General features: G+C 38.0%; 9 protein-coding genes and 1 pseudogene across 10 annotated transcripts; all 10 read left to right on the top strand.

Moving 5' to 3' along the window:
* The first annotated feature begins 3,654 nt into the window (after positions 1-3,654).
* Positions 3,655-9,350, top strand: LOC149004431 (receptor-like serine/threonine-protein kinase SD1-8). The gene is given in 8 exon segments (XM_089169580.1): positions 3,655-5,257; positions 6,970-7,134; positions 7,236-7,426; positions 7,515-7,725; positions 7,812-8,049; positions 8,146-8,296; positions 8,396-8,419; positions 8,421-9,350. Coding segments are annotated over 8 exon segments (2,688 nt in total). The 5' UTR covers positions 3,655-3,828; the 3' UTR covers positions 8,700-9,350.
* Positions 9,351-9,547: 197 nt separating this feature from the next.
* On the top strand, positions 9,548-16,123 carry LOC149004430 (G-type lectin S-receptor-like serine/threonine-protein kinase At4g27290). 2 transcript variants are annotated; one of them, XM_089169582.1, is made up of 7 exons: positions 9,548-11,656; positions 12,588-12,758; positions 14,329-14,486; positions 14,616-14,826; positions 14,927-15,164; positions 15,265-15,415; positions 15,567-16,123. In XM_089169582.1, exons 1-7 carry the CDS (start codon positions 10,351-10,353, stop codon positions 15,876-15,878), a joined length of 2,547 nt encoding a protein of 848 aa, XP_089025708.1. In that variant the 5' UTR covers positions 9,548-10,350; the 3' UTR covers positions 15,879-16,123. The 2 variants fall into 2 exon arrangements, with proteins under 2 accessions (XP_089025708.1, XP_089025709.1); XM_089169583.1 differs by having other exon boundaries at positions 9,550-11,656; positions 12,588-12,722; positions 15,567-16,122.
* A 3,308-nt stretch (positions 16,124-19,431) lies between these two features.
* LOC149004429 (G-type lectin S-receptor-like serine/threonine-protein kinase RKS1) lies at positions 19,432-22,780 on the top strand. Its single transcript, XM_089167698.1, has 7 exons — positions 19,432-20,692; positions 20,769-20,897; positions 21,000-21,211; positions 21,299-21,509; positions 21,613-21,850; positions 22,230-22,380; positions 22,475-22,780. Exons 1-7 carry the CDS (start codon positions 19,432-19,434, stop codon positions 22,778-22,780), a joined length of 2,508 nt encoding a protein of 835 aa, XP_089023824.1.
* Positions 22,781-38,390: 15,610 nt separating this feature from the next.
* Positions 38,391-42,050, top strand: LOC149004428 (G-type lectin S-receptor-like serine/threonine-protein kinase At4g27290). Its single transcript, XM_089167697.1, has 7 exons — positions 38,391-39,694; positions 40,015-40,143; positions 40,306-40,520; positions 40,671-40,881; positions 40,970-41,207; positions 41,486-41,636; positions 41,745-42,050. Exons 1-7 carry the CDS (start codon positions 38,413-38,415, stop codon positions 42,048-42,050), a joined length of 2,532 nt encoding a protein of 843 aa, XP_089023823.1. The 5' UTR covers positions 38,391-38,412.
* A 10,101-nt stretch (positions 42,051-52,151) lies between these two features.
* LOC149004427 (G-type lectin S-receptor-like serine/threonine-protein kinase At1g11410) lies at positions 52,152-56,194 on the top strand. Its single transcript, XM_089168158.1, has 7 exons — positions 52,152-53,475; positions 53,565-53,693; positions 53,777-53,994; positions 54,102-54,312; positions 54,971-55,208; positions 55,645-55,795; positions 55,883-56,194. The coding sequence occupies exons 1-7, from the start codon at positions 52,194-52,196 to the stop codon at positions 56,192-56,194; spliced, it is 2,541 nt and encodes an 846-aa protein (XP_089024284.1). The 5' UTR covers positions 52,152-52,193.
* Positions 56,195-64,077: 7,883 nt separating this feature from the next.
* Positions 64,078-68,793, top strand: LOC149004426 (G-type lectin S-receptor-like serine/threonine-protein kinase RKS1). Its single transcript, XM_089168157.1, has 8 exons — positions 64,078-64,889; positions 65,519-66,099; positions 66,693-66,821; positions 66,900-67,102; positions 67,225-67,435; positions 67,533-67,770; positions 68,130-68,280; positions 68,393-68,793. The coding sequence occupies exons 1-8, from the start codon at positions 64,087-64,089 to the stop codon at positions 68,702-68,704; spliced, it is 2,628 nt and encodes an 875-aa protein (XP_089024283.1). The 5' UTR covers positions 64,078-64,086; the 3' UTR covers positions 68,705-68,793.
* A 4,459-nt stretch (positions 68,794-73,252) lies between these two features.
* Positions 73,253-77,209, top strand: LOC149004425 (G-type lectin S-receptor-like serine/threonine-protein kinase RKS1). Its single transcript, XM_089168458.1, has 7 exons — positions 73,253-74,561; positions 74,680-74,847; positions 74,905-75,107; positions 75,234-75,444; positions 75,557-75,794; positions 76,568-76,718; positions 76,816-77,209. Exons 1-7 carry the CDS (start codon positions 73,253-73,255, stop codon positions 77,104-77,106), a joined length of 2,571 nt encoding a protein of 856 aa, XP_089024584.1. The 3' UTR covers positions 77,107-77,209.
* A 2,302-nt stretch (positions 77,210-79,511) lies between these two features.
* Positions 79,512-83,602, top strand: LOC149004424 (G-type lectin S-receptor-like serine/threonine-protein kinase RKS1). Its single transcript, XM_089169444.1, has 7 exons — positions 79,512-80,875; positions 80,986-81,114; positions 81,206-81,408; positions 81,535-81,745; positions 81,858-82,095; positions 82,877-83,027; positions 83,125-83,602. Exons 1-7 carry the CDS (start codon positions 80,401-80,403, stop codon positions 83,410-83,412), a joined length of 1,695 nt encoding a protein of 564 aa, XP_089025570.1. The 5' UTR covers positions 79,512-80,400; the 3' UTR covers positions 83,413-83,602.
* A 1,698-nt stretch (positions 83,603-85,300) lies between these two features.
* Positions 85,301-88,105, top strand: LOC149004423 (G-type lectin S-receptor-like serine/threonine-protein kinase RKS1; annotated as a pseudogene).
* Positions 88,106-105,500: 17,395 nt separating this feature from the next.
* Positions 105,501-110,194, top strand: PUB8 (plant U-box 8). The gene has a single exon (XM_089169394.1). The coding sequence runs from the start codon at positions 105,874-105,876 to the stop codon at positions 106,960-106,962; it is 1,089 nt and encodes a 362-aa protein (XP_089025520.1). The 5' UTR covers positions 105,501-105,873; the 3' UTR covers positions 106,963-110,194.
* The last annotated feature ends 9,270 nt before the right edge of the window (positions 110,195-119,464 follow it).

Genomic DNA, 119,464 nt, shown 5'->3' with positions numbered 1-119,464 from the left:
TTGTTGTAATTTTAGTTTGAATTTTGTTGTGTAGTCTAATTTGAGACCAATAAATACATTGAAAAGCGTTATTTTGACCTAAAGATCATCTATACTAATGTTCATAATCAAAACATGCCTTGCATGCGGGTGAAACTAAAAGTTTGGAAAACTCGTGAAATGTATGAAATTCCACTTAATCTTCAGTTGACAAACAATGTAATAGTTGGCAATAATGAAGGAAGATGTACTCGTAAATGTAAAAGATTGGAGCAATACATGGTTAAATTGCAAGAAACAAGAGAGAGAAACGACATTGATAACATTTGTTGACAATATCGTTGACTTATTGTCAACCTCGTGTAGGAGGGGGTGTTGTGTGGCCCCACTCCTACATAAAGATTTATTGCCTACACTTTGAACCATGGTTGGGATGGATATGTAAGCTTTTACCATTTTATTGTGAGAAGGCAAAAATTAAGAGGAATTTTTTTTGAGTGCGTCGGGTGAGAATGTGAGATGGTAGGGTTCCGGGTATATTGAGATGGACTGGGCCCAACTGCATATGATGCGTGGGTGTGGGCTTCTTTTACCTCCGAAAGACTTGGGCTTCAAGTAACGCTCTTATTAGGTGGTAGCTATTATATACTAAATTTGATTTCAGGATTGAAGTAGTTCGGCTCAGCGATTTAGGTCCAACCAAGGCCTAGCTGTACCCTACAGAATGGGCTAAAGAAAATCAATCTATCCATCGCCAATCCTCTTTTGTGTTTTCTCAAACCCTTCACCATTCACTGCCAACAAGAAACGGTTTCTTCCAACAGGAACCCACAAGCAAGAATGTAAAGATTTCGGATACGGTTGGATGTTGACACTTGATATATATTGGCACAACCAACATTGCACCAATGCTTCATAACTATAAGTTCAAGGGTTTGAAGCTCTTCGGGGCTAGGGGCGAAGCCTCACATTATATTTAAGTTATATGTAAAATCGTTACTCCCTGAAGATGTATTCAAGGTGTGCATGAGTTGGTCCAGACAAACCTCAATTCCCTCCCCCCAAAACAAAAGAAAAAAAAGAAAGAGAAATGAAAGAAAAACATTGGATTAGATAATATTCTTTATCCCATGTGCTGCCGAGTCCGGATCCTCACTCCGTCGGGGGAGCACAGACTGCTCCCCGATGGCTTCCCAACCACACAAACATGTGGGGTCCACAAGTGGAAAACACTTTTTGAAAAAAAAAAAAAAAATTTCAAATTTTCACCTGTGGGCCCCACATGTTTGTGTGGTTGGGAAGCCGTCGGGGAGCAGTCTGTGCTCCCCCGACGGGATGAGGATCCGGACTCTGTGCCGCCTTGGTACCATCTACTCATATATCGGCCTTTGAAGAACCTTCAAGCTTGTATAAGACTGTATAGTGAGTGTTCTTCAGTGTCTCAGTCGCAAGATCCAGTGTACTTTTTTAGTCAACTAGGTTTTTTAGTTTATGCATTCTCTGACCAATGACTATTGAGCAGCAACGAAATGATTCTTCAGTTGAGGGTGTAAATGGATAACCAAAATCCGCTTCCGAATTTGCATCCACACCCGTTTAGGAGTATCCGAATTCGTCCGATTATTAATAGGATGCAAATATGGTATACCCCTTTCTTACCGATTATTATCCGTCCGATAAAATTATCCAATTAAGTTACTTATTTTTATAAATTTTACGTATGACATGTGACTATTTTTCTAGATTTTCTACTAAAATAGCTACCAAAGTTGCTAAACTCTTAAATTTCAAACCTAACCCTCACAAATAAAAAAGTAATGATGTAATCAGATAGTCAAAAACTTATATTCAATCTATATTCGTATCCATTTAGAAGAATCTACTTAAAAAAATAATTATCCGATTATCATCCGAATCTGACAGAATCCGTCCAAGAACCGATAGAATATTATCCGAATCTAGTCTGTTTACACCCCTGATCCTCAGTTATCACAAACCCATGTGGAACTAGGGCCCCACATTAGATGGTCTAAATCCACCTGAGTCAATGCCTATACCAATGTTGATTGTGCTCCATGGATTGGTGGTCCACTAGTGAGTTCTGTGTCTATCTAGATAAGAATCTCATCTCATGAAGTCCCAAAGAAGTAACATACTATACACGCTCATCCACTAATTAAGAATACAAATGAGTGGCCAGTGTCGTAGCAGAATTACCTTGGATACACCAACAACCAAATTGATTTAGGGATTGAGTCAACACCACCAGTGTTATATTCTAACATCATAGGAATATTCCAATGTCTGCTGGGTACTCTAATATTTTGTGAGACGTGTGAGAAAGAGAAAAAAAAAAAAAAAAAGAAAAGTAAAAAAAAAAAAGAGAAAAAAAAGGAAAAAAAGAAGAAGAAAAGATTCACTAGAGAATAAATAAAAATGAAAATAGGAGAGAATATACATAGGGAGAAATTCATGGATTGTGAGTTAGTTTTTAATTAGAATTAACCTTTTATTCCTTAAAACTAGGGGTTTAATGATAACCATTAGATAATTATTAAAAATGACATTTGCACCCATTATCTTTATCTTAAATTTTTATTTTTAATTTCAGGAGGGTACCAAACAATGATATTTCACATGTAAAGTGAGAAAAAAAAAAAAGAAAAAAAAAAGAATGTTTAAAATTTCAAAAAATCTAGGGTCCATGTCTTGGCTCAGCTTGGCTTGGCTCCACCACTAGAGGTTGACTACTGCTTTGTTGACGACCAACCATCGACTGTGGAAGGTTTCTTCAGGTATTTATTCGACAACATACATTTTCAGCAAAGACTTATCTAGTATTCAAATTAAGGCCTTACATGACAAGCTCAACATCACTCAACGGGAATTTAGTTAGAAGAGTGTAAACAGAATCCAAAATTCGAAATTCAGATCTCCAATAAACTTCATTTTCGAATACTCAACAACCCTAATCTAATCCAGTTAATTAAATAAAAAATTCAAATCTCCAACAACGTTGATCCTATTTAAGAGTTCATTTGAAGATGAAAACCAGTTGTAGCTGACAAGAGTTTTGGTTGTACACAAATAGAACTCGTAAATTTAAATTTTCAAAATTGTACGTTCAAATTCTTTAAATACTGTGCTTCCTTATTGCAGTTCTAGTCTACTATGGTGGAAAGTTTCTAACTTAATGAATTCGAATTTAAATACTCTCAACACATATGAATGTGATTGGTCATGGAGGATCGACACGTTAACAATGTGAGAATACAAGAAAAGATGCTTGAACCCCAAGACAAGTAAAACGGGATTCAATCCAATGAGAACTACTAATTTTCCAAGGATCAACCTTCGAACACCAGAATTATGTTATATAACTTGTAACATAGTTGAGCATTTGACTACGTTTCATTTGAAATCAAACGCCTTTAAAAGAAATTATACTGAAAGTGTCTAGCGTTGCACCATTGACTTGAGAGTCTTACGTTTACCTGACTTACAAGCAGGTCAGAGGAGGAAGTTTCGACCATTAACAATTCTCTGGGTGGAAAATTTGTTTGTTTTGGATTGCTGAGCCATGGAAGCAAAATCATCTTTGAATTGTAACATATGCAAAAGCATCTTTGAATTGTAACATATGCGAAATCCATTGTGCTCTGAAGTCTGAACCCAAGTGCGATGGCCCATGCCATGTAGAAGACAAAAAATAAAGCCATCTATAGACTTCTGTCAACGATCTGTCCCTTTCCTTCAACCTAATATTGTGTTCAGATTGCCTTGCTATTGTCTTTCCCTTCTTAGAATTATTAATAGAAATTTCTACCAAAAAAGAAGCGAACAAAAATTATGAGTAGAAAAGTTAGGAATTTTGAAAGGGAAGAAGATTACGGTATTGTTCGTTGCCCAACCCATCTTCTTAAGAGGAAAAGCAGGTGGAATCCAGACAGGGCAACGGACGGAAAAAAACAGGAGGAAGAAAATAAAATTATGAGGATTAATGTCTGTTGCTTGCGTCTTTGGCTTGTCTCCTGCTTTGCCATACTGGGTTGTTGTTCTTCTCAAAGTCCTATTGCAGGTAACAGCATAACTCTGAATCAATCAGTCAGAGATGGGCAAAGCCTCCTTTCTCCCGGTGGAAATTTTGAATTGGGTTTCTTCAGTCCCACAAATTCTGATGACAGATACGTGGGGATTTGGTACAAGAAGATCTCCGTTCAAACCTTTGTCTGGGTTGCAAACAGAGACGTTCCGCTTACGGATGCTGCTGGTGTTCTGAAGATCGCTGAAGATGGGAATCTTGTTCTTCTAAATCGATCGGAAAGTGTGATATGGTCTACGAATGCTTCAAAGGTAGAGAACCCAGTTGCCCAGTTGTTAGACTCTGGAAATCTCGTTATCAGGGATGAACACTCGGAGAACTTTCTGTGGCAGAGCTTCGATTATCCGACCGATACGTTATTGCCGGGTATGAAACTAGGTTGGAATTTGAAAACTGGGTTAAATCGGTTTCTCAATTCGTGGAAAAGCAAAATTGATCCTTCTGCAGGTCAGACTTCGTTCAAGATAGATCGTAATGGATACCCACAGGCGTTTTTGTGGAATGGAGGTTCAATAGAGTATCGAAGCGGACCTTGGAATGGGTTACAGTTCAGTGCCGTCCCTGAAATGATGCCCAATAACATCTTTGATTTCAACTTCACTTCGACTCCAGATGAATTGTATTATTCTTTTACCCTGAAGAACGATACCGTTCTGTCGAGGTTGATTGTGGATCCATCAGGTTTGCTGCAGCGATGGACATGGTTGTCCGACGGAGACTCGCAAAGCTGGAGTCTTTACTGGTACGCACCAAAGGATCAATGCGATGATTACAAAACATGTGGTGCTTACGGTTATTGCGACGCTAATGCATCGCCGATCTGTCAGTGCCCAACAGGTTTTGAGCCAAAAGACCCTCAGAGCTGGAATTTGAGAGATGGGTCAGGTGGGTGTGTTCGACAAACAAAGTTCAATTGCCTTAAGGGAGACTATGGGTTCTTGAAATTGCAGAACATGAAGATTCCTGATACCTCAAAGGTGTTCGTGAACGAAAGCATGAGTCTTGCAGAATGTGAAATCGCTTGCAGGAGTAACTGCTCCTGTACAGCTTATGCGAACTCGAAAGTGACTCAGGGAGGGACTGGTTGTTTATATTGGACAGGTGAACTCATCGATCTCCGGAAGTACCCCGACGGCGGCCAAGATCTTTACTTGCGCGTTGCGGCTTCTGATATAGGTACGCTTAATTGATAATAATTCATAGCTTCATACCATTAATTACATAATTTTATTCTTTTGCTAAGAGATAGAATTTAGCAGTTCTTGAATCTTCTTTGATCACGGTTTGGGTTTTGGAGCTGAGTTTGACTCGGTTGGTTGAGTTAATCAACTGTCTTTGTTCATCATCGATGCATCAAAAGATTCCAAAATACAGTTGACGAATGTGGCGGTCATTATTTGAGTGGGAGAGGCCTCCAGAAATAGAAGCGTTTAAGCAGGCAGGCAGATTGAAAAGTTTTCTCTTTCGTCAATCAAGCATATACTGACCACTTTCCACCGTTTCTCAATTTATTTCCTTGGTGGGTCCAGAGAAAAATCAGTTTTTTAGATCGTTTAGTGGGCCCAAACTATCATGGCTGGGCTGAGCTTGCCATTGTGGGCCAGTGGCCTCAGCGAGTTTCATGTGTGAACAGGGGCTTGAAGATGTTTTCACTGGCCTGGACGGTTTCATTAATCCCAAGTCCAAAAGTATCCAGCCGACGAATCTGACTCTCGTGCGAGAGACATTTTTGATTTTTCATCGTTTTGCCGCTTTCTGCTTTTCAAGTTGTTTGGTTTCTACGTTTTATGAACGGAGCAGGTTTTGTTTTGGACGGGCCCACCTTTAAATGCTTAATTTTTTTTTTTTTGAGGGTTTACCGTTGAAGGAGACAAAAGTGGAGGGAGAAAGGTACGCGAAAACAGATCTGAGTAGTTGGGAATGGTGACGTGGGTGGGTCCCATAGCCTTACCTGAGCGTCTAGAAAAGTTTTGTTGGCCCACCTGTAATCTTCAGGGAGCATTCATGGATCTCACCTTGTAATGTCGGTGGCTACGGTCCACGTGGAACAAACATGCTGTTGTAGTGCCGTTTTCATCAGTAATCCAGCTGGCTACCAAGTACCAACCCACCCTTATGGCTTCCCGACATGAAACGGACAAGGGTGGTGGATGGCCAAACACCATATCGAAACCCACCCACATGAGATTATTTGATCTGTCTATTCAGGAATGTGCCCTAATACAATTGGACCACGACTGAACGTGGATTGTAAATTCATTCTGTGCCACAATTCTCTATTGCTGGAAGTGGTGTGATTCCACTTATATGGTAGCTGTGCGTTTTGGGTTCTAGGGGGGCACTAGTGGCCCACATTGTTGGACTTTGGTTGAGTCATGAGCATTTAATGCGCAGGACGGCCAAATCAAACAATTCAGTCCATTGGATCGAAATTTTGGCTCGACCTTGACTATTGAAATTTAACGGTGGAGATTTCAATCTTGACCGAGATTTCGGATCTGATGGACCAAAATCTCGCTTGACCGTCATGTGCATGAGTGAAGCAATTTCACACATTATTGTATGGTTTCATGGGTTTTACTTGGTTGTTGACGTAGTTACAATTTCATCATAAACTCTTTTGTGTCTTTAGCAATAATGACATTAGGACTTCCCCCACCCCAAGGATTTGGGTTCAACTTTAGTGCTGCCAATGGTCGAGATAGAAATTTCGACATTTCGTCTTTGAGGAACGAGAGGTGCGATTGAGATTTTGAGCTCAATTGAGATTTCAATCTTGACCGCTGGCAGCAAGTGCTGCGCATTCAAGTCTCCCCCAAACAATTTACCTCATCTTTGCACTTATTAAACTAATCTCTCTCTCACTGTTTTTCCTAAATCATCCGCAGCAAAGAGCCAAGACTCCGATGCTGAGTCTAGCAGAAGAAAAAAACTGACAATTGCAGTCAGTGTCGCACTTCTTGTGGGTGCTCTTTTATTGGCATTCATTGGCTGTTTCATATGGAAGAGAAGGACTAATAGAGGTGTGCTGAGTAGGAGAACAGAGGAAAGAGGTACAACATATATGATTCCTTTAATGTGTAAATTTAGTTTGGAAAGTTAAATCTTCAAAGAGAACATTATTATGATGACAATCCTATTCTTTCTCTTCCAGTTAGCAGAGAAAAAAGCCAAGAGATGCAGTCTGTTGACTTGGTTGTGTCGAGCGGGAGAGACTACTCAGCTGAATATAACAAAGATGATCTAGAGCTGCCTGTGTTTGATTTTGCTACTATTGCAATCGCCACAAGTAATTTTGACGAAGCAAACAAGCTAGGAAAAGGTGGTTTTGGTACTGTTTATAAGGTGAATCTTCATGCTCGAGTTAAACATAATTTATGCTACTAAAATGAATTTAGCCACAGATTTAATAGCCATGGTTGATAATCAATAGGGTCACTTGAAGGAGGGAGAGGACATAGCTGTCAAGAGGCTCTCAAAAACTTCAGGGCAAGGAATACAAGAATTCAAAAATGAGGTAATGCTAATTGCAAAACTTCAACACAGGAATCTTGTTCGGCTTTTGGGTTGCTGTATTGAAGGCGAAGAGAAGATGTTGATCTATGAATACATGAGAAACAGAAGCTTGGACTCTATACTTTTTGGTCAGGCCCCCTCAAGCTTGGATTCTATACTTTTTGATCAGTATGATTTTGTATTTTGCTAAAGAAAATTTTTCACTTCTATCCAGATAAGGAGAAATGCTTGTCCTTGGATTGGTCAAAACGCTTCCAAATTATTGGGGGAATTTCCAGAGGGCTTCTCTACCTTCACCAAGATTCCAGGTTTAGAATTATACATAGGGATCTCAAAGCTAGTAACATTCTACTTGATGCTGATATGAACCCCAAAATTTCAGACTTCGGAATGGCAAGAATTTTTGGAGGTGATGAAACTGAAGCAAATACTAGGAGAGTTGTAGGGACATAGTAAGTACTCTGAAGCATTCAAAAACAAATTCATGTTACGCTTGGTAGGATCTAATGTCATCACATTAAATGGTTTTCTTCATTCATGCCTTACAGTGGTTATATGTCGCCTGAATATGCAATGGATGGGATCTTCTCGGTGAAATCTGATGTTTTCAGCTTCGGTGTTCTGGTATTGGAGATTGTGAGTGGCAAGAAGAACAGGGGATTTTATTATGTTAATAACCAGCTAAATCTTCTTGCACATGTAAGTCTTTCTCTTTGTTTACATTGAATCTTAACCTGCAATTCCATGTCTTTTTGTTAATCTTTACGACTACAATGTAATGTGATGGAGTTGTTTTAGGCATGGAAGCTATGGAGAGAGGGAAAAGGACTTAGAACTGATGGATGAGTCCTTGAAGGAATCATGTTCAGTAAATGAAGTATTGAGATCCATACAAGTTGGGCTATTGTGTGTACAAGAACGCCCAGAAGAAAGGCCAACTATGTCATCTGTGCTTTTGATGTTGAATAGTGAAACAGCAACAATGCCTCAACCAAAACAGCCTGGTTTTGGAAGGACTCCCTTTGAGACTGATGAATCATCTTCCAAACCAGAGTCAAGTACCATAAACCAGATGACAGTTACAATCATAGAAGGCCGATGATGAGTCTCGTAAGGCCTATGAGTTGAGATCCCATTTTCCTCAAAAGACTTGTGACTTGTGCCCAAGCCAAGGGATTCAAAGGCCTAGGCTGTACATATATGAGACAAGTTACATCAATTCACAGTTCAGCAAAGCTGCTGCTGCTGTCACTTTAGAAAGAGAGTAGATGATATACAATTCGGGTTTGTTTTGGTATTATATATGTATTCAAACTTCTCACATGCTCATAGTTTTGATGAGAAGCAAAGATTACTAACTAGCAGTAGACAGAATGAGGTACAAGTATTGTGAACAGTTTGAGGTTCTTGTTCTTCTTTGGTAAGACATCTGAGATTGCGAGTGGGGATGATCTGTGAATAAATTTTGTTCTTACACAACGAAGATCATTTTGTAAATAGTTTTGCTCAGGGGATTTTCCCCACTAGTGATCACAACCCCTCTCCAAGTATCCAACAGTTACATATTAGTGGATATTATCACAAATGTAACCTCTAAGGGTAGCTCAACTCTAATGGTGAAGTCTTAGCCGATCATGCGGCTACTTATCCTACTTCCTGTTTATTCTAATGTCTAATTTGGTGTTGCAAAAATTAAGGTTTAAAGGGTTGTCTGGTGATTTTAAGAAATGTATCGTCTCATATTACTATTGCATCGTATTAGTTATTGCAATTTCTTTTCTGTACCAAGCAACCAGTAGATCACGGGCATTAATTTATTAAAACAAGTGGAGGCATTGATCACGGCTTGGATCACCCTTGTTAAATGCACCGGATGCCATTGGCGATTTAATAGTGTATATCCTGAATCGCTTTTGGGTTTCAACTTTCAAATCCACTAGAGAGAAGCAATTTCCTCCATTTTATAGAAGAAAAAAGTGAAAGCTACTGCTTGAGTGTATGCCTTACCAAGGTAGGAATGTTTGGTGCTAGTTGAGACTTCAGGTTTAATTGTTGGGTAGGAAACCTTCAGCTTGAGCCACTTGGGAGTTGTGGATGGTGTGTGGCTTTCATCTTCCATGAGAATTGAGACGAGGGTTCGAAGACGACGGGTGGCATTTAGTACAAAACCACAAGGGACCTACATCTTCTGGATTTGATGTTGAGAAGTCATTTGATCTATTGACGAGAAGATGGAACTCTCTGGTGGCGCAATGGTGGTTGGTTGCAGGGCATGGACGAATCTATTGTGACCGTTTCCTGTTTGTCGAAATGCTAAACTCAACTTCCGAATTTAAGAGAAACCAAGAACATGGACGTGGTTAACAAAGTGTGATCTGCTGTTGCTGGATGATCATGGTCCTCATGGACAGTTCGTGGGTTAGGTGGCTGAAGGACCCACCATTTGGTATTTGATGATTAATAACCATCATCAATCAATCAGTCAATGGCAAGCTGCTGCTTTTTATTTTTTTTAAAATTTTTTTAACATCTTGTGATGATTTGACTTCAGCAGCGTTCGGGAGACTCTTGGTCCTCTTGGAGGCCAAAGTCATTGGGTCTGCAACAATTCTCTTATCTTTAGCTTGTAATTGGTCATTATGGGTCAACAGTCATGCGATTCTCAAGATCTTCTAGATGAATACTCCCTGGAATCCATAAGTTAGCCTTTGCTTCTGAGGTTGGATCTGAGGGAGAGGATAGCCACACAATCAATGGCCAGCTTCTTCTATCTTGTTTTCTGTTCTGTTTTCCTCTGTTTTTACTCTAGGTGTACGGTGTCCACTGCAGCCAACAACATCACTCGATCTCAGCCCCTGAAAGATGGACAAACAATGGTTTCCGAACTTGGAAGGTTTGTACTGGGGTTCTTCAGTGCCGGGGAATCTAAGAACCGTTACGTTGGGATCTGGTACATGAACGTCCCTGTTCAAACCGTCGTCTGGGTTGCAAACAGAGATAACCCACTTAAAGACCCCTCTGGTGTACTCAGGATTGATATTACAGGCAATCTCGTCCTTGTCAATCAAACAAATTACACATTTTGGTCTTCGAATTCGTCCAGAACAGCTGAGAATCCAGTAGTAGAGCTCCTGGAATCGGGAAATCTTGTTTTGCAAGACAAAGGAGATGGTATGGAAGAGGAATTCCTCTGGCAGAGCTTCGATTATCCATCGGATACGTTGCTCCCGGGGATGAAACTGGGTTGGAACTTAAAGAACGGACTGAATCGTCGCTTAAAATCTTGGAAAAGCACCGATGACCCTTCTTCTGGAGTGCTTAGTTATGGAATTGAGCTCCATGGATACCCAGAAGGAGTGATGTGGAAGGGAAACATTGAGTGGTATCGAAGCGGACCTTGGAACGGGATTCGGTATTCTGGGGCACCTGAATTGGCACCCAACACGGTGTTTAACTTCAGCTTCACGGCCAACGCAGACGAAGTTTACTACATGTACCAACTCAAGCAGGAAGGATCAATTCTGTCAAGGCTGGTGTTGAACCAGAGCAGCGACAACGGCGGTGAGCTTCAACGTTTTACATGGAGTGATAAGACCAAAACTTGGCAGCTGTTCTTATCAGTGCCAAGAGACCATTGCGATACTTACGGTCTATGTGGGGCGTACAGTTACTGTGACACGAATCAGTCTCCATTTTGCCGGTGTTTGGAAGGATTCACGCCGCAGTCGCCGGAAAACTGGAACTCCTTGGATTGGTCAGGCGGATGTGTGCGAAAGATACGGTTGGGTAGCAGTAAGAATGAAGGGTTCCTAAAGTTTAGTGGGTTGAAGCTGCCGGATACGAAGCATACATGGGTGAACAGAAGCATGAATTTGCAGGATTGCAGGAACGAGTGCTTAAAGAACAGGTCCTGTACCGCTTATGCCATTGCAGATGTTAGAGGGGGTGGGAGTGGATGTGCTCTCTGGTTCGGTGATCTGATCGACATTAGACAGTTTCCTATTAGCAGTTCAAATAGCGGGCAAGATTTTTACATCCGAGTGGACGCTTCTGAGTTAGGTAACATCGATTTCTTTATCTTACAATTACTTAGCCCTTCTGCAAGTATTCTGCAAATCACTTCTAGAGAGAGAAAGAGAGACAGATAAAAAAGACTGATTACTAACTAGTAGATAATGGAGGTGTTGATGTTATGCATGTTGTCCTTCTCAGAGGCTTCAAGCTTCTAGGTGAAACACTAGCAGACACTGACATCTCAACTGTAGTCTTTTGGGTTATTAGATTTCTCCTGTCCATTTTTGCTGTTTTTGCTTCGGTTTCACATTAAAGCTCAAAACAACATCATATCTACAAGATCAACAACTGGGTTTCAGTGTCTCAAAGTTTTCTTGAGTTCCAAAATTTCTTTTTGACAAAGATGACCTGATGGCTATTCCTCCATTATTAGAAACCCGTGCCTGTATTACAGGTTCCAGTGTATCAGGACAGTGGATGCACATGAAACTCTTATCAGGGTCATGTTACATATTGACCTCATTTAATTCAGAATAGTTCAAAGCAATCCTTCACCATTAAACCTTGGCCAGCTCTTGCATGGCATCGCCATTGGAAGAGTTACAAGTACAGTACTAAAGACCTAACCTAACCTAACTAGCCAGGAAACTCAAAACATAAGCTTCTGATGCAATTATTTGAATGATTCATTTAGTAATTAAAAGCAAACCAAACAAGCCTACCTTAATAATGATAGGAATGGGCCCGACCATGGAGAATTGAAATAATGGATGCTTTTAGTTCTTACACGGTGGGCTCTACTCTTCCTGCTTTAAATCTTGAAAACCTTCACCAAGATCTTAGAAAAATCTTCTCTATGTTCACATGGCCAGACTAGAAAAAACTGTAGAAGACAGAAACCACTACTTTTTGCTTCCAAGATTAGTCTCTAACATGTGTGTCATGTTGCTTTGGTGAATACAATGTGGCTGTAAAGCCGTGGAACATAATGATTCGAAGAAGAAGGTCAGGGCAGCAGTTGCAGTGGCTATTGTTGTTTCGGGAATAGTTCTCCTGGGTGGCGCTGGTTTTCTCCTTTGGAATCGGAAGAAGAAGAAGACAAGGCTTGAAGGTAGTTCATCTCATCTTCTTGTCTTTTCAGTGAAAGGTAGTTAATCTCATCACATCGTATACCTTACTGTTCACAATTTTTTTTTTAATTACTATTATTAAACAAAGTATTAAGCCTTGAGCCAGAATCAGAAAGTGGCCACTCTGTCACACTCGGAAGTGCCAGTGCCTTAGCTAACAAGGCAATGACCCAACCTCTTGTAGTATTGATGGGTCCTTTGAGCCATGATAATCATGGATATTTTCCTTTATTAATATTAGTAAAAATGGAACACGGTGATGGTAGCATAGCACGCTAGCAGGGTTAGGATATGATAAAAATTTATATTTAGGCCAAAGGTGGTATGTTAAAGACTCAACTTCCCTAGGGGAGGTCTTGGATTCGCACCCACTCGGCGGCATTAATATAAAAGCTCCGGCCTGGATGAACCTCAGTTCAAAAAAAAAAAAAAAAAAAAAAATTTATCAACAAAAATGTTAATTTTTAGGAAAAATTACATTTAGACCTCCTAGAATTTGAATCAATGACATCTATTACTTTTGGAAAAAAAAAATTCAATTATAAATACCTCCCTGCTATTAAGTATTGGAGTTAAATGATGATGTCATCGGTTAATAAATATATTAAATATCTATTTTACCTTTATTTCTTTTTAAAATTGAAAGAATTCATAAATAACAAATAAGAACAAGTTTTTATTTTATTTTTATGGAGAAGTATTTGGTTATCTATTGTAAGTTAAATTATAGGGATAGTAGATGTAATTGATTCAAAATTTAGGGAGTTTATATGTAATTTTCCTTTTAAAGAGCACTAGAAGAAAGAAGGGTAAAATGGATGTTTAATATATTTGTTAACCGATAACATCATCATTTAACCCCATTACTTAACAGCAAGGGCATTTGTAATTGATTTTTTAGGGGTAGTAAATGTAATTGATTGAAATCCAATGGTCCTAATGTCTATGGCACTTGTGTCATCATGAAGGCCAGTAAGGACCTTTCATTTTGTAATGGGGGTGCTCATTTTATGGTTGGATTTGTATGGGCTTAGGGGTCACCCTACCAGATTTTCTGGCAGTCTCAGGCTTCAAACCCAGGGACGAAATTTGAGTGTTGGGCTTGGGCCAGGCTGGGGTACTCTATGATATAATTCACAGGCCCAGCCTCGGACCCGCTTTAATATATATTCTTGGGCCTTGATGTTTTGGCAGTCCATGAAATATTTCAAGCCATCTCTTTAGGAAGACATGGATCTAATCGTTAACAGATTTCAGGGTATTTAGACTGTTAAGTACGTGAGGACATACATCTTTAATTGACGTGGGATAAGGGTGTCAAGAAGTGGGACCCACATACGTCCCACCTAAATTTGTGGCAAATAAGTGCATATTTAGGAGGGATGCTTATCTCTGGTATGCCTTATCAGAGGTGAGCTCGATTCTGAATATGTGATGAAAAGATGTAAAAGGAGCACAGTGGATAGAGTATTTGGGTTCAAAGTAATTAATCCTATTCTTGTTCCTGTTGGTCTGCTTCGGACCTTCTCGATCGGTCCTTCAATATGTAGTGGACTGCATGTGTACTTAATTTGTGTTCTATGGTAGGGAAGGGAGTGGATACTGAAGAGCAGCAGATTGTAGATAAGAGCCAGATGGATGACCTTGAGCTAACTTCCTTTGATTTGGCCACCATTGTTAAGGCCACGAATAATTTCTCAGACTCAAATAAGCTCGGTGCCGGTGGCTTTGGCCCTGTTTACAAGGTATTTTTACAACATATGCTGTTTGTTTGTTTGTTGTCATTTCTGTTTCTGTTTTTACCTCTTTTCCTTATTTAATAATTCTTCAGGTTTCAGATTTTAATGCTATTTTGAGTGTTGGGTTATCTGTAGGGTGAACTACTTGGGGGACAGTACATAGCTGTTAAGAGACTCTCCAAGAACTCAGTACAAGGGCTTGAGGAATTCAAGAATGAAGTCATACTAATTTCTAAACTTCAACACAGAAATCTAGTTAGGATTCTTGGTTGTTGTATTGAAGGTGCAGAAACCATGTTGATCTATGAGTATATGGTGAACAAAAGCTTGGACCATTATATTTTTGGTTTGTATTTTCCCTGGAGATTCACTTATTAGTTGAGATTATTTGTGATTAGCCTTCTTCAATAAAAGATGGAGTTAGCTTGGTTTGTAAATTGTTGCAGATGAGAAAAGAAGCGACTTATTAGATTGGGGAAAGCGATTCAACATTGTTCTTGGGATTGCTCGTGGACTTCTTTATCTACACCAGGACTCTAGGCTAAGAATTATTCACAGGGATCTCAAAGCAAGCAATATTCTATTAGATTGGAATATGGAACCAAAAATTTCAGACTTTGGAATGGCAAGAATTTTTGGAGGAGATCAAATAGAAGCAGAAACAAACAAAGTGGTTGGAACCTAGTAAGTTTTAACTCCAACCACACCCTTATCAAAATCAGCCATTTTTGGACAATTTAGGTTAAAATGAACATCTCTTTTGTCTCTCTGTGATGGCAACCAGTGGTTATATGTCTCCTGAGTATGCAATAGAGGGGCTCTTTTCTGTGAAATCAGATGTTTTCAGCTTTGGAGTTCTGGTGTTAGAGGTGGTAAGTGGGAAGAAGAACAGGGGTTCTTATAGTCCAGAACATCGACTCAACCTTCTTGGACATGTAAGTGAAACCCACTAACCAGTTGGCATTCTTCCCCCATTTGTTTTCTGTTATGTTATGTGAAACTGTTTGCTCTATGTCAGTCTTAATTGTTTATTTCGAGCCTGGGAATGATAAAGAAAACTCAATGAGTTAACTACAATTATACCAGGCATGGAACCTTTGGCATGAAGAGAAGGCCTTGGAACTGATACATCCATCATTGAGAGATTCGTGTATTGAAACTGAAGTGTTACGATGTATTCATGTGGGTCTCTTGTGTGTTCAACAACAAATGGAGAACAGGCCAACCATGTCTGCAGTTGTGTTCATGTTGGGTAATGAAAGTGCATTGCTACCCCAACCTCACCAACCGGGCTTCTTTGCAGAGAAGTATTCCACCAAGGCAAGTTCAACTTCAAGTATGCAATATTCCTCTTCTTCCTCAAATCATGTAAGTGTTACAATGCTATCAGGTCGATAGAGCAGAATGTAAAAGCCTTCATACTTCAATGGGTCTTCCATTGACTTTCCAAAACTGTTATCTTCTCGCTACCAAGCATGAATAAAGTGGAAAAGTATTACTGAGTAGACCGTAAGCCTGTTTTTACTTAAAAGTAGCATAGTTTTGACTGTTTTTTGTGATTATAAAGATAGAAGTATATAGATATCAAAGTTGGTGACTTCATCTGGAATGAGACATGGTCTCATTGCAAAATAGTCCTATATGTTCATTTGACAAACTAAGTAGCTAGTTTTTTTTTGTTGGTTGCCAATTGGGCGGTCTCCCGGGGTTTGCATCCCGGTTCGCCGCCTTGCGCGGCCGGCCCCTGGCCCCGTGGGGCTAGTTTTTAGCTGCATCCTGTTTTAAGTTACAGACTTCTAATTTGGATATGATTGGTATCAACATCGCCAAAATAAGAAAAATAGTAGGAGATAAATGAATGGTTTGTTTGCTTGTGGTGAGTTTTTCTCCTAGTAAGTAATCAACACCAAATATACTTTAGCTGGACATCCTTTTTTTTTTTTTGTGCTTTTTGTATCACTACCCAAGTGGCTTCTAGTAGATTCTTCAGTAGTTGTCCTGATGTGGCATACCTTTTTTGTACATCTTTGATTTTTCCATCCCTTGTCAATCCTACACTCCATCTATCTCCATTCAATTCATCAGGTATACCTACACACATTAACATTGGTGAGTTCCCAAAGTTATTGTTTGAGTGAGAACATTTAAGACAAGTATCTTGGGATGTTATTTCATTATTTCTTCTATTAGTATTTTTGGTAACAACTTTTAGATCCCTAATCCATCTATTTACATTATCTATTATGTGAGAAGGATTTGGATTTCTTTGCTAGCCAAATAAAATAATAGGTAATTATGAAATTAGAGAAGAACCAGATTTTGGTATGATTTTCAAAATGGTATTCAACTAGAAAAGAAATGCATAAGTTTAGAAGAGAGGTGCTTCTAATGAATTCCAATCTTAGTCCCAAGGCTCAAGCTGCCCAAATTCTTTTTATCCAGTCGTAAGAGATGAATACATGCCAAGTTTATTTTTCTTTATTGTTGCATATTCCACATGTTGGACAGAGTCATCTTTGTTGGTAATCCTGCATTTAAGAGACATCAGAAGAATATTTTAAACTTTGGGTGTATTAGTAGTTTCCAATGAAACTTCCACCAAAGGGAAGATGTTGACAGAGAATCATGGTTATTAATATTTGACAACGCTGTTCCTGCTAGTTTTGTAGTGAATTCCCCTGTTGTAGATAATAAGGATAACCATGAGTCTTGTGTTGGGGATGGGTTAAATGAATGAGTTAGCTAAGAAAGAGAGGAAGTTAGTAGATTTGTGATGTTATGATTATTCAAATCCCGTATTCTTTGCTGGTAGTTGTTGTGTACTTCTAGCAACGTACGGGTGTCAATTGTGTACCGAAACTGTTTAACCGTATCGAACCGCGCCGTCTAAAACCGCACAAACCGAATTTCTTCAATACGGTTCTGATTTTTGGTACTCATACCGTTGGTATATATCGAAACCTTACCGAATTGGTACCATACCAAATTAAAGAATATAAATGTAATTTTACAATTAAAACACTTTACCTTTACCCTATCCCTAATTCCTTGTTTTAGTTTTTTGTTTCGTCCTTCACTCATATTCTTAGATTTACTTGTTTTGTCTCTTATCAATATCATATTCTATCGATTGTTTGATCGCAATTTCATTAGGATCTTAATGAACTAATAACAAAAGTGGCATGAATTCGTTGGTACTAAAATTGTACCGCACTAGATACCGTGTTTAAACCGTTTTCCTGCATCAATTTAATACTGAAATCGTACCGAACCTTTTTTGAAAAGACCGAAACGTACTGTACCATGTAAATTCGATACGGTACGGTTTTGGTTTTCGGTATTCAAAGTTGGTATAGTACCGAAACCATACCAAATTACTGGAACCGTACCAATTGACACCCTTATCGCAACGTAGCATTCCTTTGCCAAAATAGGAAATTTTGTTCACGTACCATATGATCTTTGTTGCCGAAGTAGGAAAGTTGTAGTTTTGATTCTTTATAAAGCTTTTTGTCAACAAGAATAAAACAATATAAATCTGAGACCATATCGAACAAAACTTGGTTCCTACTTAGGTAGTAGTATTAGGGAGGGATTCTTACTATGATTAATCAATAAAATGGAATCTAGAAAAGGTATTCTTGAAAATACGTGGATGTAGTGAATTATTTCATTTCCTACTTTCTCTCGTGTGAAACTCTACCTCACTTGGAGCACACTCTCTTCGTTCAACCAAACTCATTGGATATACTCATTGGATATACTGGTGTCCAAACTCTCACTAACATACTATATTCATAATCGTGAATTTTGGATTTTCATATTTTAATTAAAATGTGTATCAAAGTGGAACCACAACGTTTAACTAATACCACATGTTTGACACCCTTAATAATATCTTATGCCTTGGTGACCAAACTCGAATTTAAACTACTTTTCCCAAGTCAAGAGTGGTCTCCGGTCCCCAACAGTCACAATGTTATCAACTAGGTAATCACTTTTTCTTTTTTAATTTTTTCCTAATTCCTCTTTTCACTGGTGGTCTCTACTTTATTCTTTTGATGAGACTATACATGGTATGATCTTGCTTCAGTCTTGTGCATTGTCCTGCTGCTGTTACTTTAAACCACTTTAGTTCAGAAGAGATGCAATGAGTAATCAGGATTTAAATACAACTGCATGACAACCATCCAACGGCTCCAGGACCTTCAGGACTCCTAAGACCTTCAATTCATTTTCTTTTTCTTCTTCTTCAGTTCAATTGGAACTATGATATGTAGTGCAATCTTGAGCCCTGGACCGTGACCCTGGTTTTGGGGGGTTGATTTCATTAGATTTCTGTAAAAATTGGAGACAGACCAAAGTAGACTCCCTTTTGTCTTCCTTCAGGCGCACTTCAGAGAAGATTTTTTTCCCCCAGAAAACATGTTTTCTGGGAACTTGAAGCACTTTTTATTTATAACCCTGATGAAGACTAGAAATTGTGGTCAGCACGTACTCTAATTGGGGAATTTTCTTGGAGAAAACATTCCCAACCACATTTTGTCTTTGTAAGTAACTCCGTTTGTACAAATATCCTCGTTTAACTAAGCTTTTTCATATTATTGAACGTTTCCCAAGATCATTCTGGGAGTGAACAAGGGAACCTCCTAGAGTTTGCTCTGAAATCTGAACTGAATTTACCCGAGATTAGAGCCCTTTAGAGCATCGACCAATAAAATCATTTGATGATGAGCTGTTTTGGAACTAAGAGTTTGGTTAGAAGTTTGGATTCGTGGAGACAAAAAAAATGGAATAACCCAGAAAGTGGGGTTATTGATCCGAGGTAAACTTGTCGGCCCTTTCTGGGGCAGCTAGTCAGATTATCATTTCCTATCTCAAAGCTTTCTCCGATAGAAAAAGTGGTTGTTTACTCTTGTTGCAACTACATTCAGATCAGACTTCAGACCTCATGTTCAATCCCATTGGTTTATGCTTTCTTTTACTCCAGTTCTACAGTACAAGCTCTTCTGTAACCGACACCATAAACCCAACTGAATCTATCACCGACGGGGAAATCATTGTCTCCGCTGGAAGCCATTACGCTCTGGGCTTCTTCAGCCCTGGAAATTCTAGTTTCAGGTACGTCGGAATATGGTACTACAAAATTCCTGAAAGAACCGTGGTTTGGGTCGCCAACCGAGACAACCCTATCAACGATTCCTCTGGAGTCCTCTCGTTAGCTTCGGATGGGAATCTAGTCGTCTCCTCCGGTAGCCATCAAGGCCGTCAATTCTGGTCCACCAATGTCTCCACAACCTCCAATACCACCGTTCTAAAGCTCCTTAACTCCGGAAACCTAGTTCTGTACGGCGATCTTAATAGAATAGTCTGGCAAAGCTTTGACTATCCAACACAAGCCTGGCTTCCCGGTATGAAACTAGGGTTGGACCGGAGAATGGGTCTGAACCAGTTTTTGACATCCTGGAAATCCAAAGACGACCCGGGCCACGGGATTTACACGTACGGGTTCGACCCACGAGGATCACCTCAAGCTTTCCTTAGGAAGCGGTCTAAACCGCTATGGCGAACCGGTTTATGGAATGGTCAAGCCTGGGGCGGAATCCCTGAGATGACTAAAAGCTATGTTGTGTCGTACGATTTCGTCAACAACACCGACGAGGTATACCTCGTACACCATCTCTATAACAACTCAATCTTCTCCTTATTCTTATTAGATGAATCCGGTGACTTCCAAGGGAAAACCTGGGTGGAGAGGAGCCGTCAATGGAACACATTCTATTCGGCACCCACGGATTGGTGCGATAACTATGGACATTGTGGGCCCTATGGGTTCTGTAACATGGACAATCAGGTGGAATGCTCATGTCTGCCGGGTTTCCAACCCAAGTCACCCAGAGATTGGTACTTGAGGGAATGGTCCGGTGGGTGTGTAAGGAAGAGAAACCTTGGGTGCGGCAAAGGAGATGGGTTCATGAAGCTAGTAGGGTTGAAGCTTCCTGATACGGCAATGTTCCTTGTCAACATGAATCTTAGTCTTGAGGGTTGTAAGCAAGAATGCTTGAGCAACTGTTCTTGCACCGCTTATGCTCCTGCATACGTTACCGGCGGAGGCAGTGGTTGTATTGTTTGGTTTGATGACTTGATGGACATTCGGTCACTCAGAAAGGGTAGCCAGGATTTCTACCTACGTATCGATGCAGTAGAGCTAGGTTTGTATATATCGATTCTATTTGTTCAAACTAAAAGCATTGAGCCTAAGTTCATCAACAAGGTTTTTGTGTGTAGCTGCACAGAAGAGACCAGAGAAAGGATTTCTTGAAGACAAGAGGAGAGTGGAGATTCTTATGGTTTCTCTAGTTGTGGGTGTGCTTCTCTTTGCTGCATGTCTATGCGTTTTGATAAAGAATAGAAAAGGTAAAGAAATAGATTGTCTTTTCTTGTTGAATTAAGCAAGTTTCCTAGGGTTTATGAAGTTATCAATCAAGACCAAGTTAATTAACTTTTAATATCAACCAGGGGCAACTGAGAGGCGGCAGCAGAGTCGGCCACGTAGGAGTCTCTTACTTGAATTTCCAGCTAGCTCAAACCCACCTAGAAAGAATGAACTTGAAGACACTGGCACTAATCCAGAACTACCGTTCATTGAACTAGATGTTGTTGTAGCTGCCACAGACAACTTCTCTCCCAGTAATATGCTTGGACAAGGTGGTTTTGGAGCTGTTTATAAGGTGGCTAGCTTCTTTTCTCATGCACCATCAATTAACGTTTTCGTTTATTACTGATTGAGTCAGTGTTTGGTCGAGTATCATTTCCAGGGTCGACTGTTAAACGGGAAGGAGATAGCTGTTAAAAGATTATCCAAGAAATCTGACCAAGGAATGGAAGAGTTTAAAAATGAAGTTCAACTAATAGCCAAACTTCAGCATAGAAATTTAGTTGGACTTCTAGCGTGTTGTGTCCATGAAGAAGAAAAGATATTAATCTATGAATACATGCCCAACAAGAGCTTGGACTTCTTCATTTTTGGTATGTTAACCCAATGCCACCTGAGAATTGTCTTTTCTTTCTTTCTTTAAATGGTTAATTAAGTTCAATTTATGTATAATTATTTCATGCAAAATTTTGATAGATGAAGGTAAGAGGAGATTGCTTGATTGGAGAACAAGATACGAAATCATAGTTGGAATTGCAAGAGGCGTTCTATATCTTCACCAAGACTCCAGGTTGAGAATTATACATAGAGACTTGAAAGCCAGCAATGTGCTGTTAGATGAACAGATGAACCCCAAAATTTCAGATTTTGGCATGGCAAGAATCTTTGGAGGAGACCAAATTCAAGCAAATACAACCAAAGTAGTTGGAACATAGTAAGATTTTCTTTACTTCTTTCATTCATAAGTAAAAAAAGCTGAAGTCCCAAACAGGGGCACTCTAAGCATTTTAGTTTTCTCCAGTTTATGTCCATTACATTTGGATTAACTTAAACAAGATTTGCATCTTATTCTTTTCACGAAACCCGCTTTAGAGTGTTCACATTAAAATGTGAGGACTCTGTCGCGTTAATTTATTTGGATACCAGGTACGTTTTATTTCCGTGTATCAAATATCAATTATAATTTATATAGAATTGGATCATATTTAATTCATAGCTTAGGTCATTCAAACACAAGGTAAGAGCCGCTCACTAACAATATTTTATCTTATTTCGGCGTTCTATTTTTTCTTAAAGTGTTTTATGGCTTGTAGTGGATATATGTCACCGGAGTATGCAATGCAAGGCCTTTTCTCAATAAAGTCAGATGTGTTCAGCTTTGGAATATTATTGTTAGAGATTATTAGTGGCAAAAAGAATAGTGTACATTTTCAAGGGGATCCTTCTACGAATTTGATAGAACACGTAAGTATGTAAATTTGTTTATTTATGTCTTTTTTAGAAAAATTACTTTCAACTTCACTTCTTAATGTTCAGATAATTGTAATAACAATTTCAGATATGGGATCTGTGGAAAGAAGACCGAGCGTTGGAGATAGTTGACTTGTTAATGGGTGATTCATCCTCTCCTCAGGAAGTCTTAAGGTGTATTCAAGTTGGACTATTGTGTGTGCAAGGAAGTCCATCAGATAGGCCAACCATGTCAAATGTTATCTTCATGCTAGGGAGTGAAACACAAATACCCACGCCTAACCAACCCGCTCTTATTATGAAGAGAACTTTCAATGCCCTAGATTCATCTACCACAGACCACGAGTCTTGTTCTATAAATGGAGTGACGATCACTATGATAGAACCTCGATAACAGATGCATGTTTTTTGTTTTTTATCTTGGTGATGTGTACAATTTTTTTGGTGGTGAAAGCGATGTGTACAAATTACTAATCGTTGTCTTGTAACATGCATTTATTGAGTTCTAGTTCAAAGTAGTTTGTATCAACTTACCTGCCTTGAATTTCAAGTAGGCATTGCCTAGGGGTGTCAATGGTGCGGTTTTGGGCTGGGCCTAACGGTTTCAAGATAAAAAACACCTAACCCAAACACGGCCCATTAGCAAAATAACGGTTTCAGGCCGGTTTCGGTTTGGTGCGGTTCGGATTCGGGCTAACTAACGGTTTTGGCTAACAGTTTAGACTCGGGTTGACTAATGCTTTATGGTGTGCAAGAAAAAGAACAAGAATAAATAATTGAGCATCCTACAACAAAAGCCAAAATTATATAAAAAGCAAAGTTGTTATTGGTCAATTTCCATTAAAAAAATCCACCCATCCTATAGAAATCAAGAACCTAGATATTAAGTAGTAGAATGACTATTTGATCTTTGAATTCATGCTTAATTTTTTTAGTTGTCTATACCAACTACCTAGTGGTAATATGATGAATCAAATACTATTTAGTGAAAAGTTACAAAGCAGGTTGTAAAATGGGCTATAACGGGTTGCGGTTCGGTTTCGGGTTGGTGCGGGCACTGCCACCCTCGGCCCAAACACAACCCATTAATGTTCGGTTCGGGCCACTTCGGGCTATAACGGGCTGGTGCGGTTCAGTTTTAACGGTTCAGACTACAAATTGACACCCCTAGCATTGCCTAAAGATAATGGTCCTTCCTTCACTCGAATCGCCCTAATTCTCCTTGAGTTCACAAGTGTGCAATCAAACTTCTATAACCACAACACCTTGAGCTGGATAGGAACATGCTTCCCGAATGCAGCCAATTGATTACTGGTGGTCTTAAACCAAATAAAAAAAATCATTCAAATATGTTCCATCTATTTTTTTCAAGAAATTGAGATGGGAGAACAATTCATCAGTGTTCTAGGACTCGGTGTTTGGATTTACATGAAGATAGGTGTTTTAGATTACATAAAATATTGACTAGGGTTTTGTGGCAATTATAATCTATATCAAACTCTTCTTTGGGTTGGCTAGAGTCTTTATGAGTACCAATTGTAGAGTCCTTCTTGGATGTAGTAGCTAGTGTTTGATAAGTTGTGGAGCTTTTGGAAGAGTCTTTGTGAGTACCAATTGTAGAGTCCTTCTTTGATGTAATAGCTAGTGTTTGATCAGCTGTGGGACTCCTAACAACTGTGGAACTCTTGGAAGCAACCCTAGCTGCATAAGCTTGAGATGAAGTGGCAGCTAGGGTTTTGGTTAATATTTCAGGAATATCCCTAATACGCCCCTGCAAATTCAAGGGAGGTGAAGTGACCTTGAGGTTGGCTAGTAAGGTGCTGAAACGTGGAGTAGATAACAGCTTGGTGAAGATGTCAGCCAGTTGATCCTTAGTAGATAAGAAACAAACATGAAGATCTCCTTTGGCAACTTTATCACGAATAAAGTGGAAGTCAATCTCCACATGTTTGGTCCGAGCATGAAAGACAGGATTTGTAGTGAGATAGGTTGCACCAATATTATCACACCAAAGTACAGTAGCAACACTTAGGAATATATGAAGCTCGTGAAGGATTGTATCCAAGTGAGCTCGGTAGTGGCATTAGCAAGAGCTCGATATTCAGACTCTGTAATGGAGCGAGCAACAGTGAATTGTTTTCGAGAACTCCAAGATACAATGTTGGGCCCCAGGAAAACAACATAACCACTAGTAGACTTATGATCATTAGGGCATCCAACCCAATTAGCATCAGAAAAGGCTGTTAATGTCATATTATATGATTTGTTGATGACTATTCCATGAGATATTGTACCCTTTAAGTACCGCATAATCCTTTTGACAGTAGACCAATGATCAAGAGTTGGACTTCGTATAAAATGACAGACCTTATTGACTGCAAACTATATGTCAAGACGAGTCATAGTAGCATAATGTAGAGCCCACAATACTTTTGTACAAGGTATGATCAACCATTAGCTCTCCCGAAAATGTGCTCAACTGGGTAGAAGGAGAAAGAGGATTGGTAATAGGCTTGCAATCACTCATGTTGTTGTGAAGAAGGTCAGTAATATATTACTATTGACGAAGGCGAAGACCATTAGAGAATGAAGATACAGACATTCCAAGAAAATGATGTAAGGGACCAAGATCTTTGAAAGTAAAGACAAAGGCAATAGCAGTCATGAATTTTGAAAGTAACAACTCAGAACTTCCAGTAACAATGATGTCATCCACATAAAATAAGATAAAGAGTGTACTAGAAATACCATGACAAATGAAAAGAGAAGTGTTAGTTTTAGATCCAACAAAACCAAAGTCCAATAAGAAGGAACTAAGATGATCAAATCAAGCACAATGGGCCTGTTTGAGACCATAAAGAGATCTGTGAAGGCGACATACATAATCAGGATGAAGAGAATCAACAAACCCTGGTGGTGGTTTCATGTAAACTATTTCATTTAGAAAGCAATGGAGAAGGCATTTTGGATATCTTGTTGGCGAATAGGCCAAGAGTAGGAGACAACAAGAGATAGAACCAGGCGAATAGTAGTGGGTTTGACAACAGGGCTAAAAGTTTCATTGTAGTCAAGGCCCTCTTGTTGATTGAACCCCTTAGCTACCAAAGTGGCTTTGTATCTTTCAATAGAACCATCAGCCTTCCTTTTAATTCAAAACACCACTTGTAACCAACAACATTGTCTGAGGAGGAGGAGGGACAAGAGACCAAGTGCCATTCTTTAGTAGGGCATTAAATTCATCATCCATAGCCGTTCGCCAGTGAGGGTATTTGTTGGTAGTAGTGAAAGATAGGCTCAATTTGGGAATCATCAAAGATGGATGTAAGTAGGGATCTAGGTAGATGGTGGGTTTTGGAGCGAGTTACCATGGGATGAGTGTTAAGAGAAGAGTTTGGATGAGGTGGGGAAGGAGAAAGAGGTTGAGAGTCAATAGGAAGATCAATGATGATATCCAAAGGGGAGAAGAGGACAAGGAAGAGGTGGAGGTGAGGGGCCCAAGGGAAGAAACATGGGTTAGTTGGGGAGGGGAGTCGTGGTCCTTAAGGGGAGGGGATTCGGCCAAGGGTGGGGGTGGGGGTGGTGGGACCCAAGGTGGAGAAGATGGAGTAGGGGAAGGAAACATAGGAAGAGGGCCAAGAAAAGAAGGTAAAGGTGGTTGAGATTGATGGGTAACCTCAATGGGTGATGGATGGTGAAAGGGAAACTCTTTTTCATCGAAAACAAGATGGTGGGAAATTAAAAGTTTACTTGTTTGAGGATTGAAGCAATGATAGCCATGGTGATGAGGATTGTGCCCAAAAAGGACATGCATGCTAGAGCGAAACTCTAGCTTGTGTTTGTTGTAAGGGCGAAGGTAAGGGTAGCATACACAACCAAAGACTCTTAAGGAGGTATAATCCGGATGGACTCTGAAGAGTTTGTTGTAGCGTGAAACATTGCCCAAAACAGGGGTAGGAGTCTTATTGATAAGAAATACTGCAGTTTCAAAAACATAGTTCCAAATTTTTTTAGGGCAAGAAGAATAGGCTAACAAGGTAAGGCCAGTTTCAGCAATATGGTGATGACGGCGCTCAACAGCCCCATTTTGCTCATGGGTGTGAGGAAAAGGAAGGCGATGATCAATCCCACAAGAAGTGAGAAAAGTAGACACAGTGCGATATTCGCCACCCCAATCACTTTGAAATCTTTTAATCGATCTTGAAAATAAATTTTTAACAAGTAATTTAAACCTCTGAAGAATCCCAACAACCTTAGACTTCAAATGCATTGGATACAACCAAGTGTAATAACTAAAGTCATCCACAAAAATAACATAATACCGAAAACCATCAATAGAAACAATAGGATTGGGTCCCCACACATCCAAATAAATCAAATCCAAACGGGCTTTAAAAACTGAAGTAGAAGAGGAGAAGGGGAGTTTATGACTCTTTCCCTTTTGACAAGCATCATACAAAAATTGAATTTTCTTAGAAGTAATAGGTAATTTAAATTGAGAAACAAGACCGATTGACTAATTTGAAAGTAGGATGGCCAAGTCTGTAGTGCCACTGGGAGATAGAAGCTCGTTAATCAATGAAAGCTTGTGGAGAAAAGTCACCCAAGTGCATCTGGTAAAAGCCAATAACAGTTCCCTAGAGAAGACAAGTCCTTGTTGCTCGGTCCTTCACATAAAACATGTCATGATGATACTCAAAGATAGCATTGTTGTCACAAGCAAATTGGAAACAGATAAGAGATTCTTTTGAATGGAGGGGACATGAAGAACTTTATTGAGAAAAACAGGAAAATGCTGTGTAGGGATAGGAAAATTACTAGTGTGAGTGATTGGCAAGCCTGAACCGTTACCTACGAAAACCTTATCTGAACCAGTGTAAGGTTCACCAAGTTGAAGATTGTCCGTTTTTCTCTTTTCTGAGTCAAATCTTATTATAAAAAGACGTTGATCCACTCAATCCATTTAGTAGTTGTAGGCTTTGTTTTCATGGCATAACTCTTTTGTTGTTTTGTGTTAATGGTTGAAAAAGTAATGTCCTTTATTTAATTTCTACCTACACTGTCTTTTTGTGCTTTTTGGTATTTTATTGATGCAGCACAATGAACATTTCAGATGGAAGATTCATCAATCCAAGCTGCTGATGACCTCTATATGCCAGTTTACCCGGCGTCTTAAAAACAACCACTCGGTCCCTCCTCCCGCATTTCTTTTTTTGGCTGGACCACCCTAGTGTTTGTTGGGGGTTTTTTTTTTTTTTGGGGTGGGTGGCTTGTGGGTGCCCGCGCTGGCGCGCCCCCCGCTCTTTCCCTGGACCGTGCCTCCCTCTTTCTGGATTCGTTGTCTGTGTATAAATTTTTTTTTTTTTTTTTCTTATTTGGGGGAGAGGTTTTTTTTTTTTATTAGGGGGGGGGGCTTGGTGGAATTTTTTCTTTCTCGGCGGGGGCCTTTTGGGTTATGAAAAACCCACCGAATAGAACAATCGGCAAATAAGAAAAAGAAGAACACAATAATAACAACTAAGAGAAAAGAAAGACACAATAATATATGGGCAAGAGAGAAAACTCCACTATAAATAAAGGAATATCCAAGAGAGAAGATATTTGGGATGATTAAAGAAGAAGGAAGAGGCATTCTTTTATAGCCTCTTCCTCTCCACATATTCCCACATCGGTCGATGTGGGACTAATATTACAACAATCTCCCACTTGGAGATTAGATTGAGAACCAATCAATCTCCACACCAGTCTCTATCTTGCCACTACCATGCTTTGTCTATGTCTCTATCAAGCCATACAAGGATCTGCACCAAATGAACTTGTCGGTATTGATTGCTTTTGTCAATGCATCTCGCTAGGTTCTCTTTCGTGTGGATTTTCTGCATATCCACCCTTCCGTCTTCCACCACTTCACGAACAAAATGATATTGTACTTCTATGTGTTTTGTCCTGGAATGAAAAGCTGGATTCCTTGCAATGTGCAAGGCACTCATTTGTCACAATACAAGAGAATCTTCTCGTGTTTGTGCCCAAGTTCTTCCATGAATCTTCTTATCCAGATTGCTTCTTTACAAGCTTGTGTAGCTGCCATATACTCCTTACTGTTGTAGAGCAGTGCTACAACCTGTCTGTAGTTTAGATACCCGACTCACGGCTCCTTCTGCAATTGTAAACACATAGCCGTAGTGGATTTCCTTTTATCAAGATCCCCCAAAAATCGAATCAACATATCCTCTGACAGTAAATTCAGATCCTCCATAACATAGAGCAGCATCCAAGGTTCCTTTAATGTATCTTAGGATCCTTTTCACTATAATCCAATGCTCTTGTCCTGGATTCGCCATATGCCGACTAATCGCTCCCCACTTGCATGTGCAATGTCCGGTCTTGTACATATCATGCGAACATCGGCCTTCCCACTGCTGATGCATACGGTACTCGAGACATCTCCATCCTCTCTGCTTCATTGCTAGGACACATACTTGAGGATAACTTGAAATTAACAGGAAGAGGAGTAGAAATTGGCTTACAGTCTTGCATATTGAAGCGGCGCAAGACTTTCCTTAAATAACTCTTCGAGATAGCCAAATCTTCCTGTTATTTCTGTCTCGGTGAATTTGCATCCCTAGAATCTTGTTTGCGGGTCCCGGATCCTTCATTTCAAATTCCCTAGCCAAGCGAGCCTTTAATTCTACGATCCGATCTTTGTTGGGGCCGACACCAACATATCATCGACATACAACGATAAAATGATGAAATCATCATTACCAAACCTCTTGTAATACGCACAAGGGTCTGAAGCAAGTCTGTTGTATCCAAGGCTCAATATGAAGGAATCAAATCTCTTATACCAACATCTTGGCGCTGTTTTAAGCCGTATAGAGATTTGTTCAACCTTAAACCAAGTTCCCCTTTTCGGTTCTTCAAAACCTTCTGGTTGGAGCATATAGATTTCTTCTTCAAGATCTCCATGAAGAAATGCGGTTTTACATCTAACTGCTCAAGATGTAGATCAAACGTAGCACAAAGTGCCGAAACTATCCGGACAGTAGTAAGTCGAACCATTGGGAAAAGATTTCGTGAAATCAACACCTTCTTCTCGAGCATATCCTTTGATCACCATTCTTGCACGATACCGCTCTACTTGATCATCACTTTTCGTTTGATCTTGTAAACCCATTTGTTACCAATGGGCTTCCTTCCATGCGGTAAAGGTACAAGCTCCCACGTCTTATTCTTATGAAGAGCTTCTAGTTCTTCTGCCATAGCTGCCATCCAAAGTGACGCTTCGAGCTATCAATCGCTTCTCTCGAATGTTGATGGCTCACCATCTTCTGTTAGAAGGCGGTATGCAATGTTGCTCTCCATAATATAATCAGCTGCCGGTTGGTGTATGTCTTTCACGAGGTGACCATCGAACTTCTACGGTTGTAGACTCAAGCGGGTACTTGTTCCTCACTTTCGATTCTGCTCTAGAAGAATTTTCTGCTCCAGAGAATTTTCTGGATTGGACTTCTCTTCCTCCTGAGCTGTTGTACTCTCCGAATTTCTATTGAAATGCTACTCACATCTTCCTTTTGCAGCTTATCTTCCGCAAAAATGACATCTCTGCTGATGACGACTTTGTGGGCGTGGGATCCCACTCGATACCCCTTGACTCCATCGGCATTTCCCAAGAATCGCATTTTCGGATTTTGGATCCAACCTGAAATTTCTTGGGGATGATACATCACGTACACGGACTCCCAAATGTGTGCGGGCGTGAATAATCAAGCGGCTTGCCGGTCCACATCTCCATCGGTGTCTTCAAATCAATCGATCTTGTTGGTGATCGATTAATCACATAGCATGCAGTGTTTCGGCTCGCCCAAAGGACTTAGCCATACTTGCGGTTCTCAACATGGCTCTCGTTCTTTCGGTGAGTTCTATTCAACCGCTCTGCTACTCCATTCTGTTGAGGAGTGTAGCCACCGTGAGTTGTCTCTTGATGCCTTCTTGATTACAAAACTCAAAGAAGTCATCCCCTATATTCACCGCCATTGTCCGTCTGAGGCACTTGATTTTCTTCTCAGTTTCTCGTTCAACTTGCGCTTTGAATGTTTTGAAAATTGAAAACACATCTGACTTCTTCTTGATAGGAAACACCCAACATCTTCTGGAATAATCATCAATGAAAGATACATAGTACCTTGCTCCTCCCGGAGATGTAACCGGTGCTTGCCATACATCGAGTGAACTAATTCGAAATACTTTTACTCCTGGAATCGGATGCATTGAACTTCAATCTATGCTTGCTTGCTTGTAACACGGTGCTCACAAAAGGATAATGAAACCTTTGTGAGACACGAGAGTAATTTACGTTCTCGAGAACCTTCAACCCTTGCTCGACATGTGGGCCAATTTTCGATGCCACACTTTTGTCATCTCTTTTGCGATACCGGTTGATGCAACTGATGCTTCGCCTCCAGACATGTTTCTCCCATTACTTCGTACAAATTTGCGGCGCCCCTTTCAGCTTTCATTACAACTAGCGCTCCTTTGACAATCCTCATCATTCCATTTTGGATGCGTGTCTTGCACCCAATTTCATCTAATTGTCCCAAAGACAATAGATTCTTCTTTAAGCCCTTCACATGCCGCACATTTTGAATAGTGCGTACCATACCATCGTACATCTTCAACTTGATGGTGCCAACTCCAACAATCTCCAAGGCATGATCATTTCCCATGTACACAGACCCTGTAGAGATAGGTTCATAAGTTTGAAACCAATCTCTGCGAGAGGTCATGTGCCATGTTGCTCCGAATCCAAGATCCAAGCATCACTATGTTCCAATCTATCCTTGGCTGCCATTGCTTGATTCGCTTGTAAAGAATATCTCCTTCAGCAATGCACCCTTGAGATGTCTCTGCCTTATCTACACCCTTTTTGAATCGACACTCTTTTTTGAAGTGTCCCCTTTTGCCACAATTGTAGCACTTGAAATTCTTCTTACCCCTGGATTTTGACCTCCCTTGATTGTGACTCCCACTGGAATCACGTTCCGTTGACCTTCCTCGAGTCATAGACAAAGCTTCGCTTGTTGTGAGCTTGCTGTCTATCTTCCCCTTTTTTCGTCTACTTTCTTCTTCAAGAATTGTAGCGACATCATCAAATACCAAATAATCGAGAGGATATTCTGGTTAAATTGATAATGATTGGGTCATATGAATCGGAAGACTTTGGGTAGAATTTCACACGTTCTGTGGTGAAACATTATGTCCCAACGTTGAAAGTTGAGAACATAACGAAATCGAGTATGTAAGTGCTCTGTATTGATGTAGATTCGACATCCGTAAGGTATACAACTTTCTCTTCAAAGATTTTGTTGTGAGTGATTTGGCTTCATACAATTTGATGAGATGATCCCAAACCTCCTTAGCGTTTTTCTTCTCTTCTCGCCCGCTAAAATATCATCCGATAATGCTAGATGCAAATCGAGAGCGTTGCATCTATTCTTTCCACTTTTCTTTCCGTGAACTCCGCCCCCACGTGGCTTCCAGTGTTATCTTTTATCAATAATGCCTTCATCTTCAATTTCCATAATGAGAATTTCGTGCCTCAAACTTGCCGATATCAATTTTTGCTGCCATTGCTTCTATCACGGTGTTGTTGCTGCGAATAACTCCCACTATTTCATGTGAAACTTGTCTTCTCGGGTTATCTCCACGGTATATGGTTGAACCAAAATGCACCGAAAATTTCCGGGAAAGGCTAGGGCACGCGGTCCGCTTAAAAACCAGACTCCTTAGACAAAATTTTCCTAGACATGCACTTAATCACCCAATACACCTTTCTAGGATACCCGAACCCGTGATTCCTTCCCCTCCGTGGATAAAAACAATATCTTACTTATTTTTCTGATGTGAGGATCCACCTAGTGGCAATCACGAGCATACTATAGTAGATACTCACACCTAAACCAAACAAACAAACCCCCAAGGAATTTTCCTTTTCGATGTGGAGCTCGACTATCTTCACCCGAGCATACTTGACCTCCTCTACCCTTCGGTTATCCCACCGTGAACAATCGCATAGAGAGACACAATATACAACTAAGAAAAAGACACATAATATATGGGCGAGAAGCTCCACTATAAATAAGAAATATCCAGAGAGAGTTTTGGGATGATTAAGAAGAGAGGCATTCTTTTATGCCTCTTCCTCTCCACTATTCCCACATCTCTGTGGACTAATATTGGATTATTGGACGCAGCTCATTATGCTTAGTGAGACTTTATCGCGAGGGTTTCCAATCTTTTCCAATTTTCAAGAGCTATATTCATATGCATCGTTTCGTGATTGGATGAGGTATGAAAGTAATTCAAGCAGGCTTCCAAGAGAGCAATTGCAAAAACTTCTTGCACCGCTGGAGAATATCGGTGGAGATTTGGGTTCGTGAGCTTTTCCCCCCCTGTTGATGAAGCCCTAACTTTGCACACATCCTTTTCACGTCAACTTTAGGCAACAATGCCAATTCATCCCTGCTCATCCAGTCATGCACAAATCGGAATCTAGGTATGTTAAGGTCCACCTGGGAATGGGGTAATAGGCAAGACCAAGAAGGCCCATTAAGCCCAGCCCATTCTGCTAGTGGGCCAGTAAAATTAACTGAGGAGATGGATAACTCTATTAAAAACAATGATCTTATAATGGATGTTAAAAAAAGCCAAATCTCTAACTCATTAAGAAAAATAAAAGGAAGGGACAAAATGGGCTATGAAGCCCATGGTCTTGAAACAGAAATAGGCCCATCTGCAACACTTGAAGCATAAATCCCAATTAAAAGCCCTACTCAACTGAATGAGGTAAGTCCTTTTTTTGCCTCATGTTCCTTGATTCCACGGAGTTAAGCCCAGTGTGTTGTTCCCGTCTTTCTCAATAGAAGTTTAATTACCAAAAAAACTTCTAAAAAGGAAGTTTTGGAAAGTGCAACGGATAGTGATCTAAGAAACCTTGATACTACATAAGCAAATCCTCTACCAGTGGTTAACCTTAGTGAATTAGGCCAAGGAAATATGATTGAAGAATAAAACACGGCTATTGCAGTTGCACAAAAGATAATATTTTGGCTCCGGAACAACAGAATCCTTTCATACCTTTTTCTTCTGTCACCATTGAAGAGTTATTTGCATCGGATGATTTTACAATAAATGGAAATCATATATGCAAGAGAAAAATGGAAGAGGATCTGCAAATAGCAAATCAATTTAAGAGACCTATGATTTCGTGCGTCTGTGTTTTAATTCGAGCGTCAAGGGTCTCTTATTCGCCGTTGAGCCGCTAGAGAGTGCTGAAAATCAAAAGGGATACAACACTTCGCAATAATTTCCCTTCATCCTATGCATCTCGCACGTCTGCCCTAAATCAGCCACTAGGTGAAAAATGAAGCTTCTTCAAGCCATAAAGGCCTTAATGGCCAAACTCAGTCTTTGGACTGGATTAGCTTTGGTCTGCTATTAATAGGCTGTTTTAATTTTGTTCATTTTGTTTTTGTGAATAGATCTAGCAATCATCAAGCTGATTTCCTTGTCAAATGTGCTAGGATTTTTCAGTTTAGTCGAGTCTTGGGTCTCCTCCTTTGTGTATTGTAAACTCTTATGTTATTTCCTCTAGATTTAGTCTAGAGCTATTTCAATGAATCTTTGTTTGACAAAAAAAAAAAAAAAAACACTAAGATTAGTTTATCCTAATGATCATTTTTATATTAAATCAAGATTCCATTATATGTTTGGATTGCCTATTTTCCATTGATAGTAAGTATTAAACAAGTGCAACTTGAAGGCTTCACTGATGTGACTAGACGAGCTCCATAGTGCAACCTAATGACAATCTTTTTTGGTCCAATAAACAAGAATATTTTTTGAGTGTTCTACACTTCATCGGTCATGGTAAATCTTTTGTAATTTCAAAAGAATAGGATGTAGTTTTGTTGATGCTTCATCTAAGATCTAATTTTTTGGATCTGCCCTTCTCATACTGGAATGCATTTGAGCTTCATTCATGTTTTTATATTTCTAATTTTAGTACTGACAACTTGTATGTGTCATAGTTACTTGACATGACAACTCTATTTCATGGATCTTTAGTTCAATTGGATTTCATGGATCTTTAGCTCAATTGGTACAACTCTTGGTACATGAGCATATTCTAAGAGATGGTGATTCAAATCCACCAAGATTCTTTTGATTCGATGATGAATTTCGATTATACATGACAAAGATTAAATCTTAGTGTATAATGATATTATTTTGTTAATTTGAACATGTATAAAGTTCCATGTCGGTAGACAGTCATATTCTAACTCAAATATTCATATTTAAACTTATATTTAAATAATTAGAGTTTAACCACATTATATGTAATTTGTTTAAGTTTAAATAAATAATTTTAAACTAGGTTGTATGTTATTTGTTCAAGTTTAAATGCGTCTTATTTTGACAAAAAAAAAAAGTGTCTAATTTTTTTTATTTGGTTTTATAAAAAAAAAAAAGAGAAATGAAAAATGGGCACAAAGACGTTTTATGCTTATGAAACAAGATTTTGTACTCATTTCACCACTGACGCATGCCCATTCTATTTTTACCAAACAAGATTTCAATAACGTTTTTTGCTCAAATGGGTATTAAACATAGTAGAAATTGATTTTCGTCCATTTGGGCAAGAAATATTGCAAAAAAATCATTGCCAAACAATCCCTAATTAATCACCTCACTATGGAACTACCTTTCGTCGAATTTTGACCGAAATTCGCCAAATTTCTGCCAGTTCTCCAAACAATGAACTTTTTTCGGCATTGAAACCATGTATAATCAATATCACTAGGGAATCGGCGATTTTCCGACAAATGACGAAATATAATCGAAATTTCGCCAAAAGTAACATCCATTCGCCGAAATCTTCCCTGCTACTCCTTCCTTTCTCTCTCCATGCGAAGGACATGGCATATATTTAATGGAATTTTTGCGATAGGGTGAAAGAGGTTAGGGTTTTTCTCACTAATAGGCACTCTGCTTCTGAAAGGAACCAACTACTAGAGGAAAAAATAAAATTAAAAAAAAAAGACGATTCTTAGCACTCTGTCGTCATCTCTGCTTTTCTTTGCCGGAACCACCATTGGAAATAACCACCCATGAGCTTCATCTCTACTTAGCTGAAACCACTGTTGCAAATACGTGAGCTTCATCTCTACAACCACCGTGAAGAAAAGATAAAAAAAATCTCAAATCTCCATGCTTTTTTTGATCCACTTGTTCACACTTCACACAAAACGGCAAAAGTGAGTTTTCATTCTTCCACATATTTACTCCAACCTGATCCATTTGTTTGTTGTGTCACTGTAACCTTTCAATTTTCAAATATTTAATGGGTAGGGGGAACCTTGGGAGCCGAGCAATCTAATCCACATTATGTTATTATTTAATGAATAATGAGCGAGGACTTTTGACTTTTGCTACACATGTTGGTGAAATGAATTTTTTTTTTATTGGCGAAATGGTGGAGAATTTCGCAGGATTCACCTAGGTGCTAACAGGACAAAATTTGCCGAAACTTCGCACCTTGCACCTCACCCACTTTTGTAAAGAAATGGTACAGAAATGGGTGATGCCCCATAAAATCATGAGATTACTTCTAAAACGGAAAATCACTACATGATTCAATTCTACGAGGTCTTCCACTGTAACCAATCAAGGTCCTAGACATTTTCTTTCAAAGAACAAAGGAGCACTTTTGAATCAACTGGGAACCTTCGTAGAATTGAAGCATTCAGTCAAGAACCACACATGGAAATCTGGAGGCATTATCAATGAAAAGTGAAAATGCTATTACAGAGCTTGAGAGTGAGGATGAATTGCAGGAACGACTTATCTGTTCCCAACCATGAGATGGAAGTGTAAGTTTGTTTATTTGTGAGAAGATGGAAGAAGGGTAAGATAACTACAGTGCTTATACGAGCAGCTGACCGTCAATTATCATGATCTTTCACTCCATGCTGAGATTTTAATCGGTCCAGTCAGTCGGGTTGACCGACGTGCTAAGTTGTGAAACGATTAGAATATTCTAATTCCATCGGTTTCTAAATCAGACGCTTATTAACCAGCCCGGTTCGAAACAGTTTTTAATGAGTCGACCCGACTCGGTCCTAGTGGGCTGGACCTAACATTGACATCCCTAGATTTAAATAACTAAGCCAGACCTAAAACGGGTTCACATCCTCTACAATTTCTTGTAATTCCTATTTAAGATTGTGACATGTGGCAGTTAATTATCCAAAAGTTACAATTAGAATCCAACTAAGAATTGAATCTAATAAATCCTCAAATTTTCTCCTAATTTTGTCTCTTCTCTTTTCTTGAAACTTAATTTAAGGGATTTATTAGGTTTAGTTCATAATTGGGTTATAATCATGACCCTTGGATAATTAAGTGTCATGTGTCATAGTCTTAGTTAAGAATTATAGGGAATTGTAGATAATGTAAACTCGACCTAAAAGCACGTAAATAAAAATATTATATTCTTGAAGGGAACAACTAGGGGTGTAAATGGATAACCGAAATCTGCTTTCGAATTCGCATATGCATCCGTTTAGGGGTATCCAAATCCGTCCGATTATTAATAGGATGCGGATATGGTATACTCATTTCTTATCGATTATTATCCGTCCGATAAAATTATCCGATTAAGTTACTTATTTAGATTTATTATTCTTCTTTTTATAAATTTTACCTATGATATGTGACTATTTTTTTAGATTTTCTACTAAAATAGCTACCAAAGTTGTTAAATTCTTAAATTTCAAACCTAGCCCTTACAAATAAAAAGGTAAATGTGTAAATAGGTAGTTGAAAACTTGTATTCAATCTATATTCATGTCCATTTAGAATAATTTACTTAAGAAAATAACTATCCGATTATCATCCAAATCGGACAGAATCCGTCCGAAAACCAATAGAATATTATCCGAATCCGTCCCAATATAATAGGATGCGGATATGGATATGCCACTATCCGATCCGAATCCGGTCCATTTACACCCTTAGAAACAACCTCGTTTTAGTACCAAATAAAATAGAAGGAAACAAAGTTGTTGAAATCCCAACCACATTTTGTCTTCGAGTCCTCAGACCCCAAAATCCTGTTCTTCCTAGTACATTTTCAAAGAAAAACTATGAAGTTCTTGGGAGCAGTGCTGCTCCAGTAGCGCAAATCTAGACTGATTTTCGTTGAGATTCAATTTAGGTCCTGGAACCCAAGAAGAAGGTAATACTTTTTTTAAGAAAATCCATTCACTAAAAAGAAGGTAATAATAAGTATTAAGTTCTTGCCGTTCAAAAAAGTTAAGCTTTTCATGTTTTCCTAGATCATTAAAGTAGGGAACCTCCAGATTTTACAAGCTCGGATTGAACACTGCCTTAGTTTTACTTACCACCGAAATATTTCAAAAGGAACGCTACCCAGAGAGTAGAGACAAAGGCATGGTTTCTCTCAAATGTTTCGACTGTGAGTCGATTGATGAACTGATAAGGAACCATTTCTACTCACTGTTACCGAGTTTTCTTTCAAAGAAGTGAATTTACTCGTGATTTGAGCCTGTAAGGTTTTAGATCAATAAAATCATTCAATGAGCTACTTTGGTAGGTGGGAAGAGTTGCAGTGGCGTTATTGGGTGCTGAAAATGAGAAAAATGAAAGACGAGTGGAGCAATGCTTATGGATCCGAGGTGTAGTTGTCGCTCGTTATTGGGGCCATCAATTTCTTTCCTATTCCAAAGCTACTCTAGTGGCTGATTCTGTTATATCCAAGAAAAAAGAAAGAAAATAAAAGCGGCTGATTCTCTCACCTCATTATGAACTTCAAAGTCCAGCTTTCAAGCAAACTACAGGAATGAATGAAGATCACTTGGTCGGTATATATATATACGTGGTGATCAGTGGTCCATAACGGTGTTTTTTTCTTTTGATCATAAAACATCGGTCATCAAGTCAGTTCTCATGTTCTTCCTTGCAGGGTTTCGCTTCCTCCTCTTCCACTTCTATGCAACCGCTGTCGCCCTAACCTCCTCTGCTACCGATACCCTAAATCCAACTGAATCAATCACCGACGGCCAAATCATTGTCTCTACTGGAAGTGATTTCGCATTGGGCTTCTTCAGTCCTGGAACTTCTAGTTCCAGGTACGTTGGAATTTGGTACAACAAAATTCCTGAAACCACTGTGGTTTGGGTTGCAAACAGAGACGACCCCATTAACGATTCATCCGGAGTTCTCTCCCTCGCTTTGGATGGGAATCTTGTTATATCCTCCGGTGGACATCAGAGACAACCGTTCTGGTCCACCAATGTCTCCATGAGATCCAACACTACCAGACTGAAGCTCCTTAACTCTGGAAACCTACTTCTTTATGAAGTCAACGGTAACAGAAACAATGTCCTGTGGCAAAGCTTCGACCATCCATCAAACGTATGGCTTCCTGGCATAAAACTGGGTTTAGACCGGAGAACCGGTTTGAACCGGGTTCTGACTTCCTGGAGGTCTACAAACGACCCCGGCCGAGGAAACTCCTCGTTCGGAGTGGACCCACGAGGGTCACCTCAATTCTTCCTGAACAAGGCGTCAGCCCCGTTCTGGCGAGTCGGTTCCTGGAACGGTCGCACATTAAATGGGGTCCCGGAGATGACTCCGAACTACGTCTTCAGTTATGACTTCGTTAACACCGCTGATGAGCTCTACTTCATTTTACACCTCTACAACTCTTCAATCTTCTCTATGTTCTTGCTGGATGTCTCAGGCCAATTTCAAGGGAGAACGTGGCTCGGAATAACTCGTCAATGGAACACATTTTTCTCGGGGCCGAAAGATTGGTGCGATAGCTACGAGCACTGTGGGGGCTATGGAAGCTGTGATATGGACAACCCGGTGGAGTGTTCATGTCTGCCGGGTTTCCAACCCAAGTCAACAAGTGACTGGTTCTTGAGGGATTGGTCAGGTGGGTGTATTAGACAAAGAGACCTTGGGTGCGGCAAGGGTGATGGGTTCTTGAAGTTGGCAGACGTGAAGATTCCTGATACGTCCATGTCCCTTGTTGACATGAATCTGAATCTCGAGGAATGCAAGCAAGAATGCTTGAAGAACTGCTCTTGCACTGGCTATGCCCCTGCTCTTATTACCGGTGGAGGTGGTGGGTGTATTATTTGGTTTGACAATTTGATGGACATTCGCTATTTCAACAGGGGCGGCCAGGATTTCTATCTGCGCGTGGATGCAGTGGAGCTAGGTCTGTATATTTCTTCCAATGTTGCCTTCATTTTCTACTTCTATGCTATGGTTTGTTTAGTTCATTTGGGTGGGAAAAAGAGCACACAGCTTTCTTAATTTAAAGAACTCTCTATCTTTTTTGAAAGTGCTACACTGGGTGGATTTACCATGAGACCCACATTTTCTATTTTCCATAATACTCTTTCTTTCCTGTCTCTCCACCTACTACCAATAAGTCACCTGTTTATTTTTCTTCTTCTTCTAGTCACCTGCTTTTTTCTTTCTTTTTTATTTTTTATCTAAATAAGATAAAGAGTATAATGTTGGTTTTATGATTAGCTGCACAGAAGAAAGCAGAGAAAAGACTTCTTGACAACAAAAGGAGAGTGGTGATTCTGACAACATCTCTTGTTCTGGTTCTGCTTCTCTTCTCTGCATGTGTATATTGTTTGCAGAAGAAAAAGAAAGGTAAAGAAAAAGGGAGCTTTCTTGATGTTTTTAGCGGTTTCAGCAGTGGTTGGCTACTGAATTTACAAGTTTCCCAATGTTGAGTATGGAATCTGAATTGATTTATATACTGTGACCCACAATTTCATTTTATGCTAATTATGCTCCCTGTGAGGCAATTAGAGAGGTGGCGCCAGAACCGGCCCCACAACAATTCCTTGATCGATTTCACAACCAGTTCAAGTTGTCGAAGAAACTCTCCTGGAAAGAATGAGTTCGAAGACAATGGGACAAACCCAGATTTACCATTCATTGAATTCGACGTTGTAGCAGCTGCCACGGACAACTTCTCTCCCAATAACAAGCTTGGACAAGGTGGTTTTGGTGCTGTCTACAAGGTAGCTGCAGGCTTTTCTTCCCGTGCATTATCAATTAACATCCACTTTTACCAAGAAAAAAAATTAACATTTACTTTACCTGATGCTCAAGCACAATTTTTAACAATAGAATTGGTTGGTTACAAATTGAACGGGTGATTTGACTTTTAGGGTCGACTGTTAAATGGGAAGGTGATAGCTGTTAAGAGACTATCCAAGAATTCTGGGCAAGGAATGGAGGAGTTTAAAAATGAAATTAAATTGATAGCCAAACTTCAGCATAGAAATTTGGTTAGGCTTCTAGCTTGTTGTGTCAAGGAAGAAGAAAAGATATTAATATATGAATACATGCCCAACAAAAGCTTGGATTCTTTCATTTTCGGTATGTTAACCACTTGAAAGTTGTCTTTTCTTTCTTCTTTTAATATGATTTAATTACTTTGTGATTATTTCATGCAAGATGTTGACAGATGAAAGTAAGAAAGGATTGCTTCACTGGAAAAGAAGATTTGAAATCATAATTGGAATTGCAAGAGGTATTCTATATCTTCACCAAGACTCCAGGTTGAGAATCATCCATAGAGATTTGAAAGCCAGCAATGTGCTGTTGGATGAAGAGATGAACCCAAAGATTTCAGATTTCGGTATGGCGAGAATCTTTGGAGGAGATCAAATTCAAGCAAATACAACCAAAGTGGTTGGGACATAGTAAGCTTTCATTTCCTTCTTTTCAATAAGAGAAAGATAGTCTTGGACAAGCTAGAGCTTAGGTGTTTTAGCTGCCAAAAGTCCTGTATCTAGAGCTTAGGTGTTTTAACTGCCAAAAGTCCTGTATCTAGATCCTTAGTGCTGTTAGAGAATATCTAATCCATTGGATAGTCCATTATTACATTTCAAGTGTGACATCTACATGTTAACAAAATATTACCATGTAACTTCTATATGTCTTAACTTTTTCTCTTTTGTTGTTGGTTTATGAGTTGTAGTGGTTATATGTCACCAGAGTATGCAATGCAAGGTCTTTTCTCAATAAAGTCAGACATATTTAGCTTTGGAGTATTATTGTTAGAGATCATTAGTGGCAAAAAGAATAGTGTATGTTTTCAAGATGATCCATCGATGAATCTAATTGAACATGTAAGTAAATTTGTTTGTTTTCTTGCTATCTATGAAAATATTCTCCAAAAAATACATTTTCAACTGCAATTCATTATGTTCAAATGATTATATATGCACAAATTTCAGATATGGGACTTGTGGAAAGAAGATCGAGCTTTGGAGATAGTTGACTCTTCAATGGGTGATTTGTATCCTGCTCAGGAAGTTTTGAGGAGCATCCAAGTTGGGTTGCTATGTGTGCAAGGAAGTGCATCAGATAGGCCAACCATATCAAATGTTATTTTCATGTTGGGAAGTGAAACACAGATGCCTACGCCTAACCAACCTGCTCTTATCTTAAAGAAAACTCTCAAAGGTCTGGATTCATCTATCATGGAGGTAGGATCATGCTCTATAAATGAAGTCACGAACACTATGATAGAACCTCGATGAAGGTGCAAGTTTTTGTATAGTGCAATTTTAGAGTTTATGTTTTGAATTCGACCCATAAAAAGGAAGGCACTATCTTCGTAGAGTTTAAATTAATTTAACACCCTCTGAATTTGTTGACATTACTTGTTGTTGTTGAGAATGGGGCCGACCTTGGGTGGTTAGGAAGATGCCTCCAACGATCAAGCCAGTAATACTTACCATTGGGGGTCTCTATAAACTAGCAGAGCCTCTAGAACAAATTTAATGACAATTCGATTACCTTTGGCCTAGGTAAGTGGGGGTATTTATAGACGTTACTTGTTGAGTGGTGATCGTCGGATTAGATGGGGGGGGGGGGGGAATCATTGGATCAAGGTATAACGTTTGACCCCCTGGGAGAGACTCTTGGTTTCACCCTTTCCTTTCAGGGGAAGAGGTCTTTCTTTGTTTGGCTCCTGACCCCTTCAAGATATGAGTTTCTATATCTGAAAGGTTCTTTGTGCATATCTCTCGATATCTTTGGGAGAGGGGACTCGTTCTTCTTATCTTCGCCTTTCTCTTAGTCTTGATCCAACCATTGGCCCGACCTTCACTGGCAGTCTTGGTTCAATAGGGATTTGACCCATTCGGTTCTTGGACCAAGCTTGTACTTATTAGGGGTCTGCACATTGTGCTTTGTGAATATAGCAAATTCTAACTCTTTACAACAATCTTTAATTTAATTGTTACACGGAATTTTAGGATACTCAAGTTTTGAAATATCTCTCCTTGAGATGAACCAAACATAAAATAATTGACATATATCTGCTTTCTAAGAAAGGGAAAGGAAAAAAAAAGGTTATTTTACATGCGACAATATTCAAAAAAGAAGGGAAGCCAAACAAGATTAATAAGTGACTAGATTAAGGAAGTTGGTTCAATGTTAGCATAGGATAAGGCCAGTTTCGTCCAAATGGGCTAAAACCAAAGAAGGACAAGTCAGTTGAATATATAAGTTATTGGCAATTACTCTGTCCTTTTTAAAGCGTTATGTTAAAGGTGGTATGTTAAAGCGGTTAAAGACCCAACTTCCCTAGGGGAGGTCTTGGGTTCACACCCACTCGGCGGCATTAATATAAAAGCTCACCCCCTGAAGGAAGTAAATCATGGTGCGCGCAAGCTGGCTCAATCGTGGTGATGACATATTACCTTGGAAATATGGCTAGTAGTTGGGTCACAATGTTGAAGGATCCATCCTTCAGATTATTTGCTGAATATAGAGTTGGGGTTGAAAATTTCTTAGAATATGCTTTTCTTAATGCATCTAAAGGGGATCGGATCCTATGTCCATGTGGGAAATGCATAAAATAGACTCTAGATGGCTAGATATGTTGTAAAAGAGCATCTTATATGTGATGGAATCAGATGGAGCAAGACTATCTGGAGCTTCCATGAGGAATGTTTCCCCTCATACACAAGGCATCCTACAAATAGGGTTGAGGGTGCAAACAGTGTCGAGGAAAGCAATGAAGGAGGAAGATATGATGTAACGCAAGCTATGCTACATGAAATGCAAGGAAGAAATATAAATGAGCTAGAAGATGATGTTATCACAAGTGAATTGCTAGAGGGGATAGGTCTTGAATTAGATAAGTTTGGCTATTTGAGGGAAGACACAAAGAATGAGTTGTATCCAAGATGTAAAAAATTCAAATTGCGGTTCATTCTTTCTTCTTTATCATATAAAGATGCTTTGCAATATAACCAACAAAGAAATATCAATGCTATTAGACTTACTGACAGAGGCATTTCCAGGGCAGCATACATTACCACACAACATATATGAGATGAAAAAGATATATTATCAAGGATTTAGGCCTCAATTACACTAAGATTGATGCCTATCCCAAGGACTGTATGTTGTATTCGAAAGAAATAGAGAATGAAACATCTTGTAGCAAATGTGGCACTTTTAGAAATGCGTTTAAGAAACAAAAGGCTCCTCGGAAGATATTACATCATTTTCCTTTAATTCACTGATTATAGCGGCTATATATGTCATCCAAGACCTTAAATGATATGAAATGGCACTATGAGAATCATTGTGATGACCAAAGGCTATGACACCCAGCTGATAGTCTTGCTTGGAAGGAGTTTGATAAACTGCATCCACATTTTAGTAAGGAGCCATGAAATGTTAGATTGGGGTTAGTTAGTGATGGATTCAACCCTTTTAAATTGTGGAAGCACCATATATGGTATGTTATGCTTATGCCTTATAGTTTGCCTCCATGGATGTGTATGAAGCTTGACTTCATTTTTCTCAGTTTGCTTATACCGGGACCACAACAGCCTAGTACGACATTAACATATATTTGCAGCCGCTGATTGATGAGTTGAAAGTGAAAGAGTTATGGTACAAAGGTGTTGAGACTTATGATGCTGATAAAAATGAGGTGTTCAAGCTAAATGCATGTTTATTATGAACTATGAATGATTTTTTAGCTTATACAAACTTATCAGGCTGGAGAACAAAAGGCAGACTTGCTTGTCCTTGTTGCAATGAGGATACTGATCCCACTGGCTTAAGCACTTCAAGAAGTTTTGTTACTTGGGCCATCAAAGGTTTTTCTAGAGGTCCATAGATTTCGTTGTGAGGAAAGGATCTTCGATGGCTATGAGAGCAAAGAAGCCAATTGAAGGAATTATCAGGTGAAGACATATTGGAATAACTCTATGGAGCTCAAGTTTCCCCCATTGGGCCCAAGGGAAAAAGAGGCCGCGGGCTCAAGAACTTCCACTGATGGAGACGGAGTTCTGTGGCTTTGTCCCATGATTGAGGGCATATTGGCGGTGATATCGGCCTTTGACAAGCCGGCCTGCCGCGCCGGCCGCGGACCCCCAAAGTGGGGGGAAAAAGTTGCATTTACTACCATCTTGTTACCATATGTCCAATGATGACAAAGAGAGGTTTTGCAATGTGTTAGCTGGTATGAAGGTTCCAGATGGACTTTGTAATAATATCTCCCAATGTGTAGATGGCCGACACATCTCAGGATTGAAGAGCCATGATTGTCATGTAACGATGCAGCAACTCCTCCCACTTGCTTTGCGTGGTACTTTGCCTAAGCATGTCATCAAAGTATTATTAAAGTTAATGTGATTTCTTTTGTGGACCAACATGGCACTATGCATGAGGAAAGGTATCCACATGACAAGTAGTATGAAATGTAGTTTACCTTGCATTGGGCTAGAATTATCCTTGAGATGTATCAATACTCATACAAATGGTGTGGTGAGGAAGTGATGACTTAATCCCCTAGCCATGGTGTGATGTGACCGTACCCCGATACCCCGGGATCCCAATAGAGGTAGCCAGTCCTTGAGAGATTAGAGTGACGAGATTTCTCAAAGGAGGCTGGTGTTATAACTCAATATGTGTCGGCCATAGAAATTAACACTTGTTAGAGTATAGAGGCATACTTGCATAGATATATTAGTCTCATTTCATTTACATTTATATTTCATGCATGGTATATGCATTGAAAGCGCAACATGTGATTTTGTTAACCTCATTGAGTTCTGTGGAACTCATTCCTCGAAGATACATTTTCTCTAGACTCTTTTACAAGTTATAAGGACTGCATTCTGGAGTATACGTCGTCGACTGAGCTGTATGACATCTTGGCGGGTAGAGATGTGGAGACCCATGTCAATGCTTGGACTATTCTTTATGGTGTTCAGCCTTTTTAATCGAGATTTGATTATTTTAGAGAAGTGGTAGCGTTTGACTAGGATTGCGTAACTCTTATTTGAGAAATCGAAGGATTAATCTATTTTTTTCTTAAACCTTTCTTTATAATTTTGAGACTTCCGTTGTTTTTTTACATTAACTTTTACTTCAAATTTGATTATACCTTTGGAGTAATTTTGGATAATTGTTATAACTTTGATATTTGATACCTTTTTTTATTCATTTACTCTTTGGATTATGTTGTATTATATTGTGTGGTTATTGAATTGGTCTTGAACCTAGATCCTGTAGTGTATTGCCCACACATGTATTTGGGTATATCTATTACTAGCTGGGTGGGGCGTGTCACCATAATCATAGATCCTACAAACCTTAGATAGAACCCTGAAGAGAGACCATTGGATTAGGAGAAAAAGAGGCTTTACCACACACACACACACAAAAAAAAACAAAAAAAAAACAAAAAACAAAAAACAAAAAAGCAAAAAACAAAAAGCAACAAGAAAAAAGAAATAAGATAAAAAAGAAAAAAGAAAAAGCAGAAAAGCAAAAAACGAAAAGCAAAATGAAAAAAGAAAAAGAAGAAACAAATTGAACTTCCAGGAAGCTCAAATACAAGAATCAAAGTCATAAAAATTAATAATGCTTCATACATCCAATACAAAACCTGAATTTTGAGCCAAGCTAGCATCTCTTGAGCTGATGGTAAACCCCAACTCTTCCTTCGTAGTTTTCCTCCAAATAGGAAAAGAGGGAAGAGCAGACCCAAACTTAAAATGGATTGGAAGAACAAATTCAAGATCACATTGGATGGATTAGGTAGCTCGAGACGAGGCAGTCGGCTAGGGTTTCCAAATTCATAAAATCTTGTTTCTTAGATGGTTAGGTTTTTGGGGTTTTATTTTGAATTTGATTATTATAGGGGTTATTTTTTTTGTAAATTTAAGATTTTTTTTTAACTGAATCGACTGAGTTCCCATACTACCCCTTATTAAAACCAATAGATGGAACTTAACATGTTCGAAAAATTAAAGCCTGTCTAAAATGTGAAGTATTATTTTGACATATATGATTTTTACTAGAACAAATATTGATATACACATTCTATTCGGCAATTAATTGCTTTGGTCCTGCAGCCATTGAATGGTTGCTGCGTGATTGGGTTTAAACCCAACCACTCGTTGTATCTCTTTTTACTTAAGTGATTTTAAGCAACCAATGGTCGGGGTTTAAATGCCGACTACGTGGTGAAAATCCAACAGCCACATGACAGTCCCATGCATTAATTATATAGAACGGAAGCAAAAATCCGTTTTATTCAACACCCCATGGATAACTGGGACATCGTGGGCTCAAAGGCATAGCACAGAGAACACAACTGAGTGCTTTTTCGTGTCTGCTGGGTTTCAAACCCAAAGTCTCAAAGAGAATAGTAACTTTATTACAATATTTCTCATTGCCAATAGACTTTGAACTGTCATTGCCCTTGAAGGTGCACTCTAACTGTGATGTTCTTCCATTACTTCACTGTACTCTTATATTTAATTATAGCTTTTCTTTTCCCTATGTTATTCTTCCCTTTCTTTTATGCATAAATCATTGTACCATTAAAGTGAGCAGTGTGAGTGTGATTTCATCAGCTTTAGTTTATTCTTCAGTTTGCATTATTGATACACGAACTCAAATACCTTTTATCAAATTCAAAGTCTCATACATTTAAGAGCAAATAATGTTTAAGAGAAGCCAACACTGTGGCTCATTCTTTAGCCCAGGAAGCCCTAGTGCTTGAGACTGCACTGGTTTCGTAAAATTTCACTGTCTGGCTGAAGGAGCTTGTTCCTCAGCCAAAGCCTATGTATCCTTCAATATAGTTTTGTTTTCTACCAAAAAAAAAAAAAAAAAAAGAGCAAATAATGTTTAGGTTTAAATTTTATATTTTATATTTAATAATTTAATAATTTTTTTCTTTTAATAAAAAGTCATTTGTGTTAATAGGAAAAGTGAATAAATTTGCATATGTTGGCATAATCAGCTACATCAACTTGACCGAAGGAACAGCAAATTCAAAGTGTTTTCCAACTTCGAGATGGCGATTAGTATTTCAATCCCTAATACCTAAATCCCCAAAATCTCCACTTTGCTTCTTTTTAAGCTCTATTCGACTTTTCTAGCTCGGCACTTAATATAAAAACATGAATAATGAAAATTAACATGAAAACTTTGAAGGATTTTGCTTGTCTAAATTCACAGTAATACTCGCACTTCGTCTCTGTCCTTGTGTATGTGCTCTCTTCTAGGTTCTTGTTATTATTTTTTTTTTATTTGTTTTCTTGTCCAAGTTCTTGTGGCTATTTTTATTTGTTTACTTATAGCGGTATAACCAAGTTTGTAACCTTTTCAATGTGAAAGTGGGTTGGTGGTTTCCTTGACCTTATTTAAGGAAGAAGAGTGAAAACTTTTCAAGAACTACTTTAATTTATTATAATTGATTGTTCTTAGGTAGTGGCATTATTTGAGCTAGTTTTAACTGTCAAGTGGCGCAACAAGTCTTATGTGTTGCCTTTATCTTATTCGTTGAATAACTTAAAATAAAAATTTGAATCAAGAAACTAAATAAATAAATAAATAAATAAATAAAAAAAACGAATGTAATAGTTAACAAGAAAATTAGAATAATAGAACTTTCAATAAAAAATTAATTTCAGAATTGATTCCCTCAATTGATCATTAACTTAAAGACAAAAACTTTAATTTCGAAAAGATTGGTTATGGTCATTGAGGATCAGTCATCTAACAATCAATCTTTCCCTACTTACTAGATAATCTTTGGATCCCTCCTTTGAGTTATTTCCGTAATCAATAAACATAACTTTCGGATCTGTCATTTGAATCATGTCTATTAATCACATCAAATGTTAAAGACCAAATTCCTAGCCAATAAACCCGAAAAAAAATTATTGTTTATTTAAACTGGGACATACATTCTCATAGCAAATCTTATCGTCAATTATATTAGAATAATAAATAATTTTTATAATTGACTAAGTATTAAATTAATTATCAAACAATAGGCCTCTTGTCTAAGTATTATTCTAATAACATAATAAACATAAAAAATGTATAAATACCCGAGAATTAAAGAAAATTAATTACCCAGAGTCTCATAATTGTTGAAAATCAAACTTCTATTAATCTTGATCGAAAGATAGAATTAAATAGACATGAGAAAGAAGACTTAAAAAAAAATCATGCCCTTTCTTCCTCAGATTTGTGGCTTTCTCTTGTTGTTGTGTGTGATCCTCATTCTCCGAAAATGCCTCTTGTTTATAGAGGTTTCCTAGATTTTGCATTCTTTTCAATTTTGTTATTTTCGTTGTTCTCTTTAGCAATGCAATTCTTCCCAATTCAGTTATTTCCAATCCTTTTCATTGTCTATTCAATGGAATCCATTATTCCTCATTGCTTATTTGATTGTTTCCATTCTCTTTCATGCTAATGCAAGGTTTCTAATTTAGTTACTTTCAAATTCAGCTTCTTCCTTAGATGTCCAATCGCAAGAGAGAACGAAATCTTTGTTTGTTGAATTGAGACATTTTATGAAAATCTTCCAGATTTGGACAAAATCAAATCTTCCATCTTAATTTAGGTCTGATTCTTTGATTTGGTTCAGATTATATGAATTAAAAATGAGGCGCTGCAGTTCTAAACCACTCTTTTTCTAGACTTGATATCCAAGCACTCTAATCTGTCTATATAATAAGAATCCAAATAAACAATCAATTAGTCTCACTAAAATACAAATGATTTAATATAGTATTAATGCAATTAACGACCTATCACTATATCCTGATGTAAGAATTGTTATAAGAATGAATTGTTGCTGCTGTTAATGGCAAGTGAACTCTTTATGTGAGTGAAGAAGAATTGTTTATTTTCGAAGAACAGAAATTGTATCATGGAAAAATAAATATCTATTTTCTAAAGTTTCATAGTGTACATTATGCATATGGTAGGTTTTGTAAAAGAAGTTGCTTTATTAACAATAAGAGAAAAAGAGAGGCCCCCATCCACTGAAAGCCTGAAACACTTTTGATTCGTTTTTTCAGCCTGGGTTCTCTGAAACTTGTTTCCTCTCAGCACCACTCTCTCTCTCTCTCTCTCTTAGTAGGAAATAAGGAAAGAAGCAAGAAGCAATGGGAATTACGCAACCTCATTTCTTTTTGCATCGAACAGCTGTTTGTCCTACTCAATCAAGATTGTTAGAAACCAAGTCGTTTCTTAGTGTTTTCTAATACCAGGAAAATGTTATTCTTTTGGTACGAGTTTCATACACTCACTAAGTTCGGAATGGGATCTTTAGTATTTTAATGTTAACTGGATGGGATATAACTCTTTTGAAGATATGCTAAAGTGGTGGAGAAGGAAAGAAAATGAAAGGACTCATATTTTCTATGGCTGCAACAAAATGTTTGAAGATACGAAAGGAAAAGGTGACATCACAGATGGGTGCTTCAAGCGGTAAAAGGGACTCTTCAAAGGTGTATACTTAAGTCCAAAGGGTGATGTATTGCCCATGAAATCTGCTCCATGCTAAAAGATTTTGGTGGGGGTGGGGGCGAGGGGGTTGTTGTAAGCTAGAGTGGCAAAGAGACCAGAAGAGGTATTTTGGTTTCGATAGTTGGGTGGGTGAAGCTAAATGTTGATGGATGTTCGTTAGGTAACCCTTGAGCTGCTGATTCCGGTGGGCTCTATAAAGATGAAATGGTTCTGCTTTATATTGGCACACAAACAAATTTTGAGGCTAAAGTGGAAGCACACAAATCCTCTGCATTCAGCCGTTCGGCCACTGGATGCCATGCCTGTGGTAACGGGGTTGATTGTTTGGTACTACAGGCAGGACATTCAGCGGTGATGCATAGATGCACACCCTACCCGGACATGGGATCTGGTCCGGGTGGGGGTAAAATGGAATATGGGGTTGCTTTGAGACGTCTAGATAGAGATAGAGAGGGATTCAGTGGCTGCGGTTCACCTAATGACCAAAAAGGAACTCCATGGTTTGTGTTGCAACGACCATACTCTCTTTGATCAGCCATATCTAGGTGTTATTGAAGGGAAAATCATGCATTGTTACTTAGAAAACAAACTCAGTTGTGTACTACTGGGCTAAATCTGCTACGAAAGTATTAACTTCCTACTCAAATTCAGTCATAACATTTAGGTATTGCTCAAGAGTCTGAAAAAGATGCAATGTGCCGTCCTTGACTTAGATTCTTAGTAGGTGTTAAAGGGCTAATTAGTGCCAATTGGCATTCCAGAGTATTAGGGAACCTAATTGAGTCCACCATGGACTCAACCATTGCACAATGCAAGAAACTAAGTCAAGGACTTCTAGCACTCATCTCAAGAGATTAAGTTGAAGAGTTTCACCTCATGCGCATCAAAGATAACCAATTCAAACGTAGAGAATCTTATCCTACATATAAAAACTACTCTTAGAGTTTCTTCTCAAGTAAACTGCCTCAGTAGATGGACTCTTTCATCAACTATGATTCTCATCCAAGACCATTTGAAAACTCTTTGATTTTTTTCTACAATAATTATGTACAAATCAATTTTAAAATAATAAAAAAACACTGCAGCCCTTTACCATCGTAAGTTACACATCTCAACCAAACCAGATTAACTCTACTGTCTCCTTCTCCCTTCTTGCTTCCTATTTCCACATCAAATAACGATTTTATCACAGACCAATAAACGTAACTCTATATTAATATTCTATTTCATTTAATATAAATGGTCTTTTACCTTAAAAAATATTAATGTTAATATTTGCATAGTGTTCCACAGCTGGACCGCACATTGTCGTCAAATTTGATGGGGTTGCCATTTGGGCTGGTTTGGATTTTCTGGGTTTCCTCTCACATCTGTCTGACAAGAGAAATACTTTCAACGCAAAATGCTAGTTTATTTGGGATTTTCAACCATGATAAGAGGATTTTCAAGTCCTCGATGGCAAAATATAACATATGATTAGTTCTCGGATGGACTTTACATGCAGTTGATTGGGTTCGTGTAAAACGGCATTGTTTTCGGTACAAGGAAACAGCGAGCAATAGCCTTTTCTCTTCTTCTAAAATAAAATATGAAAATATGAAATATTCAAGTGTCCAACTCTAGAGGATGCACTGAATACTATATATACATATTTTGCCATAATCTGTATGTATTAAAAAAATACATCCAAGCGTTAGAAGATGCACTGCTTACTATGTTCGCCATCTTCTCCTTAAATTATGTAAAGTTGCAGCTACTCTAGAAGCACTCTTGCATTCGGTTCCATCTCCGTGTATTTAACTCCTATGGTGATTCAAACTAGAACTAGTTGTGAGTTGTACCTGACGAGGAAACACCAATAATCATCAAACATCATGTTGCTTCTCAGATGGTTATTTTTTCTTCTCTTCTACTTCTGCGCCTTTGCCTTCCCTCCCATCTCTTCACTTACAGACACCCTAAACCCAACCCAGTCCATCACCGACGGCCAAGTTATCGTCTCCAATGGTGGCAATTTTGCTCTGGGTTTCTTCAGCCCTGGCAGTTCCAGTTACAGATATGCAGGGATTTGGTACTACAAAGTTCCTGAAACCACTGCAGTTTGGGTCACCAACAGAGACAACCCACTTAATGATTCTTCCGGAGTCATCTCTCTTGCCCTTGATGGGAATCTCATCGTCTCTTCCAGTAGAGATCGGAGCCTTCCACACTGGTCCACCAATATCTCCATAGATGTCAACACGACCTTTCTGAAGATTCTTAACTCAGGAAACCTGGTTTTATACGGCGTCAGCGGCAATAAATATAGAATCCTATGGCAGAGCTTCGATCATCCAACACACATGTGGCTTCCTGGAATGAAACTAGGGTTGGACAAGAGGACCGGTTTGAACCGGGTTCTTACATCCTGGAAATCCAAAGACGACCCTGGTCGTGGGATTTACTCTTTTGGGTTCGATCGAAATGGTTCACCTGAGATGTTATTGCTCAAAGGGTCGAGCATTTCTTGGCGAAGCGGCCCCTGGAACGGTCGCGTGCTGAGTGGAGTTCCAGAGATGACTCAAGCTTACCTATTCAGTTACGATTTCGTGAACACTACCGACGAGTTCTACATGATCTACTTCATCTATAACTCTTCCATCTTCTCTACATTCGTGCTGAACGATTCTGGGTTTGTTCAGCGATTGACGTGGGTCGACAGGAACAGAAGATGGAACATATTCTATTCGTCACCTAGAGATAACTGCGATTACTATGCACACTGTGGGAACTACGGGGGTTGTAGCACGGACCACACGGTGGAGTGTTCGTGTCTACCAGGTTTCGTTCCCAAGGCTCCTAGAGATTGGTATCTGAGGGAATGGTCAGATGGGTGTGTGAGGAAGGGAAGGCTTCGATGTGGGAAGGGAGATGGGTTCTTGAAGTTGGAAGGTGTGAAACTTCCTGACACCTCCATTGCCCTTATAGACATGGATCTGTCTGTCAAGGAATGCGAGCAAGAATGCTTAAATAATTGTTCTTGCACCGCTTATGCCCCTGCAAATATTACTGGCGAAGGCACTGGCTGTGTTGCTTGGTTTGGTGACCTGACAGACATACGATATTTCACTGACGGTGGCCAGGATTTCTACCTGCGTTTGGACTCAGCCGAGCTAGGTTTGTTTACGCCGATTCATTTCGTTTTTGTCTTCTATCACATTTACGTAAGAGTTCATGATGATAGTTTTTCTTTTATCTTTATGTAGCTGCACAAGCCAGAAAAGGTAAAGGATTTGTTCACAACAAGCGTAGGGAGACTATTCTCTCGGTGTCTCTTGTTGTGGGTGTGTTTTTTCTGTCTGCAAGTGTTTATTTTCTTCAGAAAAAGAGAAAAGGTAAAGGCAAATGCACTTTATTTTTCTAATGATTGATTACTGTAGTTTAATAATAACTTAAACCATGTTGGGTCGATGATCAGAAGAAATTGAGAAGCAAAGACGACGGCGAACCGGATTTCTGATTGATTTCAGAACTAGATCTTCAAGTTATGAGAACTCCCATGATACTTGTGATCTCGAAGATAATGGGACAAATCCAGAACTACCATTCATTGAATTTAATGTTGTTGCAGCTGCCACCAACAACTTTTCTTCCACTAACAAGCTTGGAGAAGGTGGTTTTGGTTCTGTATATAAGGTAAATCCTCTATTCCCATGCGTCATTAATGGTCAATATTTAGTTTTAAAATTGATGATATTTGTCTACTGATGGAGAATGGTTGACTGATTGGATCTAAATTTCAGGGTCAGCTGTTGAATGGCAAGGAAATAGCTGTAAAAAGACTATCCAAGAACTCAGGACAAGGGATGGAAGAGTTCAAAACTGAAGTTCTATTGATTGCTAAACTCCAACATAGGAATTTGGTTAGACTGCTTGCTTATAGTGTCGATGAAGAAGAAAAGATGTTGATCTATGAATACATGCCAAACAAAAGCTTGGATATTTTTATTTTCCGTATGTTCTACTTGATACTACCTTCACCCTTCTTTTTTTTAAGCCATTGTTGTCCTTTATATATATATATATCTATATATATATATATATATATATATATATATATATATATATATATATATATATATATATATATATATATATATATATATATATATATATATATATATATATATATATTTTATTTTTTTTTTATTCTTCTGAAAACATAAAAATGCACTCTTATTTTCTGATAATGTGGGTTGATGAGGACTCCATCATCATAGTATATGGAGAAGCACTGGGCGAATGTTAATGTGTTGTTTCCCACTAATGAACAATAAGAAATCAAATCTCCCAGTAAGGTTTCTTTCTGTCAATGTCCATGGTAAGGTGGATCTAAAAATTCGTGGGTTAGTACATGGCTTAGCCCATATAACTAATATATTATAGGAACCATGTCATCTTATAATAAGTAAAGGAAATAGTTGAAGTCATGAGTGATCTTATTTTATATTTTGTGTCATCACTTATGGAATTTTGATAATTTCACTCAAAACTTTGAACAAGAGTTTGAATTTTGTATTTTTTTAATTTTTGTTATTTATGTAAATAAAATTTAGTCAATGAGTATGTGATATTTTTTCAAGTTCAGTTATTTATTTAAACATTTATACAGATGAAAATAAGAAGGCAGAGCTCGATTGGAGAAAGCGATTTGAAATCATAATTGGAATTGCTCGAGGTGTTCTATATCTTCATCAAGACTCTAGATTGAGAATCATTCATAGAGATTTGAAAGCCAGCAATGTCTTATTAGACAAAGAGATGAACCCCAAAATTGCAGATTTTGGCATGGCTCGAATTTTTGGAGGAAATCAAACTCAAGCAAATACAACCAAAGTTGTTGGAACATAGTAAGTACTCTTTCTTTTCTTTTTTTTCGACAAAAAAATAAAAAATAGATTTCACCAATTTTGTTTATATCCTACACCTTTCTTGGAACCCATTAGCACATCAAAAGGTGAGAAAGATTGTCTTGATTATTAGAAAACCCATCAGAAAAACATAAATAACCTATTGAAACAAGAAATGTATTCTCTTGATGCTATGGTTCTATTTTTGAGTAGATAAAACTAATATATATATATATTTTTGCCTACATAGAGCACAGAAAGACTTGTATCTAGTTTACTTGAGTCATGGGTGGGACTTAAATACATTAATACAAAGTCAAATAAATTAGATGAATTAATTTGAATTTGGATAGTATTTAATCCATTCCACATGTCATTAATTTTTATAATTGTTGACATCTTGTATCTTTTTCTTCTTGTTATTTGTGGCATGTAGTGGTTATATGTCACCTGAGTATGCCATGCGAGGCCTCTTTTCAATAAAGTCGGATGTCTTTAGTTTTGGAGTATTATTATTGGAGATCATTAGTGGCAAGAAGAATAGTGTATTTTTCGGCGAAGATCCTTCAACAATTTTAATAGAACATGTAAGGAAGTACATTTCGTTGTCTACTTTCTTTCTACAAAGATATATTCAATTTCCAATTCCTTACAATCATGATTACGTGAAACAGGTGTGGGATTTGTGGAAAGAAGAACGAGCATTGGAGATAGTTGATTTGCCTATCAAAACTGATGGCTATTCTACTGACGAAGTTCGAAGGTGTATTCAAGTTGGATTGTTGTGTGTGCAAGAAAATGCATCAGATAGACCAACCATGTCTAGTGTTGTTTTCATGCTAGAGAATGAAACAAAGATTCCTATGCCTAACCAACCTGCACTAATCATGAAAACAACTAATCTCAAGGGTTTAGACTCATCTACCACAGGATCAGGTTCTTGCTCCATAAATGAAGTTACAATGACTGCTATAGAAGTTCGTTAAAAGGGGAAACATTTATGCATTGTACACTCTGACCCATAGAGGTTAGTAATCCATTGTCTTGTAACTAAACCCTAAAATCTATATTATTTTTTTCCCTTACTGGCAACAAGAGTTACAAGTTAATTAGCAACCCTAGAATTGAAGGGTTGTTTTTCTCCTTATTTTGAGCTCCACAATTTTCGACTAGCAAATATCCATTCAATGGGACCAATACGTACCGAGTGGGTATTTAACCTTAAAGTAAAAAGTTCCCTTCGCACGAAGGAAATTTAGACCAAATTGAAGTGGTCCATTCAGAATAATAATTTTTTTTGGGTAAATGTTGCAATATTTAATTAATATCAAACAACTGAAAAAAATATATCTCTTGTCCTTCAAGGATGTCTTTGCATGTCGTCCAACTCCTAAAGATCGAATTAGAGCTTCCCATTACCCAGAAAAGAAGGAAGAAAAAAGAATCAGAGTTTTCGTCAATTGAGTCACATCCACTGATCATGCCTCCCATATTGGCTCCCTACAAGACACCATGGCAGAGCAGAAGAACACATTGGTTGAGCAACAAAACAACCTAACAGAGCAGTGACTCATTCTTACAAAAATCATGCTACGCTGACAGCAATGGATGCTAGAGCAAACCAAGGATCTCCCACAGCTGACAGTAGAGGTATATTAGCCACTCCACCAGCAGCTTCCTGCGCCTCCTCAAGTCATAATACATTCCAAACCAGAGCAGCTCTCGTGGATTTCCCAAGGTTTGATGGCCATGACCCCATCGGATGGATCTTTTGCGCAGAAAATTAATTTCTTCAAAGTTCATGGAACCCTTGATGATTAGCATTTAGTGATATCATCAATTCATATGGAGGGACTTGCCTTGCAGTGGTTTCAATGGGTTAAGTAAGGCTAAGCTATTTCATACCTAATATGCTTTCACTAGAGCATTAGAAATCAGATTTGGGCCTTCGGATTGTGAAAATCCGAGAGCAACACCAGCAAAGTTATTTCAGACAACAACAGTGGCTGAATACCAAGCTCAATACCAAGCATTAGCTAAGAGAGTGGAAGGACTCCCTACTGAGTTTGTAGTCAGCTGCTTCATCTCTGGTCTTCGATCAGACATCCAAAACAAGGTGAAAGTATTTCGCCAAAAAGGGTTGATGGATGTTGTGATGCTTGCAAGGGTTCAAGAACAGAAGTTAATCGAATCCAAACGATCTCTCATTCAGCCAGTATGCCCACTGTCCAACTCGCCGGCAACCTTTGTTTTCTCTGGCAACGTTAATTTTTCTAAGAATACTGTCTCACCTGCAGCAGCAAATGGGATCCCAAATAAAATGCCTGTCAACAGCAGAGATGCAACAACGTAGGGAATGTGGCCTGTTTTTCAATTGCGATGAAAAGTATATTTCAGGACATCGCTGCAAATCTCGGCACCTATTGCTAATGGAGTTTGACGAAGACGAGATCAATATTGGCGAATTATTGTTAAGGAAGTACATTTCTTTGTCCATATTTTGCTGCAAAGATATGTTCAGTTTCTGATAACTAATTGTCAGATGAATATATGGAACAATATCACGTGTAGGACTTGTAGAAAGAAGATCAAGCATTAAGGGATACTTGATTTATCGATTGAAACTCATAGCCGGCCTATTAATGAAGTTCGAATGTGTATTCAGGTTGGGTTTTTATGTGTAGAGCTTTGTAATCCTTTTGTATTGCAATTAAACCCTAAAAAATTACAAATTAAGTTGGTAACCTCGAGAAGGATTGTTCTTCTCGCCCTTATTGTGATCTTCAGAATTTCCTTCTAGCAAATACTCCATCCAATGGGACCATCTGATTAAGCTCACAAGGTGGAGATGTCTATGTTGGAAGATCTAGGGTTTTCCTCAAAACCCTAATAAAAACCATACAAGAACTAGAATGCGATATAATATTTAGAAAGCATGGGACATACCTTACACCAGACATATGTTGAAGAAGATTAATTCAAGCCTTAAATGCCAAATCTATAGAGTGACGAAGCCTTATCCAATTTCTTTGTCTTTTCTACCGTACCTCTTTCTTGTGGAGACAAAAGAGAACAAAAGAACTTGAGAGATTGCAAGGACCCCATCATAGCTATTTATAATAGTAATCCCAAACCCTAATCCACTTTCACAATGGACCGATTTAGCCCATCTCAAACCTAATAGCAGTGCATTGGCCCGATATATTGAGACATCCATCAATTATTAACCTCAATAATTAATCTAAGCCCACATATTGCTTGGGATAAACTTAACAATCTCCCACTTGGGCTAGATTAATTATTCTATTATGATAAATTGATGTGGCCATGGAATCTCAATCACAAAATTTGTCATTAATCCTTGATCCAGTTAACAAGTTCACTAATGTCGGACAATAGTAGAATATATGTCTTATCATACGGTATATTTCTTTCATCAATCATAACAGAAGTTTAATTACTAACTAAACCGAAATGAGATAAAACAAGGAATATTCAACAATTGTGATCACATAAACGACATTATTCCTTGTAGATCCTTCGTCATATCCTTGAATATCGTCATATTCAAGGGTTGCTTTGAACACCGTCACATTCAAGGCCAACACATATTTAGGCCCAAGGCATGATTAATAGTCAATCCGTCAATTATGACTAAAACCACATTTGGACAATGGTAAAATCACAATTTTCAAATTATCATAACAATGAAGCACAATTAAATGCATACATGCATCAAAACATCCATAAGAAAAATAATTTCTTCATCATATATCAATTTATTAGCTCTCACTAAGTTCTTTCACTAAATAAGCATAAATTCAATAAAAAGCAAATCATAAGATCAGCCAAGTAACAATAATATGAATATATAAATTCAATCATAAAAATATAAAGAACTACTAAGGGAAATAAGCTTCATCTTCTATACTGTCACGCATGGACTCATGGATGAACTTTTTCATTATTATTAAACTTTTCTTGTTGGATGTCATCCATTTTTTATGCTTTAGCTTCTTCTCATGTGTACTTGCAGTGGTAAGGTCAACAACTTTGCCTCTTTAAGAGCCACATCATAATCAAGCAATCCTAGTGTATTATTTATTTTATCTACCTATCTTTTATAGTTTTTCCCAGACAGAGTAAGGATTGAAGCCAAAATATTAGCTTGAGCAAACATCTTTAGGGGAGAACAAAGATTCAAATGAACAATATAAGTGAGAGCATAACAAATACATTCAAGCAATTATATCATGATCATATGAAATAAGAATCATACACCATCCTCAGATATAATACATGTATGAAAATCAAACCATATCAAACATGCTAAAGACAAAACTTTAGCCAACATGAGCCGAAGAAGTGACATTTTAACCTTTGGGTCAAAATATACAAGGCCTCACATGTAATCTTGCAAATATTACGGAATAGCAATGACTTTCTAAAATTCTTTTCACCTTTGGGTGATAAGAAACTTATGAAAATCATATCATACCCAAACATCATAAAGGCAAAAACTTTAGCAAACATGAGCCGATCAAGTAACATTTCAACCTTTGGGTTAAAATATATAAGGCTTCACATACAATCTTGCAAATACCGCTGGATAGCAATGACTTTCTAAAATTCCTTTCACCTTTGGGTGCAAAGAAACTTCTAAATTATCCCAAAATATCTTAATGTATTAATCCACCTTTAAAAATGGAATGCAACAATAATCATCGAAAATCTCATTACCTTTGGGTAAATGAAATTCCTTAAATTATTATTCATTCACACTTGAGTGCATATATCATTATTACTTAGATGACCTCACTTTTGGGCAAATGTCACCAAACTTTGACTATTATGGTAGACAATAAGAACGTGGGGTGATGCCACTTCAGTGGATTACATTCTTCCTCTTATTATTCCCTTAAATGGTTGTGCTGGATACTTAAAAAATAATAATAATAAAATAAAATAAATATAAAGATTTTTGTGACCAGACGAACGAGACAGCACTTCGTCTAGACGAAGGAAAATATGTTTTCTCCAAAAGGTAGCCCAAAACACCCACACAGATAGCATTTATCATACCATATCAAAAACTTCATGAAAAATTCAATAAACATAATAAAAAAATCAATGAATTAATAATTCACACAAATTATTGCAATCATCCCATTTGGATCCCAATAGAAAATCAAATCAACAAAATCTAGTTCCATAATGATTTAGAGTTTCAATTAAACCCTAGATCCTCCCATTGAATCCAATCTAAAATTAAATTAACATAATTAGAACTTTGCTTTCTATGAATCTCCTTTCTCAAAATTTCCCTTTAAAACTAAACAATATAATCTATAAAAATTTATGACTAAAACGAACAATCAATTATAGTTTTGTAGGAAAGGCTCTGATGCTAATTGATTGAACATCTAGGGTTTTCCTCAAAACCCTAATAAAATCCATACAAGAACTAGAATGCGATATAATATTTAGAGAGCTTTGGACATACCTTACACCAGACGTATGTTGAAGAAGATTAATCCAAACCTTGAATGCCAAATCAGCAAAGTGATGAAGCCTTCTACAATTTCCTCGTATTTTCTACCATACATCTTTCTTGTGTAAAAAGAAGAAAACAAAAGAACTTGAGAGAATGGAGGGACCCCATCATAGCTAGCTAGTTATAATAGCAATCACAAACCCTAGTCCACTTCCACAATGGACCGATTTGGCCTATCTCAAACCTAATGGCAGTGCATCAGCCCGATGTGTTGAGACTCCCATCGATTATTAACCCCAGTAATTAATCTAAGCCCACATATTGCTTAGGATAAACCTAAAAGGCTAATCCTAAAGTACGAAGTTCCCTACACGTAATAAACACTCTTTAGAGTATTTGGACTCTTTTTTCCTTCTTCACAGAGGTCTTCTAATATTTGAGTTAACATTAATTTCTTCATGCTGTGGGACCTCTTGTATGAAAATGGACATGATTTTCTTATGTTGAACTTGAATATTTCCTAGATTGTTAGGTTTCAGATATCCTAGCTTAACAAGTTTCAAACCAATTGATTTCTAAAGCAATGCTAACAACTCAAAAGTAATCGGTCAAGGTAGGAGGCAACCAACCGAATATTTCTTTCTTCTTCACATAGGTCTTTTGATATTTGAGTTCACATTCATTTCTTCATGAGTGGGACCTGTTGTATGAAAATGGACATGATTTTCTTATGTTGAACATGAATATTTCCAAGATTGTTAGGTTTCACATATCCTAGCTTACCAGGTCTCACACCTATTGATTTCCAAAGCAATGCTAACAACTCGAAAGTAATCGGTCATGGTAGGAGATAAGCCTGGTATGTTTTTTTCAATCAACCAGATATTTCTTTCTAAATATCTATGTGCACACTAAGGTTGTGTTGGATTGACAAGAAATAAATAGAGATGACAAGAAAATTTCATGATATTGGGTTTGATAAACATTCTTCCTATAGTTTTTAAATTTTGTCTTCAAAATGTGAACATGTCTAACCAAGGTTTCTAGCTTATTTTTAACTCAAAATTAAAATTTTTATTTTATTTATTGGAACTAAGGGTTGCCTATGCCAATTTATGCGCTTCTTGATTACATCTTTTGGGGTTAGTTTTACATTTAATTAATTTAAATATAAGGTAGGGCTTCGCCCCTGGTCTTGAGGAGATTCAAACTCTTATCCTTTCGCAGATTTCCAAACTAATGCATCTGAAAATTGATCAACCAACAAAAACTTGAAAAACAGGAGTGAGATACAGGCCGACTCAATGGTCAGAAAGCCTCCTTCGATGGTTAAATCAATGAATGCATGATACATTAAACATGCACTTAATGTCATACCCGACTTCTAAACGTAACCATATTGATTTCTTTATTAATTGTTGTTTTAATTGGCACATTAATTGGCACATTAATTGGCATCCTAATTGGTTTTTAAAATTTTTTTAGAAAATTTTTAAAAATTTTTTTAGAAAATTTTTAAATAAATAATAAAAAATAGAAACCCATCAAAATTATGAAAAATTCCTAATTCCTTTTCCCAATATAGATATTTATGGAACCCTCATCAATCATTTGACTCATACCCATTGTTTTCCTTTCTCTCTTTTTTTCTTTTCCTTTTCACTAACAAGTCATAATACCCAAGAGTCAAAACCCACAACTTACTTATTATCAATCGTCGCCTTTGTCAGTAAGTAACTTACCTCTTCTTTTCATAAATTGTTTATTTAATGTTTTGGATTTTCATCATATACCAAAAACACCTTATTCATAACCTTCTTTTAGTGTTCACTTCATAAGAATCATTCAAACAGAAAGAATTCAAACTTTATGATAAAATAGAATAGATTCAAATATGGAGGTCTAATTTAACCCTATATGGCCTAGAACAGCCACACAATATATGTATTGGATATAGAGACCAGATCACTTTATTCTTATGATATTGATAAACTAGTCTATAGTGGTAATTTGAGTTACCTCCTCATTATCTCTAGTATTCCTTTAGCATATGATTCTGAGACACAAGCCCCATCTAACATACATAGATTTTTTTTATTATTAGTAGTAAAGACAATATTTAGTGGATTTAAAGGTTATGTCATTAATTGACAAATGATTTTTATGTTCATTGCTTTAAACAATGTTTTTGGTTTTTATGGGTTATATGAAAAATGTTTGTTTTATAGTTTCCTTGTTTATCTTGAGGCCGAGATTCAAAAGAATGAAAAATGTTCTCAAATTAGGTTTTTGTCTATCTATATATAAATTTTTTTTAATTGAAGGTTGTTTTCATTTTTGGAGGCATAAAAATTTTGAAATTAATTATGAAAAAACAAGCTATTGATTTTTTAAAAGACAAAACCCCCTTTTCCCCTCTATTTTTGCTCCCGTACTTATTCAAATCAATCATATTAAAACACGTATTATACATGTAAAGTATAATTGCTGTACACGATTTATTTAGTTGGATTATTGAAAACATACCATTTACTATATGGACTCATTAGTTGTTGTACGTATTCATACTCGAACTTACTAACTATGGTAATACCATGCTTTCAATGTTGTATGTCATCTCCCAAACATTGTAATCTTGATGGCAAGAAAACGAGGAGACCGTTGTGTCTTGTCTAGTTTGGCTGTCTTATTTTTTGGTAAAACTAGTCCATCGCTTAAAGCTCCCACTTTAAGGAAGCACTCTTGGGGGAAAAATGCTGATATTAGATTTTCCTTTCCCACCTGCGTATAAGATCGATGAAAAGAAAACACTCGTGAGTTGTGATATGTGAGTAGCGTTTGGATGGGACTCACCTGCACATTACACGAAATTACACAAATAATTACTACAAAGAACACAAATGCAATAATTTATGTGATTCAACATTACCTACATCTATGGGCATAATAGACTTCTTCACTATGACGGTGGAAATACACAACCTGCATAGTACTTGAAAATTTAGAACCAAACCAAACCCTGTATCTAAAACTAGATATCCCTCTGCACCATCTCTCAACTCACACTCTCAACCCTATTTCTTTCTCTCTTTTTAATTTGCTTTACTTGGGGCTTCCGGCAGCGCATCCTCGTTAATGAGGAGCCTCACACACTCTAATGTTGTTGATTTCATTAATTACTCCGTCCTTGAGAGTGTCAACGACACGATGTTTGAAAAGATGGGCCACATATTACAAACAAAGAAAAAAGAAAAAAGAAAAGATGGGCCACAGGATAGGGATTTCCAACTTGTGCATTGATGATTCTAGAAAACAATTAAGGAGTCGTTATTGTGAATGGAATTACCCTGTTCTTGTGTCAATTGCATCGTCTGATCTCAGTTCATGATCATTTTTCTTTTAAGAGTACTTCTCAGTGTTCTCACAGAGAGAATGAGAGGAAGACATCGATCAGATGGCATGTTCCGTCCATTTCTATGCTTCTTAGTCTTCCATTTCTGTGCCTCCACTGTTGCCGCTACGGCTTCTATTAAGGACACCCTACACCCAACTGAATCAATCACCGACGGCCAAACTGTTGTCTCCGCTGGAAACAATTTCACGTTGGGCTTCTTTTGCCCTGGAAAGTCCAGTTATAGTTACGTAGGTATTTGGTACAATAAGATTCCTGAAACCACCGTCGTGTGGGTCGCCAACCGAAACAATCCTATCAACGATTCTTCTGGAGTTCTCTCCTTTGCCCAGGATGGGAATCTGGTCGTGTCTTCGCGTAGAAGTCATATACCAGCTGCTTTCTGGTCCACCAACGTCTCCATAAGTTCCAACTCCGGATCCACCTTTCTGAAGCTCCATGACTCCGGAAACCTTGTACTGTACAGTGGCAGCAGCAGCGGCACCGGCACCGGCGACGACAACAGTATCCTCTGGCAAAGCTTCGACCATCCAACACACATGAGTCTGGCAAACATGAAACTAGGATTTAACCGACGGACCGGACTGAACCGGGTCATGACATCATGGAAATCCAAAGACGACCCAAGCAGCGGGATCTACTCGTACCGTTTCGACCCACGTGGATCACCACAACAGTTCTTGTACAAGGGTTCAACCCCGGTCTGGCGATCCGGTCCATGGAACGGTCAAAGGCTAAGCGGGATCCCATCAATGACACAAAGTTACCTTTTCAGGTATGAATTTTTTTTATAGAAAAAATTTATATACTGTTTCCTTTTTTCTTTTTTTTTTGTAAACATATTTATATGCCGTTGTTGACATCTTCTTTTTTTTTTTTTTTGGTAATAAATTTCCATTAACGGATGCAACCCGCGAACACCTAGGCAACGGGCCCCGGCGCCCGCGCCGGGGCCCCCGCGGCTCCGCTTGCACTCTAAAGTATGTTACCATACATAAGCGAGCTTGATCTATACTAGCATGGAGCCCGAAGAACAATGCCTCAATATTGTCTCCATTTCCTAATCCTCCTAAGCTGATATATTTTTACTGGTCCTCTCAAAAAAGTCTCACACACCATCCCGTGTTGTTTAGTTGGGTGTTAAGTGCCCCTGCACACGTTAAAATAGACAAGTGAAACATTTAATTTAATACTAGAAGCAGATTTACATATGCATAGAGTTCAATTGTGCAATATCTAATTCCTCCATTTCATGGCCTATATGGGTTAGCGACCTCCTAAGCGTCAAGTTTAGGTCTTTGATCCATTTTGACACATTGCATAAGACTATTGATGTTGGGGGCTTGATTATTGAATACCTTATTATTTCTTTCTCTAGATACACAATAACATAACCCCCTTTAGGTACAATTTCACCAACACAACCGACGAGCTCTACCTCATGTACTACAACTACGACTCCTCCATCTTCTCACCACTCGTGTTGGATGACTCCGGGACCATCCAACGAATGACGTGGGTAGAGAAGGATAATCGATGGACCACATTCTTTTCGGCACCAACCGATAAGTGTGACTACTACGGACACTGTGGAGCCTACAGTAGCTGCCGCATACAAGAGAACACTGTGGAGTGCTCGTGTCTACCGGGTTTCCAACCCAGGTCTCCAATGAATTGGTACTTAAGGGAATGGTCGGAGGGTTGCATGAGGAAAAGAAATCTTGGGTGCGGCAAGGGAGATGGGTTCTTGAAGTTGGAAGGCATGAAGCTTCCTGACACCTCCAGGTCTCTAGTCGACAGAAGTCTAAGTGTCAAAGAGTGCAAGCAAGAATGCTTCAGGAACTGCTCTTGCACTGCCTACGCCCCGGCAGACATTACTGGCCGAGGCATTGGTTGTGTTGTTTGGTTTGGCAACTTGATGGACATCCGGTATTTCAATTCTGGTGGTGAAGATTTATACCTACGTGTGGATGCTGTGGAGCTAGGTCAATTCATTTATTAAATTATTACTTTCATCTTAGGGTCTTTTTGGTATCAATTTTCATTCCCATTTTCTGACATTTTATTTTTTTCAGTATTCATTTTTAAAGTCATTTTTTGTTTAAAAGAATAGAAAAAACCCCTTAAAATTCATTCTATTCATTTTTGTTAAGTCAATTAAATTCCAAATGCAAACTAAGGGTATAAAAACATGCATTATTTTTTTTAGAAATTATATTACTTCTCCTTTTTCTTGCTTCCAAACCTAAATATCTGTTCTCAATTTTCATTATCATTTTACCAAAAAAAAAAAAATTTCATTATCATTTCTAATCAAATTTTCATTTTGAGATATCAAACGTATTTTTCATTTTATAATTCATTCTTGACAAAGGTTATCAAACCATTTTTATTTTTATTTTTTATTTTTTTTATTTTTTTTTATCAAAAATAGATTCTTGTATTTATTTCTTTTAAATAGACAAATTAGAGAATGAGAATTGATTAACCTAAAAAAAAAAAGAGAATGGGAATTGATACCAGAAAGGTCCTTAGTCTTTATACAAGTATGACTTCATGACGATGGTTTTATGTATAGCTGCACATGCGAAAAAAGATAAAGGATTTCTTCAAAACAAGCGGATTGTGGGGATTCTATCGATGTCTCTTGCTATGGGTGTTCTTCTTTCTGTTGCATTTGTGTACCGTTTCCTGAAGAAGAGAAGAGGTGAAAAAAAATCTTTTTGCATGGTTAATTACTCACAGTAATATCAAGCAAATTCTAATGTCAACAACAACCGATCAGGTAAGATTGAGAAGCGGAAGCATAGTAGGTTCTTCTTTGATTTCACTAGTTCAACAAGAAACTTTACTGGAAGAAATGAGCTTGAAGACATTGATTCGAATGCCGAATTACCATTCATTGAACTAGAAGTTGTAGCAGCTGCCACGGATAACTTCTCTCCCAATAACAAGCTTGGACAAGGCGGTTTTGGTGCTGTCTACAAGGTAACTTCTCTTCCGGTTCTTCAATAACTATTTATCTTACATTAATAGATTCCAAGCATGGTCAGCAATACTAAAATCTGTTGTTGATTTAAGGGTTAGTTGGTTTTAATCTAAATTTTCAGGGTCGGCTGTTAAATGGGAAGGAGATAGCTGTTAAAAGACTATCTAGGACATCAGGGCAAGGAATAGAAGAGTTTAAAAATGAGGTTCTATTGATTGCAAAACTTCAGCATAGGAATTTGGTTAGCCTTGTTGCTTGTTGCGTTCATGAAGAAGAAAAGATTTTAATCTACGAGTACATGCCCAATAAAAGCTTAGACTCTTTCATTTTCGGTATGTTATTCACTGTCATTAACTACAAATTTGTATTTCTATTTACTTATTGTTATGGTAAACTCATTCAAACTATTTCCTGCAATGCTCTGGACAGATAACAGTAAGAAAGCATTGCTTGATTGGAGAAAACGATTTGATATCATAGTCGGAATTGCTCGAGGTGTTCTTTACCTTCATCAAGACTCCAAATTGAGAATTATTCACAGAGATTTAAAAGCGAGCAATGTATTACTAGACAAAGAGTTGAACCCCAAAATTTCAGATTTTGGTATGGCACGAATATTTGGAGTAAACCAAGTTCAAGCAAATACAGTCAAAGTAGTTGGGACATAGTAAGTTTTTCTTTCCTTCTTCATTATTGCATTGATTACCTAACCATATATCAAGTTCTTCCATATATAAGATAGTATTTAATGTTGTGAGGTTAAATTTTAATTGCATATTTGATTACTACTGAACCACTTGAGTAGAACTCTCACACATCTCCATTGATGTTGAGGAGTTCCAATATGAATCAAAAAATTGGAATTTGAACAACGCAAGGTGTATAAAGTTCATTTGTTCAAATGCCAATTTTGCTGCCAAATCCAAAGATTTATCCATAGGCTGCAAATGCAAGATGCAATATTTTATTTTTGTTGTCTTTTTGGACTTGATTAATCTTTTTTTTTTTGTTGTTATGTCAATATAGTGGTTATATGTCACCAGAATATGCAATGCAAGGGATTTTCTCAACTAAATCAGATGTATTCAGTTTTGGGGTATTATTATTGGAGATCATTGGTGGCGAGAAAAATAGTAGTTATTTTCATAAGGATCCTTCAACAAATTTAATAGAACATGTGAGTGCATTACTATTATTATTTTTTTTTTCTTGTTTACATCGTTGTTAAAAAATATATTTCAGTTGAATTCCCAATGATTTGGATAATAAATTTAATAGAATAATTTCAGGTGTGGAACCTGTGGAAAGAAGGTCGAGCATTGGAGATGGTTGATTCCTCGATTGGTGAATCATTCCCTCCTCATGAAGTTTCAAGGTGTATTAAAATTGGTCTTTTGTGCGTGCAAGAAAATGCATCAGATAGGCCAAACATGTCAAGTGTTGTTTTCATGCTAAAAAATGAGACAAAGATGCCCACACCTAACAATCCTGCTTTTATCATGAAGAGGACTCTTAAAGGTCTAGATTCATCAAGCAACAAGACAGAGACAGGGTCATGCTCTATAAATGAAATCACCACAACTGCAGTATATCCTCGATAAAAATAATAAGAATATCAGAACTACTTGTGTTTTACTTGTTAGGATCTATGCTTTATAAATGAAATGTATAGATTGTTTAATTTTCAGACAAACTTGGGGGGGGGGGGGGGGGGGTTTTTTTTTTTTTTTTTTTTTTTTTTTTTTTGGGGGGGGGGGTGGGGGGGGTGGGTGGGGGTTTTTTTCCCCAAAAAAGGGGGACAAAAATTTTTTTTTTTTTTTTTTTTTTTTTTTTTAAATTGGTTTTTTTTTTTGTTTTTCTCCCTTCATTTTTTCTTTTCGTTAATAGGTTTATTTATTTATTTATGTATTTTTTTATTTTATGCCAATACACTAAGAGGTGTTAATCGAATAATCGTTACCAATTGAACAATCTTCTAATGGTAGCGACTCTCATTTTTTATGTTCATGCAAACCTAAATCATATTAGAATCATTGGATTCTAAGTAAGACGAATATTTAAAACCTTATGCTATGTAATTAATGCTCACAAAGGAAAATAACTGATTTAGGCGAAGTTGAAAACTTCATAGAAACATGCGTTTGTAGAAAATCTTGTATTCCACATGAACTTATAAGTTTATATTCCATAGGAACTTGTAAGTTTAAGCTCAAATTACAGATAAGTGTAAGGGCAATATATAAACATTGACACTAGAAATTCAAGTAAATTGGAGAATATATGGGCCTTTGAAATCCTTATTGATAGTTTGTCATAAAATGTCAAAAAACCCAGGGAATTGCAGGGAATTGGGGAAAAGGAAAAACATTTTATACACTATTCTACATTGCCATTGTTAAAACGTATACCACAAAATAGTGAATCGAAAAAAATACAAAATTAAAACATACAGATAATTAATGTGGTTTACAAACCAATATGGTGTGCTACGTCCAAGGGTGAAAAGAAATGGCTTTTCATAGAAAGAATAAAAAAGAGATATCACAACCAATCGCCAAGAACAGAAAAAAAGAAAGATGCATACCAAAGTGGTCTTACAGGTGCAAACAAAAAAAAAAAGAAAGATGCATACCAGAGTGGTTTTTTTTTTTTTTTTGTTTTTTTTTTCTTTCTTTCTTCTTTTTATTTTTATATTTTTTTTTCCTTTTTTCTTTTCTTATGGCTTTTCTTGGCACTTGTATGAGCCACTTTGGTATGCATTTTTTTTTTTTTTTTTTTGCATCTGTATGGACCACTTTTTTGTTTGCATATGTATGAACCACTTTGGTATGCTTCAAAATAAATGAAATGAAAAATGGGAAAAAAAAAGAAGAAAAAAAAAAAAGCATATCAGAGTGGCTCTCTCTCTCTAAAAAATATGCATATCAGAGTTCTCTCTCTTAAACAGAGCGGTCCTATATATAAAACGACCTTCAAAGACTTGTCACCCATTTTAGACTCAAGGTCGTTAGGCATTTACTAGATGCCCCATTCTATAAAGCAAGAAGATGATCAAGACTGCTAACTCTTGTCCTACAAGGAAAAACCTTGCAATAATAGCAAGAAGATGATCAAGACTGCGACATCTTGTCTTACAAGGAAAAACCTTGCAATAATAGATTGTCTACTCAAATCTCTCTCTTGTCTACTCAAAACTCTCTCTCTCTCTCTGGCTAAATTCTTGATTTCCCATTTAAATGGAAAAAATTCCAAATTGTCAATGGTCTATTTCTTTCAAAATTCCAAGTTATCCAATATTAACTTTTCTATTCATTTAAAATTGAATTACCATTTTTGTCACACCCCACCCCCCGGCTTCCCCTGTCCCCCTGTTTCCATCACTGTATTATTTGTACGTTTTCTTTCCTTTTCTCTCCTTCTTATATTCTCGTTTTTTTTTTGCTTCTTTCTTTGGGTCCCCCCTCTTGTCGGCTCTCTTTCCCTTCTTCTTTCTCCTTGCTTCCTCCTTTTCCTCTCTCTTCTTCTTTTTCCTCTTCCTCTCTTCCCTTCTTCTCGTTCCCCCCCTCTTTCTTTTTTTTTTTTTTTTTCTCCTCTCTTCTTCTCTTTCCTTTCTCCCTCTTCTTCTCTCTCCTCTTCCTCCCTCCCTTTTCTTCCTTGTTTTTCCTCCCTTTGTTTCCCCTCTCTCCTCCTTGTTTCCTTTCTTCCCTGTCTTGTCTCTCTTTTCCGTTTTCCCCTCCCCTTCTCTTGTTCTCCTTCCCTCCTTTTCCTCTGCTCTTTGGCCCCTTCTTCCCTGTCTCCCTTTCTTCTCCTTCCTCTTCTTTCCTCGTCCTCCCTTTCTTTTTCCCCTCCTCTCTTTGTCTCTCCCCCCCTCTCCTTCCTTCTCCCCCCGTTTCTCTTCCCTCCCCTTCTGCTGCCCTTTGTTTTTCCCCCCTTCTCCCTCCCCTCCTTTGTTCCTTCTCCCGGGCTTCCCCTTCCCCTCTTCTCTTTTCCTGCTGTCCCCCCCTTGTCTTTTTTTCTCCTCTCTCTCCTTCCATTTCATGCTTTGATTTCGCGGAGCAACATCGAAGTAATAATAAACATAAATCATAGCAATTCATATTTAACAAAAGACATAAAATAACCACAAGATAATACTAAAGCAATACAAGATATCAATAATGAAAAGTCGACATCATTACACATGTAATATAAAGTTAAGTATATTCCTCACCTTTTACTTTATTCTTCCTCCAATGATCAATAATTCCTTCTCACAAATTAGTGACTAAAGATATATTAACCTATTCATGCAAAAGAAATAATTATCACAAATTAGAGCCAATTTGGGTTTCAAATGATATCTTAAAATCTTCCCCAAAACCCAAATATGAAAACTAGGTTAAAAAGGGTAGTTCTCAACCTCACTAATGAATGGTCACTAATTTGCCACCAACTCGAAGTTTATAATGAAGCAAAACTTTGGGAAAATCTAATTGGAAACAAAAGGATCCTACGTTACCTTCAATTTTATTAAATTTGACCAAAATCAAAATGCCCCAAATTTGGCTCTCATAAATCACCCGTGGGTGACCTAGAGAATCAAATTCTAAAATCTTTTGCAAGGAGATAAATCAATACTCCCAAACTCAAGGGAAACATTAATATAAGAAAATATAAGCATCTAGGGTACTTATCATTATTCCCTTTCCGGATCCCTCAATAGAAGAGAAAAGATATCACTCCCACAAACTAGGAAGGGACATTAATACAATAAAGGAAAGCAATACCTAACAACCTTCCCTTTCAAGATTCCTTAAAAGTAAAGGAGAGAAAATACTCACAAAATTGTGAGTAAGAGAAGCATTTAAAGAAAACTAACCTTTCGTAACAATTTTGCAAAGATTCAGATCACAGACACCTTCGGAAGAATGGAAATCGCTCCTCTATTTCGTTTATCCTTTTCTCCAAAGCCTCCGCCTCTTTCTAACCTCCAAAAATGCGTTTACGGATGAGATAAAACATAAATAGGGTTTAAAAATCCGAATTTCCAATTTGCCCCTAAATAGAAAATAGGGTGGGGGTTGGTTCACCTAACGGCTCAAACTTCGGCTCATGGTTGGACCCCCAAACGAACTCCGATTTTGATGATCTTTGGCTCGTTGGAAGGTCTTTCGACGATCTTTGATTTGATATCTTATTTATGTCAATCGGATTCTCCATCACTGATCTACAGATATTCCAAAATTACCCTTTTTACACTATCGAGACTAATCTTCTCTCTTCACTTAAACTCTAAGTCAGTTTTTTAGTCATTATAAGGGTCATCTACCAACATTTGTTTAATTTCCAATCCTTCGGGCTCGAATTGAATGGTCCACAATTGTCGCCGAATCAAGGCCCAGGTTCTCGGTCTTAACCACGGGTTAAAGGGTGGGGAGGGTTTCCAATTTTGCCCATAATATATTGATAAATATAATTTTTATCTTTTATATTTAAAGATTTTAAGTTAAAAAAAAAAATTACATCTTGAAGAGGAGTTTGACTAAGAGTGTTGGCGTGTCACATGACTCAACTTCTAGGCAATGGTTGAAGATAAGATCAACGGTGTAAAATTGATTGACCAGAGGATCTAACGTCTAATCTTGCTTATATGACCAACTCGCTGAACTGACGAGGACTGTTAGGTGTTAAACTTCGTTGTGAGAGGCACTTGTTTCAAAATATGTCATTTTCTGGAATCTTTCTCAAATTTCTCCCACTTTTACCCCCTCGCTTTGTCTTTTAGTTCTTGAAATCTCCCCTTTCTCTCCTCTACCTCTGTCGCTCTGCAAGTTTTTTCTTCCGATAGGTAAGTGAGGATTTAGCCAGTAGTTTTAATTGATTATTCTTTGATGTACAATGATCTTCACTTCCACTAGTTTTTGATTTTGTCTCTTTTCTTTCAAGATTTGTTGATTGAATTAGTCTCCAACTACTCTGTTTCTAGAGGTAGATGATTTTGCATGTCTTGTAAAATAGGGCATACTGATGATTGTGGGAAACAGGTTAAGATGGGAACCAAATGCAAAGGGGTCATTCTCATTGGTATGATTCAGAGGATGAGTAGGAAGGAAAACACAATTAGTCAGTTGAGCTAGCCGAATCCACTATCTCCTTGGAGACTGTTGCATATGTTCCCTCTCATACGCTTATGCTTATTCCTACTCTTTCAGTTCTGCGTCTATAATTCCACACCCACTTCTCTTTCCAGTTACCTAAACCCAAACGAATCAATCTCTGACGGACAAATCCTTGTCTCAGCTGGAAACAATTATGCCTTGGGCTTTTTCAGCCCTGGGAATTCTAGTTATAGGTACGTTGGAATTTGGTTTTATGAAGTGTTGGGAAAATCTAAATCCCCATACAAAGTAGCTGAAGCATCTGTGGTTTGGGTTGCCAACAGAGATAACCCTATCAAAAATTCTTCTGGGTTCCTATCCCTCGACCAAGATGGGAATCTCGTTGTCTCTTCCCTTGGTTACCATAAATGCTTCTGGTCGACCAATGTCTCCTTGAGTTCCAATTCCACCTTTGTGAGGCTCGTCAACTCTGGAAACCTCATTCTATATAGTGGCAACACACATAGGCTCCTTTGGCAAAGCTTTGATCATCCAACACACATGTTCCTTCCTGGAATCAAATCAGGGTTTGACCGGAGGACTGGTCTTCAAAGGTTCCTGATATCTTGGAAATCCAAAGATGATCCTGGCCGAGGAATTTATTCATACAAGTTCAACTCACGCGGTCAATATATAGAATCGTTCTTGTACAACGGACAGGCCCCGGTTTGGAGAGTTGGTCCATGGAACGGCCAAAGATTTAGTGGTATTCCAGAGATGTCCCAGAACTACCTCTTCAATTACAGTTTTGTGAATAACAGCGACGAGCTCTACATGATATACAATATGCACAACTCTTCCATCTTTTCACCATTCATGCTGGATGACTCTGGGGTAATCCAACGGATGACTTGGATGGAGAAAGAACATCGTTGGAACATATTCTATTCGGCACCAAACGATAAGTGCGACAACTACAAATATTGTGGGGCTTATGGGAGCTGTCGCATTGAGGAGAACACTGTGGAGTGCTCGTGCCTACCAGGTTATCAACCAAAGTCTCAAATGCGCTGGTCCTTCAAGGAATGGTCCGATGGGTGTGTGAGGAAGAGAAGCCTTGGGTGCGGTAAGGGAGATGGGTTTCTGAAGATGGTAGGCCTAAAGCTTCCAGACACAGCCATGGCCCTGGTCAACAAGACTTTGAGTCTCAACGAGTGTAAGCAAGAGTGCTTCAAGAACTGTTCTTGCACTGCCTACGCCCCAGCAAATATTACCGGTGGAGGCAATGGTTGCATTGCTTGGTTTGGCAACTTGACGGACATTCGATATTTCAGTCATGGTGGCGATTATTTTCACCTGCGAGTGGATGCCATGGAGCTAGGTCAACTCGTTTCTTAATTGAATGAGTTTCTTCTTTTCATTTTTTTTTTTTTCTCTTGTTTGGGGTGGGGGGGGGGGTAGAATATATGAGTTCATGATGATGGTTTTATGTGTTGCAGCTGAACATGCAAGAAAAGATGAAGGATTTCTTCATAACAAGCGGACTTTGGTGATTCTTATCGTGTCTCCTATTGTGGTTGTGCTTCTCTTCACTACTTTTGTGTACCAGCTGCTAAAGAAGAGAAGAGGTAAAAAAAAAAAAGAGGAAAAAAAAATCTTTTTTCATGGTTTATTTACTCAGAGTAGTATCAAGCAACTTCTAACGTCCAATTATGACCAATCAGAAACAACTGAGAAGCAGAAGCGTAGTAGGTTCTTATTTGATTTCACTAGTTCAACAAGAAACTTTATTGGGAAAAATAAGCTTGAAGACATTGATTCGAATGCCGAATTGCCATTCCTTGAACTAGAAGTTGTGGCAGCTGCCACGGACAACTTCTCTCCCAATAACAAGCTTGGACAAGGCGGTTTTGGTGTTGTCTACAAGGTGACTCTTCTTCCCATTCTTCAGTTACTATTTAGTTTAGATTAATAGATTGCAAGCATGGTCCACAATACTAACATCTGGTATTGGTTCAAGGGTTGATTAATTGGTTTTAATCTCAATTTGCAGGGTCGGTTGTTCAATGGGAAGCAGATAGCTGTTAAAAGACTATCCAGGAATTCAGGGCAAGGAACTGAACAGTTTAAAAATGAGGTTCTATTGATTTCAAAACTTCAGCACAGAAATTTGGTTAGCCTTCTTGCTTGTTGTGTCCATGAAGAAGAGAAGATCTTAATCTACGAGTTCATGCCCAATAACAGCTTGGATTCTTTCATTTTTGGTATGCTTCACTCTTATTAACTAGCTAGGAAATTGTATTTCTTCTTCTATTATTACTATTATTATTTTCTAATTCATTTCGCTATAATTACTTCATGCAATGCTTTGGACAGATAATAGTAAGAAAGCATTGCTTGATTGGAGTAAACGATTTGAAATCATATTGGGAATTGCTCGTGGTGTTCTTTACCTTCATGAAGACTCTAAGTTGAGAGTCATTCATAGAGATTTAAAAGCTAGCAATGTATTGCTAGACGAAGAGATGAAACCCAAAATTTCAGATTTTGGTATGGCAAGAATTTTTGGAGGAAATCAAGAACAAGAAAATACAAGCAAAGTTGTTGGGACATAGTAAGTTTTTCAATCCTTCTTCTCAAAACACAAAAAAAAAGAGGGAGTAGCACAGTTCAAAAATTATGCATTAATTTTCTCGTGTCTCTAAGTAAATGATGATCTTTCCGTTCTCCAAAAAGCCATGTTTGAGAGGATGCCTGTAAAAATGAGAAAAAAAAAAAAGAAAAAGAAATTAAGCAATCACAAACAACATCTGAGAAACTTAATGTGATCTGGCAAAAATGCTTAAAACCACCTAGCAGAATCTGAATATTTTCTATTCATCAGAAGATAACTTCTTCTCTGTTTATGTATGTGATCGAGGTAGACTTGTACCAATTCTCAAGCTCAGCATAATGTCTTCCATATTTGCCAAACCAATTGACTTCACAAATATATTTACCCATAAATATAACTTGATGATGCTTTTCTTTTTTCTTTTTTTTTCCTGATCATGTTATTCAGTAGTCAACCCTCAACTTGAGCCACTCATGCTTCTTCAATCATCTCGTTTGGCTCATATGATTTAGGTTACTGTAGTACTATATGAAAAGTTTTAATTAAACTACTCATTGTGTAATTTACTTGATCTCTTTCCCTTCATTTTATATATGGCTCAGAAAACTATAAACTTCTCTGGTCTTTGAATGAATGCAAAACTTGTGATTTTTTTTTTCTTGGCAAAGTTCGTTCAGTAAGTGTAACATTGTACATATGATTAAACAACTTATTTTATTACTTCCATGAACTTAATTAATTTTTATTTTTTAATTGTTGCTTTGTCAATATAGTGGTTATATGTCACCAGAGTATGCAATGCAAGGACTTTTCTCAATAAAGTCAGATGTTTTTAGCTTCGGAGTATTATTATTAGAGATAATAAGTTGCAAACAGAATTGGGTATATTTTCATGATGATCCATCAACGCATTTAATAGAACATGTAAGTACATATTTTTGTTTACATTCTTAGTTCATGAAAAGGTGTTCTTTTCAATCAATAATCCTCATATTCAGACAATCACATTGAAAATTTTCAGGTATGGGAGTTGTGGAAAGAAGGTAATACATTGGAGATAGTTGATTCATCAATGGGTGACTCGTACCCTAGCCATGAAGTTTCAAGGTGCATCCAAATTGGGTTGTTATGTGTGCAACAAAGTCCAACAGATAGGCCAACAATGTCAAGTATTATTTTCATGTTGGAAAATGAAACAGAGATGCCTGAACCTAGCCAACCTCCTCTTCTTATGCAGCAGAGAACTCTCAGTGACCAAGATACACTTCCCTCTATAAATGAAGTGACGGTTAGTGATATAGAACCTCGATAAAAGAAGTATTTTTTTTGGCATTGTATGTTGGTTATTTGAAGATGTTAGTAATCCATTGTCATGACATCTATGAACTTAGCTTGAGTCTTCTCCAATGTTATGTAATCACCAACTCAATTTTCCACTATCCATGGGTGTGGCCATGGCAATGTTAGATATATAGGCAGATATGGCTCAAGTTGATTAGATTTGACAAATTCAAATCCTATAGTAGGAGAAGAAAATTTGTTAAATTCAAATCTAATCCCTTGGCTTCTCCTCCTTGTGTGGACTTGGGGTTTTTTTTTTTTTGGTTGTGTGGACTGTTGTATCCCTTCTGCAATGCCTCGCAGGGTTGGGTTGTGGAATGAAAACAAAAAAACCGTGGTAGGAATGTCAAATAACACATGATTATGGGTTTAAATATGGTTCAGGTTTGGCTTGGTCTGTTTCACTGCAATTCAATTAAATCACTTTAAAACCAAAATCGAACTGTGTATTGTTCTTAATCAAACCAATTCAAAATCGATTTCTGGTTTTCGGCACAGATTCTGATCGACAACCTTACATAATAAACTCAACTTGTTTCTCTTCAGTTGGGTCTTCGCTAGTGAAACTCATTTTCTTTTCCGAGTTAAAGCAAGTGGAACTTCAAAATAAGGAATCAAGCAAGAGTGACAATTAAGCTATCCGTTCCTCTCTGGTCGGATCCTCATAGTTTCTACATAGTGGTGGCAGGAAATCTGAGCTCCAATGGCAGTGCTTCGACCACCAGATGAAAGTACAGCTTCAGGGCATGCAAATCTAGGGTTGGACTACCATCCCCAAAAAAAATTTTTTTTTTTTTTTTTTTTTTTAAAGGGCCTTTTTTTTTTTGAATAGGGGGATTTCATTTCCCCCCCCCGGGGGGGTGCCCCCCCCCCCCCCCCCCCCGGCCGGGGTTCCTAACCATCCTACTACTCGATGACCGTTTTGCAACAGAAATTTGGTTTCAATGTTGGGGCTCCGCAGCATATCTACCCAATCCCAGCGAGGGCTCTTACACTTTCTGTTGTGGATTACCTTTTGAAAGAAAGATGCATACCAAGGTATCCTAGAAGACATAGGAAATGGGTAGGGGTGTAAATGGATAACCGAAATCCGCTTCCGACTTCTCATCCGCATTCGTTTAGGGGTATCTAAATCCGTCCGATTACTAATAGGATGCAGATATGGTATACCCCGTTCGTACCAATTATTATTCGTCCGATAAAATTATCTGATTAAGTTATTTATTTAGATTTATTTTACTTATTTTTGTAAATTTTTTACCGTGATATGTAACTATTTTTCTATATTTTCTACTAAAATAGCTACCAAAGTTGCTAAGTTCTTAAATTTCAAACCTAGTCCTCACAAATAAAATGGTAAAGATGTAAACAGATAGTCGAAAACTTGTCTTCAATCGGTATTTATGCCCACTTAGAAGAATCTACTTAAGAAAAAAACTATCCCGATTATCATCCAAATCCAATTAAATATGTCGAAAAGCCGATAAGATATTATTCAAATCCGTCCGAATATAATAGGATGTGTATATGGTATTACCACTATCCGATCCAAATCCAGTACGTTTACACCCCTAGAAATGGGGTATAGCTAACCAGTACTATCATGGTAATTAATGAAGCAAACTGGTCCATCCCAACGAGGTCCCATATATATGGAAGAATCAGAGTAACAAACTTCTGAGACTTGTCACTCATCTTAGACTCTAGGTCATTAGGCATTTACCAGATGCCCCAACCTATAAGGCAAGAAGATGATCAAGACTACTATGTCTTGTCCTACAAGGAAGGGAAATTGCTTTAGTGTTGTGCATTAAATGCGCAGTACAATGCTGCGAACGGTCGAGGTCAAACTAGGATCGAGATTTTGATCTCAACCGTTCATTTTGCCAAAGTTCTTTTACACTTGTGAGAAACCAGCGGTCAAAATCGAAATTTTGACCCTCGTTTTGACCTCAATAGTACGTTGCGCATTAATTACGCAGCATCCAAGCAAGACCCGGTGGAAGAACCTTACAATAATAGCAAGTCTACTTAGATATCTCTTTATACACCATTATCTTGATCATACTTGTCAAAAGCTCTTTACTTTATATATAGGACCTCACTCGGATGGACCTGTTTGTCTCATTAATTACCATGACATTACTGGCCGGTTATACCCCATTTCCTACGTCTTCTAAGACCACTCTAATAGCACCTTTCTTTGTCCAATTTTAGTCATTTCTTTCTTTCTTTCTCTCTCATTCTTTGCATCTTCCTTTCTTTTTGTCCCGCTTAAGTGGACGTACGTCATAAAAAAAATTAAAATTTTTTTTAAAGAAAACCTCTTATATTAATATTCGCTGGTATGATTCAGAGGATGAGTAGGAAGGAAAACACCATTAAGTCAGGTTAAGCTAGCCGAATCCCATTAGCTCCTGGAGATTGTGCTATGTTCCCTCTCATACGCTTATGCTTATTCCTCCTCTTCCAGTTTTGCATCTACGATGCCGCCCCCACTTCTCCTTCCGACTTCCTAAAACCAACAGAATCAATCACTGATGGACAAATCCTTGTCTCAGATGGAAACAATTATGCCTTGGGCTTTTTCAGCCCTGGGAGTTCTAGTTACAGGTACGTTGGAATTTGGTATTATAAAGTGTTGGGAAAATCTAAATCCCAATTCAAAGTTGCTGAAACTTCCGTGGTTTGGGTTGCCAACAGAGATAACCCTATCAAAAATTCCTTTGGGTTCCTGTCCCTTGGCCAAGATGGGAATCTCGTTGTCTCTTCCCGTGGTGACCAGAAATGTTTCTGGTCGACCAATGCCTTCTCCAATTCCAATTCCACCTATTTGAGGCTCGTCAACTCTGGAAACCTCATTCTATATAGTGGCAACACACATAGGCTCCTTTGGCAAAGCTTTGATCATCCAACACACATGTTCCTTCCTGGAATCAAAGCAGGGTTCGACCGGAGGACTGGTCTTCAAAGGTTCCTGATATCTTGGAAATCCAAAGATGATCCTGGCCGAGGGCTTTATTCATACAAGTTCAACTCACGCGGTCAATATATAGAATCGTTCTTGTACTACGGACAGGCCCCGGTTTGGAGAGTTGGTACATGGAACGGCCAAAGATTTAGTGGTATTCCAGAGATGACCCAGAACTACCTCTTCAATTACAGTTTTGTCAACAACAGCAACGAGCTCTACATGATCTACAATATGCGCAACTCTTCCATCTTTTCACCATTCGTGCTGGGATGACTCGGGGTAATCCAACGGATGACTTGGATGGAGAAAGAACATCGTTGGAACATATTCTATTCAGCACCAAACGATAAGTGCGACAACTACAAATATTGCGGGGCTTATGGGAGCTGTCGCATAGAGGAGAACACTGTGGAGTGCGCGTGCCTACCAGGTTTTCAACCAAAGTCTCAAACGCGGTGGTCCTTCAAGGAATGGTCCGATGGGTGTGTGAGGAAGAGAAGCCTTGGGTGCGGTAAGGGAGATGGGTTTCTGAAGCTGGTAGGCCTAAAGCTTCCAGACACAACCATGGCCCTGGTCAACAAGACTTTGAGTCTCAACGAGTGTAAGCAAGAGTGCTTCAAGAACTGCTCTTGCACTGCCTACGCCCCAGCAGATATTACCGGTGGAGGCAATGGTTGCATTGCTTGGTTTGGCGACTTGATGGACATTCGATATTTCAGTCGTGGTGGCGATTATTTTCACCTACGAGTGGATGCCATGGAGCTAGGTCAACTCGTTTCTTAATTGAATGAGTTCCTTCTTTTCGTTTTTTCTTTTTTTCATTTGAGGTGGGGGGTAGAATATATGAGTTCATGATGATGGTTTTATGTGTTGCAGCTGAACATGCAAGAAAAGATGAAGGATTTCTTCACAACAAGCGGACTCTGGTGATTCTTATCATGTCTCCTATTGTGGTTGTGCTTCTCTTCACTACTTTTGTGTACCAACTGCTAAAGAAGAGAAGAGGTAAAAAAAAGAGGAAAAAAAATCTTTTTTCATGGTTTATTTACTCAGGGTAGTATCAAGCAACTTCTAATGTCCAATTATGACCAATCAGAAACAACTGAGAAGCATAAGCGTAGTAGGTTCTTATTTGATTTCACTAGTTCAACAAGAAACTTTATTGGGAAAAATAAGCTTGAAGACATTGATTCGAATGCCGAATTGCCATTCCTTGAACTAGAAGTTGTGGCAGCTGCCACGGACAACTTCTCTCCAAATAACAAGCTTGGACAAGGCGGTTTTGGTGTTGTCTACAAGGTGACTTCTCTTCCCATTCTTCAGTTACTATTTAGTTTAGATTAATAGATTGCAAGCATGGTCTACAATACTAAAATATGGTATTGGTTCCAGGGTTGATTAATTGGTTTTAATCTCAATTTGCAGGGTCGGTTGTTCAATGGGAAACAGATAGCTGTTAAAAGACTATCCAGGAATTCAGGGCAAGGAACTGAACAGTTTAAAAATGAGGTTCTATTGATTTCAAAACTTCAGCACAGAAATTTGGTTAGCCTTCTTGCTTGTTGTGTCCATGAAGAAGAGAAGATCTTAATCTACGAGTTCATGCCCAATAACAGCTTGGATTCTTTCATTTTTGGTATGCTTCACTCTTATTAACTAGCTAGGAAATTGTATTTCTTCTTCTATTATTACTATTATTATTTTCTAATTCATTTCGCTATAATTACTTCATGCAATGCTTTGGACAGATAATAGTAAGAAAGCATTGCTTGATTGGAGTAAACGATTTGAAATCATATTGGGAATTGCTCGTGGTGTTCTTTACCTTCATGAAGACTCTAAGTTGAGAGTCATTCATAGAGATTTAAAAGCTAGCAATGTATTGCTAGACGAAGAAATGAAACCCAAAATTTCAGATTTTGGTATGGCAAGAATTTTTGGAGGAAATCAAGAACAAGAAAATACAAGCAAAGTTGTCGGGACATAGTAAGTTTTTCAATCCTTCTTCTCAAAACACAAAGAAAAAGAGGGAGTAGCACAGTTCAAAAATTATGCACAAATTTTCTCGTGTCTCTAAGTAAATGATGATCTTTCCGTTCTCCAAAAAGCCATGTTTGAAAGGATGCCTGTAAAAATGAGAGAAAAAAAAAAAAGAAATTAAGCAATCACAAACAACATCTGAGAAACTTAATGTGATCTGGCAAAAATGCTTAAAACCACCTAGCACAATCTGAATATTTTCTGTTCATGAGAAGATAACTTCTTTCTGTTTATGTATGTGATCGAGGTAGACTTGTACCAATTCTCAAGCTCAGCATAATGTCTTCCATATTTGCCAAACCAATTGACTTCACAAATATATTTACCCATAAATATAACTTGATGATGCTTTTTTTTTGTTTTTGTTTTTTTTTTTTTTTTTTTTTTTCCATGTTATTAGTAGTCAACCCTCAACTTGAGCCACTCATGCTTCTTCAATCATCTCGTTTGGCTCATATGATTTAGGTTACTGTAGTACTATATGAAAAGTTTTAATTAAACTACTCATTGTGTAATTTACTTGATCTCTTTCCCTTCATTTTATATATAGCTCAGAAAACTATAAACTTCTCTGGTCTTTGAATGAATGCAAAACTTGTGATTTTTTTTTTCTTGGCAAAGTTCGTTCAGTAAGTGTAACATCATACATATGATTAAACAACTTATTTTATTACTTCCATGAACTTAATTAATTTTTCTTTTTTTAATTGTTGCTTTGTCAATATAGTGGTTATATGTCACCAGAGTATGCAATGCAAGGACTTATCTCAATAAAGTCAGATGTTTTTAGCTTCGGAGTATTATTATTAGAGATAATAAGTGGCAAAAAGAATTGGGCACATTTTCATGATGATCCATCAACGCATTTAATAGAACATGTAAGTAAATATTTTTGTCTACATTCTTAGTTCATGAAAAGGTGTTCTTTCCAATCAACAATTCTCATAGTCAGACAATTACATTGAAAATTTTCAGGTATGGGAATTGTGGAAAGAAGGTAAGATGTTGGAGATAGTTGATTCATCAATGGGTGACTCCTATCCAAGCCATGAAGTTTCGAGGTGCATCCAAATTGGGTTGTTATGCGTGCAACAAAATCCAACAGATAGGCCAACAATGTCAAGTGTTATTTTCATGTTGGAAAATGAAACAGAGATGCCTGTACCTAGCCGACCTCTTCTTCTTATGCAAAGAACTCTCAATGACCAAGATACACTTCCCTCTATAAATGAAGTGACGGTTAGTGATATAGAACCTCGATAAAAGAAGTATTTTTTTTTTGGCATTGTATGTTTGTTATTTGAAGATGTTAGTAATCCATTGTCATGACATCTATGAATTCAGCTTGAATCATCTCCAATGTTATGTAATACCAACTTAATTTTCCACTATCCATGGGTGTTGGGCATGGCAATTTTCAATATATAGGCAGATATGGCTCAAGGTAATTAGATTTGATCACAACTTCAAATCCTATAAATAAGGAGACAGAAAATTTGTTAAATTCAAATCTAATCCCATTGAGCTGTATGTGTATCATCCTCTATATCTGACTAGTGTGATGGAACGTTGATAAAGGGTGCAATTTTATTCTTTTGGCAGTGTGTTGGTACTAATTATCATGCAAATGCCTCTACAAAGGGTGGTGAAGAAAAGAAAAAAAGAATAACGCGGTAGGAATCTCACGTAACTCCGGAGGAACGCATCTTTACTGCACACAAAACAAAACAAAACAAAACAAAACAAAGAGAGAGGCATGATTATTGGGTTAAATATTCTTCAGGTTTGGTTTGACCTGTTTAACTGCAATTCAATTAAATCACTTTTAATTTTGGCCAAAAAAAATTTAAATCACTTTAAAACCAAAATCGAACAGTGTATTGTTCTTATTAAACCAATTCAAAATTGATTTCTGCTTTTCGGCATGGATTCTGATCGACGACCTTAAATAATAAACTCAACTCGTTTCTCTTCAGCTGGGTCTTTGCTACTGAAACTCATTTTCTTTTCTGAGTTAAAGCAAGTGAAACTTCAAAAAAAGGAATCAAGCAAGACTGACGATTAAGCTATCGGTTCCTCTCTGATCGGATCCTCCTGGTTTCAACATAGCGGCAGCGGGAATAATGAGCTCTAGTGGCAATGCTCTGACCACCAGATGAAACTACGGCTTCAGGGCATGAATCTAGGGTTGGACCAGAAGACCGTTTTGCAACAGAAATTTGGTTTCAATGTTTGGGAGTTCTATGTCAATGGTTGGTCTTCAGGGTTTCGCAGCATATCTACCCAATCCCAGCGAAGGCTTCACACTTTCTGTTGAGGTTACCTTTTGGAAGACAAATGCATGCCAAGGTGTCCCAGAAGACGTAGGAAATGGGGTATAGCTGGCCAGTACCGTCATGGTAATTAATGAGGCAAATTGATCTATCCCAGTGAGGTCCCATAGATATGAAAGAATCTGAGTAAGTACCTTAGGAGACTTGTCATCCATTTTTGACTCTAGGTTGTAAGGCATCTACCCCATTCTATAAGGCAAGAAGATAATCTAGACTACTGTGTCTTTGTCCTGTGAGAAAGGAAAATTGCTTGAGTGGTACGCATTAAATGCGCAGTACTGTGCTACAAACGGTCGAGGTTGAAACTAAGATTGAGATTTTGATTTGACCATTTGTTTTGCAAAAACTGTTTTAACACTTGTACAAAATGAGCGGTCAATTCAAAATCTCGACCCTCGTTTCAATCTCAACTGTATGTTATGCGGTGCTGCACCCAAGCAAGACCCATGTGGAAGAACCTTGCAATAATAGTTATCTCTTTATACACTATTATCTTGATCATACTTTGTCAAAAGCTCTTTGCTTTATTATTAGTACTTGCTGGGGTTTTAAAGCAGAACATGATAAGGAAGGAAATGTCACTTGTCAGGTTGAACTGAATCCATTGGCTCCTGGAGATTGTGTTATGTTCCGTCTGATCATATGCTCATGCTTTATCTTGTTCTTTCATATATATAAGACCTCACTCGGATGGACCTGTTTGTCTCATTAACTACTATGACAGTACTATCCATCTAGGTATACCCCATTTCTTACGTCTTCTAGGACCTTATATTAATTCTCATTGGTATGATTCTGAGGATGAGTGGGAAGGAAAACACCATTAGGTCAGGTTGAACTAGCCGAATCCATTAGCTCTTGGAGATTGTGCTATGTTCCCTCTGATACGCTTATTCCTCCTCTTCCAATTCTGCATCTACGATGCCGCCCCCACTTCTCCTTCCGATTACCTTAAACCAACCGAAATAATCACTGATGGACAAATCCTTGTCTCAGTTGGAAACAATTATGCCTTGGGCTTTTTCAGCCCCGGGAATTCTAGTTACAGGTACGCTGGAATTTGGTATTACAAAGTGTTTGGGAAATCCCAATACAAAGTTGCTGAAACTTCCGTGGTTTGGGTTGCCAACAGAGATAACCCTATCAAAAATTCCTCTGGGTTCCTGTCCCTCGGCCAAGATGGGAATCTCGTTGTCTCTTCTCATGATGACCATAAATGTTTCTGGTCGACCAATCTCTCCTTGAGTTCCAATTTCACCTTTGTGAGGCTCCTCAACTCTGGAAACCTCGTTCTATATAGTGGCAACACGTATAGGCTCCTCTGGCAGAGCTTGGATCATCCGACGCACATGTACCTTCCTGGGATGAAATTAAGGATCGACCGAAGGACCGGTCTTCAAAGCTCTCTGAATTCTTGGAAGTCTAAAGACGATCCTGGCCAAGGGATCTATTCCTACAAGTTCGACTCACGCGGATGCTCTACCGAGCGGTTCTTGTACAAAGGGTCGACTCCAATTTGGAGAAGCGGCCATTGGAATGGCCAAAGGTTTAGTGGTGTTCCACCGATGAACCTAAATAACCTCACCAAGATCGAATTCGTCGACAACAGCGAGGAGCTTTACTGTGTTTACTACTTGGACAACTCCTCCCTCATCTCATTCATGACATTGGATGACTCTGGGGTACTCGAACGGATGACATGGATAGAGAAGGAACGTCGATGGAACATATACTATTTAATGCTAGACGATAAGTGCGACCATTACGGATATTGTGGGGTGTTTGGAAGGGATTCACATCGTCTGTAATTCCCTTCCCTACAATTCCCTGCAATTCCCTCATAGGATTGTGCCATGTGGTATTTAAGTAATCCAAAGGTTACCCAACAAACTAGAGTTTAAATAAAATTCAAATTTATGGGTGGGTTTAAATAAAATTCAAATTTATTTTAAATTAGATAACCATTGGATTACTTGAAATGCCACATGACACAATCCTTTGAGGGAATTACCGGGAATTGTAGGGAAGGGAATTACAGAGGATGTGAATCCGTTTGGAAGTTGTCGCATAGAGGAGAACATTGTGGAGTGTGTGTGCCTACCAAGTTTTCAACCAAAGTCTCAAACGCACTGGTCCTTCAAGGAATGGTCCGATGGGTGCGTTAGGAAGAGAAGCCTTGGTTGCGATAAGGGAGATGGGTTCCTGAAGCTGGTAGGTCTAAAGCTTCCTGACACATCCATGGCCCTAGTCAACAAGAATTTGAGTATTGACGAATGTAAGCAAGAATGCTTCAAGAACTGCTCTTGCACCGCCTACGCCCCTGCAGATATTACCAGTGGAGGCAGTGGCTGCATCGCTTGGTTCAGCAACTTGACGGACACTCGATATTTTAGTCATGGTGGCGATTATTTTTACTTACGAGTAGATGCCGTGGAGCTAGGTCAATTCATTTCTTAAATTTCCACTTCCATGTTGGTCTTTGTATAACAATGAGTTCATGATGATGGTTCTCTGTGTAGCTGCTGCACATACAAGAAAAGACGGAGGATTTCTTCACAACAAATGGACTCTAGTGATTCTTATGGTGTGTCTTTTTGTGATTGTGCTTCTCTTCACTACATTTGCGTACCGACTGCTGAAGAAGAGAAGAGGTAAAAAGGAGAAAAAAAATTATTATTGCATGGTTTATTTACTAAAAGTAGTATTCTAATTGTCAACTGCGACCGATCAGGAACCATTGAGAAGAAAAAGCATAGCAGGTTCTTCTTTGATTTCACCAGTTCAACAAGAAACTTTAATGGAATAAAGGAGCTCGAAGACATTGACTCAAATGCTGAATTACCATTCATTGAACCAGATGTTGTAGCAGCTGCCACGGATAACTTCTTTCCTATATAATAACAAGCTTGGACAAGGCGGTTTTGGTGTTGTCTACAAGGTAACATCTCTTCCAATTCTTCAATTACTAATTAGTTGACACTAATAGATCCCAAGCTTGATCTACAATACTAAAATCTGGTACTGATTAAAGGGTTGATTGGTTTTAATCTCAATTTCCAGGGTCTGCTATTAAATGGTAAGGAGATAGCTGTTAAAAGACAATCCCGGAAATCAGGGCAAGGAATTGAAGAGTTTAAAAATGAGGTTCTATTTGATCGGCAGACTTCAGCATAGAAATTTGGTTAGCCTTCTTGCATGTTGTGTCAATGAAGAAGAGAAGATCTTAATCTATGAGTACATGCCCAATAAAAGTTTAGATTCTTTCATTTTTGGTATGCTTCACTCTTATTAACTAGCTAGGAAATTGTATTTCTTCTTCTATTATCATTATTATTATTGTCTAATTCATTTCACTGTAATTACTTCATGCAATGCTTTGGACAGATGATAGCAAGAAAGCAATGCTTGATTGGAGTAAACGATTTGAAATCATAGTGGGAATTGCTCGTGGTGTTCTTTACCTTCATCAAGACTCTAGGTTGAGAATCATTCATAGAGATCTGAAAGCTAGCAATGTATTGCTAGATGAAGAGATGAACCCCAAAATTTCAGATTTTGGTATGGCACGAATTTTCGGAGGAAATCAAGAACAAGAAAATACAAGCAAAGTTGTTGGAACATAGTAAGTTTTTTAATCCTTCTTCTGACCGAAGAGAGAGAGAGAGAGAGAGAGAGAGAGAGAGAGAGAGAGAGAGAGAGAGAGAGAGAGAGAACCCGAATTCAAAAAATTGTTCATTATTTTTCTTGTGCATGTCTACCTCTAACTAAATTACGATCTTACTTGTCACCAAAAACCGATGTTTTAGAATATGAGTATGATAATCCAAGAAAGAAATTAAGCAAGCAATCACACACAACATACAAGAAACTTCTGTGCTTCGGCAAAAATGATTTCAACTACCTAGCAGAATCTGAATATTTTCTATTCATCAGAAGATAATTAAGGTATAAGTCTCACTATGTGATCTAGGTAGACTTGTACCTCTCTAGCTTAGCATAAATGTCCTCCATATTCGCCAAACCAATGACTTCACAAATGAACTTGCCCCTTAATACAACTTGATCATGTTATTCAGTGCTCAACCCTCACCTCTAGTCACTCATCTTCATTACCTTGTTGGTTCATCAGATTTAGGTTATTGTAAATTTGTAATACTATTTAAAAGTGTAATTAAACCCTTCACGGTCTAGTTTACTTGATCACTCTGCCCTTCATCTTGTATATGGCTGGGAAAACCAAAAACTTCTCTGGTCTCTGAATGAATTCAAATTTTTTTATTTTTTTTCGTTTCTCCCTTTATTGGCAATGGTCATTTATTAAGTCTAACATCCACATATAATTAAAAAATTTATTCAATTATTTCCATGAGCTTAATTAACTTTTTTTTGTTGCTTTGTCAACAGTGTTTATATGTCACCAACTCAATTTTTCACCATCCCTGGGTGTGGCCATGGCAATTTTAGATATATGGGCGGATATGGCTCAAGGTGATTAGATTTGACAAATTCAAATCCTATAAATAAGGAGAAAGAGAATTTGATAGATTCAAATCTAATCCCATTGAGCTGTATCATCTGATTATAGTGATGGAACATTGATAAAGGGAGCAATTTTATTTTTTTGGCATTGGTGTGTTGGTTGCTTGAACATGTTAGTAATCCACTATCATGCAAATGCATCTACGAAGGGTGGTAGAATGAGAGAAGAAAAAAAATCTACGGTAGGAATTTGACATAACACATTATTGGATTAAATATATAGGGTTCAGGTTTAATTTGGTCTGCTTCACTGCAATTCAATTAAATCACTTTAAAACCAAAAATCAAACCGTGTATTTTTCTTAATTAAATCAATTCAAAATCGATTTCTGGTTTTCGGCAAGGATTCTGATCGACAACCTTACATAATAAAGTCAATTCGTTTCTCTTCTTTGGGTCTTCGCTAGTGAAACTTAATTTCCCTTTTTGGGTTAAGCAAGTGGAAATTCAAAATAAGGAATCAAGCAAGAGTGAAGATTATGTGGTGGAAATTATGAGCTCAAAGCTTCGACCATCAAGTGAAAGTACGGCTTCAGGGTGTGAATCTAAGGTCGGACCAGAAGACCAGTTCGCAATAGAATTTTGGTTTCAATTTTGAGGAGTTCTATGTCGATGGTTGGTCTTCATACTATCATACTTCATACTACTATTATAAAAGTATGAACTCAAAGGACATGGCTACATTTCGTTTTCCTCCAATACTCTTCTGTATTCAATCAATAGACATTTGTATTACTAATAAATGATGTCCATAATGGTCAATTAATAAATTAATTAGACACATTTATTTTCTAATAACTAACAAAACCTATGAAATAATAGGTGAAACAACTCCCAACCACATTGGAAGAAGAAACGTTTCTTAAATTTAATATTACAGTAAAATTGAATTTAATTAATTGATTGAAATCTACAATTTTAGGCAATAAGGAAGAAGAAACGTTGATGCGGTTAAGGTGCATGCTTGTACCAAATCCCAAGAGAAGTTTCGATTGCAGGGCCTTCTTCTCCATATGATTCATGCTCGATTGGTAACACCTTCTCATCTCCCGGAGGCAACCCTAATAGCAGAAGGCGAAGACGCGCTTCTCTCACACCTTCTCCACTGCCCTCTCGATTTGGTGCCATGGATGCGACTCCAACCACATCAAGTACTCAGTGTAGGAGGTCTAGGAGGAACGGCTCTAGGGTTACATCGGATATTGATTTTGGACGGGTAGAGTTACCAGAGTACAAAGATCTTATTTGGTGCCACGATGTTCTTGATGTCTCAAGTCTTTGAATTTGCGATGAATTTTTAAATTGTCTTAGTAACCTTTTGTTGAACCTGGATATGTGGAATGGGTTTAGAAGAGAACAATTACTTTTCTTGCTAATGCACATTACTTTTTCCTGGTATCTTGAAAACTTTCGTGTGCCAAAATGCGCATTACTAGCTGTAGATTTCATCTCCTTCAGGCATTCCATTGCAAATATTGGGTCTTGGCATAGGTAAATGCTGAAAATGTTTTTAATTTGGTGGGATAGGTTAAATGTTTTTTAACTTGCTGTAGGATTGTATATTGGATATCTCATTTTATTCCAAGATCAAATTCCAGGGTATCGATTTCACTGATAAGGGTCCAAGTGATGGAAAGCAATGGAAGGATTAGTCAAGAACATCCTGGAGGTTTGAGTTTCAAAACTACTCTTCTAGTTGCTCCAAGTTGGACTTTCCTTCCTTGATCTTCTTGCAGAAAATAGTAAATGATCTTTGGATGCTGCGTCTCATTGTATCTGTTGACTGAAGTTTTAGTTCATCATTCTCCTGTGATGCCTAACACAGGTTGAATTTTAATGTTTAGCTACAGTTTTCATGCGGTGCTCATTATGCCATGGCAATGACCGAAAGTGGTGGAGTTAAAGAGAATTGTGTTTTTGTTTTGGTTAATCGGTTGGTATCACTTTAATCTGCGATTATTTCAATATTTCATCAAATGCCCAGGCATAATAACAGAATTTTCTAAAAGACAGAACTGGTGAGAACTGTTCTTGACTGACTGTAGAACTCTTCTTATGCGCCATTGAAACTGTGATATCTTTCTCCCTTCTGCTGATGTCTCTACATTACAGGACCGACGATGACTGTAGAAGACTCCTCAAATAACATCCAAGCCTTCAAGAGCAAACGTCAGTCATGTGTTGACCGTTGAATGAACTTTATTAAAACGTCAAATTTGCACGTCTCTCGGTGGATGGATTTTTATAGTTTCGAGTGAACCTCGACTGCGTTCTTGACTGAAAGTGTTCCCTGCAGTGCTCATCTTTCGCTAGAGTAACGATGGTTGACACAAGAGAGAATAAATCGAGAAGACTCCAGAGACACTTGGGTACAGGCTCTTTGTTGCCTCTGCATGCAAGCTCTCCCTCTCCTCCTCTATTCGACTTAGGCATTTGTCTATATCACCTAATCACCCCAAAATCAAGACCGTTCTTCGGAAAGTCCTACTGCTTAAACTCCCCAACAGCAGATCTATTAAATTCCGATGGTTGCTGCAGTTGACAATCTACGGATTATCTACAGAGCTCATTAAAGGAGGGAAAATGCTGAGCCTTAATTTTTGTTTGACGACTCTTGAAACTTTACATCACATTCAATGCAGACAATGAAATTACGTTTCGAACTCAAAAGCTGTCAAGTTGAATTCAAGATAAAATAAATACAAATAAGACAAGGTGATAAAACATTTCACGTTTTCTCTGCAAACCTCTCTTCCCCTTTTATAAATACTAGTAAAAATATGTACGTCGACTTTTTGGTTATATTTTGATTATATTGTATATTACTTGAGTATAGATTTCTAATGGTAATGCATTGTTCAGTTTAAATAATTTATAATTTTGTTCTATTTTTATTTTCTAAAATTCCTATTTCTGAAAGAACATGAAAGAATTTATGTGTAATTTTAATTCAATTAAAATGGGTTTCTTTACTTTTTTTTTTTTGGGAGGGGTGGGGGTGGGGGATGTTTTATTTTTCAAAAGGGTTCAATGAGCATTGTAGTTTGTTTACAAATGTGAGTTTCTTAACCAAAGATACCATTTTAATTCTACTAAGGAAAATATGTTAATTCAATTAATCACTTAATGTGTAGTACTGCCAAATATCTAACATAATAGCAGATAGTAGGAAATATATTTTAAGAAAACTAACACCAGGATATTGAAGGTAACATACTTTAAGATATACTATATAATAAGAAGTTACCAAGTTACTGAATTATGTTGATAATTAAGTGAAGTTGTTATCTGATGTTGAAGCCTGAAGGCCTTCCCTCTTAAAAAAAGAGTTCAATGTTTTTAGTTTTAGCAATTGTCATGTTATCTCAAAAATTTCAATGATGGACTTTAATGAGATGTTGAGTTTCTCTTAACAATCTATCCTTTGTATGAGTGCATTAATATATAATTAAGAAAAACACAAAAGAATGTGTAAATATGTGGCTTTGAGGAGTGAACTATCTTGTATGCAGGCGACACCATTTGAATCATGTTGATTGATTCTCCTTAAATTACACTTGTAGAATATATAATGGGCATGAAAATGAACGCTTTTATATATATATATATATATATATATATATATATATATATATATATATATATATATATATATATATATATATATATATATATATATATATAATGGGCATGAAAATGAACGCTTTTAATAGTCAGCATGTGGCAGTAGGAGCTCAAACCTCGAAGGCCCCAAACCACCAAGTTGAGTTTCTATTGCGCGACTTTGTGTTATATTGAGCACGAACAGTTCGATTTGTGTCACAGCACAGCAAAAATTGTTGTTGACACTCTGCAGACTCCGTTGCCGCATGTCGGGTGTTAGCTATAATTAACAACCACCAGATCTAGCAATCACCTTCTGGATGAGCACTTGGTTACATCATGAGAGACACGGGTGCCAAGAATAAAATGAGATTTTCAAATAGCCTTACATGAAACCTCTTTGACAAGATGCCCGAAGCTTGCTTTGATTTCAAAGAATCCAGAAAATGATACAGTGGAAGAGATGATCCTGAAAACCAGATCGCTTCCATAGCATACAACAAAGGAAAATGCGCTTTGAGTATTTGATGTCCATGCATGGCAGCATTCAAATCTAAACTAACGGTGACAAATTAAACGCCATAAGAATAGTTGGTCGAGCCTTCTCTTACAAGTACAAAATGTGGAGTTCATGGTCAAGCACTGGAGACTTGGAGCAGAGGAACTTGGCATGCATGGCTATGTTTTATCCTGAATTTCTTCTTCAATTGCAAGGAGTCCGGTGGGAGGTTGAAGACAGTTCGGAGGTTCTTTGCTTTGGTTTTTTTTAAGCTTCAGAGAGCTTCTTGCATGTGCCCCCTTGTTACCATAATAGACACATTGACCAAATATGAAATAGGAGAAGAAATTGCATTTTCCTCCGAAGGAACCGGGATTTCCTCATTTACAACAGCCATAAATTCATAAGTTGATTTTCTCTTCTTTTTTTTTGGTAGAGTTGATTTTCTCTTATCTAAATTGTATGTTGTATCGATTAGATTTTTATGTCAAAATAGGCCATCCGTTTTCTTATGAATGTGCAACCCATGTTCAATGTTAGATTCAACAATTGAGATTAAATGGACAGGATAAAAATCCTGTATCGATCTGCCACTGCTTGTCTGTCTGACAGCCCCTTTCATCTCGATTGACTGGTTGGGAGAAAATTCGAGACGAGAACTAGCCATTCCAAACAAACCGGAGTTTTCAAGGGTTCAAAAAAGAAAAAGGAAGAAAATGATAGAGATGAGAAGCCCAATTCGATGTAGTAAAGTGAAGATGTCCCCACCACCATTATTTGTGTTGAAGGTTCTGTTGGCTGTTTGTCAAGACAAAAGATGAACACTACATGTCTGTACACTCCCGTGTCTGATTCTATCTTCCCCTCCTTGATCAAAGGATGCTTCTCCTATTCTGGAAGAAAGAGAATGGGCATAGGCATATGCTAGACTATGCGACACAACTATGATCAACGGGGACTGGATTGTACAACAACAATAAAACAGTAGTTGAACATACCTTTTGTTGGGTTGTAAGATGGAGCTAATAATAGAAACTGATTACAACAAAAAGCAGGCCTCACAGTAGGTGAGCCTGTTGGTCCCAAACTTCTAATAAACCGAGGACTCACAACAACGTAATAATCATTGCTACCATTTTGATCCATTGTCACTAAAATGAATATCCAATTTTGAGAAACTCTATTGAACAATATATTTTCCTTCTATTCAAGAGGAGATTCAAAATCTCATCGAGGATTGAAAACCAAGACTTCAATACCGAAATATGAAGAGCTAAATGAAGTAGATTGTTCGCCTTTCGACTTCGTTTTGAAATGTTGCAGAGGGCAAGGCTTCAAAGCTTCAACCCGCATATTTACTCTCATTTTTTAGAGGAAGTTCTTTAGTAAGTTTGTTTTTCTTTTCTTTTCTTTTTTAATTGTTTTTAGGGAAAAAAAAGGATAAAACAAATAAAACAAAAAAAAAAACACAAGGGTAGTTTGGTCACAAAATTTATTAAATTAGCGGTTTCTGTTAAGCATGTCTTTATTTAATCATTTCTTGAAACTACAAGGGACTCAAATACAAAGTAAAACTTAAATTTGATTGAAAATGACTTGGACCAAACCTCAACTATTTAAATGAAAGTTACCAAAAAAACAAATACCTATGCCCGTTAGATTTTTACTAGTAATATAATATAAAATAAGAATACAAAGATAAGAATAGGAACTCATAGAAGAAGAAAGAAGATGAAATTTGTATTCGACTTTACAATGGGCAATATTGTAAAGTCACAAGAGATTAAGGACAATTTAAGAATTATGAAATTATTTAACTATGATTTCGAAATTTACTAATATAGTATAATTTAAGAGATATTTTGATGTGTCTCGGCCAATTTGATATACTTTTGAGGTATCTATACTTTTTTTGTTTTTTTTAATTTTAAAAAAAAAAAAAAGGGGGGGGGGAAAAAATACAACACACCCCCGAGAAACACGGGTTTTGGGGGTAAAAAGGGGTTGGGGGGGGGGTTGGGCGGTCCCCCGGCAATCCAATTGTTTTTTAAAACCAAATCAAAGCGTATTATTCTTAATTAATCCAACTAAAAATAGATTTCAGTTTCTAGTTTGGATTTTGATTGACAACCTTATGTATTAAACTCAACTCGTTTCTCCTCATTTGGTCTTCTCTAGTGAAACTCTTTCTTCTTTGGTGTGTGGCTTTAGGGCTTGAATCTAGGGTTAAACCAGAAGACCGATTCGCAACAAAACTCAGTTTTCAATTTTGAGGGGTTCTGTGTCTATAGTTGGTCTGCAAACCTTCACTGCATATCTACCTAGTCCCACCTCGGGTTCACCTTTTAGCATTTACCATTTAAATGGGCTTGGGCTTTTTCTTCGGTTGGAAGGCTTGGGCTCTAAAACTGTGTTGTCCACTTTATAAACTTCAATAATAAAAATTACACGCTTCTCACATTGATATTTTGAGAAATTACAAGTTGTCTATTGTTAGATTTAGATTTTGACCCTTTGACCATTAAGATTTTTAAATTTTGAATATCAATAGACTAAAATATCCCTTTTAACACTACAAATAACAATAGAGTCACCCTCCCTCGATGACCCAAATGGGCTCATTATGATGAGGAATGTGAAGGGACTGTCAAAGGAGATATTCTCACCTTGCTCGAGTCTGAAAGAGAAGCTAAAAGGTTGCCTCGAGTGCTGTTGACTCTTCAACAAGATAAAGGTTTTTAGTTTTTGTTCTGAACGTGTCATTTTTTGTTGGATCTATTAGGAATAATGGATGCACAACTACGAACAGAGAAGAACACAAACAAAGCACATAAGAGGAAATTTAACGTGGTTCGGCAAAATCATGCCTACGTCCACCAGAGAGAAAAAAAAGTTTCACTATTTTCAGGAAACCTCACACCCACAAAGTGCTACCCTTTGATTGCCCTCCATCCTTATCAGAATGGGTTTCTCAATCCCCTACTGGATTGATTCCCCAATCTCCTACAGAGATTGATACCTATAGGTTATCCTACAGAGACTATTTATAGGGAAACCTAAAACCATAATATCAATGTAATTACAGTTTTACCCCAATATTAGTAATTGACCCAAACCTTGTTTCAATTACAGATACAACCAAAACCATAATTACATGAACCCACAGAATATAAGACACCCAAACCCAACAGGATCTATCATCTGATCCTCTAGAGCATCAGTTTTAGATTTGAACTTTGTTATGAGAAGTATTGAGTCTATTGTAGTGCTCGGTGATGGTGATACTGTTATTGTTTTTCAAGTAAAATTATTGTTTGCTTTGGAAAGAAAAAAAGGGAGAGAGAGCAAGAGCGCGAGAGAGAAACAGAGAAGAAAAAGAGAATGGCCCCGGCGCCCCGCAACCTTGACAGCAATGGCGACGATCACCACCAAGGGAACCGTGTAGGAAAAAACCAGCTCCAATGGTGGCATCTTGTTCTGTTTTCCTGGGTTCTAGCTTTCAAGTGGCATCTCAAAACTACCGCTGTTTTCTTGAAAACACTTGAAAGCAAGGGTGGTTCCGGTGGTTGTTTTCAAGCAACAACCAAGGTATTTGCTCCGGTGTTTAATGCAAGAAAGCTACAACCCAAGTGTTTTCCCAGTGGTGGCTCCATTGTTTCATTATAAAAATGACCCTGATTGCTCTGGTGTTTTCTTGCTCTCGTGGTGTTTTTCTGGATTTAGAGAACAAAGAGTTTTGTTTGTAAATTTGAAAAAAAATTAAGTGAAGTTTTGTAAAATTAAGAAGCTTGTATTTTTATTCAATTCGAGCAAAATGGTCATTTCAATTCAAAGTTGACAGAAAAGTAATTGTGGATAACACATAATTTCTTTCTAAAAAAAATGTAATTTGTAATTTTTCAAAATAACCAGTGAGCAACATGTAATTTCTGCCACTTTAACTCAAAGACAATTACAAAAGTAAATGTGGAATTTTAAAGAAAATGTAGCAATGCAGTCTAGGTCATCTACCATCTAATGTGCTCCCTTCAAATCCCTCCATCACACTTGGAGGGGGTTTCACCTGTAAATCAAAGGTGGGCTCTTCTCTTAAACATGTGGTGGAAGGGTGTCAGTAGAACGCAGTTTTCTACCCCGTGCAGGTTGAGGATTCCAAATTTAAATGCAATAACCTATAAAGTATTGTTGGGGTAATTATATTACAAAATCTTCAAACATACAAAGATGAAATCGTAATACAATTGAGAGATGAAGATCGTCTTTAGCAAATTTGAAGAGCTTGAAGTAGCAACCGAACGAACCACCGATTGATGAGGTTGAGTCACACCTTGATGCTGTCTTTAAGGTAATTGATGCACCCTACTACCAAGGGTTCTTCGCACCACCACCTCCAAGATAAAGCAACCTCCAACTAGAAGAGGAGGTAGTACTTCTAGTCCCTTAAAGGAGCCAAAAGCTAGAGCACAACACTTAGACAACTCAAGAAAGAAATGAACTTTGTAAAACAAATAATGTGAGTGAGGAGAGTCACAATAGCACACAATATGCAAGGAAGGGTTGGGTTTATATAGGCCCAAACCACACCTCCCCACTAGGGGAGAATCAATTCTCCACTAATGGAGAATCAATGGTTTGTCCCTCCTCCACTAATGTGAATAAACCCCTTGCCTAACCTCCCCACTACTTGGGGAGTAACTCTCATATTCACTTCTTTGGAATGAATAGGCTTTAACCCATTCAAAGACCTTAACCCCACTCATGGTAATGGCCTGAATGGTCATGGTTGAAATGAGAAATAAAGGTCAAGAGTTAGAATTTGAGTAATTCCACCATTCAAGTTAGCCCACCTCATCACCATGATCAAGACCTTTAAGACCCATGACCAATGTCATGAAGGCCTCATAACCAAGGTCATGAAGGGCCTCCTTTACTCATGGTGCCTCATTACCACCCTTACCTCATGGTGCCTCATTACCACCCTTACCTCAAGGGTCCCACACACAAACAAAACAATTAAATGCAAAAACTAATTTTGAAACTTAATATATAGATAATATAGATTTTAATAAAAAACCTAACAATCCCCCACAAGTTTCAAAATTGCAAAAAAGGACTCGTGTTGTGACTTTATTAGACACTAAAGGACACATCGTTGTAGGTGTCTTTCGGACTTGAACCTACACTAGGTCTAATGGTCGCGCTACAAAGTACGGGTAGAGTCGACTCCTTGAACCTTTCCTCATTAGTGTAGCTGACCGCCCCATCATCCATGTCCTAAAGGTCGACTTTTGGAGCTACCTTTTACACTACACATTGGACTTTTGAACCGGCCATGTCCCTTATCTTGGATTCATGAATGTTTAGATCACTCGCCTATAAGTTATCATTAGTGGCGGCCAAACCACCTACATCCACTTAGGTTAGTCTCGATGTGCACCACAACTAACACACCCCCACATTCCTTGGGATTAGACTAATTAAGAGCTTCGCTCAACCTTACCCTTGTGGTAGTACTATTACCTTCATCTACACCCTAGAATGGAATCATTATAAATGGTAGTCTGAACCGGTCTTCCCATGACTTCGTTTGTACCCCTTGAACCTAATTCGGTATTTAGCCTCTTCACATAGGTAGGGTATCCATCATGTGACCCGAGGATAAGGCATTAACCCCATTCCCTGTAGATGCAATACACAAGTTTTTGACAGACATAGCCTTTGTGAACATGTCAGCTTGATTCCTTTCGACTTCACATAATCGATAGCTATCATTCCTTCATCTATATCTTGTCGCACAAGATTGTGTCTAAGGCGTATATGCCTCCTTTTACCATTGTACACCTTATTCTTGGCTAGTGAATAGCCGCTTGGTTATCACAATGTGTGATACCGATGGCGTCGGTTTTTCCCACAATGGTATATCCGCCATTAAACTTCTAAGCCATTTGGCTTGCTCTCGCCTTCTCTAAAGCTATGAACTCAGCTTCCATGGTAGAACCTGTTCCACATGATTGCTTTGTGGACTTCCAAGGGATTGCACCACCAGCTAGTGTAAACACATACCCACTAGTGGCTAAGGATTCGTTTGTATCCGAAATCCAATTAGCATCGCAATACCCTTCTAAAACTGTTGGTTTACCACTATAGTGTAAACTATAGTCTATAGTACCTTTTAGGTACCTTAGTAATCTATCAATTGCACTCCAATGCTCTTTACTTGGATTTTGAGTATGTTGACTCAACTTTCCTACCACAAGAGCAATATCCGGACGTGTACAATTCATAAGATTCCTGTAGATGCAATACACAAAATCTTGTTGGGGTAATTATATTACAAAATCTTCAAACATACAAAGATGAAATCGTAATACAATTGAGAGATGAAGATCGTCTTTAGCAAATTTGAAGAGCTTGAAGTAGCAACCGAACGAACCACCGATTGATGAGGTTGAGTCACACCTTGATGCTGTCTTTAAGGTAATTGATGCACCCTACTACCAAGGGTTCTTCGCACCACCACCTCCAAGATAAAGCAACCTCCAACTAGAAGAGGAGGTAGTACTTCTAGTCCCTTAAAGGAGCCAAAAGCTAGAGCACAACACTTAGACAACTCAAGAAAGAAATGAACTTTGTAAAACAAATAATGTGAGTGAGGAGAGTCACAATAGCACACAATATGCAAGGAAGGGTTGGGTTTATATAGGCCCAAACCACACCTCCCCACTAGGGGAGAATCAATTCTCCACTAATGGAGAATCAATGGTTTGTCCCTCCTCCACTAATGTGAATAAAACCCCTTGACCTAACCTCCCCACTACTTGGGGAAGTAACTCTCATATTCACTTCTTTGGAATGAATAGGCTTTAACCCATTCAAAGACCTTAACCCCACTCATGGTAATGGCCATGAATGGTCATGAAGTTGAAATGAGAAATAAAGGTCAAGAGTTAGAATTTGAGTAATTCCACCATTCAAGTTAGCCCACCTCATCACCATGATCAAGACCTTTAAGACCCATGACCAATGTCATGAAGAGCCTCATAACCAAGGTCATGAAGGGCCTCCTTTACTCATGGTGCCTCATTACCACCCTTACCTCATGGTGCCTCATTACCACCCTTACCTCAAGGGTCCCACACACAAACAAAACAATTAAATGCAAAAACTAATTTTGAAACTTAATATATAGATAATATAGATTTTAATAAAAAACCTAACAAGTATCAGAATATGTGTCGTAAGTACCAAAATAAATCACATTAAACTTGTCAAAAGAAAATCAAATCAATTGGTATTGTGCCCATAATTGTCAAGGTACATCAAGAATCATCAATAAACTAGAAGAGTTTAAAAAAAGAGAGAACATTGAAAGGTGAAGACATCGTAGACTTATTTATACTTTTAGAGTAGTGTCTGTTCATAAATTTGCTCATTTTCCTAATATTTCATTATTTTTCCAAGAAATAAGATTTCTAAGGGAGTGTATATCGAGAATAGTTTCATTCCATTCATGGAAAGGGAGATGACTATTCTACACCATACATAAGGTGAAGGAAAACATTCTCTAACATGCAGGAGCCATCATGATCAGTTTAGAAACATGTCTCTACCCTATATGTAGTGGATAGTTGACTCCTACCTTCTCACTGGAATGATAGATTTGAATTGGTCTCATATACACAGAAGGCAAGCTTTTGACAAAGACTACAAATTCTTTCTAAATCTGAAAACGAGTTTATGGCTCTTAGAAAATTTTTCCACTATTTTGTAATTCATGATAGGTCTATATAACAAGTCTAAGTGGAGTCAAAATGTATTGATGGTAAACAAGGGAAAATGTTTTACACCTTTGACTACCACATAAAAATAAAAACCATTTCTAATAGATTCCTTTCAAATGCTGTAGAAGCGTATGACCATCATACAATGGTTGAAGTTCCTTCCTCAAAAATTTTCTATCTTTTTTTTTTGGGCCTTAAAGATTTTGTCTTTTATACCATAAGACCTCCTCGTGGGTATGCTAAAACTTTGTTGTATCATGATGCTTTATCGATCATATCGATAACTACACTACAAGCTAATCTTAAAAATTAGTTATTAAAAAGGATGAGGTCTTTGTGTTAAATTCTTTAACTAAACCAATTGACCTTTAATATTTTTATAAATACATATGACTTAGTACATAGAATATGCCTTCCTACTTAAAAAAATGATTTTTATACATTTATTTCTTTGGTCCCCATTAAGGGTAGTTGGGCTGATCAACTGACTTAAAATTTTTGAAGTCCTTCTATTAGGTGAAACTGTTATTCGACATATCTAACATTTTGAGAAAAGAAACTCTAAATTATTTGGCAAATAACAATTTTTCCACAAATTCTTCTTCTCAATTTACATTTTCTTTTGAGTAAAAGAAGTAATTTATTGAGGAGCAACTAAGTCAAGGAGTGAGAAGTTGTCAAATAGTAGGTACGTTAACCAACTGGACCTTCTCGGCTAAGACATCTGCTATAAGAATTGCGAGTCCTAATAAGAAAAGAATACTTACACTTTTCAAAAACAAACGATAAATGGAGCATATCTTTTCAATATAGATCGGAGGGGCAGAGGTTTTCCTCAGACAATAGTTAACCACCTCTAAATCATCCAACTAAAAAATGACACGTCTTAAATCTTCTTGAACTCCATTAAGCATAAGTTTTAGATAATTGAGTTTCACAACTAGAAGAATGAAATATGATTTGAAGCTTATTCAATTAGTTGAGTGTCTAATATTCAATCTAACTAATGATGCAAATACCATAGACGAATCGAAGCTGAAGGGGTCTCCTTTCAAATTAAAATCTTCGAAGATCTTTAAAAATGAAGGATGCATTATAATTACTAATTAAGATGTATAATTCAAATATAATAAATCAAGCAACATTTTATTTTTATAGAAATACCAACTACTAATACTATATATACCAAACACATTAATAAATTGAAAATTATATTATAGTCAACTTCCTAAGAAGGGTGAAGGGTGTTGTGCTGCTTTTATGAAGGATATGCTAATTAATCTCCAACAATTGCTGAAGCTTTGGCGCTTGATAAGGATAAAATATCAGCAAACCAGGTTCAACTGCGATCGGATCAAGGATTTCAATAAGGACTAGTTCTAGAGCTGAACCAATAAGTATTGTAAACATGAAAGAACCCCGACATTTATGGAAAGAGACGTGCTTTCGTTAATTTCGGGATATATGATCGTGTCATACATAGAAACTACAACCAACTCATATAGAAGGGGGAAAAAACCTATAATCGGACGACTACAAAGAAAGATTATAAATAAATCCAACGATCGAGAATAAGAGGTGAATCCCATATAAACTAAAATATCACGCAAATCAAAGGTATTTGAATTGTTTTCCTCCATTATCATTATTCAATTAAGCTCAACTAACCAGAGCTCTATGGTGATCCATTATTGACATAACCTTTGGAGGTGGCTTCCCGACCGTGGAGTCGGCCCACATCTAATCTTGTTTTGTAGGCACACATTAACGGGTTGATTAATTTTGGATGGGTTGATTAATTTTTGGACGCATCATTTGGCGCCGTCTGTGGGAAATGCTTCAAAAAGCCATAGTAGACACCAGATCTACGATTCAAAGGCATCAAAATCAGAATTTTCAACTTCCTTTTCAACTACAAAATGATGATAGTTCAAGAAGAGGCCGTCATGATGGCACATGCTCCCTAGGGCCACGTGGAGTTAGTAGCACAAGTTACGAAAAGTGAATGCGGCTAGATGAATGTATCGTTGCGCATGCGAGAGCAATAAATGCAACGAGTGGGGAATGGGAGGACGTTTGGACTACAACATATCATTTTAGGGGTTCGTGATTGAGAGAAGCTAAACCAAGCAATCGGTCGTTTCATCTCGATTACTTGGCTTAGGGGGCTTATGATAAGGATAAAATATCAGCAAATCGAGTTCAACTATGATTGAATCATAGATTCCAGCCGAGACTGGTTCGAGAGCTGAACCAATAAGTATCGTAAGTGTGAAGGAACCCGATGGTTATGGAAAGAGACGTGCTTCCATTAATTTTGGAATATACGATTGTGCCATACATGGAAACTACAACCAACTCATATAGAAAGGGAAAAAACCCTACGATCGGACGGCTACAAAGAAAGATTATATGAATGAATCCAACGATTGAGAATAAGAAGTGAATTATATATAAACTAAAGTATCACGCAAATCAGGTATTTGAATCGTTTCCCTCCATTGTCGTTATTCAATTAAGCTTTGCAACTACCTAGAGTTCTGTGGTGATCCATTATTGACTTAACCTTCGGAGGTGGCTTCTCAATTGTAGAATTGGCCTACATCTAATCTTGTTTTGCAAATATGCATTAAGGGATTGATCAATTTTTGGACGCATTAGCGCTAAAGAAAGTGTTAATTTGGGCAACAGATCTAAGTTTAACAAATCTATTTTTGAAGGAGATGATTATGATGTTATTGATTTTCTAATTCGTTGGGATAGAGAACCCTGTTGGAAGATCAAAACAATCATCCAATATTGCATAAATCTTACCCTCCAATTTGATTCAATAACTTTCAATCACACTAAAAGAGAAAGCAATAGAGTTGCAAACCATCTGGCTTCAAAAGGCATTAGAATACAACTGCCTCCTTTCATTCATTCTACTCCCCCTTCCTTTTTTTTTTATGATTTTCACAATTTAGGTTGTAAACTTGAGCATGACTTTAAATTCCAATAAATTTATATTTTACCAAAAATAGACCCGCCTATAATTTGGTATTCCCTTAAATTCAGGAGGAAACAAAGACAATTCATAATACAAAAAACTTTTTTTTGTTTTTTGGGTAATAATAATACAAAGAACTCACACCTTAAACAATAAATGATCATGCAACTAGCCTAGCTGTTTTGTTTTATTTTTATTATATTTCTTTTCTTGACAAACCCCTAGATTCCTCTGCTCCTGGTCTATCCATATTAATGAAATAAGATATTCTGATTGAAATCATACTCATTAATTTTATAAATTATTAGATAATTAATCGTGTGCATATATTATAATATATTCATAATATATTTAATTATAATCAAGCTTATCCAAATGGATCGAAAGTAGAGAACATAGACTCATTTAAAAATGAGAATACGAGAAAACACGGGCCCACACTGCTGCATGTGGGCCACGTCAGCAGAGATTCAGATTTCCTGATCGTCACGAAATCTAGGTCTTCTACGACCGCACGACACACTGCACAGCCGCTCAGCGCACACGGGCTATACCTTGGCGAACCTTCTACCTTCCTTCCCATAGGGCCCGCATAAGCTCCACCGCATGAAAAGACGAGCCAGCCCCCAAGGTCAAACTTGTCTCATCACATGCATCTTATAAGTTCCAAATTCCAATTCCCACACCTACCCTCCCTTACGTAAGCCCTAGCCTCTTCTGGTATAGTTGTTACCGTTCCGTATTCGAGATGTTCCAGATGCTTCCACGTTTCTTCTTCTTACATCTCCTCTAGATTTTCCTATCAGGACGAGATCAAATTCGTCATATCCAATGGTAAGGAATCTTTTAACAAGAATGTGGGACCCACCGAGATAGAAATGGCTACTTGACAATATTACACGTTTACATGTCACTATCGTGCCAACTGGCATGGAAAGGAAACAGCCGAGGGTCTCGTCCGTGGGGTCGTCGCTATCCTCAAAAATGTCAAATTCTTGGCCAGTTTATACTTTATAATTCCTCTTTTAGGATAAATATCGTCCACTACTTATTATGTTTTCTTATTCCGAAATTACCCCCTAATTCGGCCGTCGATCGTGTTTAGGGTTTAGGGTGGGAAGTGGGCTTTTGGCGCTTCGTGAATTGTAATCATCACTAAATGTAGTACAGCCTACAGCCTACACCCTACACCCTACACCTATGTAACCATTAAAACTAAACTAAAGCAATGACCACCTCAGAAGTCAGAACTGAGAAAAAATCCGAAGCACACACTTCAAAAGGGAATCGTATGCCTCTAGGCCGAAAGCCCAAGGCCCACCACACCACCCAGGGCTTTTTCGTCAATCTATCGTATTTGATTTCTTTCATTGACTACCAACGCCCTCAGGCAGGCTCCATGCCACAGCGGAGTGGGGTGGGCAAAACGCAAGCCATAAATCGTTTGACTTTTAATGAGGCGAATATACCCTTCTGCGAAGCCCTTTCTATTAGTGGATTTCCGAAACTGCCTTTCCTCACCTAACCCGTTTTCTAATTCCCTTCCGGGAGAAAGACGACCTTCTACAGGCGGAAACCTCGATAAAAGGACCACTGAGACTGACAAAATCTCCAGACTAGCAGCAGCATTCCAAGTTCAAATTTCTGGCTTTGCGCGTTCAGGTGGGTAGTTTCGTAAGTCTGCATAAGTTTCAGCCGAGGTATAAGGGTATTATGGTACTTACATCGTCCTTTTCCCCACGCGGCCACGCCACATCCGCAATTTCTCCCGAGCTGCCAAATTTTACCCCACGACCAACGAGATTTCGGTAGCGAAAGCCAAAACCCGTCTTTCTCTCTTTTTCTCTCTCTCTCTCTCTCTCTCCATCTCCCTTCTTCTGTCTTCTCCGAATATCTCCACCTGTTTGTTTTCTTGCTTTAATTTTCGTAAGCAGCTAGAGATCGTTGCAGAGACACACAGAGAGATAGAGAGAGAGAGAGATGGCAACTCAACTTCCAGACGATTTCAAATGCCCGATTTCCTTGGAAATAATGTCTGACCCGGTGATTCTATCGTCAGGTCACACCTTCGATCGATCTTCTATACAGAGGTGGTTGGATTCCGGCAACCGGACATGTCCGATCACAAAGCTGCCTCTGCCTCCGCACCCTTCCCTGATTCCTAACCATGCCCTGAGGAGTCTCATTTCCAACTTCGCTCTCGCTTCTTCTCCCAAACCCCAATCTCAATCACATCCCCAGTCGCTCATCTGCACGCTCACTTCCCCTGCTTCTTCTCTACATTCCAATCTAGACTCGCTCCTACAACTCAATCGCCTCTGCAAGCGTAATCCTGTTTTCCGGCAACGTTTAACGGATTCTGGTGCCATTTCTGCCGTACTCAATTTTGTCGCCTCGGAAGACCCTAGAATCCAAGAAGCGGCGCTGTCTCTACTTCTCAATCTCAGTCTGGATGACGATAACAAGGTGGGTTTGGTCGCGGAGGGCGCCATTGGGCGAGTGATTGGAGTTTTGCAGGGCGAGGGTGGGACTCCTAACTGCAGAGCTCTTGCAGCCACCATGTTGACGAGTTTGGCTGTGGTGGAAGTGAACAAGGCGACCATTGGCTCCTACCCTTTTGCAATAAAAGCTCTGGTTTCCCTCCTACGGGATGGTAGTTCCAGAGAAAGGAAAGAAGCAGCCACAGCTCTTTATGCCCTTTGTTCGTTCCCGGACAATAAGAAGCGAGTCGTGGAATGTGGGGCGATCCCAATTTTGATCCAAATGGCTCATTCTGGGCTTGACAGGGCCTTTGAAGTTCTCAGTCTCTTGGCTAAATGCAAGGAAGGCAGAGATCTAATGGCGAGATTGGATGGTTGTGTTTCTATTTTGGTAGGAGTTCTAAACAACGGGACTTCAAGGTCCGTTCAACACGCCTTATCCACTTTGATTTCCATCTGTTCTAACAATGAGAAAGTGGCTTCCGAGGCTAGAAGAGAAGGGGTTGTAGATATTTGTTTGGGATTGTTGGATGATGATAGTGAGAAGATTAGGAGAAACGCTTCAAGTTTACTTCAAGTTCTGCGGTAACACCAGTCCACGAGTTGCGTTGCCCTTCAAAATTTTTTTTTTTTTCATTTATAGGAAACCTTTGTGAGCAACCAAGCTAAAGACATCCGTTTTGTGGGGCGAACAATGGCGCTTTTTCCTTCTCCTTCCCCGTACTCTACTTGTGGAGGTGAGTTGGGTTCTGTCCATGAGTTCCCTCCTATATTGATGTGCGTCTCTGCTTGTAAAGGAAGTGTAGATTTTGGTGGTGTTGGCGTCCTTTCTGTATCTTGTACATCAGAATAAGTTTGAAGGAGTATCACTCTGTTTTGCTGTTCATATGAAAACCTCAATTTCCTGAGATACAATTCTTCCTTTGGCTCAGAAAAAAGAAATGAATTACTGGATTTTCTCTTGAGGGGAAAAAAATGCTAGGAGTGGATTCTAAACCCTAAACATCTGCAAGTGTATATAGTTGTCAAAACATGTTTTTTAGGGTTCTACCTTATTAACTAGTATGAATATTGAACCACCTACAAAACATTTGGGAAACTGTGATTTGTTGAGTACTTCTGTTATGCATTGTTGTTGTGGATTGAAGGATTGGCCTCTGAGGAGGCATTTTAGAGATAGAAATTTATTTTTCACCTGGACCTGGATACTTAATCGGGCTCTGAGAACTGTACTTGCTTGTTATGTGTACTGAATTACGTTGAGACACTACTCTTGGTTGATTCAGTATAATATTACTCAAATTCCCCTAGAAAAACTTAAGAGACAATGCATGCATATGTATTTGATGATGTATTTTCTTATATAAAAATGATGCCAGAGACAGGTAATTGGATTGTGGCCTTTTTCTGCATGGTGTAATGCTTAGAAGAACTTGATGGTGATATACACTCAAATTAAGATTGTACATCTGCTACATTTAGCTTGCTTCAACTACTTTGAAATTGGAAGGAACTTAGAAGCTGTTAGTACTGAACTTTTGGAAGTGGGAAAACTTTGGGGTTCAATAAAATAGGATAGATGGAAAAGAGAAGGAAGCTGTTAGTGTTTGTCTTGGTCTGATGAACTCTGTTCTTCTATGGCCTTCTGTTAAAGAGAATTCAGAGAGAATATGGATAATTAGCATCTGGTAAAGCGTAGGCAGAGTTTTGTAAGTTGGCATAAATCCAAAATTTCATTGCTTACTGTGGCCTTCTTTTTCTTTTGGGTAGAAATTTGGTCTGTGTATAAAATGTTGCAAAAGGCTTAGAATGCGTGGGAGCTCAGTGTTTTGGAAATGGTATTTGGTTACTAGCCTTGTAACTATACTCTGCAGTGAAAGGTATATACTGCATTGGTATTTCACAAGGGGAACTGGATGCCCAAGTCTACCTTCCAGCTGATGGGACTAAACATTTCTGACCGTCAGATTTTGCACCACCTGGATCAACTGCTAATATCAATTTGTTGCCTTTCACCTTCGTTGAGGTCATTACATATCTTGACATGTTTGATGGGCTGGTCTATGTTATTATTTGGTAGGGCAGTGGAGGATGGGGCATCAAATTCATTTTGTGGATAAAATGTTGTTGGATAGTATTGTTGACAGTGGTCACATGATAAGGGCATAGTAAGTGTCAAAATGGAATGAAGAAAAATCTTTAGGCCATGTTATATAGTTGTTGATTGTCTTCTTGCTAGATTTATTTTTATCAACTGATATAGTACTGGCAATGATTGCTAGATGTTAAAAAGCCTGTGTTTGCTAGATCCTCACAAGTTTTATTTTGAATGCATCATATTGAATGGAAGTCCTGTCTAATCTGGGATTGAAAGATTTACCCAGTGCATAGTGGAACTAGCTACATTAGGATTGCACTGTTGCATACTGCTTATCTGAGTTAATTGAGTATTACCAAGTATTAGATGGGATTTGTTCTTGGAACTTGATAAGTGTGAACCTTAGAGCTTCTTTACCAAAAAAAAGAACCTTAGAGCTTCACTGTTTGAGTGGCTGGAAAGACAGGATGGACAGCTGTAAGGGTGTTTTTGAGAATTACCTTCAGAGTTGAAGTTAACATTGTCCAACAAGGTGTATGAAATTTCGACAAAATTATAAACAGTAGATCTTTATGATGTTTTTCATGGTTTTGGAAACGCCTGAGATGTCAACCTCAACCAAGAGTGATTGGTATTTGCAAAATACTTTTTTCTTTGTTCTGTATTTAATCACCCAAGAGTATGCAGCATAGTATGTAGGTGCAGGATGCAGAGTAAGCTTCAATATTGGGAAAAGGGATTTTTGATTCATCAGGCTTGGGATATGACCAACTTAGCTAATATGGGTTTGATTTATTTATACAATCAATGTGTGGATGACAGGGACTGGAGAGTTAAAGCATGTCCTGGCTAAAGCCAATGCATTTTATGACAGGAAGGAACACATGCAAAATTGAGTCACTGGAACCTTCTGAATCAGAAAATGATGATGTCTGATCACAGTAGTGAGTTGATCTATTAAGAAACAAAGCATGGAACTCTAGTTTCTTTTGATGAATAAGTGGTAGACATGGGTTTTCAAGTGGGTTTCTTGAGAAGCAAACACACTGCCTTGATTTTGTTTGCTCTTCCACCTGGTTGTAGTTTTCAAGTTCTCTCAGCTGTGCTTATATGAGTTAGTGGGTGGGTGGGTGTTTGGTCGGTTTGCCCATTTTTTTTGGGGGAGAAAGATTAGCTGGTGCATAGCAATTAGCAGGTGAAGATGTCCTTTTGTTTCTGTGTAAAACACTGAGAAGGAAGAAAAGGTACCTTGGACTACGACAGGGGCTTTCTGTTACTGGTCAAAAAGACAGGGAATGGAATGGAGACAACTTTAGTTGTCAGCTTTCCTTTACAGAAAGTGAAATGGGAAATCTTTCATGGTGGTCGTGGACCTTGTGGTGCTCATTGAGTGTCATTGGCTCATTCTGCTTGGGACGAAAACTAAATCCTTCTTAAATTTTAAGCTACACGTGGAGTTTAATGGATAGAAGAGAATGTCACTTTGGCTGGTATTCTTTTGCTTTCGTGCTTGATCCAAATTCTTCAATTGCACTTTCAATTTCTTTTTAAGAGTGGATGATTACATGCAAGACCTAATGACTTTAGTTAAAAAATGTGCAAGAGTGGCATGAACCGAAGCCCAACCCTATCTTTTCTTTTGGAAAAGTGAATTAGTTGCCAACTTAATCAATAGTTTACACTAATCACGGATATGCAAAAGTATAATCTTCGTGTTTTTTTTTTTTTAAAGAAAATCCATATAGATGTAACAACTAATGAGTAAGAAAGTTCTCAATTAATGGTGAAAAGAACTGATTAAGCAGAGTCTACTCTTTTCTTTAACTTTTTATTATGATAAAATGCTTTCTTTTCTGCTTTTTGAAGCAAGTGTTATCAAATATTATAGAAGTTTTTCCATCGCTAAACACAAAAAGTATTTTTAGTGTTTCTAGAAACAGAAGTACTTGGTGGGCTATCAAATAGTGACTCATAGGTTGTTGCTTGGTTAAAAGAACCCATCGAAGCTATTGTGAAAGCAAGTTTTCATAGGGCAATTGTCATTGCTAATGGACTTCAACTTGTGTGATCTATCCATGATCAAGATGAAGCTTGAGTGGAATTAAGCGGAGGTTCAAATTAACTAAGCTGATGAGTTGTGGTTATGGATAAAATACCATTTGAATTTAGAGCTAGCCGGTTCTTCTCAAAAGGCATTGAAGTGCAGTAGTTCACTACACATTTAGGTGTAAAACACTGTTTCGGTGTAGGTTGTGACAACAATACCAAATCAAGGTAAACTTTGAATACTACATGTGACACCTTCAAAAAGGGGTCAAGGTCGACTAGTGAGATGAACTTTATCATTGAGATAGAAACAACCCAGATCACTAGATAAGGTCACTAAATGATCGCTCAACAATTAAAGGAGGTAAGGGTGCATTATTTATATGGAACTCAAAATTTTAAATACTAATCATACCCAAGAAACTTTGAACGAAGCCATAGGCCCAAAAAAGAAAAAAAAAATTTAGGGGGTGTCAAGAACTAGAAAGTATCTCATTAAATAAAATAGATAAAAGTCAAGAGATTTGGACGACAAAATATTAACATCAATCATGAAGGGAACATTCCACCAAGCTAGATAGAGAGAGACGGCGAGCTCCCTTTGCTAGAAAATGAGCAAAAACATTTCCTATACTAGGAATGAAAGAAAATTGTACAAAAGTAAAGTCTGAAATAAGCCTCAAAATATCATTAACTAGACTAAGACATTTCCAGTCAAGATTAGAACTAAGACCCTATAGGGCAAGAACCACAAGCAAACAATCCGAATGTACTTCAATGTGTGAAACTCCCACTGATCTACCAAGTAGCAAACCATTCCTAAGAACAAGTAACTCCAACAAGGCAGTGGATGAACTAAAGCAGTCATTGCATTGAGTGGCTATAAATGTTCCATTAGCATCCCATAGAATACGACTTCTACCTCCCTTCTTTGTAGTGTTATCCCAAGCGCCGTTGACAAAAACTTTGAAACAAAAGACATCCTCCAAAGGACAAGCCACAACAATCTCTCGAGATTGCTCAAAACTGAGAGCTTTTGAAAATTGATTATAAATATTTGCACAAAGAGAATAGAAGTGTTGTAAGGTATAAAGTATTGATGCATCAATTCCACAAAAATAGCAGCAGTTCTAGTATTCCAAATGCACCAACTATATTAAGGAACTTCATATTTGATTAACTCTATCCATATCATCCGAACCCCTAAATTTGGATTAAATAAAAGCCATCCAATCATGGATGTGAGTGCCTCAAAATTATGTAATGTCAATGCGAAGAGGTGATAATTCCCCACAACGTTTAGCATGTGGGCAAGAAAATAAAGCATGACAAACAAAAGCACCACCACAAATTGAGCATAGAGGAGCTTGAACCATAAAGAGCTACCAATTGCCATTGCCTCATGAGAACATCACCAAAGAAAATGTTTGATTTTTGGTAGGGTGGGGATATGCCAAATTTGCTTCCAAAAATATGAAAAAGATGAAGAAGAAACAATGTTACGTTGACCATCAGCCATAGTAAGACATTGAAAATAGGTAGACCTCATAGAGAATTTTCCATTTCTATTCTTACGCCAAATCCAAGAGTCTGGGGTGTCAACCAATAAGATAGGTATCCCCAAAATAGCCTCCACTTCATTAAACCCCAAGTGTTTCAAAGTACAATCAATAAAAGACCACTCTAATTTGTCGCCTTGCACGGGTCGAGTTTTAAAGCCATGAGACCCGACATGGATTTAGATTTCTTAATAAATGAAGGTACTCGTGCAAGATAAATGTTATTAGAAATAGCACAACCAGGAACAAAAGCACTTTGGGTATGACTAATTATGGACCTCAAAATGATTTAAGACGTTTAGCCATACATTTTGCTATGACTTTTTAAGAAGTGGTACGGAGACTAATTGGACGGAAATGAGAGACTTCCTGGGGATGCCCCCTTTTGGGAATGAGGGAAATGATCATTTTATTGAGTCTTTGTAGCATATACCCCCCCCCCCCCATTAAAAGAATGTTGTACCCCATTGATAAGATTGAGACCAAGTATGCCCAATGCTTTTGGAAGAATCTAGCAGGGATACCATCAATACCTGGGGCTTTGGTGCCCTTCATTTGGAAGAGGGTGTTCTTGATTATTGTGTTTACCTGCCTTCTCTGGGTAGTAGAAGCATGGGAAAATGAGGTATTTTTTACACCCTCTTGAAGCCACAGAACCCTAGATTGCTAACACCAAAAATTTTCCTCAGCTAAAAGTTGTTTTTCAATTTCTTTTATGAGTTCCAATTCTTCTTTAGCAACAAAAGCCAAGGGTGATTTTTGTTAGCATTCTTCAATAAGCTGGCATAATTTAGTAATTTCTATAGAGGCATTTTGAAAAGTGTCCTTACTCTACGATCTAAGAGATTTGGTGCATTATTTGATTTTCTAGTGGAGTTGGTAACTAGGAGAGCCAAGATTAGGGGCTTGCCAACTCGATGAATTTGGTGGGTAAGGTTCTGGGTGGTCCTCCTATAGAGTCTCAAGTGAAATCGCATAGGTCTTTTATTGGCCGCGTGTAAAGAGATCTCTAAAGGGATATGATCCGATCCTACCATAGTATATTAGTGACCCTAAACATTCCCATATAAGTCCAAGAATTCCACTTTGAAAAAAGCCCTATCAAGACATTCCTTTACAAGATCCCTCCATTGTCTCCTAATTGACCAAGAAAATTTAACCCCATTAAATTTTACCTCAAAAATATTACAACTCTCAAATTTAAACCTAAAAGCATCCATTTTGGACTGAGGCTTGGGGTTCCCACAAAATTTTTCCTCATTTGACAGTATTTCATTGAAATCACCAAGAACAAGACAAAGGGAGCTTACAGATAAGCCCAAATGTGACAAATTATACCAAGTCATGTGCCTGTCTTTCGCTTGGGGATGACCAAAAACCAAAGTAACTCAAAATTTTGTACCAGAGGAAACAACATAAATTCGCATGTCCACAATATGAGAAGAAGAAGATAAAATAGTGAGTGAGACATCATCATTCCACAAGATTCAAATACTACCAGATAGTCCTACCGGGTCAATAGAGAAATAATCAGTGAAAATGTAATTTTCTTGCCACTCTACTTATTTTAGCATTATCTTGTTTGGTCTCCATCAATAAAACAATGCTGGGCCTTCCTTTCCTATAGGTGTTCTACAAGTATGGTTGAGTCAGGGGTGGGCCAAGTCCCTGACAGTTCCAAACTAGGAGTTTCATGGGGACCATGGGGGTTGATTAAGGGCAGCATGTCTCACCCAGTCAATCACACAAAGAGGAGAGCTCCTAGCCCTCATCATGGCCCTAAAAAATCTAAAAGGTCGTCTCCTGCCCGATGTGCTAAGGTATTCATTCCAAGGCCACAAGCACCCTAGTGGGGGTAATAATCCACTTCATCATCCAATCACAATTTTTTTAACATGATGGCCACCTGTTATGGAGACGTTGCACATTTCCTTAGATTGGGAAGAAAGATATTTACAGGAAGAGCCTTTGGTTCTTGTATTTCCTCGAAATGAACTTGATGACTTATAATCGGTGCCGCCGAGGATATGGTGTGAATAACGATTGGGTGAGATCGAGTGAGTGCTGTAGAAAATTCACCATTCTCTCTTGATTCTGAGATGCTTTCAGAAATAATATCAATCTGGGAATTACTAGTACCTACTATCGGGCATAGTGAGTTAACTGAATTATTGCTTCCAGCCACAAATGAGGTAGGAGATAGATTATGTGTCAAAGGGGTATCTATTAATTGCATAGAGACTCCTTCAGTATATCTTGTCTCTCCATATGAGCATTTAGTTGGGGTGTAGATGTTTAGAAGCTTGTGCAATGTGTTTTGGAGTTTAAACCTTGGAGGTATTGTCACACCCCCACCAAGCCGGATCCGGTCATACCCAAATACCCGTGGGGGTGATACACTACATGACCTAGGTTCAATGATAATTCCATACAAATATATGCTATAGCATAATCAAACGGACAAGAATAAATCAAGTTCGAATATCAAGTTATCAAATCTGAAATATTAATTACATTCATCCGAGACTTCAAATCAAAAGTTATAACATCAGAGTTCCAAGAAAGAAAGAGTGTCTGCAACAAAAAACCCTAGCCTCTTTCAAAAGAAATCAAAGTGTAGATGTAAAAAAGTGACATAAATGACACAAAAGATTTCCTAAGGACCACGAGATCTCTAATACTAAAAGCCGGCTCCATATGAGCAGTCAAGGCATGAGCACGAAGCTTCGTGCGCTTCCACTTCTTCCTCAATTGTTCCTTGCAAATAGCCTCTCTGCAACGAATCCTTCATTTGAGAGGAGTCCTAATAACCTGTAGAGAAGTCTAAATAACACATACATATAAAGGAATGAGTTACACAAACTTAGTGAGGTCAACTAACATTCATGTCATGCATCAAACCACAATTCCACATTATGTTTATAAATGATGATGATAGTAATGACATTAGTATATAAATGCAAGATTATGATGTATGCCCCTAACTTTATCATGAAGTATTTATGGTAGACATGCATTAAGTTTATACACCAATATCCTTTGGGTGGTCTCAGTTACTCTCCCTCAACAAGACGTCTATTGGGTTCTCCGTGGTTATTGGGTAAAGTCCGTCAAGCCATGGTCAAGGGATATAAGTCATCACTCTCTCACATCACTGTTTGGTATAAGATTTGGTGCATGTCATGGTCCGGATATCTCCCCTCATGCCTAGTGCCCTTTTGGTTCGATACCTTCCCACCTATGATGGTACCTTCAATGGGAGGCATCTGTTGGGTCCCATCCCTTAACCCAATGGTCATCCACATATAATGGACATGATGCTCTCTATGTCCTTTCATGGGTTAGTTACATGTCTTGAGCGCCCAAATTGTCAATCTATGATGACAGTGGGCATGCTTGACACATAGGACCCAACCACTGACATCACGGGTTAACCGACTTCTATACCCTACCGGAAGGGTAGTAGCACTCATGGTCTTATCTAGCCCAACACTTCTAGACACCTAGCGTTCATGTACTTAGGTCTATATGCATCTATATAAGGTCACTAGGGTAATGAGCAAACCCACAACCCCAATTGGAAAAATAGAATAAAATAATCAAATCTCAACCAACATCATTCATTCTAATACATTGTTATTCATTCCCATATCATTCTCATTTCACCAATATAAGATTCAAAAAGAAAGAATAATAATCATTCACATAATCTTACCTTTCATTCGCGCAAAGTCACATACAATCACATAATAATAGATATCAAAATAAGGCAAGATATCACCAATGAAATTATAAAAACGATATGAAAATATACAAGACATGGTTAGTTTATTCCTCACCTTTCAATTTGATTTTTGTTCTTTAAAGTCACAAATTCACTCACAAGTGTCGATGGTTATACTCAAAATAATCATAATCATATAAGAGAAGTAATAGACATCAATTATAACTTATTTGGGTTTCAAAATATATCCAAAATTATCCCACAAAATCCAGTCTGTCATATGGTTTTGAACCCACCGTTCTCAACCTAGTTTCGGCGAAAAGTAATTATTTCACCATCGATTCGAAGTCGAATCGAAACAAAAAAACTTTGGGAATGTCTAGTTGGCAGTAATAGGGTCCTGAAGGTATCATCAATTTGACCCAATTCGTTTTCAATCAAAAAGCCCCAAATTTTGGCTCTCGCGAGTGCCCGCAGGCATCTCTAAGAGTCAAAACATGAAATCGTTTGCAACGATTCACACAAACCACTCACAAACTAATGGAATCATAGATAAAACTATTTACAAGCATTCATTACACCTATCATGCTTCAACTACCGAAATCCAACATTTAATGTGAAGAAACCCCACAAACCTATGTTTAAAGAAGAGGGTTTGAAGGATTCTCACATTTTCCAATGATTCCGCTAGGATTTGGGTCTAGACACACATTCGTGTGGTTGGGAATCAAGCTTCCCCTTGGTTTCTCCTCCTTTCCAAGTTTCAGCCCCACACTAGCATTATAAAATGTGTGGGAGTGAATAGGAGCTTAAAATAGGATTTTAAACACAAATTCCCGACTTTTGCCCCGATGTTGGGGGGCGATCGACCGGCCCTTGGTTGACCCCTCAACCAAGGTCCGAATCCGGTGCTAAATGGCTTAAAATAAAGGTCTTTCGATTATCTTCGTTTGGGTATATTTACCTCGTCAATCGAACTCTCCATCGTCGGTTTACGAACATGCCAAAATCGTCTTTTAACACTGTCGTGGTTGATCTTCTCTCTCCTCTTAAACTCTAAGAGAGATGTCGAGTCATCACTAGGGTCATCCACCATCATTGGATCTACTTCTGAACCTTTGGGATCAACTTGAATGGCCCACAATTGTCGCTGACTTGAGCCCTGGGTTCATGGTCTTGAAAATCATAGGTTAAAGGATTAGAAATCTGGGGGATTTCACAAGTATCAACATCATTTGCAATTTGGGACATATTTGGGCTTGGAGCTTCTAGTACTAGACTTTGTGTCCTAGTTGGGCTGGACCTAAAATATCACTTGGCCCATGAGATATAGATCTGGTCCTATAGCCATTTGAGATCCTTAAATTCTGAAAATGAAACTAGCCCACCATCCGTGTTTGTATTTGGGCTTGGAGACATTCTTCTAGATGTGCCTACCTCCGTGGATCGGGGGTGTGGAGAAACTCGAATGTGGAGCGTCCAATGAGGAGGGATATCGTGTATAGTAGTTGCATTTAGGGTAACTGTTTGGTTAGTAAGATGGCCATTATGCCCCTGACCCCTGTTGTTCTCTCTTTGGCCGTCGCTGTTCGAGGCTGTTGGATATGTAAAGCCAAGTTCAAGTTTCGAGTGCCTGGATCCACTAATTCCAAAATATCGCTTAAGATCTAATGGAAGTTGAACCACAGTGAATTCTAAAAAGAACATATACATAAAAGAATGAGTTCAACACAACTCATTGAGATCAACTTAACTGCATATCAAGCATCTATTCACAATCTTCCACGAAGAATATATATGAATATTGAGTATGCAATCATGCTTCTAACTCTATCATAAGGTCTTTATGGTAGACATACATTAATCTATACACTAGCCTCCTCTAAGTGGCCTCAATCACTCTCCAACAAAAAGACACGTCTATTGGACTCTCCGCGGTTGTTGGGTCAAGTCACAACAATCTATGGCTGGGGATATGGGTCGCCACTCTCTCACATCACCATTTAGCTCGAGAACTGGAGTTGACAACTCTAGCCCTAATGCATGGTCATACGGTCTCGTACTACATATGGCCTGGATATCATTCCTCAACGAGAGACATTTGTTGGTCCAATATACTTATCCACCTAGAAATGGGACCCTCAACGGGAGGCATATGTTGGATTCCATTTCTCAGCCCTATGGTCATCCACCTATTTATAGGCAAAGGCTCTTGTGGCTTCCCTATGGAAATTGCACATTGCGCTAAAAGTGACACGAACCCAAACTCTATATATATATCAACGCTACCATCTCATCATGGTAGTGGGCCTGTTTGATGCTCACAGGACCCAGCCACTAACATCACAGGTTAACCGGCTTCAATATCCATACTAAAGGGTAATAGTACTAATGGGGTTACCTAACCAACACATCTAGACACCTAGTATCCATGTACTTAGGTCTAAGTGCATATATATATATAAGATCACCATGATAATGGGTGAACCCACAACCCTAATTGGCATATAAATACAAGAGGGCGAAGTCCCACAATCAAATCCACACATTCACATCATTCTCATATTATAGTTCATAAAATTTGAAAGTACAAACAAATGTAAATGATCTTACCTTTTGTTCGCGCAAAGTCACATATAATTTATAATAGAATATAAAGTATCAAAATAATGAAGATTCAAATGACACCATCAATGACACAAGATATGGTTAAGTATTTTCCTCACCTTTCAAGCTAATATCAATCTTCAAATTCCAAAGAAATCCACAAAAGAGAGTTCAATTGACCGAAAATAGCCCTTGGAACATAAGAAATTAAATGAGCAACAATCGGGGATAGTTCAAGATAAAGGGGGTAAACATGCACTCGAAACAGGAGGCAGGGGGTTGAGCCACACAGGGTTGGTCGATCACTCTGTCTAGGGCTTCAACCACTCCGATTCAAAATCAACTTAGAATGGGACTTTGGGGTCTTCAATTTGACAACATTAGGGTCCCCAAACTACCTTTCAAACATCCCAATTGGTTCCCAAACAAAAATCCCCAATTTGGGCTCTATATGTCTACCTGCAAGCATCTCAAAGAGGTTCGAATTGGTTTCAAATGCAAAGGATTGCACGAACCGACTCTCACAAAGGTTGGGAAATATTAATGGGAAAAGAAAAAACATTCAATGTTACCTAAAGCAACAACCACCACAACTATTCCAAAATCCCATCATAAATGTATCAAAATAGTGGTTGCAAAGAGGGTTTTTGAGTCTCCTTACCTTATCACACGATTTCATTTCTATCTCACACTTTGGTACCACCAAAGAAGTGAAGAAGCTTCAAAATCCCAAGCTCTCGCTGTCTCCCACGTTCTCAACCTCCTTCTAGCATAAACAATGCGTTTGTGGGGCTAGAGAAACATAAAATAGGGTTTTTGGCCCGAAATTCTAAATCTACCCTCAAATTGGGCAGGGGTGGTCAACCCAGCCGATCCACCGCTTCTGATCAACCGGCCCTATAACTCCTTCATGTGAAGGCCGATTCCGACGGGCTTCTGAGGGTAGAAAGGTCATTTCAAGGTTTGATCAATGGTATAGGTTACCTTGAATTTTGAGTCCTCTAGCATCGGTTTATGGGCATGCCAAAACCTCATTTTTATGTCTTCTAAATTAAC

Source organism: Hakea prostrata, chromosome 9, assembly GCF_041222555.1.
Source record: "Hakea prostrata isolate BN-2017 chromosome 9, UWA_Hpros_2, whole genome shotgun sequence".
Lineage (NCBI taxonomy): Eukaryota > Viridiplantae > Streptophyta > Magnoliopsida > Proteales > Proteaceae > Hakea > Hakea prostrata.
Note: the sequence above shows the minus strand (reverse complement) of the source record. Positions and strands in the feature narration are given on the sequence as shown.

Coding starts and splice junctions, on each gene's coding strand:
- PUB8 (XM_089169394.1), top strand. CDS start 105,874: ATGGCAACTCAACTTCCAGACGATTTCAAATGCCCGATTTCCTTGGAA.
- LOC149004425 (XM_089168458.1), top strand. CDS start 73,253: ATGTTCCCTCTCATACGCTTATGCTTATTCCTACTCTTTCAGTTCTGC. Junction 75,445..75,556: donor CTTGGATTCTTTCATTTTTG/GTATGCTTCACT, acceptor TGCTTTGGACAG/ATAATAGTAAGAAAGCATTG. Junction 76,719..76,815: donor CAACGCATTTAATAGAACAT/GTAAGTACATAT, acceptor GAAAATTTTCAG/GTATGGGAGTTGTGGAAAGA.
- LOC149004427 (XM_089168158.1), top strand. CDS start 52,194: ATGTTGCTTCTCAGATGGTTATTTTTTCTTCTCTTCTACTTCTGCGCC. Junction 53,694..53,776: donor TCTTCAGAAAAAGAGAAAAG/GTAAAGGCAAAT, acceptor GTCGATGATCAG/AAGAAATTGAGAAGCAAAGA. Junction 53,995..54,101: donor GTTTTGGTTCTGTATATAAG/GTAAATCCTCTA, acceptor TCTAAATTTCAG/GGTCAGCTGTTGAATGGCAA.
- LOC149004428 (XM_089167697.1), top strand. CDS start 38,413: ATGTTCTTCCTTGCAGGGTTTCGCTTCCTCCTCTTCCACTTCTATGCA. Junction 40,144..40,305: donor TTTGCAGAAGAAAAAGAAAG/GTAAAGAAAAAG, acceptor TGAGGCAATTAG/AGAGGTGGCGCCAGAACCGG. Junction 40,882..40,969: donor CTTGGATTCTTTCATTTTCG/GTATGTTAACCA, acceptor AGATGTTGACAG/ATGAAAGTAAGAAAGGATTG.
- LOC149004424 (XM_089169444.1), top strand. CDS start 80,401: ATGACTTGGATGGAGAAAGAACATCGTTGGAACATATTCTATTCAGCA. Junction 81,746..81,857: donor CTTGGATTCTTTCATTTTTG/GTATGCTTCACT, acceptor TGCTTTGGACAG/ATAATAGTAAGAAAGCATTG. Junction 83,028..83,124: donor CAACGCATTTAATAGAACAT/GTAAGTAAATAT, acceptor GAAAATTTTCAG/GTATGGGAATTGTGGAAAGA.
- LOC149004430 (XM_089169582.1), top strand. CDS start 10,351: ATGGCCAGCTTCTTCTATCTTGTTTTCTGTTCTGTTTTCCTCTGTTTT. Junction 11,657..12,587: donor AGTGGACGCTTCTGAGTTAG/GTAACATCGATT, acceptor GTGGCTGTAAAG/CCGTGGAACATAATGATTCG. Junction 15,416..15,566: donor GACTCAACCTTCTTGGACAT/GTAAGTGAAACC, acceptor CAATTATACCAG/GCATGGAACCTTTGGCATGA.
- LOC149004426 (XM_089168157.1), top strand. CDS start 64,087: ATGATCATTTTTCTTTTAAGAGTACTTCTCAGTGTTCTCACAGAGAGA. Junction 66,822..66,899: donor TTTCCTGAAGAAGAGAAGAG/GTGAAAAAAAAT, acceptor ACAACCGATCAG/GTAAGATTGAGAAGCGGAAG. Junction 67,771..68,129: donor GTCAAAGTAGTTGGGACATA/GTAAGTTTTTCT, acceptor ATGTCAATATAG/TGGTTATATGTCACCAGAAT.
- LOC149004429 (XM_089167698.1), top strand. CDS start 19,432: ATGTTCAATCCCATTGGTTTATGCTTTCTTTTACTCCAGTTCTACAGT. Junction 21,510..21,612: donor CTTGGACTTCTTCATTTTTG/GTATGTTAACCC, acceptor AAATTTTGATAG/ATGAAGGTAAGAGGAGATTG. Junction 22,381..22,474: donor CTACGAATTTGATAGAACAC/GTAAGTATGTAA, acceptor TAACAATTTCAG/ATATGGGATCTGTGGAAAGA.